We start from the raw sequence: 144,179 nt of genomic DNA on the forward strand, positions 1-144,179 counted from the left end.
GGCTCCAGCACAATAGAGGGCAGCCGGTCCCTGTGGTACAGTATCTCGTCACTGAAGGGGCTACCAGAGTCCTTCTCCGTTGGGGTTTCGGGGAAGAGCTGGATTGAAGAGGTGAGGGGGAAGGAGAGAGAGGTGATTAATGGATGATGATGTGACAGTGAGCGCAGAAGTAGCATTGTTGCACTGACAGGGAGATGCATCCACAGACCAAACGTCAGAAGGAGTTAAGCCACAATGTGCGTGCGAGCCCATCACGCATGCATCTCAGTGGGACAGAGTGTTGTGATGTGCAATGTTTGTGCAAAATGGACGTGTTCGTTAATAATGCACCTGGTAGACTCTGCTCCCTCTTCTTGGATTCTCTTCCATGGCTGAGTCGGCTGGGTTCAGAGCTGGGATCACACTGCAAGGACAAATAAAATGAGTCACGTGTCACATGTTCCTCGATGACAATGCTGTAACCGATCACAAGCACATGCTGTAATGTGCTTACAGATGGTACAACCTTGCCAGCTTCACAGATGTAAGAAAAAGGCTCATAAACAACGTGCCCAGAGATCAGAGAGAGACCTCTCAGAGGGATTACGAACTCAAACCAAGCCTATAAAGCAATGCACCAAAAGTGTGCCTAGACTATGGAAAGTAACAGTCTCTGTGTATGCATGTATGTGTGTGAAAATTAACACCTACAGTAGAGTAGGCTCGGAACTGGATATGAGTACTGAACAGTGAATAAAAAAACAGGCTTTCCGCAGATACTGCGGAAGGCCATCTCCGGAAGGCCGTGAGATTATGCCAAGACGTGGTCAAGTGCTTGTTGTCGCAAAAGGTGTTCAACTTAGGGAAGGGAGCAGGGCAACAGGTTCAGCAATGCACTAATCTGCAAGTAAGAACTTAATGAGATAACAGACTCGAAGAACTAGTGACTCTTCAACTTGTAGCAATGGAGGAGGGAGGGAAGAGAATGATGAGGCAGAATATCGTGCATAAAAATAAACCATTTTCCGCCATTGGCTTAATTTTTTTATTTCACATTTGCTTACATTTTCACTAAAAACATTTGAATTTTGTTTGGAAATAAAAAAATTCTCCACAGACTTTTTAGCTGTACTTCTCAAATCAATCCCTGCTTTAAAATGCACACACATACTATGATAACATAACTTGGTCAAAGAATAACTGCACAATGATATTTTGCGAGTTGGATTACCTATCTCGATTAAGTTTCATGGTAACATAACTTGGTCAAAGAATAACTGCACATTGACATTTTGTGAGTTGGATTACCTTTCTCGATTAAGTTTCAAGTCTCAAGGCTAGCTGAGTTTCATACCATACTGAAATGAATAGAATCCAATGGCTTCGTTCAAAATCGAACAAACCATGGAAAATTGGCAAATGTTGGGCAGTAATATCAAGTATACCATGAGTCATGGTCAATGGGCCATGCCACTGGTATGCAGAGAACATGGATGGACCTGTTATGGGTCTTCAGCAAGGCTTTAAGGCCACTGGGTTTTGCATTCATAACCCAGTCACTGTGTAAATTAAACTTGGAGTATATAACAAAGCGCTCATATTGGGGCTAGTACTGACAACAATATATATCCCTTCAATGTACAGTACATGTAGGAGAAGGTCTCAATGTGTAAAGCTATTTCCATTTTGAGGCTTAAATTATGTTCACTTTCATGTATGGAAACATCTTGAAACCTTAAGACATTGTGGATCTTCGTTATAATACAGAAGAATTCATAATCCTCAGTAGGCTATCCTCATAATAGCATTCACCGTTATCATCCATCATTATGCATTATAGTAGAACAGAGTAACATCCATCCGTCTTCATCCACAGGGGTAACATTCCCAGCAAAGAAGCCCAGACTTCCCTTTCCCGGGCCACATTAGCTACCTCATACAGTCAGTGTAACATATGGTATACAGTTTTAACATATGGTATACATTTCACTTTATGTGTAGAGGCCTTACCTGTGTGATGCAGTACAACTCATCTTCACTGGGCCTAATAACAAGGACCCACTTGACTGAAATCGGGAGACAGCGGTCCACTCCTGTATGTAAGAAATTACTTTCCTTCAAAAACCAATGCAAGGTGCTCTATCAGGTCTCATTCTTCCTTTCTTCCTCTCCTTCTGTGGTCCTTTCCCCTCCCTCTGTTCCAGCAATGTCTCATTTGGTGACGCACATGAGTGCACACACTGTACTGATGGACACGCAAGCCAGCTTTACCAACCAACAGGCTTAGTGTCAGATCCAATTATTAACCAAGTGGTGGATGCACTGAGTGTACAACAACGCGGGCACACAGATTATGTTAAACTCTCAGAGGGATGGACTGATGTTATATTTTACAGATTATTTTACATAACCAAGCCACAGGCTCTAGGTAAGTTTCCTCACTAAAATTCCACCAATTTCCAGTTTAACAATGAGAAAGACAGAGGTTATTTGGTCCACCTGACTCCTTGGAGGCTTAGCCACCAACCTGGGACCTTCCTTTATCATCAGATCTGCACACTCTGCATATTTTATTTGGACCTACATTTTGACAAACAAATCAACCCCTTTGTGGGTGGTAGCCACTTAGAGCCATTGCAGAATTAAAATATTTCCTTTCATCTAAGGATTTGGAGACAATTCCTCCTATATTGATTAATGTCCTTCACATGGAAGTCAGTCAATAATATCTGGCCTGCAGTTATAGGCCAGAATGCAGCTGTTAGGCTCCTGACTGGCACTAGGAAGAGGGACCACATCTCTCCTATACTGGCCTCTCTTCACTGGCTGCCTGTCAAAATACAGAATCCAGTTTAAGGTTTATTATTTGTTTTTGGCACAAAAATAGACACATCCAGCCAGGCCTGTTAGATCCTCCACTCCTGTCTGTTCCTCTGTCCCGTTTTCTCGTGCCTTATGCTGCCCGAAGCTTTGAAATAGTTTACCAGTTTTTTTGTTTGTGTGCGTGCGTGTGTGTATTGTCATACCTTATTTTTTGTTGGTTAGTTACTTATTTATTACTTACTTAGTAATTATCATTGCGATAAGTGATTCATGATTTTACAGCACTTTAGTCAACTTGTGTTGTTTTTAAATGAGCTTTACTTGATTTGAACACCTGAAGGTAAACACAGGTGATGTGAGTTGTGGTGAGTGATGCCAAGGTACTTTGACCCATCACAATCTATCTACTCTAGATGCAGTTATAACCTTTTCATTGCCTTCCTACACTGAAAGTGAATAGAATTGTTCAGCTAATGCTGGGAGTGCTTGTTAGGGAGCAAGTAAGGTGTGACAAGTAATTTTCTGTCCCAACCACAAGGAGGCACTAACACATTTGGGGCACTATTGGATTTTAGAACTATGATATTCTGCAATGGATAGGACACATTAATTATTAACACGATGACTGATGTATGTATAACTCACAAATCACAACCGTGACATTGTTTGGAAACTTAAATCCTCTTTGATTAACACAAAGCTAATTATAATAGATAGTTAGATACTGTAGTGTGTGTGTGTGTGTGTGTGTGTGTGTGTGTGTGTGTGTGTGTGTGTGTGTGTGTGTGTGTGTGTGTGTGTGTGTGTGTGTGTGTGTGTGTGTGTGTGTGTGTGTGTGTGTTTTTCATCCCTATCGATTGATCAATCAATCATGTTTCCTTGAAAGCAATGTCCATTTCCATTTAACCAAACCTGCAGTTATTTGTTTGAAAAGAATAAATTTTACAGTAAGTAAGTAAGCCTTGCCAAGCCATGAGGCCCATAGGGCATGCAGGGGCCTATCTCCTGTTTCTGTAGCGTGAGGCAGCTTGATGTACTGTAGAAGTACACCCCCTGGACATGATGTAGAAGTACACCCCCTGGACATGATGTAGAAGTACACCCCCTGGACATGATGTAGAAGTACACCCCCTGGACATGATGTAGAAGTACACCCCCTGGACATGATGTAGAAGTACACCCCCTGGACATGATGTAGAAGTAGACCCCCTGGACATGACGCTAGTACTGTATGTCGCAGGGATTTACCCCCAATCCAACCCTTGATGCTGAGTGCCAAGCAGGGAGGCACTGGGTCTTGGGATCGAACCCGGACCTCCCAGGTTCAGGCCAGGTTCTAACCACAAGGCCACTGAGCTGGGATCAAAACAAGTACACAAGAACTGCAGTAGAACTAAGTCAAGTATCTTCCAAGACTGAGATTCAAATGGTGTACATGCAAAGCATTCACACTTCCATTTGAATAGGATCCGGTACGTTTTTATAGAGTAGTCATCGTAGAATCATCTAAAACTATAAAAAGTTGAGAAAAGCAATGCTTTAAGCTATAATTTCACATATAAAATGTCCTTTTCATTACACAGGTTATTAAGTCGTCTAACATTTTAATAACATGTAACTGCCCTTACAACTGGTTGTGAATAGATTACAATAATATTGTTCTGGTAATATGATACTGCTCCCCATGGCAAAATAAAACAAACAACATAATTCAAGCGCAAATGCAGACACAAAACACACGTGATGCTTATGTTTCCATGCGAGTGTACCCTCCCCTCTGCCACAGGCTTGGCAAAACACAATAATACAACTACATATACATAAGTGCCTTGTAACACAAGTTCAGCCAAAGGGAAAAGGCACAATGCATTCAACAGCAAAGTAAAAAACCTAATTAACCATTTAAACCCTAGCATCCGTATTGTGGGGAAAGCTTTTCGCTGAAAATAGCCAATCGACAAGCTCACTTGTCGAGTAGTTATCGGCTATTTTTTGCGAAAAGCTTTCCCAAAATAACAGAAAACAGAAAAGACACTATAGAGCCCTGAAGGACTCAACCATGTGGGGTTTAAGTGGTTAATTAATTAATTTACAGCGATGAAAACGGAGTGGCTGACAAAAGCAATATTGGAGCTGAGTCTGCACTGTGACCGTTGTGGTATATCTGAACAGAGAGGAAGAGAGGAAGGAGGCAGTTCAAAAAAGTCAAAACAGAAAAGTTGGGAGGAGGGAGAGAGGGAGGGAGGGAGGGAGGGAGAGGGACAGAGTGAGCAAGAGAGACAGTTTAGAACTTTAGACAGACACACACTGAACCACCACAGGGGAAGAGGAGAGGGACAGCCACAATGAACGGATGAAGGGACACTGAAGTGGAGGATTTTCAAAACCAGTGAACTGGGGGGAGAGAGAGATCACTGCTGCATCAAAAGAGTGAGTGTGTGAGGGAGAGAGAGAGAGAGAGGGGGGGAAGAAAGACAGAGAGAGATGTACGCTACAGTGGAGGAAGGCCGAGGTTGACACACACACACACACACACACACACACACACACACACACACACACACACACACACACACACAAGTGAGAGAAAAGAAGAGAAAGGGGTGAGATGCCGCTAGGGCCACACACAAATTGAGACACCAACAAAGAGTTTGGATAGTTGACAAAATAAGAGCTTTGCACTCCTCCAAACACACAGAGGGTAAAAGAGCTCCCAGTGATCCAGGTCAGTGGTTCCTGTTTTCTCTGCAAAAGGGGAAGCTAGTCAATGAAGAACAAGACAAGGTAATGATGGCAAATCATCAACGAGTGAGCGACTGTGAGGAACTTCATAGATCACTTTAACGCGGTTGCACACGTTTGTTTGTTTGTTTGTCTGTCGGTTTGTTGAGGTGCAAAGTTTTGGAGCACTTTGAATCGAGGGAGTGGGGGAACAGAGAGAGAGAGAGAGAGAGAGAGAGAGAGAGAGAGAGAGAGAGAGAGAGAGAGAGAGAGAGAGAGAGAGAGAGAGAGTACACACCAAAAAAGGTCTGGAGTCAGGGCTGGAAAAAATTTGCAGGCTTGACAGATGCTGCACAGCCATGGGGAGAGAAAAATAAGGAGGAGAGAGAGAAAGACAAAGGAGAGAGAGACATATAAAGACAAATAGGACAAGAGAACTAAAAAAGAAGAGAACAAAAGCAGCAAAGGGAACAAAGTGGTAGAAACAAGGGGAACACAAAATGTTGAAAGAGGATGTGTGTGTATAGGACAGGACACACACTCCCATAGAGAACACAGAACGGCATAGATAGAAAGAACAGAGAGGTCAGGGGGATTGCCCAGAGAGAGAGAGCGAGAGAGAGAGAGAGAGAGAGAAAGAGAAGTCCAAAAAGATAGTAACAGGGGGAGCTATTACTGTAAGTGTGAAGGGGCGAGAGAGAGAGAAGGACAGTGTGTGACTGATATCAAGCGCTGCAACTAGTGAGTCAAAGGTGCAGCTTAGCGCCAGTAGGCGTTGCAGAGACGTTCCACCCAGCTCCACATACACACACACCCAGGACTAATGGATGCCAGGGATTCCCAGCAGCACTAGAACCCACAGGCGGAGGCCCTCACCCTAGCCGGGCGTCATGTCGACAGGCCCCGGGCGCGGGGCGCCAGGCCTCGTAGCGGAGGGCATGCAGCTGTCCACTGGACCGGTGGGGCTGCAGACCCTGCTGGACCTGCTGGTCGGGGTGTACCAGGAGTTCTGCTCCTCGCCCCTCTCCAGGGAGAAGTATGTGTCAGGCTTCCTGCAGTGGGGTGAGTGCTCCTGACTTTTAAAAGCCACGATGTGTATGCTTTGACGTACGACGGTGTCGCGCGCCGGAAATAGCAGATGTACGAGAGGCGATGCATCGCTGAGCTTGTACATTTTTGGTATTTTTGGCACGTGACAACGGCGTACAGCAGAGTATGATAAAAAAAAGCATAACTTGATGCGAGTTTCTGTGTGTTTGTGAGTGTGTGTGTGTGTTAGAGGGAGAGAGATACTGTTTTAAACTATTGACCGAAGTGTATATGAAAAAATCACACCCTGTGTGAAGGTAGCGGCGCCTTTGATACATTTTGTCATCGATATGTGTTTATAATGTGTTTATAGCCACGTGTCATGTGAAGCTTGACCAATCACTTTGTTGACGCACCTGACCAATCAGAACGTTGACGTACGCACACGGACAAAGTCAGGTATAGAGCAGGATCCGCTCTAGAGCGGCTAGCGCCGCTAAAAAAACTAAACAAGAAATGAAGGTCAATTAACACCACAGAGACTTGTTATGCTTCAACTCTTTCAGTTCAAACACACCTTTAAAAAAGGTTAACACATGAAATGTTGATATATATATACCCTGCTTTTAGACGTCTTCATTTGTTTACCTCCTGACTATTTGCAGTCTCTGGTGGGTCTGTAAGTGTTCAGTGTAGCCTAGGCGACATTTGTTGACATCTCCAACAGTGTGGCACATGTGGGTCATCAGCGAGTACTACTGTTCTGATGATCTGCCATATTCCATGCACTTAATTAGAATCTGTAACATTATTACCCTTTTTTATATATTATATAATTAATGTAATATAATAATAATAACAATATATTGTTATATTATTACTGTAAACAGCTCATATTAATCTAAATTGTTTTAGGAATCCCAGGTGAACTTAACATATGAGGTCAACATTGTACATGTACAGACTTAGCTGTAAACAAATTGTTTACTAATGGGTACATAATGTTGACCAGGACGTTGGACAAGCCATAGATTATATAATATATATTATAGATCTACTCATGAGACCTATAGGCAAGAATACAGTTTCCTGATCAGAGTACATTAGATAACACTGGGAAAAAAAACTACACGGTCATGTAGTGCAAAACCAGTGGTGGGGGAAAAAAAAAAGTATCTATAAGTAGAAGTCCGGAAATGTACTTGAGTACAAGTACGAGAGTATTGGTATCAAAATGTACCTAAAGTACCAAAAGTAGAAAGTACTCATTATGCAGAATGTCCCATTTCACAACTTTTAAAATGCATAGAAATCATTTGAAAATAGCAGATCTACAAGCTCACAACGCAAAGAGACTTGTTGTGTAGATCGGCAATTTTCCAATAGCCAAAGTATAGGGCTGAAGTGGTTAATGTATGTGTACTCTGGACTAAAACCACTTACATACTGTATATGTGGAGTCACATACAGCACAGTATACAAATAACATAACCAAACACAGTGTCCAAGAGGACATCCTGACAAACACATCATTTCTTTGCAAACATGCACATACAGCAGTGGGCACAAGCACACTTGCACGCACACGCACACGCACACACACACACACACAAAGACACAAGATGGCTCAGAAATGTTGATGTCCATGGCAGGCTTATATACTGGCTGGCTGCCATCACTCTGTTCCTCCGCTGTCACCTGTCACATCTCAACTGCCCCGATCCACCCCTGTGCTCTTAATCTCTCTCTATCCCTCTCTGTTTGTATCCTCTCTGTCCTTCTCTCTTTGCTTGTCTCTCCCGCCCTCTCTCTCTCCCGCTCTCTCTCTCCCGCTCTCTCTCTCCCTCTCTCCCTCTCTCTCTCTAGATCTTCGTACATGGTACATGTGACTGTGAATCTGCGTCCTCATGAATTGTCCAGTGACCATGGGGGGGGGGGGGGGGGGGGGGGTGTATCATATGTCCGTTGTGATGGGACTTTCCATTTTTAACTGCAGCATGTGTCTGGAGATGAGGCTCTGGTGTCACAGTTGGCTGGCTGACCCATGATGAGGCAGGTTGCTGAGGCTTCAGCCAGACACGAGGCCCGCAATCCCGAGTGAATTTGCTGTAAGAGCTATCTTTCAGTCTGTCGGTATCTCCCCTCGTCTATGAGTCTGAGTTTATAGGGTCTGGTCACTGTCTGTTGGTATCTCCCAGTCCCTCCCATTATGAGTTTGTGACTATGAGTCGGTGCAGTGCTCATGCTACCTTTCAGTCTTTCGGTGTCTCCCTCCATCTATGAGTCTGGGTGTATATTGTACGGTACCTTTGAGTTAGTTGGTACCTCCTTCCATCTATGAGTCTGGGGTGTACATGGTACCTTTCCATCTGTCGGTATCTCCCTGCCTCCATGAGTCTGTGTGTGCATGGTCTGGTCACTCCCTACATGGCTTTCCAAACAGGACAAGCAGTCGATGGGGACAAGGCCAGAGTCAACATTCACAGGAACAAGCCGTGACTCTGGCTGTTTTTCCACTCTGCTGTGTTTTGACCACAAAGAAATGGTTAGTAAAAGCAAAGTGCTAATAGTGTTGACAGTTTATACGGGTGGTGTGTTCAGCGCGGTGGTAACATAATCTAATTTTGGCCTATAACTCAGAAGCGTATTTGGGGTGTGTGCATTAGACAGGCTTATTTGGAGTAGACCTATGGTCTCAGGTATATTGCATTAGCACTTTTATTACGTTGCCACAAAGATAAATGCAATTGATTTAGTCATTAAGGAAAAATGAATGGTCCCGGTAGCCAACTTTGGACTAATAGAATAGAGTATTATATGATGTGTGAACTCGCCTGTTTGATTTAACCTGATAGTGAGGTGTATTATCACTGGCTAAATGGGAATCGTCGATATTTATTGGTTGAACAGAGTGATGTGACCAGAACTGGTTTTAACCCATTGAAAGCGGGAAAGCAACAGTGTCATTTTAGATTTGAGCTGTATACCTTGCATGAAAAAGTTTGAGCACTATACTGATTTAGAAGACATTTGTAGAATCGGCCTCAGGTCTTTATGCGTTAAACATGACGAAGGCACAATTAGATTGCTGTTGCGTCCTGCTCACATGAAGTCATCTCCCCGTTTGGGGAGCTGAGTGAGTGACAGCAGTTATCAAGAATGCAAGATTATTGCATATGTCATCAAAATCCTGCCAAAGTAAATGGATGTGACATGGGTTTCCAAAATATCCCCATCCTTTAAATAGTTCTTTACTGCAGCGTAAAGCAACAGTGACAGGGCGTATGGTACAGTAGTACAGCATATCCCATCCAATGCAGCAGTATAAATTAACTGAAAAAACTGCCAGAAAGTGTAAAATGGATATATGCAGACTTCCAAAAATCAACTATTGTGCTTTCGTGTCAGAATTGAGATGTTATGTGATACTGCCATCCATTCGACATCATGTGAGCATCACGTTGGGCAGTATTCCCACAAACAACAGGTAACCGTCTTCCATGCCGACATCTCGCCACTCCGACTAGTGGCTTCCGCGTGCGGTTAGGGTGAGGGTTAGGTATAGGGTTCGTTAACGTCGGAAAGGCGACATGTCGGAAAGCCGCCATGTAACCCAAACAACAACATGCGCGATCAAAGCCAGCACTCTGAAGATGCAGCAGAGACCGGCCTGAAAATCTATGTGAAGACTAAACAATAGGAACTCCCAGTCCACCTACAGGGAGACAACATCAAAGAGTCGTAAAAGATGGCGGATCAGATGATGACGTCAAGATTAAGAACTGGATCAACAAGAATCCATAGGTCAAGTCAATTAAGTCAAGCACCACTTTACAAATACAGGGACACTTACGCATACCATCATTATAGTTTAAATGTTACATTTAACAGTGTAAAGGCTTCCAGAGAGAGCACTACAAATACAGTTGTTTTTGCTAGACATTTGCATACGTTTAAAATACAGTCAATAGCAACTTAATGCACTCGTGATGTCATTACTATGCAGTTTGAACTGTACAGTTACATTTTCCGATCATCATTTCCATATCATTGTCAAAAAAGCAAGATATTCTTGTATATATTCTGAAGTTGTCCCTTAACTGTTCCCCTGCCTTTAAAGCTATACAGTATGTGGTGGTGTATAGAGGCATTCTAGAATGCATGACCTGAGTGGTATTTTCGGCACACAACTTCAGAGACATGTTTTGGGGACCTCAGAGACCTAGATTAACTTGTTGAAAGGAACATAAGTGACCTTGTAGCTGAAGGTACACGGCCTGCTCAGCATGGTCACTTCATATGCACTTATAACAAAGCCCCTGAAGACCTAGAAAGTGAAAGTATTGTTGCACTTTGGTTCCCAGATCTAGGTCATCCATTTCCATTTCCATTTGCCTTTCAGACAGTAGGAGCCAGTGAACATGAGCACACACGCACTTCTATCAGTACTTGTGGATGGATAAATGATGCAAGACTTATAACAGGGTTTCTCTATAACAATGAGAATGCCTGGCTTACAAGGTATTCTGTAGGTCTAAGAATAGCATGCCATCATTCATGAATTAAGGCAAGGCATGTTTATTTTCCTTCCTCCACCTCCTCTTGCCCAGTGGAATGCGAGTGAGACAGAGGCGTATTGTAAACTTTTAGAGTAGGAGACGGAGCAACTCCCAGCCTCATTTTGTCACCCAGACCTTAAAAGCTTCCCAAAGTGTAATACTGTGACTATAATCCTTTATAGCCTCTTATTATGGAGTCCCGTGGTGGGGCACCAGACCGTGACGGGTGCCGTCGTGTGGTCTTGTGTTTGTCTTAGATGTCTTGGACCATTAATGTTTCACAAAGCAAAACAGACATGATGGAGCTCCTTTTTGAGGCATTTTGAGGACAACCAAACCACAAGCATGTCATACATTGCAGCAATATCGGACTTTGTTCCAGTTATGTCCGCTGGATAAAACCTACCCATCTAAAACCTACCCATCTAAAACCTACCCATCTAAAACCCATTATCTTTGTTATATAAGAAGAAAGAAAACAAACTCTGCCTGACACTAAAGATGTCCCTGTCAGCACAAGTCTGAAGATTATTGATCCAGTTGTAACTGTGCGATCAATGCCTAATCGATCCTTTTTAGTGCCAAGGATCCGTTTGCATTGACTTGTTACTGCAGGTTTCAACTTGTTGAGGTATACCACGTTGACATTTACCCTCTTGTAGGTTGACCCCTTGATGGGCCACATGCAGGACAAACGCTGAGTGACGAGTGAAAAGTAGAGATAGTGGGTAGGGAGGAGGACAGGAAGAGATCCTGTCCCATGTCCTTCCTGCAGCTGTATCCTCCCAGCAAGCAAGGCCTTGGCCTGTGTGCATGTATACAGTATGTCCTGTGTTAGGTATATAGAGGCTATCCTGCTCCTTGGCCTGTGTGCATGTACTGTATGTACTGTGTTAGGTAGAGGGCGGCTATCCTGCTCTAATGCCTGTGTTTACTCAAGACCTTCACCACTGGCAAACTGCCAACCTGCCCGCCAGCCTGCTAGCTTTAGGAATGGAAATGCCCCCCCCCCCCCCACCACCAAGCAAAGAGATGACAGATACAGTGTGGTGTTTTAACCCGGTGATTATTAAGTGATTTGCTAGTTTGTGTAGAAGAAGGAGGCCGACATTGTCCGCAAATTTGAGGTATTCATGTTGTTTAACGAAGGTCCACAACATGAAAATGAGCTGATGCTCCCCATGCTCACTCCGGAACTCGTTGCCTCTACACAGCTGCCATCTGCCCCATGTCATAATGTTGTTTTTTCGTAAACTACCGCCCTACTTGATCATACCACAGCGTCACACAAAAGCATAAAAAGTAGCAGAACCACAAGCTTGTAATAAGCGACGCGACGCGTTTGGAGCTTGTAGATCTGCTACTTTTGCTATTTTTGAATTTGAACCCTGAACAGTTTTGGACCTGAGGTTTCCAACCGACAAAGACGATATAAAATAACCCAACATTGCCTCTATACGGTTCTTAGAGATAAAGGGGCCAGGATTATTTTAATTATTTCCCACTTGATGTAGCAGGGGTAGAGGCAGTCTGAATCTGAACGGCTTGTTGACCTGTTTTCTTACCTAGGCTAGGCAGTCCACTAGAAACTGACTAGTTTATCTTATTTCCAAGCAAATCAGAGACGCAAACGTATGTGCCTAAGTACTGAAAAAAGTGAGTTTTTTTAATAATATGGGGCCTTTGGAGTTATTATTATGCCCAATTATCTGCCTAATAAAGGATAGACTGAGGTATTTGTGGAAATAAATCATCTTTTCTGTAAGTCACAGTCTCTCATCTCCCCTCTGATCACAGCGGAGCCCCTGGTGAGGCAGGTGAAGAAGACTCGCATCAAACGGGATGACTTTCATATCTTGAAGGTGATTGGCCGAGGAACTTTCAGTGAGGTGAGAAAAGTTTGGGAATAGATGAATGAAACTATTCACTCTGTTTTAAGAAAAGTTAAATACAATTCCATCCCCTGAAATAGTTGCCATTTTCAATTACTGTATTAATGTGTGTGCCTATGCCAAACATGTTACATTTATCTCTAGTTATTCATGGCGAGCGAGCGACAAAGTATATATTAGGCTATATTATTCTGGTCAAATCATTACAGGGATATTTCACTTTCGAACATGTTTGGTGTAATTTTAACGTCTACTCTGGCTTTTGTGAACACCCCAGACAGTTTTTGATTTGCTTGATTCAGTATTTACATATTTGATCATTAATTTTTATCAAACACGCCCCCTTATTCCTATACAAACCCATTGTCACTTCACACTCCATTTTAACCATGTTAGATTCATTGAAAACACCTGTCCTTGGTTCTGGTGATTGATATCGTCCTTCTAAGCGTGAGGAGACCGTGTTTTTTTTTCAATTACGGTACATAAAAAAAAAAAAAAAAAGTTATTTCCCCACAAAATTACAAAAACAATAAATGAAAAAAGTAGAAGAAATACGGTCTCCTCGCGGTTTAGAAGGCTAATACCAGTCACCAGAACCAAGGACAGGTGTTTTCAATGAATCTAACATGGAGTTTGAAGTTACAATGGGTTTGTATAGGAAGGGGCGTGTCTGTTCAAATGAATATCAATATCTAAATACTGAATCAAGCAACTGTCTGGGGTGTTCACAAAAGCCAGATTAGACATTAAAATGACCCCAAACATGTTTCAAAGTGAAATATCCCTTTTATTACTAGACATATTTGTAGATTTTATGTTGTCACCATGGGTCGGATCATTCTGTTGCCTCTCTTGCAGGTTGTTGTGGCAAGGATGCGCAGTACCCAACAAGTATATGCCCTCAAGATTATGAATAAGTGGGATATGCTGAGAAGAGGAGAGGTAAAGACCCACAGTGGAGTGACACACATTCACAGCAATTCCTTTATGTCCTTTAATTCAAAAGGCTTCATGGGGTGTGTAATTGATAGAAAATAAGTACTTTTTGGGGTGAACTACTCCTTTAAGTAGTGACATGGGTATGTTTATCTGTGCAACCGCTGTCTGTTTTGTCTTGTGGTTGTTTTGGTTCGATGTGTTGGTGTCATGTGCAGACCGCCTGCTATCAGGAGGAGAGGGAGGTTTTGCTGAGGGGCGATCGCCGTTGGATCACAGAGTTGCACTACGCCTTCCAGGACGACAACTACCTGGTAATACATCAACAACATGCAGTGTCACTAGGCCTAATTATTACATAATCATCTAATCGCAATTATATAGCATAATCGGCATTATTGTTTGCATAATTGTATTTAACATTTTTCTATATTTCCCCAAATAGTAGAAATAGCAGATCTACAAGCTTGCGACTTGCAGATCGGCTATTAACACACATTTTTTTAAAAGTATAAAATTTGACTATTAAATATGGCCTATTTTGGCCATAGTAGGATTTTTGGTCATGGTCATTTCTTTGTATATTGAAGTTATTTTTCTTATCTGAAATAGAGTCCAGAGGGAAGCACGCACATCCCAACAAAAACATTTTCAGGTGCTGAACAACAATGCGTACTTAGGAGAAAAGGGAGGGAAGTTCGCACACTGTAGCTCCCAGTAGAACAGTTTAATTAGTGTAAACAACGTTTCGACCACTGTGGGTCAGGGTCTTCATCAGGTCTGATACATTACACGAAGAGGGCGTGTTATATGCACAACAAGAGAGGAACGTCACAGTCAAGGCAGCTGTAGTAGTGATTAACCGCCTTCACCCACCAGATCTACAAGTTCAGGCCGAGTAGTGTAGTGCCATGCTGAGAGCTTATAGATCTGGGAAAGAAAAAGGGGCGGTAAAGCCAACTGTCAAAAAAAAGAGAACAATTCTCAAATTAAAGGGGAAATGGTGGGTGGTTTTAAGGCCAACAATGACAAAATGATAATGTATGACAATTAATCGTCAAGTAAAATTTCATGATCGTGACAGCCCTAAGTGTCACATACTGCCGATTGTTCATCCGTTCATTCACAGATCTGCTGTCGGCATAATCAAAAACATGTCTTGTCCATCTACGGCCCCTGCAGCCATCTTCCGTAAACCTCACGGCAAATGCCTTCTTTTTCCAGTACTTGGTGATGGACTACTATGTGGGCGGTGACCTGCTGACGTTGCTCAGTAAGTTCGGAGACCGGATCCCTGAGGACATGGCTCAGTTCTACTTGGCGGAGATGGTCATGGCCATTGACTCTGTCCACAAGCTTGGTTACGTGCACAGGTAACAACAATCCAATCCACTTTATTTATAGAGCACATTTAAAACAACAGCGTTGAAACAAAGTGCTGTGCACTCAGTAAACAACTATAAAATACAGCAGCAGAAAATGCTACATCAGAAAATGATCTTTCTCCCCTGGTCTTCAGCCTCATTTTTTGGACCAGAAGAAATGATTGGTCAGTACTAGACCTCAAGACCCTTGCAGGGTTATTGGGAGCTAGAAGCACAGGTGATGCGTCGCATCATACTTTTTCAGTTGAAAATCGATTGTCTTCAACGTGCGTCATACAACGAAGTATGAAGCAGCCAGTAGAGTAGACCATCAGACCAACATCAGAAAACAAGCCAAAGAATCCCCTAGCGGCTGTGTTGCACCTTACACCCACACCGGATCATTGGTTTCAAACACTGACATTGGCATCCTTAGGACAAGGGTTCCCAAACTTTTCAGGCTGTGAACTGGGGACCCCCCCACCCTGACGAGCACTTGGAATTGTAGGCATTACTTTTAGTTTGACTCGGTTTCTCAGATAAATATTGTGAAAATAGCCGATCTACAAGCTCACAACGCTGTTGTGAGCTTGTAGATCAGCTATTTTCACAATGTTTGCCTCTTTCTTACGTAATATTTGGCCAACTTGGCCAATCTTGTATTTAAAAAGGTCTTAAAGGTCATTAAATTGTAACTTCAGAAATGTGCAGATAACCTAGTATATACTAGTGATGTGCGGGTCGGGTTTTTTCATGACCCGCCCCGCCACGGAACCCAACCCGCCTCAACCCGCCCCACAAACCCATATATGAATCTATGGCTCAACCCGCCCCGCGGGTCGTACCTACTCAGAAAGGCCATGGGGTCACCAAAATCAGCAGGGTTCATCCTGCAATCTGCCAATTAAACTGAGATATGCAAAGTTGACATTTTGGCCTGAAGGTGGCTACAGCATGTCATGGGGTCCCTCAGGTTAGTGCTGCTCATCCAGCATGCTTGGCAAATGCACTCAGCAGGTTTCACGCCAGTCTTTCAATTCTGAGATACCTGGTGTGCATTGTGAGCTAGCGAAAAGGCCAAGGCCATGCATGGGGCCATGCAGCTAAATCAATAGGGGTTACTCATCAGGGAGCATGGAAATGCATGGCAAATTCCATGGCAATCCAGCCAGTCGTTTTTCACATTACTGTATGTTGTTTGGGGCCAAAATAATGGACCGACCCAACAGACCCGAAATAACTATCCTTAGAGCCCCTCCGTTAGCTTGGCTAAAAATAGTGTCGACTACGCATTCTTGCGATTATGAGGCTTGTATCGTGATAGCAAAAGTGTATGAACCCGTGCTGCTATGAAGTGAGCTTGGTAAAAATCGGCCTCCATCAATTCTTATCAACCAAGTGAAATCTATATACTATATGCTCCTAATTCAAATTGACCTGAGATTAATGTCCCCCACAGAGACATTAAACCTGACAACATCCTGCTGACAGCAGATGGACACATCAGACTGGGGGACTTTGGCTCCTGTCTCAGGCTTCTTGAGGATGGAATGGTAAGCGGACACTTAGGAATCTCACTACATGTGGCTACTGACAACAAATATATATCCAGCAACCAGGGGCACCATAAGGGGGGGTAAAGCACTGAATGATTCAGGGCCAAGACCCAGACATGGACCCTGGAACACCCAGACATACTAGGCTAAAAATGCATGGCTGATAACCCCTTGGTTTTTCCCCCCCTCTTCTTGTTCCTTTTAGAGTATTTGATGGTACTGTTTGATGCCATTTTGTTGCTCGTTGCCAGTAAATTCAAAGAGCTGTGTTTACAAGTGACAATAGTCCCATAACCCGAAGGGACAGCTGCATGTTTCTAAGCAACATTGATCCAATAACTATTTAGGAGGGATGGGGCAGCTGTTTACATACCATAACCTAGAGTTACGGGTGATTGACTTTTGGTCATTAAACACCCGCTAGGCCATACGTAATTATAGCCTGGCATGGCCGGACTAATATCACTGCGTAGATATTAGTCTGGAATCTCTGTGTGGAACCAGCATTTCCGAGGGGCAAATTCAAAAAATGCCTCTGGTGATAAACCTGCTCCATATTTGCATACTGGGCAAAATCCCCCCCAAAATACTGAGAAATCCAATCTCTATTGAGAGGGGCCAGATTTTGCACAGGGCAGATGTGCCAAATATATTACTATTATATACAAAGAAATTACTGACAGTTATGCTTTCCAAAAATCAATCTAGCCTACAAGCTGATCTTACAACGCGTTGTGACGCATTGTATCGGGTTGTAAAGATTACGTGTCCCGTTCTTTAAATTTGGAAAAAAAAAGAATTGCGATTATCTCAAATGATTGCAAGTAGGCGATTATGTGAGAATTGTGACAGGCTTAAATAAAGACACCAAATGCATGATCTGTGTGTGTGTGTGTGTGTGTGTGTGTGTGTGTGTGTGTGTGTGTGTGTGTGTGTGTGTGTGTGTGTGTGTGTGTGTGTGTGTGTGTGTGTGTGTGTGTGTGTGTGTGCAGGTGCACTCGAGCCTGGCAGTGGGAACTCCTGACTATCTGTCTCCAGAGATTCTGAGGGCGGTAGAGGGAGCGGGAGGGTATGGCTCTGAATGTGACTGGTGGGCCCTGGGTATCTGTGCCTATGAGATGCTGCTGGGGACCACGCCCTTCTACGCAGAGTCCATCTCTCAAACATATGCCAAGATTATACACTTTCAGGTTCGTTGGCCACTTTGCTACAGATGTATGGGTTCAGTTCCACTGTTATATGTGAAGACACTTTCAAATATGTTTGGGGTTATTTTAACGTCTACTCAGGCTTTTGGGAGCACCCCAGACAGTTTTTAAGTTGCTTGATTCAGTATTTAGATATTTGATATTCATTTTATCAGACACTATACAAACCCATTGTAACTTCAAACTCCATTTTAACCATGATAGATTCATTGAAAACACCCGTCCTTGATTCTGGTGACTCATACTGCCCCCCAATACGCGAGGGGCCATGTTTTTTCAATTACTTTTTTCATTATTGTTTCTTTTTTGTATAATTGTAAAACATTTTTTCATTTCAATTTGTTTTTAATAAAAAATAAACAAAAAATGTAATTGAAAAAACACAAACCCCTCATGCATTAGAAGGACATAATCAGTCACCAGAACCAAGGACGGGTGTTTCTGATGAATCTATCATGATTAAAATGGAGTTTGAAGTTACAATGGGTTTGTATAGGAAGGGACCATGTCTGATACAATGAATATCAAATATCTAAATACTGAATCAAGCAACAAAAGAAACTGTCTGGGATGCTCACAAAAGCCTGAGTAGATGTTAAAATGACCCCAAACATGTTTGAAAGTGAAATATCCCTTTAAGTATTCATGCATGATTTGAATTGCAATTAATAGGGTTAATTGCATATGGCGAGGGAAGAATTACCATTATTTCCTACACTAGGAACAGTCCATGCAAGTACAATTTGAACCACATTATCCACATTACGCTCATTTGTTTATCCTGTAACACCCAACATTCCATTCAGATGTATCCAAGGGGCCTAATAAAAATCAGCTTGGATGACAAACCCTTTAAAATTAGTTTAGACCTATTTTAAGTGAGAAGTATTATTCTAAGAAACACACTATTTTTAACATGAAGACTGAGTAACATAACAAATGTTGAATGGATATTTGCCAGTGACACTCACAGGCAAGTTAATGTTAGCTAGCTAGCTAGCCAACAAAAAAATAGGGGGAAAAGTATTTACTTAAGGGCGAAGTCATGTCATCATTTGTAGGAAGAGACTCGAGAGGGAGACCATTAAAGCACTCATTCATTCCGCTCTCACTTACTGTAACTAACCCAGCTGACCTCTGATGCAAGTTGCTAAAAGAGACTTTGGTGAAGTTGGTTCTCCACTATTTGCATGTTTACAATGTCCTTTTTGTTTGTTTTACTGTTTGGAAAGAGGATGTGTGTTTCACCTATTCCAGTAACAGTCAGGGATGAGGGATGACACCACCACGTGAATCACTGCTGTACAACATGATAATAATGAAAATTTGGATGAACATTACCCATGATGTTCATCCAAATTTTCATCTTCGCCACCATGACGTTCAATGGGCTACTTTTGGATTTGAATGCGATTTATTCATGTATACTATGGCCTTGATGTCCTCTCTCTCTCTCAGGATTAGAATTGTGACATGTTATTCCCTCTTTGGGTTAGCAGGGCTATCCCTGCTTTGCTAGGAATGCACATCATACATGATGTTTTACAGCAGTGATTCACGTGGTGGTGTCATCCCTCATCCCTGACTGTTACTGGAATAGGTGAAACGCACATCCTCTTTCCAACTACCAGAAACTGACCTTCTCTCCTAGGCTGAGAGCGGAACAATATGTGGAAAAATTGGAAGAAATGGACCTCATACTGTATATTGGAAAACGTGATTCATTGCTTGAATGTTTGAAAAAAACAAACAAAAAAACAGTAAAATGTTAATCTTTGTAATTTAACGCCCACCCCAACACAATTTTTATTTTATTTTTGTTTGTTTGTCTTTACTTTTTCTTTTTCCTTTCTGTGTATGTGTCAATCTTGTATTTGTTCTTTTGTTTAATGAATTTTCTACCTGAAAATTTATTTAAGAAATTTAAAAGAAATCCCAGATATTTCCCTGAAATAAACTTTCCTTCTCATTGCACAGGAGTGCTTTGAGATTCCCCCATCTGGCCCAGAGATTTCAGAAGAAGCTCGATCGTTCATCACAGGGCTGATCTGTGAGAGGGATGTGCGCCTGGGAAGCACGGGTTTCAGCGACTTCAGGAGCCACGCCTTCTTCCAAGGTCTAGACTGGGGCTCCCTGCATAAACTACCTGCACCTTTCCGGCCTGAAGTGTCCAATTCAACCGACACCTCCAACTTTGACGTCCTGGACGACTGTCTGAGTGACATGGTATCGTTTCCACAGGATATAATCCTACATGCCATACCGTCAGAGCCTGTGCTCGCAATAGTGGAAACAAAGTAACAGACATTTTCAATGGAAGCCATATGATGTGACCAGAGAAAAGTACTCTCATTTCTTACTTAAATAAAAGTATCAATACTGCAATGTAGAAATACTACAGGAACCCATGTCCTTCCTGCAGCTGTATCCTCCCAGCGAGCAAGGCCTTGGCCTGTGTACAGCAGTGGTGGAAAATGTATATATATATATTTATTTACTTGAGTAAAAGTACAAAAGTATTGGCATCACAATGTACTTCAAGTACCAAAAGTAGAATGTAGTCATTATGCAGATTGTTAATTGGCTAATGTAAAGCTTTTGTTGCCACTAGTGTGAACACATTAAACCTATTTTTTGTATTGAATAATTTATTAACACATTTGAAAACAGTATGGCGGTACAGTAACAAAAGCATGACACCAAAAGCCCCGGGGGGCTTTTTTTCCATTGTGGCGTCCCTATTTTGGTGTGTCATCATTATAGGTGAAGAACGTCTTCATGATTTCACATTTTGAATTCTTAAATTTGAAATGCAGTTTGTCGCCTACAGGAGACGCTGTCGGATGTTATGGACAGGGCTCCGATTGGGGTACACTTGGCTTTTGTGGGCTACTCCTACACGGCCACCAGGTGCTCTTAAATTTATAAACATTCACATGTATCACACACCAATGAGGTAGACATGTTTCGCCTATATGCTGCATGGCGCTCCTGTGGGTTTGGGGGTCACAGCTGAACTGGGCTTTCCTTCTTTTAGCTTGACAGGTGCTGTCGACCGCAGTCGAGACATCATGATGCAGATTGACCACAGGAGGCTCAGGGAGTGTGAGAGCACGTACTCCCCAGAGAAGCAGGTGAGAAGGCCGCTGTCAGAATGACTTGAGTGTACGCTACACTATTTCCTTTTGTTGAAAAAAAAAGGTCACACCAGCTGACCTCAGCCGAAATGTGGCGATCAGCTGTTTCGAAGCAGCAAGCTACTTCCTGAACAGATGCTGTCTTGAATTTGACAGGTGTAGCCTACAGTATGTCTGGCAGACTGGTATGCTGGTATGATTACGGCTCAATTTCCCTTGTCTTGTTGTGCCTTTGATTGAATACTTTAATAACAGTTTGCAAATTGTACAAAATAGGTAGGTACGGTTTACAAAAAAATATAACATAAAAAGCCCTAGGGGCTTGTTTCCATTGTGGTCCTGACATTTGTGTGTGTGTGTGTGTGTGTGTGTGTGTGTGTGTGTGTGTGTGTGTGTGTGTGTGTGTGTGTGTGTGTGTGTGTGTGTGTGTGTGTGTGTGTGTGTGTGTGTGTGTGTGTGTGTTTACTTGTTTTGTGGGCTTCAGAATCAAATCTGGCAGCTTAGAGAAAATGTGCGGTTAAATCTGCCTGCCCTGCTGGAGCTCCCCCTAACACTGGAGCAGGGTACTGCACCCTCTGCTCACTCTCCCCTAGCAGAGGACGAGGAAGAGGAGGAAGAGGAGACTGAACAAATATCAGGACTTGATGAAGACTTGCACAGGTAATACTACATTATGCAAACAGATACCATGATATTACTAATGAAGGCAATTCTCAAAGCAATTTGCATACATGATACATTAGGAAGCAAGACCGTAACACAACAGTGGTGGTAAAAGTACTCAATTTTTTTACTTAAATAAAAGTATCAATACTGCAATGTAGAATTATCTGTTACAAGTAAAAGTCCAGAATGCATGCATTAGGCCACTGACCCCCAATAACTCAGATAGTGTACAAAACAACAAATGGAAACAAAAAAACGTTATACTCTTGAGTTACATACAGCTATGGGTCCATTTGGTTCCCCCACTATCAATCATTGGGGACCCACTTTGAGAACCACCGCTCTAGGTTACCTTGACACAAAAAAGCACCCTTTTGAGGGTTTGGCCCCTTCCAATCTGAAAGCCCCCCATACCCCCCACACACTGCATACCCCTAATACACACCACCACCCCCCACCACCTCCATATTCCCATCCCCTTCCTATTTGAAAGCATTACCCATCTGTCCTTAATTCCCCAGACGGTTACAAGAGGCAGAGAGGAGATACTGTGAGCTGGAGAAGGAGATGGAGAGCCTGAAGGGAGCCATGCAGGACAGGAGGACCCCCAAGGAGACAGGCAAGGAACTAACATCCATCCACGCTTCCTCATGGCATCATCCTCACACCTGTAGTCTGTATCCATAACCATCCTTTTCTATCACCCTATCACGACACTGACAGAATCATTGACAATTTAGTGCTGTGATCAAATCAGCCATTATTACAACATAGCAGAGAAGGAACAGAAATTCACACCACAGACAATGATTAGAAACTATTAAACCACTTAAACCCTATACTTAATTGAGGTCCTCCAGGGGTCTATACTTGGCCCCCCGCATTCTCTCCCTCTACACCAAATCTCCTCACCGAAAATAGGAGATTTACAAGCTCACAATGTGTGTAGATCTGCTGTTCTTGGCAAATGTTCGACTATTTTCACTGAATGTTCGCCTATTATGACATGCCTAGAATAGGGACGCTTGGGTCCATGTGGTTAATCCACAATGTTAACAACACTGATCACTTTTCCACATGTATTCGTGGAAAATCTGTGAAACTGCAAACATTTTAAGCCGAGGCCATTTATAGGTAATGTTTGTATCTGTACAACTCATTCAAACACTTCTGAGAGACTCTTGGTCTATTTTCAGAATCCCAGGTATTTGTGTGATATTACCTAATCCCACAGATATCCATACAACTTGAGGACTACTTTACAGCCCCCACAGTACCTAAGAACAACATAACTGTGAGATGGAAGGAGTTCCAGACAATATGAGCCACTCCGAGTAAACAGAGAGCACGCAGTGCCCCGGCAGCATCTGCTTATGTTGGAGACCTCTGCTAGAACAGGGGGGATAAATATCTACTCTAAGAATAGCCTTGGTATGCAGGACCTTGTGTGCCCAATTCCATAAATCAATACAGTGTCATGAGCTTTTTAAAGATGCAATGTTTAAACGTCTCGTCTGAGGCCCAGGCCCATTAACCGACGGATGGCATTTATTATGCGTTCTTGCCACAACTCCGATCGATAACAGCATGCGGAGAAAGCATAATAAGCCCCTATAGCTCCACGTTTTATTCAAGAACATGTGTGAGGCGATGGCCTCCCTCCACCCTTTCCCCCTCCATCACTCTTTCCCTGTGTCTGACAGTCTGTCCTCCCCACCTTTCACACACCCGCTCACTCGCTGCAAATCGATTGCAAACCTTTCATCACCGCAAACCGCGTTTGTTGTGGTTCTGTCTCTCTCTTTGTTGTGTGTGTTTACGAATTTTTTGGCTGGCCAGATGCGCGCCCAAGGCAGAATGCCTGCGACAGCGCCGCCACACGTCACTGGCTCTGATGCACCTCTCTCTCCTCCACCTCACACAGAGCTGAGTATCTGCCCAGCATCTCTTGCTCTGCCTGCCCACTGTGTGGACTCCTCAGGGGATGTAAGCCTCTTTCACTACCACTTTTCATCATCTTCTTCTGTGAAATGTTTTTTTTTTAAAGAAGGCATGTAAACCTGTTTGGCTGTCTCTAATTCAATGTCAAGACACGTCTGTTTTTGTTGTGCTTATAAGAGCTGCTGCCGGGTTCGCTAAGTGGCGAACACGGAGGTCATATTTATCATGGAAAATGAAAATAGAGGTGCAGAAATGAAGGGCAAGATCCTTTGTCTTGAGTGATGTGCCTCTATTTATATTCTCGCAGAAAGGCTGTTATCCGTTCACCTGCCTGACTTAACTGTGTTGCAGAAGCAGAGAGTGCCCCCTGCCTGCCATTACCCACTGGTGACTGCTCTCCACCGCCACCTGCTCCTGTTCAACAGGGTACGGACATGATGTGTAATAGCGATGTTGGGGCCAAGAGGGATAATCCTCCTGACTGCCTCGTTCCTTCACTAAGCAATTTTCTGTTATATAGAGAATATAGCCCTGCGAGAATCCATTTCTACACGTTTCAACTCAAGTTAACCCATCAAGGCCTTAGGCTCATTCTACAAAGGCCTTCTAAATCAGTAGTTATCAAACAGTTTCGTGCCAAGGACCCCCAAAATGATGTGTATTTGACCGTGGACCCCCCCCCCCCCAAATACATGTCAAATACACATGATGTGTATCCCCCCCGCCCCATTTGAAAATGTTTTGTTTTGCCACAGACCCCTGCCGCCCGAGGAGAAGATTTGTGTTAAGAAAATTCAAAATGAATCAAACACTTTTTTTCTAAAATGTTCAAACATAGCAGATGTACAAGCTCGCAGCACGGCACAAAGTGACGCGCTGTGAGCTTGTATATCTGTTATTTTTGAATAGCCAATGTATAAAATATGGACTTTGAGAACCACTCTTCTAAGTCCTAATCCAGTTTTCTGAAAAACGTATGTTGCTATATAGCTAAAATCACTCTGTACTTTTACCATGTACCTCTCACCTATCTCACTGCCCTTGCAGGTGCACCTGCCACAGGTGAGGAGTGAGTCGTACCTGCTGGTGTGTGCAGTGGGTGGAGAGCTCCAAGCCTGGGAGAGACAACGTTACACTGAGCTCTCCTGAGAGCCCCCCCCCCCTCCAGGGCCTCTCCATCATCACCCTCTCCCATTAGAACAATACTATTGCACTCACTGTCCCTGGAACCCAAAGGCCTCCAAAGCTCTCAAGACTAGAAGGCCGCAAAGTGGGGAGAAGGATGGGGAGACCATGAGAAGAAAAGAAGGCTTCAGGGACACCGAAAGCGACTGTGTATATCAAATATTACAGTTGTGAATGTTACGGATATGAAAGTTCAAATGAGAACTGACCGTCATATTATTCACTATTCAGCCCTTGAATGTGGTGATGTGTCGTGAACGCTATAATAGGGAAATGGGATTGAACAGCCAGGAGCTGTGGAATGGTAAGGCCGACATGGATAAACAGGGAAGAAGAAATCACAAGGGAAAGCTCTCATAGTGACACCTGCTGGTCGCATGGGAGAGCAACGCCTCAAAGTTTCAGTTGATACCTGGCAACAATAAACATGCAGGGTATGATGAGACGTACAGTTGAGATGGGCCTGTGAGGTCATCAGCTGTGCATCTATCACCGGCCAAGTTTTGATTTTACTGGTGCATTTAGTTGTTACAGAGAATATGATTTCTCTTTTGTATCCTCCTGTATCTGCACCTGGGGGTTGGTTTGTATGTTCTTGGTGTGTTGCACTACTATAGGCATGTTTTTGTTGTGCCTGTTTTGAGTATTCAAGGGATTAATGTAGCTCTTTGTATTTTAACGGTATCTGCATATCAATTAAAGCCGTATGTTCATGGCTTTCAGGGTTAAAGGTGTGCACCGTGATTAAAAGAACACTGGTTTCAAAATCTCAAATAGAGCATGGCTAGATAATTCATTTTCATTAAAAAAAAAGTTGATGTCATGATCATTTCTGCATGCACTATTCACAGGGCTCCTTGTTACCACCTAAGATCAGGCAAAAAACTATAGGATGAAACAAATATTTAGAATATTTATTTACAGTATCAATGGAGGTAATAGATATACCCCTACACATGCTGGAAAGATTTTGTATATAGTGCACTGCACTAAAGGAAACCTATCACTCACAATGGAGGATAAATTAATTATACTTATGTATTAAGTAAATATTATTATAAACATTTTGAGTATTTGGCAGGATTCTTGGTCATAAGTGGTAACAAAAGCTGTTTTAACTAATAGCCTCCATAATTTTTTGAGACACATGATTTGTAATAGAGAATACATTGTGCCTTTTACATTGTGTGTTATGATATATTGCATAACATTTTAGGCTATTAATTAGGAGCCCTAAAATCTAATTTAACATTGTCTATGTTCCTATTAAACGGGGAGAGCAAATTGTACTGTAAGAATCGATCAAGTTTTGGCAAAGGGTTAAAGCAATTTGTTTATAATTATTAAATTGTAGAACCACCCGTATTCAATGCCTTTGTTTTTCAGAGAAATATCTTGAAGCAGTGATTGAAATTATTTTGAAGTAGAGTGACTGGGAAATATCATCCCGATTTGGCTAAAACTTGCTACCTAGACTTTTGAACTGTTATGTATGGCAAGCATCTTTTTATACTGTAGTACAATATGTCATATTGTGTGGCACACCCACAAACACGTAAGGGCCAAGCAAGATTTCTGTAGTATGGTATGTGTTTTCAACAAATCCTTTTCCTATTCCCCATGCATCAGCTGTGTCCCCTTTCTCGTGTCTGTCCTGTTTCATAACTGCTGTATTGCAACTGAACTTCCGCCGTAGGATCAATAAAGGTCTATCTATCCAAGGTCCAGGGAAAGGGATCAGCTATGTTCACTCAGCTTGGGTTGGGATTAGGCAGTGGTGGAAAAAGTACTCAGGTTTTTTACTTAAGTAGAAGTATCAATACTGCAACGTAGAAACACTCTGTTAAAAGTTTGGTAATCAAAATTTACTTGAGTAAAAGTACAAAAGTATTGTGAGTATTGAGTAGTTGTGAGCTTGTAGATCGCCTTTTTTGAAATAGCCAAGTATATATATAGGTTTGAAATGGTTAATGTATGTTTTGTAATACTACAATATTTGTCTCTGAGATGTAGTAGGAGTAGAAGTAAAAGGACATTGGGTATACTCCAGTAAATTAAAAATACCTCAACATTGTACTTAAGTACAGTACTTGAGTAAATGTACTTAGTTACTTTCCACCACTGGGTTGGGGTTAGGGTTGAACATACTACACTGTACTGTAGTGCTGAGGGACCATAGGTAGTATGCAAGGGGATTATCTACCAAAGCCAATGAAGTCACAATATTTGGTAAGCGGTCCTTTGCACATACTTGAATGTATATCAAAATATTTGGCTGTACTGTATATCATAAACAGATCTTTTCCCCATTAATGGTCACTGATAGCTAAACATCATTGCGTGGTTAATAAGCCATGTTTGAATTTAGCTCATAAATCAACCACCATACCAAGTTATTATTTGACAGTTATATTTGACAGCTACACCTTTTTCTGTGGCAGAAATGGTGCAAATAGCTTCAATACTTTTAATATCTGTATATGTCTGAAATGCCCTTTTGTCCATCACATTATATTTTACACAAGACATTATTTGCTATTGAAATGCATTGTTTATTGTTCTGCACTGATCTCATTGAGCTCACTTTTTTTTATCTCCACCAGGCCAAAAGGCAACGGGGGGGATTTTGTGTCACCCGTCTTGTCTGTTGTCTGTCCTGTTTGACTGTCTGACTTAATCTCGCAAAACGCTGGACCAATCAGCACCAATTTCTTGTCGGCCAAGGAAGTACATCTATGCATTTTTCCCACATATCGTATGTTATACTGTTTTTGTAACTTAAAATGTATAATGGAAGTGAATGGTCATGCATAGACACATCGTAGATGACTGACGTCATGGATTGGACACCCGGCCTGGTGGAGATAAAATGCGCTCCGCCTCTCTAGTTTGTGAATAAATTCCGGTGATAGATTTATAGCTGGGAGGTTATCCATCATACCATAACGACCCAAACAACTGATTGATTCTGATGTACACAGAAAATTAAGATGACAGAAATAATTGGGTCCTTATGGAAAGAATGTGAATATACTGTACACATCACCAATATGTAAGGATGAAAATAAATAAATGTCACTGATTACATGTTCTTTACTTTGAGGTGTGTCCTATTTACAACTTAGCAGCAACATCTAAAATAAAGACAGCAATCTAACATAATATATTGCTGTCCGGCAGAAACCAGCAAACTCCATTTTGACGCTTTTGCATTTCTATTCCATAAATCAGGGCCATAGAACACCCTTTACATCTGTGTGTTGGTAAAATATTGAATATTGAATATAATATTGAACCAATGAAAAGCATTAAAAAGCGCTTCTGACAAAACCAGCTAACTCCATTGGATCCTCAAACTTTCTGCTAACTCCACCAGAGTTAGCTGGTTTTGCTGACTCCAGGCTCCACCCCCTTTTGACCTCCAACCTCATTGTGAGCTTGGAGGTCCATTCAGCTGTTCTTATCAATGATAAAACCTCAGCAAAACCTCCTAACTCCACTTTTTTCATTTCCTGAAAACTGAACATGTTGTTCTGGTTCCTGCCGGACAGCAAAGATATCCTATTACAACATAATTAATTAATAAAATACTAATACAGGCTAAAAAGAAAAATGCCAAAAGCAAATGTAAAAGGGACATTACAAAGTGCAGTAAACATGAGAGAACTCACATTCATCTAATATCAATCTCCTTAAACAACATTAAATTCAGTCTCACATGAAGTATCCGGGTGTTGAGTAGAGCAGATAAGGGTTGAGTTTATGTTCTGCTGAAACAAAAGTGGCATTCTCGTGGGCCTGGCGTCTGTAATAACGCCTCAAGGCAGGGCTTCCTGGGTGACACTGGCGCATGTGGAGGAAATACTCGTCGGGGCGATTAGAGGTAAAGCCACAGTCCTCGCAGACAAAGATCTTGGAGCGTCGCTGGCGATAGGCGTACTGTTGCTGGACGCCGTGAATCTTCCTCATATGCGACTCCAAAGAGCAGCGCTGTGTGAAGGCCTTATCGCACAGCTCACACCTGTATGGACGGATACCTGCAGAAGCAGAAAATTGGTTTAGTCCAGTGCTTCTCAAACTTTTCGTCTGTCAAGGACCCCCAAATTGATATATGTTTGGCCGCGGACCCCCCATCTAAAAATGTTTTGTGCCTGGGATCTCCAGAAGCAAAGATTTGAGTTAAAAAAATATATATACAGTATATGGTTAAAAGTATTGTGATGCTATATTAACTAATTTTGCTGGGGTCCCCAGACCCTACTTTGAGAACCAATGGTTGAGTCAGTGTGTATGTGTGTCAGAATCAGAATCAGGTTTATTGTCACATCACAGGTTTACAAGGTAAAAAAGTGTCTAATGTCCATGCATTCTGCTTCTAGGAATAAGAGAGATACTTTGCATATCTGAAATCCAGGAGCAGGAACAAGCTTATGATATGTAAACCACCTGGAAAGCATTATTCACTAATACAGTACAGGCTGTTGAGTATAATATTATACGATTCAACACTGACATTACATAATACATGAAAAAAGAATAAAGGCACTGCCACTGGAGCAACTCTGACAGTTGGAGACTTGTTTTTCCCAGAGTGCAAGAAAAAGATGACACCGTTTCAACGTCAATACATCTTCGTCAGGTCAAGGCGTGACGAAGATGTATTGACATTGAAACTAAAATAAAGAAAGAAGAGGCTCCAACTGTCCGAGTTGCTTCAGTGCCTTTTATTCTTTTTGCTATACTGTATGCACCGAACCAGCCTGAACTTAGCCCTGGACCTCCTTTGTTCATTACATAATACATGTGTGGTAGTAAATCCGGGTGTGTCCCTCACCTGTATGTGTACGCATATGCCTCTTAAGGTCAAACGTGTCGTTAAACCCCTTGCCACAGAACCTGCAAGGGTGTCTCTTGACGATGCTGTGGCACTTGAGGTGTCGTGTCAACATGCGCTGCAGGGGGAACACTTTATGGCACACCGAACACAGGAAGTCCCCCGAGCCAGAGGACGAGCGTGGGCGGGACTAGATGGGAAAGAGACAGTAGTGGGTGTTTTAAAAGTGCTCACTTAAAAGCAATGAAACACACTGTTATTATACGTAGTAAAAAAAAGAGAAAAAAAAGAAACAAAATCAGAACTATTTATAAGTAAAAAATGAAAAGCTTCATTTAATGTCTTTTTTAATTTGGAGCAACAGACATAGGTGGAGCATTTTATGTATCCATGTTTTAAAGATGCATTTTTATTTGTAAACTGAAACATAAATGTTAGTCAGATTAGCTTAACACATTTTTTGATCAGGTATACGTTTAGCAAGCAACTGATTTTTTTTTTCTCCAGAAAAGCGAGAGCAGAAGTCAGCCCACACAAACAACATTTCACAAACATACCTTAGCTCGTGTTGCAAGTGCTAGTGCATTAGGGTGGTAAAAGTGGCCCTGAGGCAGCATGGTGGGCCAGTCCAGGCTTGTTTCTGCCGCTGATCCTCCTGGTCCTGACGGTGGCTCTGGACCTTCAAGCCCCGGTGTCGCCACAGACTCTAAGGCAATCAATGGCTGAGTGAGAGAGGCAGGCTTCGGAGCACCAGTGTTGATGAGGATCTGCTCATTGGCTTTCCATGAAAAGAATAAAAGGAAACAATTTAAATGGTTTAATATATTGGAAGATTTTTGGTTGATAATCTAAATGAATTTACTTTATTCAGAATCGCAAGGCAAATGGTAAAAACTGGACATTGCTTCACTCTGATCATCTCACCTATTGTATTATCTTCTTTCCATTCAGTGTGCTCTGGCTCTTTCCACCGCCACGCTCCACAAGTTGCCTGCTTCTTTTTAACAAGGAAAGACCGTGGCATCCTTCCTCCCAGTTACACTTCTTCCTTCCGATTATATTTCCTCTGATCTGATCGGAGTCACTGATGTGCTCGATTGCTCCACCACTTTTACTTTGTGATCAGCTTAAAAAGGACCGGCTCTAGATATTACCTTCCCTCGAGCTCAACCACATCCAAAGTTCAACTTCCAACCGACCTACAGGTAACCCAACAAAATCACTGTGCTCATTTACATAACACTCTCTGCGATGAGTGGCGAAGACATGGATTTCGGGGGAGGATGGTTGGTGTTTTGACTGGTGCACACCTGTGCTGACTGTGTGTGCATGTGCCTCTTTAACTGGTCCCCCACTGGTTTTGCATGTCAGGCATTGAGAATCCGGGGTCCTGCGCATTCAAGTGGCCCTCGGGCATGCAAATTCGGGCTCCGGGCCAAGCCCTGGTCTCAGACAAAGGGCACGGTCTGAGTAACAGGAGCATACACAGAGGAGCCACAATCTTAACTGCTAGGTAAATCAGCCATTTCGTTTTTTTTCACCCCCTGTTGTTTTAATTGTTTTGTGGGTTTAAGGAGCTTCAGAAAATGCAGACAAAAGCCATTCAAACGCATTGAAAAGATGTCAAGCGTATGCTTTTTACTCAGTTGACTGTGTTGTCTGAGTAATGGCATTCACCCTCCTCGTGGATTGTTACCACACACCCCATTCTGCTTTTAAGAGTAGACAATCTAAATATTTCAGGTGCAATGACGTACATATAACTGTCAAATGTCCAGGAGTTGTTAATGGGTTTAACGTTTATCAGACTGTATCTCTTTTAAATATGAAATAAACTGATAAAGCCCTAATCCTTGTATTTGATCAAAGTATGCTCAATACATTGTCTGAAAACAAAAGAGGAAAAAGTGCTGTTGAAGAATCAAACGTTAAAGCTGTCCACCTTGTCAGTTTGTCTAATGATCTGCGTGGCAAGCGAGAGAGCGTGCATGTGAGTGAGGGAAAGACGTGCTGCATGTGTCTTATTTCACTGGATTCTGCATGGCAAATGCAGCTGCTCCCGGCAACTAAACCCCATCATGCAAATACCAACAGAGGTCACTCCAAGAACGCCAACGCATCAGACAAATTATACACTACCATGCCCTGCCTTAATGCACCTATTGCACTTAGTGATTTATGTAATGTACGCAGCATTTACTGAATGCCATTGATTTGTGTAATGTGTCCGCTGCCTTGTTTTTGAGATTATTGTACAGATTGTTTTCTGTTGCTGTTCTGTGTGTGTGTGTGTGTGTGTGTGTGTGTGTGTGTGTGTGTGTGTGTGTGTGTGTGTGTGTGTGTGTGTGTGTGTGTGTGTGTGTGTGTGTGTGTGTGTGTGTGCATTATATAATAATGTTAGATATTTGATGTTGAAATTGTATTGTATTGGTATTCGAGCTGTGCTAAAAAATATATGTTATTGATACCCAATATATCGTATTGTCATGCTTGCCGATAGGCATAATAGTACAGCTACAGAGGCTACTGTATCGTGACGCAGTTTTGAAAATAATTAATATCACCACTGGTGCCACATAGTACAAATGTGTCTCATCTCTGAGACTCGACATGACCTTGGTGCAGCATTATTGTTCGCAACAAAAGACAAAATAATACAAGAGAACAGGCTTTAAGTTAAAAAGAGACTAGTTAAATTGCATTTTTTAATAGGAACTCTGTGATTAGAAGCATACTATTTTATTTTACTTTAAAGATTGAGGGCCTGAATTTTAAGTGTTTTCATTTGGGCAATACTCAAGGCTTTGCCTTTGCCGTTATACAGAATAATAAAGAGCTCTTGTAGTGAATTCTGTACGATCGTTCGGCAATATCCAGCCCAGTATTCCCCAAAATCTCTCAATAATAGATAGATTAACATTGGCAATGTAAGCATTACTACTGACAGGAGACTGTTGACTGTACTGTGTCATGCTGCTGTCCGGAGCTGCGCTCTAACTGTATGCAAAGTTCCATCCCTCTGCTGCAGCAGCATGGAAATCAAATGGTAAAAAGGCAGATCCTTGGCAATTTGCACACAGATACAGAGAAGGGCCAAATCAGCTCTTAGTACTCTCATCAAAAACAGCCAACAGAATGGCCCACTTATCCCACTGAGGAGTAGGCTGTGCTTGCTGATACAGGCATCGATACAGACTACAGAGGTATCGATACGATGCAGAGGCTACTGTATCGATACAATTACTGGAAATTCTGTGTATGATGCAGTTAAAAAATTAAAAAAAAACATCACCTATGGCACCACATAACATTTTAATTCTCAAACATTTTAATTTGAAGGCCCCCCAGTTTGGCATACGTTAGGCCACGGACCCCCATTTGATACAAACATTATTTTTTATCCTCAGTGCATTTAACTCAGAGAGTGTACAAATGGAACCATTTGTCCACTCTAAGAGTTACAGAGCCATAAGGGTACATTTGGTTCCGAATAATCAAAAACTTTGCTGGGGACCCCTTGGGTCCTGGGGGTCCCTGGACCTGACAACTACTGTCTTAAATGAACAAGGCTTCCTCGCAGTGTAACTTTTGGCAGCTAATTTAGTTTTACTCTTTTAGACAAAAGAGTTTTAGTCACACTTTAGTCATTTCTAACTCAAAAGGTTTTAGTCCAGTTCTTGTCATTAGTTTTAGTAAGAATTAAATAAAAGGACTTTAAACCAATTCAATTAGCTCAGTGTGGGTATTGGATTTAAGATATGACGGTATTGTCATAAACTATATCACATTTTGAATTTGAAGATTAAAATCATGGGATAACACAACACTACTAGCCTATTATATATACACATCATCATGTGTTACAACATTTTCACACAAAAAAACACTTGACTGGGTACCCTGCACTTTTAGCCATAATTATAATGTACCTACTATACCATACTGTACTGTTTTGTTTTGGATACAACACAGATTTCCTTGTGACGTCACCGTCAATACGGAAGACAGACGTACTGCGCACCGCACACAATACAGTCCGTACTTGGAGGAACAAACAGTATAGCAACCGTTTTTATATGGAGCAACAGGTCTGAAAAGCTACATTTACCCCATTTGTTTAACTCATGGGTCAATCTGTGACAGAAAAAAAGAAAGAAAGAAAAAAAGAAATAAAGAATGAATGAATGAATAAATAATGGCCATGAGGAATAGGCCTATAGAGGAGGTGTTGCCACCAAGCCAGTCATGAACCAATATCAGCCACCCTGTCACAGATCACAACCTTCAACAACAGCCACAACATAGCAGACATACTGTGTATCCACATCAGTCTTCTATTCCAAATGAACATTTAGAATTGATGGCTGTTACGTCAAAGCCCAAAATCTCAAACTCACACATAGGATAATTGAAGTGACCATGAGCCACATACACACATACTGTTCCCTTTCACAATTCACTACCTTACACGGCAGACACAACGCAACATACAAACTGTAGCTGATGTGTGCTCATGTCAATTCCAGAGCCAGAAACAGTCACTGATCATGTTGGGCCATTGGGTCTCAAGATGACAGCAATGGTACAGCTTGAATCACATTAGTATACACACAGCATACAGCACAAGCAGCAGTGCAGCAGCACACAAAAAAAAGGTTCCTACCTTGAGCCGTCTTCTACTTGATTATACGGTCAGCTGTCTGCTCAAGCTCCCCGCATAGGCCAGGCCTCACTTCTTCATAGATGTTTTGAAGCAGCCAACCCCAGTACGCAGTCGATTCAACAGGGTCCATTGCCGGTATGGCAGGTCTTCTCCTTTGATGCCGTCTCCTGGGTCCCAGAGGTAGCGGTGACAACGTTTGAGCCCAGCTGACTCCCACTCCCCCTTGCAGGATGCCGCCATCAATGCCTTTGTAGACAGGTCCTTAGTGATAGAACTGAGCATCTATTATGCTGCCTTGTTGTATGGGTGGCGGCACTTGAGTCTGTTTGGAGGCAACGCTGTCGTAGAGGTTTCAAGCAGGATATGCCAGTCATGTTTCTTGGCTTTCCTTGCTAGTGCAAGGGTAGTAGCCTCTCGTCGGAGGGCGGCCGGGGCAATTCCTGTTGGAATGGCAGGTAGAACACAAGGGTGGGCAACCAGTTATGATCTGGAGAGCGTTGTTAATGGCAGTATCAACCTTTTTGGCATATGGGCTTCTACACCAGGCTGGGGCACAGCAAAGATCAGGGCTTGCGTGGAGATTCGTAGTAATTGCTCAGCTCTTGTACCTGTGTACATGGTTCCTATGGTCCGGAGTAGGTTGGGAGGAACACCATAAGCCTTGAGTGTCTGAAAGAAAGAAAGAAAGACATTGAAGTGATAAACAGTGAAAGACATTGAAGTAGCGGGCCAAACCTCTACGCCACCGCCACCAACCAATATGCCCATAAATGGGCATTCCAATATATGGGCATATACTGATTACATCAGGGATCTCCATATATGGGCATAAAAGGGACAAGGACGGACAGATACAGAGATCTCCAGATATGGGCACAAAAGGAACACAGACAGAGAGGTACAACAGGTACTCTGACAACCCCCGACTCTATTGACTCAGACACATTGGTCTGATCTGTGGTGCGACGTAGGTAATTAATTCATTTTGAGGAGTGTTTGGGTTCTATTACTCTTCTTCCAGTGAAAAATTACATCAAATGACTATTAACTGAAAAAGTTACATGGTGAAACATCACTTCAACCCAGGTAGCATAGTCAACTTTCTTATTTCATTTTCATGGTTAGATTATTAGAATCCCACACTCCCCCCTTAGTGGAGTAGGCAGGCCTGACACAAGTATAGCAAAGTGTAATGCATTGTTTTAAATAATTCTCAAAAACGCATTCTTCTTTTTAGAACATATTTGTTTCAATTTGTGGACAGTGAAACATATTCATTTACAAACTAAGATAAACAACAGTGTCATTCACTTCTCTAATCAGTACAGGTCAAAGGTGATTTCTTTAGCTTGCATTGTATTTCAAGTTAACATAATAAACATACCATCTTACTCAGGGCCGGCCGGATTAACCCTTTGTGGTGCCCGGGGCTACAACCCTGTTCAGCCGTGCATTAAGCCAGGCCTGATCTTACTTGATAAAATAACTTTAGCTTGTGTGCTTACGTTACAATGAAATTCGGAATGACATGTCTTAGTTCTACTGGATCTCTTCTCCACTAGTCCATCCCTAACTCTCTGTACATATAGTGTTTTATATTTGTGATGATGAAGGGATGTTTAACAACATGAACCATAGCCTTTTCTGTGAACAACATTTGGTGAAAATGGTAGATCTACAAGCTCACGACTTGTAATTCTCTGGTATTGCAAAAAACTCATGTATTTCTCTTTTATTTCCAGTGTTTTAGACTATATTGTTTCAGATTTGTTAAGCTGGTACAAACACAAATGTGGGGGGGGGGAGGGGGAGGGTTGGGTGTGTGAGTGCATGTAGGCTTTTTTTTAAATAAGATTTTCTGTAAAAAGGGGGGATTACATTACATTAGTCATTTAGCAGACGCTTTTATCCAGAGCGACTTACAATAAGTGCATTCAACATAGGTAGGGAACGAAAACTGGTAATCACCAGAAGTCTTAAGTGCATTTACTGCAAAAACAAGCAACCAAGAGTATACCTAGCGCTAAGGTAAAAGTGCAATATATCAGCTACCCATTTCCTTAAACAGAAGAGACAAAATAGCAAAATCAAATGAGCAGGAGCTAAAACAAATAAGTGTATCGACTAAACAAGATCCAATAAACAATACAACAATAGAAAACAAGCATTCGTACAGCTAGTTAACAACAAGTAGGGCAGGCAGAGAGGAAGGGTAGTGTTTCCTGAAGAGAATCACAATGAAGAGGATCACAATGGTCAGTGTAATCCAATACCTGTTCAGAGAGTCTGTGGTTGAATTCTATGTTTTGCCATGAATTTAAATATTAAGTTAAACTTACTTGAAATCACACAATCTGATCTTACTGAAAGGTCTATATATCAGTGTGTCCCAAACTTTTTAGCTTGAGCCCCAACAGAAAAAGTTGATGTCTCCCTGAGACCCAAACCAGTGAAGATAGCCGATATACAATGGTTGTAGATCATCTATTTTTACTTTGTCTTAATTATTCTTTTCTTCTTTACAATTTAGAAAATGTAGGAAACGATAAAAGGGGATATTTACTCACAACCCATAAAAATGGGTCCTGACCCCACACTGCTGTGCGCTGTATACTGTATATTGCCTTATTTAGGCTGCGTCAACGGGTCTCCCTGGGTCCCAAAACAGTGTAGATAGCCGATCTACAATATCACAACGTGTCATATCGCGACACGTTTTGAGGTTGTATTTTTACTTTGTCTTAAGTTTTTTTTTTTTTGGTAGAATTTATTTTATTTTTAATATATATTTATTTGTTTTAGGCTTTTCTGCCTTTCTGCCTTTATTGATAGTTAAGTGTAAATGGACAGGAAAGAGGGAGAGAGAAACGGGGAGATAAACGCAGCAAAGGTCGTCGGGAACGGGACTCGAACACGCTGTCAGGCTATTAGAGCCTAGGTGCCCGGACCGCTAGGCTTTATATTTTTACTTAAGCATTTTCTTCTTTTTTTGGGGGGTCCTGACCCCACAATACTGTATACCGTATAATGCCTTATTTATTCTGCGTCGCACGACAGTGTCACACACCGGAAACAGTAGTGGGATTCAGGAGCTTCCCAAAATATTCTCTGCAGCGGTTCGACAATAAAATGCCAATGAGGGATAGAACCAACAAAGACAGCAGAACCACGGAAACTATAAGACCAACAGTGGGGGGGCTGTAGTCGATACACTGCCATGGTCCTCTTGTAGATTCTGTTGCTGACCTGCTCTATGGAGTCACAGGTGTACAAGCCAGCATGTGTAATAGCTACGCCCATACGAGACCGCCTTGGTGGGCTGTCCAACACTAATTCTGTCAATGTATATATGTGACTGCTTGTCTTTCTGACTGACAGATACAGATATCTCCATATATGGGCATATCAGCCTGCCCATATATGGGCATATATTGATGACATCAGGGATCTGATGTATATGGGCATAAAAGGACAAGGACTGACAGATACAGAGATGTCCATATATGGGCAAAAAAAGGGACTCTCCATATATGAGCATAAAAGGGACAAGGACTGATACAGAGATCTCCATATATGGGCATATCAGCATGACCATATATTGGCATATACTGACGACATCATGCAGGCATATCCATATATGGGTATAAAAGGGACAAGGACTGACTTATACAGAGAGCTCCATACAGTATATGGGCATATCAGTCAGATTGCCAGTGCAACGTAGGTGTGAGGGCCGCGGCCTGAACTCTAGTTAATCTAGTTAGGTGTAAATTGTGTAATAATTACTGCCATAACTTAGAACTGGCACTGCACTTACAAAATAACATGATAATGCCTAGATTGAGCAGAGTAGGCCTATTTATATGACAAGGATTGTAAAATCATGCTTCTTCCAGCTCAGACGAGTCCTCCTTTATGTGCTCACTGAAGGAGGAGGATATTTGACAATAAATACGATACACGTTTTCGTTTTCTGACAGAACTTTCAAATGGATATGAAACCAGAGGACACTAGCTGAGTCAGCTAAGCTAACTCCAAGTCGCAGCAATTCATTATTGGGTGAGTAGCCTACAAACAGAGCACTACAACTTATAATGCTGCTGCAATGAGTCACAGACGCAGGATATAGGAGTGACTACTATGGCTGTGTATGAATACATGAAATGTATGTTTATCACAGCCATTCTATGGCTAATAGGACCCATGCATACAGCACCTTCAAGCACCTTAATGGTCAGTTAATTTCAGTTTCAAATGTCAAACAACACACGCGCGCGCGCACGCACACACACACACATTAACTCACCTGGAGAATAAACACAGTTTGAAAGGGAACACCAATGCAGTTTGTCATAACTGTCACAGAAAGTCACAGATGTGATGTGACTCGGCAGTTCACTCCCTGCAAACTCTACTGAACTTCCATGAGGTGTAACGTTTACATTACAAGTTGTTTATTTCACTATTTTACCTCCAAATATAATGGAGCTTCAGCTTGTAATGGAGAGGACGCTTCTCTGTCTGTTTACAGCAGGTGTGGGGGGAAGGGGGCGGGGTAACCGGAGGATTTTAAAGAGCCGCTTGAAGCCTGCTTAGGGAGTGTCTATCAATAACCTGCATTCACAGAGTGTCTACTTTTAGGGAGGATCTGACAATGAAATATTATTCAGTGTCTCAATTTACTCTTCTTTTTCTATTACTATTTTGCCCTTTTGGATGTTGCCCCAGATGTTAAGCAAGCACACTATAGCTTAACGAATTGCAACTAAGAGAAAGACTTTGTTTGAATTATATAATGTTTGTTCAATTGTACTAAACAAAGAAAATACAGACAAAATAAGCCATCACACTATAGGCAAGTCAATGGACCTTATATAATGTTGTATATGTATATGTATGTGTGTATGTGTATATGTATATGTATATGTATACAGTATGTATATGTATATGTATGTATATATAGGAGGGTGTGGACTGTGGAGTGAAGGGCAGCAATTCGGGACTCCTGAGTTGGTGTTGGCTAGTCCGCACTCTTGCATTGCATCGAGGGGACTATATGTGGTTGAACCTGACACGTGCTAACACTCTGCAGTCTGCACCTTAATCTCATGTACAACGCGCTAATATTTTATTATTCTTGCACCTTAATCCATATATCATGTACAGTATATCTGTTGATATGCTCACGCATCTGTGTACATATGTAGATACTTTTTTTAAAATGGGAATAAGAAATACAAAAACACCCACTGTTTTACACCTGTATGTGAGTGTGACTATAAAGTTGATTCTGTCTCTGAGGGGATGTTTAACAACATGAACCCTAGCGTCCCTATTCTGTGGCCAACATTCGGAGAAAATAGTAGATCTACAGTACAAGCTCACGAGTCACAACATGTATTTCTCTGGTATTGGATTAAACTCATGTATTTTTCTTTTATTTCCAGTTTTTTAGACTATTGTTTCAGATTTGTTAAGCTGGTACAAACACTAATAAGAGAATGTAATGTGAAAGTGGGAGGGCTGGGTGTGTGAGAGCATGTTTTTTTTTGTTTTCATACATGTTTCTGTAAAAAAGGGGATTACAATGGTTAGTATAATCCAATACCTTTTCAGATAGTCTGTGGTTGAATTCTAGGGATCCATACAGAAAGGTCTAACCATATACCAGTGGTTCCCAAACTTTTTAGCTTGAGAGCCTAAAGAGAAATTGTCTCCCTGGGACCCAAACCAGTGAAGATAGCCGATCTACAATATCACGTGTCACATCGCAACGCGTTGTGGGGATGTATGTCTGTAGATTACTGTCTTAAATTATTATTATTTTTGTTTATAGAATTTATTTAACTTCAAAAACTATTATTCATGCAATTCTCTATTTATTATTATGTTTTTTGACGAAACATTTAATTCCTTTTTTTCTTTTTACAATTTAGAAAATGTAGGAAATGAAAAAAGGGCATATTTACTTGTGACCCATGAAAATGGGTCTGCGGCCCAAAAATAGGTCCTGACCCCACACTGCTGTGCTGTATACTGTATAATATTATTTATGCTGCGTCGTACGACTGTCACACACCGGAAACAGTAGTGGGAGTTGTGAGCTTCCCAAAATATTCTCTGCAGAAAATGTGGTACATTACAATGCCAATGAGGAATAGAACCAGCAAATACAGCAGAACAATGGCAACTGTAAGACCAGTGTGGGGCTGTAGTCGATACACTGCCATGGTCCTCTTGTAGATTCTGTTGTTGACCTGCTCTGTGGAGTCACAGGTGTACAAGCCAGCATCTGATTCTGAGGTGTGTAGAATGACGAGGTGCCCATTGTAGATGTTGTATTTGCTGTCGGAGTGAAGTGTTTGGTCTGACAAATGCCAGTGGACCTGCGCCAAGTTGGAGTCTGGCTGGCAAGGTAGAAGAATATTGTTCCCTGGAACCAGGGTGACGTCTTCAGCTGCTACTACTGGCTCTTCAGGATGAGGACATTGTGAAATGTCCCCCTTCTTTAGACTCTGAATGCCAGTGTCAGAAGAAGACAAGCTGGAGACTTGGCGGCAGAGGTCAGAGGTGGAGTCCCAAGCACAGTAAGGGTCTCTGGCCAGGACACAGTCCACACAGGACTCATAGCGACTGCAGTCACTGACTGGCATCTGAACAGCACCAAACTCTGATCCTGCATACAGCTGGCCCTTGCTGGAAGAGAGGCGTAGAGTCTGAACAGGATTAGGGTCTTCATATAGCTGAATCTCTTCAATAATGAACATCTCCCCAGCGTAGTTTACAGCCTTCTGAATGTAGCCGTTTTCAGTGCCGATGAACATAACTGGGTATCTCTCTCCATCTAGTGCCAACACAGTATCCACTACAATTCGAGTCATCAAGGGCCCCTTTTTCACCACCAGCGGACCCCCTGTGAGTGGCCGAACAGTCTCATCCAAGATGGGCTTTTCCCGGATGAACTGCTGGGATTTCACATTTTTAGGGTCCAATGAGCGTTTGGTGCAAGATCCTGGTCTGTTCGTGACATGCTGATTTGGCACAGCAACCGGGTCCCTCACCCACCTTTCCTGTGATGTTTCAAGCGTGACAGGCTTCTTAAAAGGTCCTTCATTGAACACCTTTTCAACGTCAGACACGCTGTATGCACATACTGCAGACATGTTTGATGAGCTCGGCTGAGGTGTAAAGACGGCATAGAAGACACTCTTTTCCCAGTTGTGGTGTTTAAGCAGGAACACATCCTGGACAAGGGAGGGCAGGCTGCTGGCCTCTACAGAGCAGTCGAGGGGAGCTTTCAGGAACGATGTCCATCTGTTCTGCAAGATCATTTCTCCTCCCATATCCCCTTTGCAGACACGAGCCACTCTTGACACCACGATTTTGCTGTCGAAGACATATTCCACAGAATTCTCTGTGAAGAACAAGTAGACCTTATCATCATCACCTTCACCGTCACTACTGGCATCGCCTTCACTTTGGTCCATGTAGATGAATTTGGGATCATTGAGCCAAGAGTGCTTAACCTCAGTTTTCAAAGCAGGCGTGCTGAACCTACTAAAACGGTATTCAGTGCCCAAGAAGTTGGTTGCTGTAGCAGAATACAGGACATTTCCAACCATGAGGGAGGAGGAACTATGGGTAGGATTGTAGGGACACTTCTCTTTACCCTCCTCCAGCTCTTTCTCCAGACTAAACTTTCCATTAGAATAGGTCATGTGACCGCATTTGGGATTGAAAGCATTTGTCCCGCAGACATACATTCTGGTGTCATCCAGTGTGTGCAGGATCCGAATGTAGTTACGGCATTCCACCTCACGATCTCGTCCCTTGGCCGCACACTCATTCCGTTTATCTTCGGTAACTGGCCAATATTCCGCAGCCTTCTTGTCAGTGATGTCGTCGATATTCAGGGCGTAGATTGCATCTCTGGCCCCAAGAAGCAGCAGACCCAAATCCTCTCTCATGAGCATGGTGGTGTAGTTCCAAACGCCATCCTCTCTGAACATCTTCAGCTCGTTGTGGTAGGCCACAGTCTTTCGTGGAATGCTGTCCTGACTGTTGAATCCGCTACAGGGCAGGGGGAGAAGGAATCCACAAAGAATGCACAAGGCATAGAGAATGCTGAAGGAAAACCGGAGAGACATGGCTTAGTGTAAAATGATAAGAAATGTATCTCTTCTTGTCTCTCGCTTTGGCTTTGTCCCTATCTCTGTATCAGTACGTCTCTCTGTATCTCTCTTGGTCATCAATAATCAAATGTATTCAACCTATAAGCCCTTTTATACGTTTGTCTGACATCACACTCTGGTCTGGTCTGGTCTGACATCAGCAGACCTGGTCTGACATCACACACAACACAAACCGTTGCCGTGCATGCTCTTCACGCTCATGTCACCATGACTCAGCTATAACCATATAAGGAGTTCCCAATGCAGCTATGCCCAAATATGGAGTGTGTTGTCTAACCTCAATGTGTCGTCATAGCATCAGGCGCAAACAAATCAGTCAGCTCCATACATTAGGCACTAAAGGGGGCATGCCTATATATGGGCATTTACTGATGACTCCGTATATGGGCATAAAAGGGACAAGGACAGACAGATACAGAGATCTCCATATATGGGTATATCAGTTAGATCGGCTGTGCGACGAAGGTGTGAGGGCCGCGTTGCTGCCCGAACCGCTAATACTTTGAAAGGGAAATAGACAGATTGACAGATAGAATGGATACTTTGACAACGGGTCACAAGAGGTACATAGATTATCACGATAACAGTCCGACTGATCAACTTTAAAGGTGGCAGTCGGAGGGCAGGGGGGTGGGGTCAGAGAGAAAGAGGGAGGGAGAGAGGGAGGAGAGAGAGGGGGGCGGAGGGGGGAGAGAGAAACCCGACCAGGCCGGTGCGCTGTCCTAGTTATCTCTAAATCCACGGATCTGTCTATACATGCACAGAATCCCGAGAACCAATCAACTTCAGACATGGCTTTTATATCGACGAGGACTGAATGGAGTACATTGCCGAGTGGGAAGTCGGTTGACCAGATAAATCCACAAATCTCTGCAACTGTTCTGTCTGTCTGTTTGTCTGTGTCCCTTTTATGCCCATATATGGAGATCCTTGATATCATCGATACAACAACATAGACTGACCACCGCAGTCCGTCACTATGCCTCAGACATATTAGTGATGACATCAGGGATCTCCATATGGGCATATAGGTGGGTGTGAGAGCCTCGTAACGGCCCGAAACTCTCTAGTGTATGCATATGTGGAGATCTGGTTGTCCAGGACCGTCGATGTAACCATATGGGCATATACTGATGACATCATGATCAGGTCTTTCTGTATGGGCATCAAAGGAACAAGGACAGACAGATACAGAGATCTCCATATATGGGCATAAAAGGGACACAAGCACAGACAGACAGACAGACAGACAGATACAGAGATCTCCATATATGGGCATACAAGGGACACAGACAGACAGGTACAGGCGTGGGGCATGCATTTCCAACTTTCATTGTTGCCAACTTGCATTGTTCGAGTAGGCTGACAAATATGATAAGAAACACTGCTTATTCTTCTTCTTTCTTCCACAGCGGATCACCTGTTTCCTTCCGGTTCTGTTTTCTGCGTCTTCCTCTCCTGCCACATGCATGCCCTCTCTCACCTCATCCACAAACCTCCTCTTTGGTCTCTTCTCTTGCCTGGCAGCTCCATCTGCAGCATCCGTCTCCCAATGTACTCCTCATCCCTCCTTTGCATATGGCCACACCATCTCAATCTCGCCTCTCTTGCTTTATTATCAAAACCTTCTAAGGTAGTCAGTGCAATATGTAGTGCAAAACCGTATAACATAATTGCACAATGTGTCATTTCCTTCACAGAATAATGCATGCGTGCCAACCCCAAGACAGACAGCTAGTTTTGCTCATATTATAGGAGGATGAAGACATCTTTGACCTACTTGGATCTTCTTCCTCTGATGCTCAGACAAAAATGAAATTTCCTGTTTATGAATTAGATTTGTTTGCTTCAGACTAGATTGTTATTACAAAATGTAATGAACTGTCATCACAATATAACCTCAATGATATCAAAGCATCATCAGGAAACTAGACCCTTGTGAAATCACGTCAATGTCTTTTAATTCATGTTCAGGCATAATTGCTTATTTTACTGATGTTTGCATATCCTACATCATGCCTATTACAAACAAGTATGTCATCTAACATACGATTACCCCAGAGAGAGGGGCCAATGGCCAATTTATGTTGGCAAGTTACCTTCCAAGAGTCCTGCTTTTTGTGGAAAGTGTTTGGTAGAGAGAAAAAAATATAGAATTACAATGTATTTTACATTGTGTGTTCTAACATATAAAGTGTTTTTATGGTATAAAACCATCTATTGTTGTTTTCTACTTGTATGCATTTGTATGCAACAATGTTATACAAACTTACTGTTAATATGTACAAGCCAGACTTCAGTCAATTGTATCTGTTATTTTATTAGTATTCATTTATTTTGCCTGTGTACAGACAAGAAACTATTTGTTTGGTTTAAGCGGTTTTCTAAGTTGCATGTCGTGCCAATGCTTGCCCAGCAGGTGGTATCACATGAGAATAATGAAAGTGTGACACAAAATGTGACATTGTGGCATTTGGACTCGTTCCTCATCTGAGGTTCTCAGCTTAATACCCATGGACCAACAGTGCCGGTGACACGCGCACGCACGCACGCACGCGCACACACAGGGAGGCCATAGTTAATCTGGAAGAGGCACCAAATGTACTGTAAACAAACAACATAACTTCCAACCTCCCACAAAGGCATGGAGGGAAAGGGTGAGTTGAGAATATAGAGCTGAAAATCACACAATAAAAGGATTTTACAGTGCATGTGGGGGGTTGGGGTGGCTGCTGGCAAAGAACATGTAGTGAACGTGAACGTGCAGCGTGCTACACGACACGTAGAGATGAAACTAATGTACTGTAGGAGGAAGAGAGAGAAAACAAAAGCAGTCTAGGAAGTGAGCAGCAGACAAGGTCAGAGGTTGTGGCTGTGCTGGTTGAGAGGAGAGAGAGGTGTTGCACAGTGTGACAGCGCATTCAGCTCAATAGAAGGGGAAGTGAGGAGGAAAGAGGAAGCAAGTGAACTTAAAAGTCATTGAAAGACGTAGATGCATGGTTGAGTCGAGCTAGATTTGCCTCCAGGCAATCATATCGCGAACATGGGGTGAGTACAGCTGGCGATATATGGTACATATTTTTGTCTCTATACTGATAGCGTGCCAGGTATGCGTAGAAGCCTAGATTCATACTTCATAAATCAGGCAGATGACAGAAAAGAGGAGAAATAAGCACCTGTCATGATGAGCCAGCTATTATTCTAGTCTATTCATAAGTGTAATCAGTGGTGGTGCTGGTAAACCATTATTTCATGCATTTTTCATAAGAATTTGATTGTTTGTGAGGAATTTAATATATCTTCCATAACAGGAAAAAGCCTGTTGAAACATTATGTATCCTACTTATTGGTCTTGCATCCATTTCATGAATTGTTACGTATCTGGAACACTGAGTGGATGTTGAGTTCGTTGCAGTTGTCATTGCAGACAATGAAAATGCATCTGGTATTCATAATCAGTTGGTAGCCTAATACAGATACTGAGATCAGTGAGGCCACATCAGTGTGTGTGCGTGTGTGTGTGTGTGTGTGTGTGTGTGTGTGTGTGTGTGTGTGTGTGTGTGTGTGTGTGTGTGTGTGTGTGTGTGTGTGTGTGTGTGTGTGTGTGTGTGTGTGTGTGTGTGTGTGTGTGGGAAAGATTATTTCGGCTTCAGAACAGTTAGAATGTGTTTATTTTGACATCTGTTCTATGGCAACACTCACATACAGTCATATGAGATTATATCCAAGGTAAAAGTGTTTAGTTAGTCAGTTAGTATCACTACCTGGGACACTGAACCAGTCCATATTAGGCAGTGTGGTGGTAAACACAGGAAGTGGTCAGAGCCTGAGAAACTCTGGGGAGGAAGTAGAGATTTTACAAAGGCTTCATGTCTATAAATGTAACCCTTGTCTTACACTTGTCTGGTTGCCAAGACTACTACACTGTCACACTTATACACACATTTTCACTATGTACATTGTACATGTACACACATCATAATATGTTGCATATGTTGTCTTTATTTATCAATTGATTGAATACTTTATTAGTCAGAAATGTAAACAGCACAAGGTACATTTAGGCTATAAGGAAAACACAAAAAGGGACTTGTTTCAATTCCTATATTCAATTAATTATTACTAATACCTGCTGGGACCTGGGTAAATTCTCCTCCTCTCCTCTCCTCTCCTCTCCTCTCCTCACAGGGAGACCAGTATCTGCCAGGTGCGGGCTACAGTCATGATGTATGATGACACCAACAAGCGCTGGGTACCAGCAGGATCTGATGGCCCAGCCGTAATAAGTCGTATTCAGATATATCACAACCCTGCGACCAATACTTTTCGGGTGGTGGGCCGCAAAATGCAGGCCGATCAGCAGGTAGAGGCACACTGTTTAGTCGCTATCGGGCAGAAACCTTGTTGAAAACTTTTCATGAAATCGGGAAAAAAACTGTGTTCCAGTGTAGTTATCCTTTAGTTAGTCTCGCGTGGCCAGACTGTTGTCTCCCACAATTTTCAAATGTTTCCGGTCATACACTCTGGGACTCGGAAGCTCTGATCATGATTAGAATATAAACCGGATATGAAGCCTCCTCCCCACTTCCGTTTCGTCTTTACAGTCGCGCAAATTTATCCTAATATAAATACAAATCATCTAAGTATATTTAGCTTGCTGCTTAGCAGAAATAGGAATAAAATAATCAAATGTAAACATATTTTAAAATATATTTTCATGAACGGATTTCGGGAGTTGTAGTTCCAGACTCTATATAGCATTCAGAGATTGTGGAATAGTTGTCTGGCTACGTGAGACTATCCCTTAGTCACAATCTCTTGTTAATATGTTTCACTGGTTAAATATCTATAAAAACCCACATACAGATTTAAATACTTTCAGCCTGGCGTACATATTTTGGGCACATCATTACAGGAAAAGTAAAAAAAAAAAAATCATGAACACCAAAAATAGTCTATCTACATTTACAATCTACAAGCTCACAAACTATATGTAGTGTACTGTTCATGTGTGTGTGTGCGTGCGTGCGTGCGTGCATGCGTGCACGTGCGTGTGTGAGTGTGTGTGAAAATGCATACATTGTTTAGTAGTTCCGTGCATATGCACACAGCTTTGGTAGGTGAAACTCATCAACCAAGCAGCCATGATTCTCATTACAGTCACAACTGCACTCACTCTCAATTTTCCACTGTAGTCTGAAGACTCATCTGGTCATCAGAGTCAGACTCTACCTCACCCCCCCACCACTTCACTCTCCCTGGACCCCTTCTTGCCACCTTCTCTCTCGATTGATGCTAGCGACTGACCAAGATATGGCTACTATGCAGACATATCTTGGTCACTCATTCTCATTTTTTGTTTCTTAGGTTTGTTTTTCTTGACCCCAAATGTAAAAAATGTAATATAGCGTTTTAATTAGACAGATACCAGGTTCATTAATTCCCTGGCGTGGTTCATGGTTTAACTGGTATCGAGTTTTCTTGAGGTTCAAAGTGGGTTCTCAGCAAAAATTTGTTCATATAGCATCAAAATCATTTTAACCACTAAATCCATTTACTGGCTATTCACAAATAGCAGATCTACAAGCTCACAGCGCGTCACTTCGTGCTGCGCTGCGAGCTTGTACATCCGCTATTTTTGTGTTAACATCAATCTTCTCTTCTGGGGGTCCCTGGCAAAGCATTTTCAGATGGGGGTCCGCGGCCAAATACATATCAATTTGGGGGTCCTTGACCTGATGCTTCCACTGCTCTACACTGCTCTCTCTGCATGAAATTATTTAGCCTTGCTTATTGTAAATCGCTCTGGATAAGTGCGTCTGCTAAATACCTAAATTGTAAATCGTCTCAGTCTTTAGTAGTCTCAATAGTGCGAGGTAAGTGAACTCAAACCACATACTGTTTCACAAGCTAGTTTTGGTGAAGAAACAGCCTCGCATATTGCTTAACATAGTGTCAACTACTACAGTTATAGAGGCAGGTTCTATTCTAGATTAGTTCTAGATCTATGAGGCAGGTTTAAACATACCTTGTTGAAAGCAAATCCTTTGTGCTGAGCTTAGAGGGATAGTTCACCCCCAAAATTACTGATGATCGATGATCGATTAAAGTGGTTCCCAACCTTTTTTTTCTTATATCTGTGAAAAGCTGAGAACCCCTACAAATGTGTGCATGTACGCAAGCATACACAAGATTTTCAGACACGTTAACCACTTAGGCTTATTGTACGATGAACACAGAAAGTAGCTGAGTTGGCCTGTAGACCTGCTATTTTAGATTTTTTTTATCTTTTTGAAACATTTTCAAAGAATGTTTTTTTCTGTATGATAAGTTGGACTAATATACAGGCAAACAGTGGATGAAAGCAATTCATGATTTTGTACAGCATATTCAAAATCTTCTGCCAAACAGAAGATTGCCTGTGATCTTTGGGGCCCCCCTAAGGGTTCCCAACTCAAGGTTTGGGGTGGCTTTGGGGAAGTTCTTATTTAGATTTTATGTATTAGATATTTTTACAAATAATATAGTGCAGCAGGCCCACAGCATGTTGTTACCAAGCACATGTGGAAGTTAGTGGTTGTGTACTGTAGTCTGATGGCGTCATGACTAGTCTAGAACCATGACTAACTGCCAACTCTCACGTTTTAGTTGTTGAGGTTTTACTGTGTTTTCTTTGCTTCCTGTCTCCACCGACACAGTCCCTGCATCGTGCATTGTTTTTGGAACTCTCCCAGACAAATCTCAAGCTAAATGCTGGTGATGCATAAATAGATTTTCTTAATCTTAATCTGGTTCATATTTCAGTAAAGTGCAGTGTTCTGAGAGAAACGCTAACCAAAAATAAATAGCTGTACTTAAAGTAGGCTAACTGCACACTGGGCTCCTAATTGTCCTAAAATTAGTAGTGATAATTGCATACATAACATAGGTAGCCTACTGTTTCCCCCTTTTATTTTTTTAATCTTTTTAAAACCTCTTGCCCAATCGTTGACATGTTCTAAGGAATGTCACTTTTGGAGTGACGTTGTGAGGTTGTTTTACTTTTCTTCACTAATATTTCCAATACTCATAGCCAAAGACACCATCAATATCAAGAGAGGAGCACAGGGCCATTTTGTTACTTTTGACCAATAAACTCTCAGCCCCATCTAGTGGGCTTTTACTCATATTGCAGTCAGTTCAAACTATATTGTGACATGACACACACACACACGCACGCACGCACGCACGCACACACACACACACACACACACACACACACACACACACACACACACACACACACACACACACACACACACACACACACACACACACACACACACACACACACACACACACACACACACACACACACACACACACACACTGTCAAATGGAAATTCACAGCCTCCCTGCAACCTCTCAATTTTCTTTTTCTTGCTGTTTCTTCTTTTTTGCCAGGTGGTTATCAACTGTGCAATCATTAAAGGGCTGAAGTACAACCAAGCTACTCCAAACTTCCACCAGTGGCGGGACGCCAGACAGGTGTGGGGGCTGAACTTTGGCACCACTGATGATGCCACTTTGTTTGCCAACTCTATGACACATGCATTACAGGTTGTCAGTGGACCAGACTCGGGTAAGTACAGTACAAGTGAGCACTATACTTACCTATAGGTTTGGATTGGGTAGGGGCACTGAACATAAACATAGATGCAGGGGCGGACTTAGGGATCTGGAGGCCTTAGGCGAACCGTAGTATGAGGCCCCTGGCTCAGTGTCACTAACCCCGCCCTCAAGCCGGTTGCCTGGGGGTCCCCCCCCCCAGATTTTTTAAAAGAGAGTATCACTTAGATCAACTGATTATGAACCAGGGACCACCACCCTGACTGAGAATCAACCTGGGGACCACTTGTGTTGTGTTGGGAGTGGGTGTAAGGGCGTGGTGTGGGGGGGGGAAGCTTGAAATTAAATAATGACTGTTAAGGGCTTAATTCAATTAGTTAATTTGAAGCGAATTATTACTATTACTTTTATTATTTACTGAGATATGCTAGTGGTCCAGAGCTAAAAAAAAAGATTGAGAACAACTGATCTATTCCTTTCCCATGGTTGCCCTTATTCTGTTCTCTTAACCTTCCTTATTAAACGCATGTTAACTGATTCATTGCAACTGTATGAGCAAGCAGATTCATGCGATTGATTATCGGCACATTTCCTAATAATGGTGACTCAACCAGACAATTCTGGTACAGTTTCCCTTGAGATTCTAACTCCGATTTCTGTGGAAGTTCTTGACATCCGACTTCCCAGTAACTGATAACATTGATGCGTCAACTGATAACATTGATGCCATCATACTGTACATCATACTGTTTCTCAACTAGTGGACGATAAAATAAAATAAAATACAAATCTTCACTTTCCTACATTACTAAATGCATGGTCAGGGACCACATGCAATAGGCTACCTTCATGGGCCACCAGTGGTCCACAGACCACCAGTTGAAAACCCATGACTTTAGATACATGGAATGTATGTGTACACTGTTTGTGGGACTGGAGTTCAGTTTATCCAGACATAATATAAATAAAGCGACAGTAAAAGTGTAAAACATTCCCACTCTCTCATTGATGAGAGAGCGAGAGCGAGACAGAGTGTTAGAGAGAGAGAGAGAGACCATTCTCACCTTCCAACAAAAAACTATCATATACCCTACTGCCATGGCGAAACCCAAGGAAATATGTAAATTTACATTAAAGGCTGACTTCACCCATTTTCAACCTATCTTCATATAATTGGTCCTCACTAATGCTGATGATATATGGTACCATTTTTGTCTATCGGTCTGTCTCTCAGAGGAGGGCTGACAGTTCAGAAACCTGCCTACCAGTGAGCTAATAGAAACGGCAGGCGTTCTATTCCTGGAAGGTTAGCATGCTATAATAGAATAGAAGCCATTGTTCTCGTGTAAAAATACAAATAAAGATTGAAATCTTGTTTGAAAAAAAAATCCTGCCTAACGATGATGTCACTGGTAGACAGGTTTCTGAAGTGTCCACAGCCCTCCTATGAGACAGACCCAGTAGAATCTTTTTAAACCATTTTATCATGATTATTAGTGAGGACCAATTATATGAAGATAGGTCTAAAATGGGTCCAATAAATATCTCTCTATCTCTCACTTTCTCTGTGTCTTTCTTTCTCCATAACTTTATCTCTCGTCTCCACCCTTCAACTACACACACCCACCAGCAGTGCGCTTACAGTATTTCCTAGAATGTGCCGTGACGTTCTGGGCAGCTCGGCTTGCAATTGGCCGGTGGCCTATAGAATAGACAACTGCAGTCTGAACTGAGAAGGGCCACAAGTGAAGCTTATAAAATAAGCGGTCTTGTTGTGGCATTTTCACACAGGATTTTTGAGGGTTTAATTATATTTAAAAAATAATAATTTGGGAAAATCTCATAAGGCCCCCTGACTGTTTAGGCCCCAGGCGGTCCCCTAACCTTGCCTAGTGCAAAGACCGCCCCTGCATAGATTCATATAGGAGTATTTATTTATTTTAAGACTTGTGAAAAGTGGGTCTTAATCCACCATTTTAATGAAAACACTTTTGAAAGGGGTGCTTTCAAATGTTTCTCTACAAAAAGGGGGGCCTTTAAGAAAAAAGAGTATGTGTTTCATCATGATTGACTAATGACTTGCTCAAAGTCCATAAAATAAATGACTATTATATTGTGGCACAGAAGCCCTGAGATTGGAACCATTGACATTTTTGTCTAATGGGGGTGTTAAAGTAACTTTCATGACATTATATAATCTGGGAATTAGGGGTGCCTGCCTTGGTGGCACAGCCGGTTAGTGCAGGTGTTTGGACATATTATGTAGAGAATATAATAGCTCATAATGGCTTGACAACAGTCCCATTTAGCATCTGCTTTCCTACAGGTCAGTCGTCTCTTCCCCGTCCTAAGAGTGGACCCACTCCAGAGGAGATTGAACAACAGAGGAGGTATTTATACCTTTCATGTTCATTGGCCGCTATTGCCGTTCTAGATTCACTGGCCACAGTTTAACCACTTAAACCCCAGCATCCGTATTGTGGGGAAAGCTTTCCCTGAAAATAGCAGATCGACAAGCCCACAATGCGACGCAATTGTCGATCGGCTGTTTTCAACGAAAGCTTTCATCATTTTCATCTTTTTCAACTAAAGCTTTCCCCACAATAACAGAAAACAGAAAATACACGAGCATTGAGCCCTGAGGGACTCCGGTTACCGATATGGGGTTTTAAGTGGTTAAAATGTAATCGTCTCACACACAGACTAGAGCAACAGAGGCAAGAGGAACAGGAGCGGGAACGCCTGGAGAAGGAAAGACAGGCTGCTGCCGCCAGACAGGCCGCTGCTGCCCCCCCTCCTCCCCCTGCACCCGCTGCGCCTCCCAGCGGTCCCCCGCCACCACCGTGCCCACCTCCGCCCCCTGTCGGAGGACCCCCGCCCCCGGCACCTCCACCGCCTCCCATGGGAGGTGCGGGCCCGCCGGCCCCACCTCCGCCCCCGGCTGGAGGAGGGGGCGGTGGCGGAGGAGGGGGTGGGGGAGGAGGGCTTGGTGGAGCCGGAGGTCTGGCGTCGGCTTTGGCCGGGGCTAAACTGAAAAAAGTGGCCAAGGTAAGGGTCTCCATGAACTGTATTCTACATCAGTGGTTCCCAAACTGGGGGTCGTGACCCCCAGTGGTTGAGCACCACTGTTCTACATGACCAGCTGGAAATCAACTGTTGAAACGTAGTGGCTTTCATGCAATGTCTCTGTGTGTTTAGAGTGAAGGTGGAGCGCCAGCCCCAGCAGCTTCCTCTTCAGGTTCATCTGGAGGAGGAGGAGGAGGAGGAGGAGGAGGAGGCATGATGGGAGAGATGAGTGCCATCCTTGCCAGACGGTAACTTAACTGCTTAAGCCCTATTATATACATCCTAAGAAAAAGTTGGTGATCTTGCCTAGGGTGCCAGGATGGCCAGAAAGGAGCATTGCGAACCTAATTATGTAGGTGTGCAACTTAATCTGAATGATGCACTCTCTCTCTAAATAGTAAGGAAATATCGCTTCTTACCTTTTCTCTCCGTGCCTAAGTTGCCAAACCACGCCTAATTCTAAGACCAATGGGCGTTAAGTACATTAAATACAATGTGGGCGCGGGCCATGAAAATCAGTTGGAAACTAGCAATGACACCTGTGTTCCATTTTTGTGTCGCTTTGCAGCAGGTGCAAAATAGGGTTCAATACTAAACCTGGGGTTTTCAACTGGTAGTCCCTGATCTGCATTTAGAAAGATAAGAAAGTGAAGACTGTCTTTTATTTGTATTAAAACAAATTCCATTAGTTGATAAACAGTGCACTAAATTAACTGTTGACCTATGATGACACGTCAATGTTTTAATTTACTCTGAAGTTGGAGGTGAAGAAAGTCCACAGAAAAAGGGAGTTTGAATCTCAAGTAGAGGAAGTGTACCAGGTTTTCTGGTTGAGTCATCGTTAATTTAGGAAATATGAATGTGTGTGCTCGTGTGTGCTCGGTGCTCACACAATCAGTATATCAGTTAACATGAGTTTAATATGGAAGGTTGGATAAAGTAAGAGAACGGAATTAGGGTAACCTAAGAGAACGGAATTAGGGTAACCGTGAGATAAGAATAGATCAGTGGTTCTCTACCTTTTTTGAGCTCTGGACCACTAGCATATTTCAGTTGAATAATGACCGATAAATGAAACATATTTTAATGCATTTATTTCCATTTTAAAATATTTTCCCATGGACCACCTGCAGACCTAATTATACCATGGACCACTAGTAGTCCGTGTACTATTGGTTGAGAAACAGTATGATGCATAGACATGGGATGCATAACAAGTGTTACAAAAAAAAAAAAAACTAATCTTAGCCATATCCCAACCCAACCCAACACAACAGTGGTCCCCAGGTTGATTCTTAGACAGGGTGGTGGTCCCTGGTTCACAATCAGCTGAAAACCCTAGTGTACCTATGTGCACTGGAGCTGAGGCACAGTGTGTCTGAATGCTTGTGTTTGTCTCTCTTTTAAATAGAAAGAAGGCTTCAGATGCAGGGCCAAAGAAGGCGGAACCTAACAATGTAAGTCTCCTGTCAGTCACTTTCTGTTGATGCTCAAATCCATACAAATTGCCTGATGATGTTATACCGTGTACAGTTTAATAAGATCACAATCTGCATTCAAAAAGGAAATTTACAATGTGTCCTCATCTTCAGAGGGGTTACTTGCCCATACTCGAAGTTATCTCTACAGCAGCATGTCTTTGTGATCACAATATATGGCACATATACTATGTTAATACCAAAAACATCATCACGTCACAATGTAACCAATATGTCTACAGGATGTTTCTGAATCCAACACACCCAAGGAAAAGTGTGCCACCATGCCTAGGTAAGATTCAATTCCTATTATTGTATATACTGTAACTGTACAGTACGTAGTTGCAGCCGTACAATTATCTGTAGATATTTCAGTTAATTACAGAACATTTCAGCCATGCAATAAGATAATGCACAATAAACCATGCCCATGGAAATATGACATGGAATTGGTCAAGAACACTGGCTGTCTCGCAAACATTAGCCAATTTACTAGCATGATGCATTGTGAGCTTGTAGATTTTATTTATTTATTTATGTTCTACTTTTAAAATGTTCCCCTATAATGACATGCCCAAAATAGGGAAGCCAGAGTGAAAGTGGTTAATTTCGTTTCTGCATGTTTTGAAACAGACTCAAGAGCCCATCAATGAACCGAGGAGAAGTCAACCACAGTCCCACCTCCCCAGCTACGTCGAATACCACTTCTTCACCAGTGACCTGGTATACACTCCTTATCTTGTCACAAGCACAGGGCCTTCTGCTCTGTGGCTACACAATAAAATCGCCAGTGTCAATTAAATTCTGCGAGGTTTCAAATGTAACCGTATACATTTGTATACTCACAGAGTTACAAATGGATAAATGAACACTGAGGTTTTATACTGTATAATGCTGCCATGGTGTCAACCAGTGCAGTGAATAGTTCAATAACATAACTGCATTTAATTGAGTGCCTGCCGATGTGTTGCTACATTAGTGAACATTGTTTTGTGTCCTTTTGTAACAAGCCGTCCTTGACGTTCTTGACTTTGCTCCCATGCACAGTACAGCTTGTGCTATGTAGAGTAGGTACAGAATGCTCTTCTCCTGTTCGCTGTTGTTTAGCTGAGTACTCTGCTTAAGTATTAGTCAAATTCAATATTCCACACAGGAATAAAGTTGCACTCTAATCTAAAAGGATGTGAAGACGTCACTTATTTTTTCACACATGACATGTATTACCAATTTATTGTCTGGGCCGTGACTGCCCCAAAAATAAGTTGGTGTAAAGGAGGTTATGTGTGACATATTTTCATCCTTTTAAATTGAAATTGTCTGCTCCTCTGTCCCTCTCTATCGCTCAGGAGGAAACCCATGAGTAAGGCCCCGTCCTCAGATGGTGCAGGAAGTGACCGAGCTGACATGGAAAAATTCAAACAGGTTGGCTATCCACTTCTGCTTATAAGGCATATCACAACCCCAAAAGCATACTGGTATGCTGTGTTTTTCCATTGCATTATCTTATCTGTCTAATGACGTCTGTTTATTTGTGTGTTTTTGAAGGACATCCTTGAAGAAGTGAAAAAGGAGCTTCAAAAAGTGAAAGATGAAATCATCACAGGTGTGTTCCAAGGAGGATTATCACACTCCATATAAAGGCATTATTTTGAATCCCACATAAAGCAGTTATTACTGTTTCTCTCAGGACATTGGGGAATCAGAGTGGTCCATAATGACTGGGTCTGAAACATTTAAATGACTCTTCTCTGTTTCGTCTATTTCTCTTGGGAAAAAATACATCATAATAACCATTCATTGTCATTTACATGACTAAAGTATTATGTATTAAGTTATTAATTTAGTTTCCTCAGCGTTGTGTTAAGGATTTATAAATGTGTTATCATATAAAAATGAAGCAGCTGAACTGATGTGTCCTATGCATGTTATTCCTCACTGTCTTCCAGCATTTATTGAAGAACTGCAAAAGAGAGCTGTTGAGTAATCTACTTGCACAAAGTACATCCAGTCATCCAGCAATAGAAGACAAATAGATGGCAACATTCAAGATTCCAGAAAGACCCAAAAAACGTCTTCTTTTTTTTGGGTTTACCTCCAGTACCCTTGGCTGTTGGTAATTGCATATTGTACCATTTTCACATACTGTAGCCTAAATGTTTATTTTATTTTTATTTATCCTTTATTTAATCAGGTGAGTCCCATATTGAGATTGTAATCTCTTTTACAAGGGAACCCTGGCCAAGAAAGAAAACAAGCATGGTGTACAACATAAAATACAATACAAAGCAAAGCCAAAAACAGAAATTACACATTAATACTTATTTACACTTACTTATTACACATTAGTACAAACTCAAGTAAAACAGCTGCATATTCTGTAGATGGGTGATGGACGGTAGCAGTTGATGGCTTTATAAATACACACACACACACACACACACACACACACACACACACACACACACACACACACACACACACACACACACACACACACACACACACACACACACACACACACGTTTTTCTGACACGTTAACCACTTTTTTACCACATACAACGAATAGTGAAAATAGCTGATCTACAAGTCACATTGTGAGCTTGCAGATGTGCTAGTTTTGCTCCTTTAAAAAAACGTTTAAAAAATATTTTTTAGCTCTGTTATTAATGTGCTTCACATGGGAGCTAGCTATGCTTTTGTGCAACATGTTTAAAATGTTGGACTACCTCCAAACAGGGCATCCTGCCCCCTTGTGATCTTTGGCGCCCCCTCAAGGGGGGCCCGGACGCAGGTGGGAAACATTGCTGTATTATGATAATATCCAAATGTATGCTTCTTTTCATCAGGTTTATGTAACTTCTGCTATTATTGCCTATAGGCCTACAGCCTACGTTCATCAGCATGCTACATGTGCCGTACAACAATTGTACTGCACTTTTGTATTTGTACTGCAAGCACTGAGGAACAAAATGGAAACTACTGTTTTAATGTTAATAAATCAACATTTTGATTTGAAGATAATTGAAAGATGTTTTTATTCTACACTTTTACATAATTTTTTTGTTTTTAGCACTTTACTGGAGTATTTACAATTTTCAGTATACTTTTACTTCTACTCCACTAGGCCTCTCAAAGGCAAATATTGTACTTTTACTCCACAAAAATTATTTGAGAATTTTAGTTACTTTGTTGATTTTATTTTTACAAAACACCACTTCAGCCCTATATATATTGCCATTTGAAAATAGCAGATCTACAAATCTTGTATATCGGCTATTTTCAAAATATTCTTTATACATTTTGAATGGGACATTCTGCACAATAAGTAGCCTACTTTTACTTTTGGTACTTTAAGTATTTTGATGCCGAAACTTTTGTACTTTTACTACAATTACATAATAATCAAAATATACAAAGTAACTAGTAACTAAGTTTTCAAATCATTGTAGTGGAGTAAAAAGTACAATATTTTCCTCTGAGATGTAGTGGAGTCTAGAAGTAAAAGTATTTGAAAATTAAAAAACTGAAGAAAATAAAAAATACATCAAAATTGTACTTAAGTACAGTACTTGAGTACATGTACTTAGTTACTTTACACCACTGGTCAAATGTGCTATAGTGACCACAGAGAAACTATCAATGCAAATCAGTAAGTCTATGTCTAAAAGAGAAGATTGTGATTGCTGTGTCCCAATACTGTGATTGTGTAAAGAAAAGAAACAACTTTTGTAGTTTGTTTAACTTAGTAACCTGTGCAGTTTGCAAGAAGTTAATAATTGTGTAAATCTCAAAACATGGCAAGCAAAGGTTACCCGCAGGGGCATATGTTGTTCCTCAAGAATATTTGTTTGATGGGTGTGCAATGCAGTCAAGGATAGTGACTTCCATCTTCAGGCAATTCCTACTCTAAAAACAGTAATAATATTATTACTGCTAACTTAATAATGATGATAATAATAATAATAGTAATAATAACAATAATTATCATTACCATTTTTGAAAAAGTACAGTTTAATACAAGACCCAAAACGCCTCCAGGGAAATTAACAGCAAGACATCATTATTGTCATATTACAGTATACATTATGTATCTACATCTGCATGTATAACTCCTATGTAATATACATACCCCCCCCCCCCCCACACGCACGCACGCACGCACGCACGCACACACACACACACACACACACACACACACACACACACACACACACACACACACACACACACACACACACACACACACACACATATATATAATTATTTCTTCGTTTTTTTTATCTTGAAAGAACTACTGGTTTTAGAAGGTATTCGTAGAATCGGCCTCTCAGGTCTTGTATTTTTATGTGAACGCCCGCCTGCCCCCACCTACAGGGGGCAGTAGTCTCTTTCTCAAGAGTCCTACCGTGTTGGAGAATCGGGGAAAAGACGAAGAAGACCAAGAAGACCCCTTTAGATCAGTGTTGCCATGTCCGCTTATTATAAGCGACGTTGGGCTTGTTTCTAAAATGTAATAGCTTATTTAGGCTTGCTTCCATTTTTTAAATGATTTTATTTAAACCAGTGGTTCTCAATATTTTCATGAAAATGTTATGTGCATCCAGGGAGCATTTGTGTTGTTAGAATGTTTAAAAATAATAAGAATAATCCAAATATTCGAAATTTATTACAAGAGTTTTTGAAAATAGCCAATCTACAAGCTTGTTGTGAGCTTGTAGATCGGCTATTTTCAAACGGCCAATGCACATAAGTTTAAAAGTGCTCATGTGGCCTAGAGTTGCTTCTTTTGAGCTTGTTTTCAAATACCTGGTTGCTTGTTTCTCTCGCAAAACCTGGCAACGCAGCTCAGAGAGATTCCATGGTGTTTTCCTCCTCGGGGTGGATTGGATGGCCTGCTCTGGATTGATCCTGTCAAAACTGCCCTGAGAGACAGACACCCACCCGCAACGTGGGGTAATCACACACTCACACACACCACCACCTTAAAACACCATCAAATATACGTTACTGTACCGTTATGTTCTGTGGGACAGCGATACGAGAGTCGCCGTGGAGACAGTGTGATAATACATACGTGAAGCTACTATCGGAGGAGCCTCGATCAGCGTTGCCATGTCTGCTCATTATAAGCGACTTGGCTAGTTGCGGGGGTTGCGGCTTGTTTCTAAAGTGCTGCTTTAGTGTTGCTTATATAGTTATAATTGGGCTTGTTTCCTAATGTTGTTTAATCCAGTGGTTCTCAAACATTTTAAGTCTAGGACCCCCACATTGATATGTATTTGTCTGCGGACCCCCATCTATCTGACTATATTTGTATGCCAGCCAGGGAGGGACCCCCATTTCAGATTTGTGTTGTTAAAAATGTTTCAAAGAACATTCCAGATTTTTCTCATTTTCTTAAAGATTGTTTTTGTGTGTGAAAATAGCAGATCTACAAGCTCACAACGCGTTGTATCGTGACGCATTGTGAATGTGAGCTTGTAGATCTGCTATTTTCAAATAGCCGTCGATTCTTTTGGGCTTGTTTTCCTAGACCTATGCTTATTTCTCTCGCGTAAATCTGGCAACACTGGCCTCGATTCTGCTACTACTAGCAACAAGCTAGCAAGTTCAACCAGCAGAATCTCGTTCATGTAAGACAACCGTTTGTTTACTAATAAACACAAAGCCTTTGTTAATGTTGAGTTTAAAGACCACAGAACGTCGCGTTGTTTACTTTGAGTGCGTTAATGATAGTATTAAAGTTTGTATTAATGAAATAAATAGTTTTATTCTGCGGATAAACTTGTCAAAGTCTGTGATAATGTCGTTTAACTGCAGCTATTGTTGTTGATAAAGTGGAGGTTGAATATAAACGTGTCCCACGTTGCTTTACTGCCCAACCAACTGGCTGCTTTGTTGACTTTTCGTCCTGCCTAACGTTCGTTGTGTGTTGTTTTAGGTTTACTTAAACGTTGCTGCTGTTGGAAGTATATACACTTAAATGTTAACTGCTGTTTGTTAGCTCGATGCTAACTGCTGTCAGTTGCTGTATGGCGTCCATGAGAAACAGCTATACGTCATTTCACACTGGACAAAAATGACGTCATTGTTACCTGCTCTGAGTACCTGCTGCTAGGGCTGTCACGATTACACAATTAAGTTGACGATTGATTGTCACACAAATAATTGTGATTAACGATTTAATTGTGTTTTTGGCATTGGACTTTCGAACATAATGAATATAAACTTAAGTTCTGTCTGCTGGCAGGGCAGATATGACAAATAATTAAATATACAAAGAAATTACTGACATATTTAATCATTTTCAAAATTGGAGAAATAGCTGATCTACAAGCTTTCAATGCATCGAGAAGTGACGTGTTGTAAGCTTGTAGATAACTATTTCTGCAGTTTTTGGAAAATGTTTGAAAATGTAACATTTTTCAACATGGATACGATTATGCAAAAAAAATATTGCAATTATCTCAAATGATTGCGTATATGTAATAATTGTGACAGGCCTACCTGCTTCTAGCAATCTGCTACAGAGTAAATCCTGAGTGTTACTTTAAAGGAGTAGTTCACCCCAAAAAAGCATCGAATTCATGGAGATTTTTTAGTTTTTGTCGCATTCCTAAGCCAATAATTTGATTACCGGCGGAAAGATGCTAATGTATCCGGTAGGACACTCAAAGGAGTCTCTGAGTCTCCTACCGGAAATAAACCCGGTCATCAAATTATTGGCTCAGGAATGCGTCAAAAACAAAAACATCTCCATGAATTCAAGGCTTCATGGTGCGTGTAATTGATAGAAAATAACATTTTCTTTGGGTGAACTATTCCTTTAACTCTAATAGAGTACTGAAATCCTGACGTCACTCGCTCATCCCCTGGGTCGCAGAAGTAATTTCTCTATGGAGAATAACATTGGGTCATCTTAGAATCGTCTCATATAAGAATTGTGGTCCAAAAATAAACAAACTGTCACAGCGATATTGTCGGGGAGGTGGCTCTGTATCGTTTATGACAGTCAGTCACTCATAATATTAGCATTTTCTCGCCGTCAGTTGATGCTTCATATCCATATGAGTCAAACCGTCGGGCTCATTTGTTTATTTTTGGAACACAGTTCTTCTTTGACGCGATATTAAACACGTCTATGGGAATTCAGAATGTGGGAAAAAACGCGACCCAGGTAGGATACAATTGGAACGGGTTCATTCGGAACCTCTCCCTCCGCTATATAGCTCCGAGATGAGGTTCCACATAGCTTGGTGCCTAACTGCCTGTTGGGGGGCGATACCGGCGAATATTTTTCACTGTGCATGATTCTTACCCCTTTCCGCACATCGTATCCAAAAAGTTAAGGTATTCTTCCCTGCTCTCAGATGTTTTAACTTTTAGCGGGCCAAGAAAATCTAAGCGACTGGTTGAAACAAGTGTTTAAATCGCTTATTTCACAGCCTGTGGCCAGTCAACCCCCGTCTGCATGCACAGTACTGCTCCCGTAAGATTGCATTGGGAAAGGCTGACTAAAAAAGCCATTGTTTCAACCCGTCGGTTAGATTTTCTTGAGCGCTAAAATTTAAAACATCTGAGAGCAGGGAAGAATACCTTTTATTTGGGATACGATGTGCGGAAAAGGGCAAGAATCATGCATAGTGGAAAATATTCGCTGTGTCGCCCTCCACAGGCACTGAGCTATGTGGAACCTCATCTTGGAGCTATATAGCGGAGGGAGAGGTTCCAAATGGTGCTAGTTCTATTTGTACACTCTGTGAGTTTAAAAAAATGACAAATTAACACTTTGTTGTGACTCATCAACAAAGCTAATCTAATTTTGTTTTAGGTTACTTTTTTGCCTATTACTGGCTCTCAATTAAACGGCCATCATTAAGCAACTGTTATCTTGTTTCTCATTGCACTTCACCACACACTTGATGGTATTTAACACACATAAAAGTATGCTATAATATAATAAAAGTAACTGAAATGTAATTAGATATCATATCCTGAATTTCGTGTTGTAATACTTGCTTGTCGGTGTGATTTTGCCAACCCAGATTGTTCCAACTATAGGGCTGCAACTATTGATCATTTTCTTAACGAATATTCTACTGATTACTTTTTTGATTAATCGAACAATCGAGGAACGTGATTTCTTCATATATATTTTCTTTTTTTTTATATATCAATGAATCGATTAAACTCCAGCATCTGGATTCTGGGAAAACCTTCACAGAAAATAGCAGATGGAAAAAGTCACAAGCTTGTCGATTGGCTATTTTCAGCAGCGATATTTAACATAGAGCGAAAACGGAAAAGACACTTGTATAGCGCCCTGAGCGACTCCACTCAACAACGTGTGGAGTTTAAGTAATTAACATTTGATACTTCGGCACACAACAATGTCATGCAAAAATAGTTAAAATAGCCGATCTACAAGCTCACAACACGTTGCATCACGGCACGTTGAAACCATAGATAGGCTATTTTAACTACTTTACTGTTGCTTATTTTATTTTACTTTTTTATTTGAAGTATTTTGCCTATAATGAAAGATATGCCCAAAATAGGATTGATTATTAATACATTATTTTATTAAATTATCGTTTATTTATTTATAAATAATGCTCAATGTTCAATTAACTTCTTGCACCCCTAGTTCCAATGTTAATACAGTGCTGCATGAAATGAAATCTCATCCGTTGTCTTTTGTCTCTTATTACGATTTGTGCCATTCCACAGGTGCTGTTAGAAGAAGACACTGAATAAAAGCTGAACAGTAACAACAACAACAAAAAGACAAGATCCCCTCCCCCGTCCTCCTGTTCCTGACCCTCTCTGAAACGAACCTATTTCACCATGAATGAAGTCAGTGTAGTCAGAGAGGGCTGGCTCCACAAACGAGGTGAGAGAATCTTTATTGAGGTTTTGCTATGCCAACAATTATTCGTAAAAAGTGGGTATCATCACGGTATCAGTAGAAATTGAGTTTGCGTTTGATTGGAGTTCATGGTTAAAATGTTCACAAAGGATATGATTACACAATGTAGCCTTCTCAAAAATTCCTCTTGTTTTGTCAAGGTGAGTACATCAAGACATGGAGACCGAGGTACTTCATCTTGAAGAGCGATGGGTCCTTCATTGGCTACAAGGAGAAGCCTGATCTAACTGACCAGAGCTTACCTCCACTCAACAACTTTTCAGTGGCAGGTCAGTCCCAAATCGTAAGACAGCTGCAAACCAATTGCAAGAACCTCTCGGTTTCACATTGCTTGTTGCTGTGGATTATTATTGGTATCACTTCGACTTTTCTCATCCATACATTTCTAAAGCCAATGACCTCTACCAACTAACTAAATGTTGAATTGTTCTTTACATACAACTAGAATGCCAGTTAATGAAGACTGAACGACCCCGTCCCAACACATTTGTCATTCGTTGCCTGCAGTGGACCACAGTTATTGAACGCACCTTCCATGTGGACAGCAACGATGAGAGGTGAGAACGGAGTTATGTCACTGCTGTGTTTAACCAAATGAACCCTAGTGTGTCCCTCCCTATTCTGGGCATGTCATAATTGGTGAACATTCAGCAAAGATTCAGTGAAAATAGCAGATCTGCAAGCTCAAAACACGTCGCAATGCAACACGTTGTGAGCTTTGAGCTATGAGCTTGGGAAAGAATTAGGGGATATATTATAGATCCTTGGGGTACCCTAGTCAACTGAAGTGGTTAACAGAACGGTTGATCTATTTTTTTTACCTGGAACATGGGGGCCTTAAAGCTGAATTGTGCCCTTAAAGCTGCATTGTGCCATATGCATCCCCTACCAATAAACAAGGCGAATGACATTGAATTCATATTCTGTATATCAATAATTCATTCAGAATTCTTCTCAAACACTATTAAGACAGGATGCGCTTGGTGCTACAAACATGTAAAGAAATATATTGTTGATCATTTTGTTAACACATTTCATTTGATTGTTAAGATGTACAGACTGACGTTTGATTTCAGTCCATTATCAAACTAACCTGCAGAATGCAAGCTAGCTAATCTCAATATTGTTTGGAGAATAACAGTATGTAGTAAGTCTCAGAGTTGACCCTTGCCGTGATGGCACAGCAAATGTTGACACAAAATTTGCATAACCTCAAGTTATGTCTTCTATCATGGTGGACAGCAGTGTCTGTGGGCTTCAACAGCATTTGTTGCATGACTCTCATTGAAAATACTATAGTTGTGTGCTGCTGTCAAGTCTGTCAATGTGCATTGACAGTAGGGCTGACCCAAATAGTTCGAATATTCAAAGCTTCGTTCGATGGCACGGGATTCGAACATAAGAAAGAAATATATAATTGTAGGGTTTTAAGAAAATATGTATTCATTTTCTTTTCTTTTCTTTTTTTTCATTTTGTATTTTTCTATTTAATTTTGAACGCCAGCTTTCAGGCCGCGTGCCTTCTCTTGCGCCTCAAGTCAGAGCATGTGAGCCGAGCTGGATAATTTTTAACATAGCGAGCAGTGGGTTTATAAAAACTCGGGGCGAGGACCGCCTGCCACTCCAAGCCGCTCGGGTCGGGGGCCGCGCACTGCATGTTTGAGCATGCCCGGCCGGTCTCATGGACACAAATAAAACACTGCAACAGAAGTGCACAGCGCACGTCCCTGATCAAGATTTCATTCAAATTTCTCCGTAATCCACACATGTATGTTTATAAATACTTTGTGTCAGTTTAGTTATATCGCCAGCCAATCAAAGGATACGATTTGAAACGAAAGTGACGGGTTTTGGCTGAACGAACCACACTCGTTTTGCGAGTCCCCCTCTCTCGATTCTGGTGATTAATCATTAACCCACAGGATTTAATAGTGTCTGTCACATTAAAGAATACAATGCCTAAATAAAAAGGAAACTTTTTAGGAACGGCATCTTTTGCAACATAGTAGCTGTCCATCTAGGCTCATGGGGACGCATTTGTGCCAAAAGAGAAAGTGTATCAGACACGCAGCAAAACACTTCTTTTGCTGCTGAGCGGCCGGGTCTGAGCGGAGCGCGGACCGACCGGTGCGCAAATCAAGGTGAGCGACGGAGTGTGGGGGGGATCGGGGGTGGGGGGGGGGGGGTATTGGTGTGGGAGCAACATGAGCGAATAGAAAGCGTGACAACAGCCCCCTGGAGTGTGGAGTGGCATTTCCCCCCGCTCCACTCCGCTCACATGCTCTGGCTCAAGTTCAACGTCATACGTTTCATTACCGTATAAAATGTATTAACAGGCCCCCCCTCCGCCCCTGGGCCCCGTCTTCGAAGCTTCGAATTTGTATCGTTTTAAGGCCCAGAAGCTTCAACGTCAAAAAGAAGATCGAAGGTCAGCCCTAATTGACAGTTCTGTCGACTTCTGTCTAGGGCTAGGCTTTGCACATTGGCACACTCATGGCACTGGGCACACCTAAATCTAACACACTGATTATTCATTTTATTAGCTCCAGCTGTTTACTAGCCTGGAATAAAAAATCTAAAATCCTGAACAGGAAAACAAGCTACACAACTAGCCTAGGGTTTCATGCCCCTTTAAAGACTCATATAGTAGGGGTTACGGGTGATCCGTGATGTAAGAATGTGCGATTTTGTGCCACAGAGAGGAATGGATGCGAGCGATTCAGTCTGTGGCCAATGGCCTCAAGATGCGTGAGCAGGAGGATGAAGAACCCATGGATGTGTTTGGCTCACCGAGTGAATCCAGCCTAGAGGAGATGGAGGTGGCTATGTCCAAGAGCCGGAACAAAGTGGTGAGAGGCCCTCGTATCATGCAGTGGGAAACATAATTATGTTTAGGAATGCAAATGTTTTATGTATGAATAATTGCTTGTAGGAATGTAGCACTATACTAAGCTCGTGATTCTATTTGCGAGCTGAGCGTCCAAAATGCTGCCACACCAAAGACATTAAATATAATGGTGTGTCCTCATGTTACATACTAGTGTGACAACAGTATTGTGTCTAAACAGAGTTCATCCTTAAGTTTAATGAGACAACAAGTAAGAACTTGATTGCCTTGCATCTTTGATGGTTCAAACAATAATAATGAGCAAATTGTATTAGAATTAGGGCTGGGTGATGTGGACAAACTCAAATATCACATATATATTTTTCACCAAATATCTATTTTGTGGCCATAATATTGTATTGCAATAATTATATCACATCACATTGTAATGATATATTTTCTTTTTATATATACTGTATATGTTTAAAAATAGGTAAAATATTTTTACTATTAAAAAAATGATTGAAACAAGGAAAACATAAGACAACATTTGTCATATTATTTTATATTTTTTATATTATTCTATCCAAATCCCTGACGATATCTGGCCTCATGTCACATATCGATATATTGCCCAGTCCTCGTTCAACTACACCATTCACGTTTATGTCACAACATGTAATTGGTAAGGTATTTTATTGCAGCCTTTTTCTGCTTTTCAGACAATGAGTGACTTTGAGTACCTGAAGCTGCTGGGTAAGGGCACGTTTGGGAAGGTCATCCTGGTCAAAGAGAGGTCCACTGGTGTACATTATGCCATGAAGATACTACGCAAAGAGGTCATCATAGCCAAGGTTAGCTGGCACATTTAAGACCACATTTTTGATTGTATCTTTAACTACATTAACCTTATTCTGGGCATGTCATAATGGGCAAACATTCGGCAACAATAGCTGATTTACAAGCTCACAACAGGTTTCATTGTAACACGTTGTGAGCTATTTTTGTTGAGGAGATTTTGTGTGGAGGGGAAAAAGGATGGGACACTGCCTGGTCAACAGGGTATATACTGTATGGTTTAAAAGGTTGATGTCATATTGCACTGGTTTACAACATGGTGTCCAGGGACCCCCCGGTGTCCTTGAGGGGGTTCTAGGGGGTCCTCAGCTAAATTATTGTTAGAAACCAAAAAGACACTTACAGATCTTTAACCATGAGAGTTTACAAATGGAATCAAATGGACAAGTCCATTTGATTCCATTTGTGCTCTTTCAGAGTAGCCTAATGCATATCAAACAGGGTCCTTGAATTAAAAAAGACAGAATCACTGTTTGTTACGGTCAGCTTTTATTATTGCTTGTAATGATTGAACAGGGAGGATGGGAACATTTGGATGCTCAGCAGTAAAGGTAGTGTAAGTGATATTTTTTGGTAAAAAAATAAAGCTTACGCTTTATATTCTGGTAGTAATAAAGACAGGAGTGATATTGATTAAACATTCAATAAGCAGGTTAAAAACATTTTAGTGTATCTCAAGGTTCATCCCAAGGTGTCTCAAAGGACCTTCATCAAATGACAGATAGACTTTGTTACGTAGTAGTTGCTACAGTTTCCACTCTTAACCACTTAAACACCTAAACCCTATACTCCATTGACCTGAGTTTCCCAAGGGTCTATGTTAGACCCCCTCCCTTATCCCCTCTACACCAAAACTCTTTGCTGAAAATAGCAATGTTATGAGCGCTAAGAGCTGGTAGAACTGCTATTCTTTTCTGAATGTTCACCCCAGAATGGGGATGCAAGGGTTCATATGGTTAAGTTTGCTTCTTTGTGTGTGTGTGTGTGTGTGTGTGTGTGTGTGTGTGTGTGTGTGTGTGTGTGTGTGTGTGTGTGTGTGTGTGTGTGTGTGTGTGTGTGTGTGTAGGATGAGGTGGCCCACACAGTTACAGAAAGTAGAGTGTTACAAAACACGAGACACCCTTTCCTCACGGTGAGTACCACATACTTTCTTTATACCCTCCATATAGGGCTAGGCATTATATAAAAAATGTATCATTTAACATCTGTCATTGTGGGATCCATTTAATATTGTGAATCATGATACAGAATTTTGTTAAATTAACATTACCAGTTCTGTGTTCATGCAGTCCAATATGATGAACATCAACATCAATTTCCAAATTGATATCATAATATCAATGTGGAAATCATATTCAAATAATATTTATCGCTAAATAAATCATATCAATATATATTGCTAGATAAATAATATTTAGCACATTTATATTGGAAGAAGGTCTGTTGAATAACCTAACAATTATTTTGATAATCAATTAATATATATTCTTTTTTATTACATTTATAATCAAGACTACAATGCCATTGTATTATTAAGACCATAAAATGACAGTAAAATATGATAATACAGTAGAAAGTGAAGTTCTCAACATAAACAGACATCTAGACATTGTTTAATAACAATAAAAAATATTTGAATTTAGTAACAGCCAAGCATTTGAACTTTGGTTAGGTTGTAAAGAGAACATCATTCATTGCTAAACCAAACTAAGTAGTCATTTAAAAAAAATAACTGCCAATAATTCCTTTTTTCCAGACACTGAAATATGCTTTCCAAACCCACGATCGGCTGTGCTTTGTAATGGAATATGCCAATGGAGGCGAGGTGGGCACACAAACACATGTTCAAACACAGATGTCACACCACACTACAGTTTCAAAAGACATAAGCGGTTTGGCATGCACATTGTAGCACATTCGTGTTGTTATTCTTCCTCTCTGCCTCCCCTCCTGTAGCTCTTCTTCCACCTGTCACGGGAACGGGTGTTCACAGAGGACAGGGCACGATTCTACGGCGCTGAGATTGTGTCGGCGCTGGAGTACCTCCATTCACGTGATGTCGTTTACAGGGATCTAAAGGTGAGAAAGACAAACCTGTCACTGCTCTTTTAGCTGTGATTTACTTAACAGACTTGGTTGATGTTTACAGGGTGGTTTGAGGACGGGTCAAAATGAAAGCATATTAAGAGTCATAAGCTGCGTTTCCAACATGTGTGGTCCGACATTAACGGATGCCAGATGTACAACGCGTCACCTTGCGATGCGTTGTGAGCTTGTAGATCTGCTATTTCCGCTAAGTGGTTAAACCTGCAGACCAAACAATGCAATAATTTTCATTTTTGGGTTTCACATGACACATCCCAAGGTTCTAAAGACATTTAAAATCAACAGTATGTTTGCATACATACGTCAGAAAGCCAGTATCTATTGGCTATTAGCTAGGTCCTGCCCAGTGCCCACCAGTTACCCCATTTGTTTCCAATAGTATTGCTACAAACTGCGAACAATCTTCCAGTGGACTTTTTTCTGTAACCAAAGTGCCGATTCCAATGCGGTTTTCAGCTATTTGACACAAACCGTGGGATGTGCAATATGAAATAAATAATAATATATTCAACTATCCCCCTAGTGGATAAATAACACCCACCCACTTTTTATTTGGGTATAATTGATGTGGTTCATGGAGATGTCTGTTCCTGTGTGTATTCTGTTTACAGCTGGAGAATCTGATGCTGGACAAAGACGGTCACATCAAAATAACAGATTTTGGCCTTTGTAAGGAGGGCATTACTCCTGATGCTACCATGAAGACCTTCTGTGGAACTCCCGAGTACCTAGCACCTGAGGTAAGGCACTGACGCTAAGACAGTGGAAATGGCATGTGACGTGACTATGCTCCTTACTCCCACCGTTACATTATTATTCACACCTCCATGTGTCTTCCCATCACATCCCATAAAACCTCACTGTTTTACAGAAAACCAACTGACTAGTATATTTTAGGGTCCAAATAAAGACACCAGAGTCCCATGGGGCCCACGTCGGCAGTGATCCCATTAATCAATTCCAATTCACAGATGAAGTGCACACAGCTGCGCTGCCAGTCTATTTGTGACATTTGACTCCACATTTGGGCAAGGTTTCAGCCCGATTCAACCGTCTTTGACTTACATTTTAGATTTTAATTGTAAAAAAAAAAATCCCACCCTGTGTGAAGGAAGCGGTGCCTTTGATGAGTGGCCTCCTGGTGGCGCTATAATAGGGCGGGGCAGGGCTTCAGCAATTAATGCTCGTCCCTATTGGTGGTGTAAGTCCACATACCAAATTGGGACTTGCTGGCATGCTGCGAACTGGAGTTATAGCTGTGTAAAGCGCTGTTTAAAGCCAGTGGCCTCCTGGTGGCGCTATAATAGGGCGGGGCGGGGCTTCAGCAATCAATGCTCGTCCCAATTGGTGGTGTAAGTCCACATACCAAATTTGGACTTGCTGGCATGCTGCGAACTGGAGTTATAGCTGTTTAAAGCCCGTGCTCAAACGGACATAACGGACAAACGGACAAACGGACAAACGGACATACGGACGGACATAGTCAAGAGTAGAGCGGCTGGCACCGCTAAAAAAGAAGTAGTCATGTGGATCTTGGAACCACATGGGAACGGTGTGGCTCCAATGTGCATCTCGGGTGATTAGCTTAGACTTGTTTTACAGGGGCCAGTTACAAATTGCAGCCACCTGTATGTAGGTGCACTTTTAGAGAGGTTTTGAAGGGTAAGGAGTCACACTTTTCTATGACTGTTGGTAGGGCATTCCACATTCTGGTGGCATAGCAGTAGAACGAATTTGACCCCATTTTTGTGCCGAAACTGGGTTCAGTGAGATCAGTGGGTCTCCTTCTGGTGTTGTGCCTGTGTGTATCTTTTATTCTATTGAAGTAGTCTGACAGGTACATGGGTATCCCTGTTTTCACGTGTATCTTGTAAACCAGGCCCATTGCAAATTGCTGTACTCTGTCCTCTACCCTGAGCATCCCACCCTAGTATGATGAGCAGGGGTTAGGTGAGTTCTGGGTGTATGTTATGACATAGACATATCCATGACGTGACTCCAAATTGAATCAGGTTTCAGTCCAAACAGTGCCCTATTGACTTCCATTATACAATTTCAGTTCCCACTTGTTCTAAAGTCTACTAGAATTAAAGTTAAATATTTCAAAAACGGTGTGAAAATGAATCGTGGGGGGTCCTAAATTAGACCACTGGCAGTGTGCAGCAGTTTGTAAGATTAGCAATGGACAGTGAACACACCGACACATACCAACCCTCTTAGAAGATGGCTAGCCTCCTGCAGAGTCATGCTATAAGAACAATAATCTGCAAACGTTGTCGAGCGACAGTTGTTGCCGGCGGTGGTGGTAATACCTCAAACCCAAACATGTCTGTGAGTATGAGGAGAGCGTTCAGACGTGTGTAGTCTGTGCACTTTCGTTGTTGTAAAGAAGTATGTTAATTGGTTTTGTTCACGTATTTATTATATTGTTTATCTTGTTGAATGTGTGACTGGTGAGAGTCAAAGTAAGATAAGTCGGTTTTTCAATGGCCATCTTGCAGCCTGTTGATCTTTTGTGAAAACAAAAGGTCTGAGAAGTGCTGCTTTGTACATCTGCTATTTTTGAATAGCCAGCGCAAAAATCAAAAATGACACCGATGCTTTCCCGTTTTTTATGGGTTAATACGTTATATGCAGCACAAGGATGGACAGGCGTTACACACATTACAACATGATAAGAACAATTGGATGTTTGGATGTTTGACTCAGTCTACAGTACGCTATTAACTCTAATGACCAGACCTTTCTAAATCACTTCACAAATGTATGTGGGACTTTTGTTTAATGCCCTTCATTTATTTCCTAGGTCCTAGAGGACAATGACTATGGCCGGGCAGTGGACTGGTGGGGTCTGGGTGTGGTCATGTATGAGATGATGTGTGGCCGGCTGCCCTTCTACAACCAGGACCATGAACGCCTGTTTGAGCTCATCCTCATGGAAGAGATCCGCTTTCCTAGGAATTTAGCTCCTGAGGCCAAGGCTCTGCTGGCTGGCCTACTCAAGAAGGACCCCAAGCAGAGGTGTGTGTGTGTGTGTGTGTGTGTGTGTGTGTCAGGGTTATTATCGTTGACTAAAACAAATGAAAACTAGAATAAAAGAATAAAATAAAACGTTTTAGTTCAAGAAAATTAGGCTTTACAAAAAAGAATATAACTAAATTAAACTGTATTGTGTTTACAAAACTAATAAACAAATAACTAAAATCATAGAAAAAATGTCCTTCGTTTTTATTTAGTCTGTCGGTAAGGTAAATGGCGAAAATAGCCCAGTACAAGCTCAGTTGTGAGCTTGTAGATCTGCTTGTAGATCTTGCCCCTGACTACCCCTTATTACAATAATAAACTCAAACTAAGCTAAAGCAAAGCCTTTTCATAAAACTAAACTAAAGTAGCAAACCCGCTTTAAAAATGAATTAAAACTTAACTGAAATTGAAAACATGAAGTCAAAACAAAATAAAAACTAATTACATTTTCAAAACTGTAATAATCTTGGTGTGTGTTTTGTTCTGGGATTATATATTTTGCCTTGACGTTATTATGCTTCCATTGACAGGTTAGGAGGAAGCGCTAACGATGCCAAAGAAGTTATGAGCCACAAATTCTTCACCACCATCAACTGGCAAGACGTGGTGCAGAGGAAGGTAGGAACTTGTGAGGCCAGAGAATGCAAGATTTGAAGTTTAATTCCAGACATAAAGCGAGTGTGGATCAAATCACATTTTGTTGTCTACATTACAGCTAGCTATTACAATTATCTGCGGAAACATTAGGTTACTATGTTATTATCTCTTTGTATCATGCATGCAAAAGGCTGTTATTCAACCACCCTATGTTCACACAAACATGGAAAGATTTTTGTTTTACTTTTTATTCAACTTTGGCATTGGTTAATTTCTCCTTTTGAAAATGTAATTGAAATGCTACTCACTTAAAGCAGCACCAATATTGCACTGCACCTACTAACAGTCTTAGGCCCCGACTGAGTCCCAGAGGTTAAATCTGCAACTGATTATATGTATCAGTGTACACTCATACTCAGTAACCATACTCGGTCATTGCTCCATCCCACCTAAGCTTACCCCGCCCTTCAAGCCGCAAGTGACATCGGAGACAGACACCCGGTACTTTGATGACGAGTTCACAGCACAGACCATCACACTCACACCTCCAGATAAGTGTAAGTATTATCGTGTGTGTTAGGAGGGGGGGGGGGGGGGGGTTGACATTTTATCTTTGTGGGCTAAACTGTTCTCACCCAGGTTAGGTTGATGGACAACCAGTTTTGACAGTTTGCGCTCACTGACATTTCCTGTTTCTGTTTGTTTTACAGATGACAGTCTGGATTGTGAGGACCCCAGCCAGCAAGCACATTTCCCCCAATTCTCCTATTCGGCTAGCATAAGAGAGTGATACTATCTCTTCTCAACCACACACGCTCACACACACACACACACACACACAAACAACCTAAAACACACACTTAGGACATGGACACAGACAGCTCCTGTGGCCATACCTAAGCAGCTTTTCAGTGACCAGTATTGCCATACAACATACTGGAGTTTTGGTCCTGGCAAGATATAACCCCTGATTTATATTTGGTAGCGCGCAGTGTCGAGCACTGAAAATAGCCGATCTGCAAACTCACAACATGCCACAACGTGACTCGTCGCTAGCTTGTAGTTCGGCTATTTTCGGTGAGCGACACCGACGCGTATAAATCAGGCTTAAGTGCCTAGACGTGGTGGCCATATTGTTCTGTATGAACTCCCTTATCCACACTACGGACAAAGCCTGGCTGCATTGGCTGTACTGTAACAAACTGGACTTCAGAACCTCATATTGTCCTCAGCACAAAACACCATTATCAGGACTTGGCCTAGTACCTTCAGATGGCCTATAGATACCTGCTGCTGCTTCTTTGGACTATACCCCCCACCCCCCATTTATTTCTAAAGCAACTGTCTCTCCCATTTGTTATGGTCTTATAAAAAGCCATACAGTTTCTCTATGACTTTTCCAAGTGCTCTTCTCGGGAACTAACTGTCACCAGTGGTGACAGACTAGTCTTTAAATGAGGGAGGATGAAGTGTGGCAAGTTATCCGCTATGTTTTTCTTCTACATTTTGTGTTTCTCAAGAAAACAAGGGGCATAGAATGCAAACTGAATGTCATCATTTTAGTCACGGCGTGTGTGAGAGGATGAGGATTTGTGTGTGCGTGTACACGTGTTTAGATGATGCTTGCCCACTATGCCTCAGCAACAACACAAATTTATGAATTGGTTAGCATGGCAAAATATACGTGATTCTGTCATGGAATTCTATCACAAAGCAAAACAAGTGCAGTGATGGAGAGATATCCTTTTTAAAATGTATGCAATGAAAAAAGAAATTGTGTAATTAGTTTGCTCTTGTCTCGGAATGTGATCTCTGTTAATAAATCTATGTCAAGTGCTACACGGCAATGAATGGGAACTGGGAATAGCTAAATGCACAAGGTGTATATGTTTTTTTAATGTTTTTAATTCTAACATTTTTTAAAATCTTTTAATCAGTGAACGAAACACCAGCCATGTGATTTTAAAGAGGGTCAAAGAGCACTTAAAAGTTACTTAAAGAAAGCAGACCTCATTCTTCTCAAATGGACCATGTGCATACTGTAGCTGACGGCTTCCTAGTTTAATGTCCTAACCCTTTTTTCATACCTGTACCAGGTGTCCAGTTGCCAGGTGCACTGGAAAATTGGGAATTTTAGAAAAGACTGGACCTATAAATTCACAGTACGTTCAGAATACCAGTTCATATTTTCAGTGTCATTCTTCAGAGTGCGCACTGACTCAGTTGTATCTGATCATATTTATCTTTACATGGTTTACAGTCTTGCCAGAACATTTTAAGAAGTTTCCTGCCACCTAAAATAATAGTATTCAGATGACAACTCACTGACTTCTAATTTGCTAGTCTTAAATAAACAAATAAATTTGACATTTTGTCAAATTGTGACGACATCATACTGTACCTACCCTTTGACTGTGTGTGCAGATCCTTCTAATGTTGTTCCAAAGGAACCAAAGTGCTGTTTTCTTATTTTTCTTTGTGCCCAACTTTGACTTTGAATTGAATCAGAAATGCTCTTGCTGGATTGTGTGTGGGAAGGCGCTGGAGACAAATTAATCATCTTATCCAAGGCTGACATACTTTGTGAACACGGTCCATTGTGAGATTGTGTTTCTGTGCAATTGTTGCGACTTGCAAGGAGTATGTTTTTTTTTTGTGTGTGTTTGTTTTATTTTCAGTTCTCTCATTTGTCTATCAAAACCAGCCACACAAGTGGAACGTCATTAATTAATGACTGGGGTGCACCATTTCAGTTTCAATAATGGGTGTATGATTAAAAATGAGGATGCACCCACCATTGTATCTGGTGCTAGGCTGTTGAGTGGCGAGTGATAAAGGGCAGGTGCAGTACATCCAGTTTAACCTCCTTTTCTCTCATCAAGCCATCTGCCCCATGTGCTGTTATGAAATGATTTCCGTTATTTTTGGTATGTTTTTGTTTTTATTTTCCAACTTGCTGTTTCCCCTGTGTTCCTTTACCCTTAAACTCAATACATAGTCTGAAATTAAGGAAATTTCATAATGGTTGAAAGAAATGTATGTTTTTCAATTGCATTATGCTATTCAAACAATCCATTTCTATTTGTCTATGAATGTAATTCTGAAAGACAATGAATGAATACACATTTTTATCTCTGTATTTGTCTTAATTGCATGTCTGTTAATAATTGTATGCATAAAAATATGCGCACTTTCCCTATAATTTGATATGTTTTAGGGATACAAAGGTTTTTGAACTGGGTTGGAACCATCACCACATAACATTGTATTTGAATAATGCATTGCAGACCGAAATCGTAGCACCATCGACTACCAAGATGCTCACAAGGTCATAAATATCACACTGCTATTGGGTGAAAGCAAAGCAAAGTTTGTTGTTTACCCAGGGTGTCGGACTAAGCACGAAGCTTGTTTCCAGCCGGACCCTGCATGGAAGCCTTGCTCAAGGGCTATTCAGCGGTGATTCATGATTGATGTGATGAATTGGGGAATCGAACTAGGGACCTTCCGGTATCAAGGCCGCCCCTCTAACCACTAGGCCACCGCTGCCATTGATACACTGATATTGAGATAATCACAATGGAGAAATTTGTCAAAAGCAAATAATTAAAACATTATCTTGCATGCAAGTAACATCAAATAACAAATAACATCAGCTTAAACAAAGGGAATGCAATTTGTGATCCAGAGAGAGTCAGACATAATGTAGATTATTACAGCTACAGTGTTACAATTTCATCACTCATCACCCATTTGTTGTTATCAGAAGTTTTGTTTAACTAATTCAATTGACAATATGTGCTTAACATGATATGGGGCTTAGGCTACTATACTGTATCAATACAGGGATGGTTGTGTGAAGTTTTTAAGCCTAGGCAATTTTATAGGTCTACTTTAAATATACGTGTGTGTATATGTATATATGTATTTACACACACAACGCACACACACATAATCATCCATCATGTGTGTTGTATACTGTAGGCCCTACAGTATACATCTCGGCCATTTGAAAACACAATAAGCACTTCTTTAGCCCTACAGTGTAGGGCCGCCACTTTCCGCCACTTGGCTGCATTACGTAATTAGGCAATGAAACGTCTGTACTTTTCACGGCGTGGACATGACGTCCAGGAGACGCACGTCACGAGCCTCACGGTGCCTCGGCCACACTAGCCGGCCGCATGAAACATGTGCTCTGTGACGGGAACGACGGACCCCGCCTCTGTTCACTTCTCACATGTCACTATACCACCATCTATGACTACCACCACGAACAGTGTTGTTGCCATGTCCGCTTATTATAAGCGACGGGTTGCGGTTTTTTGCTGCTTATTTGGGCTTTTGCTTCCAAAATTGTTTCATTATTATTTTAACCAGTGGTTCTCACATATTTTCATGTAAAATATGGTTGTAGATCGTCTATTTTCAAATAGCCGATGTATACAGTATTATAAGTTTAAAGCGTAGTAGTCTTATTTTTAACTCTATGGCAGTAGTCGCTTCTTTTGGGCTTGTTTTCCTAGACCTGGTTGCTTATTTTATTTCTCTCACAAAATCTGGCAACACTGACCACTGCACTGACTTATCAAGACAAGCAGCAGTGGCGCACTTACTTCTGATGTAGGTAGCAGCATCTATCTAACGACGACACTCACATTACCCTATCCACAAGTTTCCTAGGGGCAGTGGTTCTCAAACTTTTTCATGTCAAGGACCCCCAAATTGACACTTATTAATCTGCGGACCCCCATTTGTAAAGATAAGCCAGGGACCCCCATAAGAGAAGATTCTTACGGCTCTAGCCGTACATTTTTTTTTATTTCAAGGACCCCCAGTTTGACATGCATTAGGCTACGGACCCCTATTTAATGGCATTTCTATCCCTGGAACCCCAATTTATATAGTAAAATCAATGTTAATTTAACTCTGAGAGTGTACAAATGGAACCAATTCACATTTGATTCCTTTTGTACACTCTCAGAGTTACAGACCCATAAGGGTCCATTTGGTTCCTATCCATCATTTAGCTGGGGACCCCCTGGAACCCCCTCAAGTACCCCTGGGGGTCCCCGGACCCCACTTTGAGAACCAAGTGATGCCCACAAAAAGGGTGTGTGGGCATCACTTCCTTTCGATTTGATCCAATGAAATCGAATGAAATCGAATGAAATCCAATGATATCCAATGAAATCGACAGGAAGTGATGCCCACACACCCTAGGAAACTTGTGGATACAAGCACTGCTTGTAGATCTGCTATTTTCGGCTCACGACATCGTTGTTCAAGCATACATACAATTAGGCTTTTGCTCTGACTTTCGTCGTATGACCGTGATTGGTTGATTGATTGATGTACTTTATTTAGTAGCCTAAGACATGAGAACATTCACAATGGAAACAAGCCATAGTGCTTTCTTGGGTTTTAATCATTTTAGCATACTTTTGTATTGAACTGTACGTCTGAAAACTTGTGAAATGTTGTACTTTAAGAACATTTTGATACCAGTAGCCTACTTTTGTACTTTTACTCAAGTCAATTTTGAGAACGGGACTTCTACTTGTAACAGAGTATATCTACATTTCAGTGTTGATACTTTTACTTCAGTAAAAAAAAAATGTAACTTTTTCCACCACTGCAAACGACCACTTCTATAGCCCTCCCTGTTGGTTTAGGTTTGGCTTCAACTCTGTATGTCTGTATTTGTTGTTCCTCCACCGTCGCTCTCTCTCTCTCTCTCTCTCTCTCTCTCTCTCTCTCTCTCTCTCTCTCTCTCTCTCTCTCTCTCTCTCTCTCTCTCTCTCTCTCTCTCTCTCTCTCTCTCTCTCTCTCTCTCTCTCTCTCTCTCACACACTCACTCACTCACTCACGTGGACTCCATAGTGGCTCAGCCCACACACGTGTTTTCACACGGGATTGGCCAGGGCACCACTGTCTGTGATGATTACGCAGTGGTGTGAAGTAACTGAGTACATTTACTCAAGTACTGTGCTTAAGTACAATTCTACTATCTCAGAGGCAAATAGTGTACTTTTTCTCCACTACAATTATTTTGATTATCATTACAAAACATACATTACTCACTTTTGGCCATTTGAAAATAGCCGATCTACAAGCTCACAATGCCTTGCACATTTTATACATTTGAAAACTTGTGAAAATTGGATATTCTAGTACTTTCTACTTTTGGTACTTGTACATTTAGACACCAATACTTTTGTACTTTTACTCAAGTACATTTTGAATTCCGAACTTTTACCACTCGTGTAACAGAGTGTTTCTGTATAGCAGGATTGATACTTTTACTTTGAGTACTTTTTCCACCACTGTGACTACGTCAATGCCGACATCACTATTCAAATAAGGGGGCGTGTCCATGCCTTAATAGCCATCATGGATGGATTTTGTGCATCAAATGGGTAAAAGTGCTTTGAAGGGCACACAGGTGCCTCCCCTCCTCAGTACCTCCCTTCTCCTCAGTACCTCCTCCTCCTTCTCAACATCTCCTCCTCCTCATCATGTATCCTCTCAAGAAGTCACCGACCATCTCTGGGTCCAGAGTTCACCCATATTTTGATGTTATAACACTTCTGTTCTGGTGAAGATTCCTGACCAGTTGGAGGGGAATAAGAGTTGAATCGTTTGCCTCATGATGAATATGATGATGTTACCCAAAAACCTGAATACTTTGTGAAGGCAGTTAGCAGTTCGCCTCCTGGATGCGAATATGTTATGGATCATGTGCCCAAAGCAAAAAGAACAAGGATAAAGATAAAGAACATTTGTGGAATATACAAACTGGTGAGTAAAAGCACTTTCACTTCTAGATGCATGTGTCCCATCACTTTTGTGCACTGCCCAGCCTACAGCTGTGTGTGTGTGTGTGTGTGTGTGTGTGTGTGTGTGTGTGTGTGTGTGTGTGTGTGTGTGTGTGTGTGTGTGTGTGTGTGTGTGTGTGTGTGTGTGTGTGTGTGTGTGTGTGTGTGTGATATATACAACCTGTATTATGTACATGCACATAACCTTATTCTGGGTGCAAATTCAATGGTAACTTTGTCCAAACTTGCACTGTTACTCATACGTCACAGTAACTTCAAAATATATTCTTGTTGTTTTATTTGTTTTATGATTTAGTATCAGTATCATCATACTAAGGAACTAGGAGGACCATGTATTGTAAAACAGAGGTTCTCAAAGTGGGGTCCGGGCACCCCAGGGGTTACAGCCCTGTAATTCAGAGAGTGTACAAATGGAACTTTGTACACTATCAGAGTAAATTAAAGGTAGGTTAAGTGATATTTTTTGGTTTTCGTTGAAAGGTTATAAAGCTCTTTAGTGCGATAGTAATCATTGTTATAGAGTGTTTGTTCAGTAACAGGGGTCTCCCCGTCTCTCCAGCTCTTTAATAAACAGAAAATACATTTTCAGGTGGGTTGCCAATTTCAGCCGATCAGGAGAGAGTACCCATTTGTCGGCTTCAATTGTATAGTGTTCATATCTTTGCAGCATCACTTCAAATGTACTTGTTTTTCCTGTATCCTATATGAGTTCTCTCTCCTGATTGGTTAAAATCGGTGTCCTGATCTGAAAATGCATTCTCTGTATACTAAAGAGCTGGAGAGACAGGGAGATCCTTGTTGTTGAACCAACACTCTATAGCAACTCTGTTAGAATATAGAGCTGTTTAACACTTATTTTAACAAAGAACATTTTTACAGTGCAGATGCGGGACCCCCAGAGGTAAACATCATAACAAACATGGGATCCTTGAAATTAAAGTTATAAAGAACCACTGTTCTAAAGACATACGGTATACAGTTCCTTGTGAGTTGCCGGGGCTGTAATTTCCATGGACCGGCAGGAGCAGGCGATTACATCATAGGCAGGGGTGGGAAGCTAATAGTCACAGATAAACACAGATGATTTGATCAAGTTACTGCTGTCTCATCGGCATGCATGTGCACATTCTGCTGTTTACACAGCCTGCACTATTGGACCACGTACGCAGCAAAAGCCAACACTACACAAAACAACCGTGAATCACAGGGTACTACTATCTCAACTGCATTTGGATTTACGTGCAAGACTATGTTTATGCTGCGATGTTTCTTTTGCAGATTATTACTGTATCATTGGTGATATTACAAACGCTGAACTGTTAACAAAACCAGTTACATTGTGATACAGTAAAACTCATAGTTTTATCAAACAATGTTTCAATGTCTCGTGTGTGCATGTATGAATGAATGAATGAATGAATATTTTATTTCTGTGTCCGGATAATTTCTTGACCCATCCCACATGGGATTATCAGACACATCAATTAAAACAAAAACAAAAAACAAAAATATTCCAGTGTATACCTAGCCAGCAACTCATGTAATACAACCTGATTTTGAACATGTACCTTGGTCATACAGTACATACATTCATATAGACTTGCACATAGAATATATAAAACTCACTCAAGTCACTTATGGATAGCTAAGCCTACCTGATGCATTCTCTACAACCCCACTGGGCTACTGGGCTGGTGGAAATGTATAAATATTATAAAGGAAGTTGAGGCCTGTTTATGATGCCAAAATAATTATCAGTTTATGTTAAATGAACTGATCATGTTGTGTATGCTATTTTGACAGATTTAGGTGATTTTTATTTCATTTTATTATCTAATGATATGATGATGTTTATGGTTGTTATTATTTTATATGACTGTTATATGACTGTTAATAATATGATTGTTTAATGTGTTATGTGGTTTGCATGTAAGACGCCCCTTCGGCCATGAGTTTGATAAAGGACCACATCCTTCCCCAGCAGAGCATCCCTGTCTCTCATATAGAGGAACAGTGCGTTCTGTCTGTGACGGTGGACATAATCTGCATGCTTCTCTGCCGTTTGCATTAGGGTCTCCTTGAACTCAGGTGAGGAGGACTGCTCCAAGAAGAAATACCTCTTGAAGCCAAGGGCCCCCTCAGGAGTAAGAGATGCTTCATGTCCAGAAGAACGTCTCACATCATCAGGGAGAGGCGAGGTACGGTATCTGTATCATCATTACCTGTGTATTTGTGCTGCTGTTTACACAGATCATGTACTGTACATTTAAGATACATGTTCCACATACTGTTTTTAATTGTATTTAAAGTTGTGATATCCTGGGAGTTAGATGTCTTATTTGAATGTTTTATTTTGTTTTGTTTTAGAGGGCATACTGTTGGGATGAATGATCTCCTTTCCCACTAGCTCATAGTGATGTAAGGAAGTAATTAATGCCTTAACGTATCAAGGGCAACTGATCCATTAGATGCACAGCTGTTCTTAAACCATACAAATTCAGTTCAAAGATGTTTGAGCCCCAACATTGACTTTCTGAAAGTAACTCCCACAAACATTTCCTCCATCTGGCAGTGTTTGATAAGAAGCAGCATAAACAAGAACACATGCTAATCAGTAAATGTTTTTTTCTTACATGGGCTTCTCTCTTATTTCAAAGGTTTGCAACACCAAAGGAAGAGGGGCACTTTGGGGAGCGTGTTGCCCGCTGCACCTCAAAGAATGCTAAGGATAAGAGTAACAGTGCCACTCTCCGAGCATCTCAGGGTGTCACTCACAGGGACCTGTTTGGAATGGAGAACATGAGTAGGATGTCCCATTGTGACTCAGAGAAGGACTCTGGATACTCAGGTGAACCAAATGGTCCTTTTGATGTATAGAAATATATTTAATTAAAAAATCTGTCATTCATATACAGCTCTTAAATCATGCATTGCTTCTTTCTGTTCCACTTCCGTTATTCTTCCCTTTTATCCCCCTCCACCAAATTCAGAGGCTGGCTCTGACTCACTGCAGAATGATACAGATGAACAGTTCAGTAGTGTGAGCGGCCATCAGAGAGAACGCAACAGCAGCTGTAATAAGAACAGTGGTGATGCTCCTGGCTGCAGCAGCATGCCCCCTTATGAGGAGCTCACCCCCATCTACGTCATCAAGAGCCTGCTGGTGAAGCCGGTGAGATGCTCAGTCACATTTAACAATGTCTTTTTTTTACCCATTAAGACATGAGGCTGATTAAAAAAAATGTCTTCTAAATCCTAACAGTGGTTGCTATATCAGTCAAGTATATGGCCTTTGACTTTTTGTTTTTTTCCACTTTATAGTTTTGATATTTAAACAGCTGTGTCTTTTCATATCTTTCTGGCCTTGAATATTGTTTTATGCACTCTAGTCATAATATTTTAGTAACTTTACCACTCAACTTTGTCTCTCATCCTCACCTGCTGCTCACAAAACACCCCTTCCTCATGGTACAGTCCAGACCGGAGCAGCTTCTGCACAGCCCCCTGGCATGGGGTAGAGGATGGCACAGTCTTACTGGTACCAAGGCACCCGCCCAGCTCTTACTGATCCAGCAGCCGGTGATACCCGCCCCCACCTCTTCTTCTCCGACTGTCTCCACCAGTGTAGCTATCCCACAGGGCCAACCGAAGAAAGGGGTCAGTCGAAGCAATAAGAAGCACAGCAGTAAGATTTCTTACCTCCCCATCCTCAACTCGTACCCTCGCATCGCACCCCACCCCAGGAAAGATGGCCATGACAAGGGCAAGGGTCTCCCTGCGGTAGGGGCATGTAAGGAGAGTGGCAGCGAAGGCCATAGCCTGAGTAAGAGGGTGTGTACCGAAGGAGAGAAGATAGAGGCTGTGTCGACCACCAGCCACCTTCTGACGTACCGGCAGGTGCAAAACCAGAGAGAGGGCAGTCAGCCCCAGTTCAAAAACAGAAGTAACCACAGTTCCTCCCACAACCCACCTCACCACCCTCCGACTACAGATTCCCGTTCTTCTTCTACCATCCAAAACAAAACCCACCGTCGCCACCACAAATCCCACTCGGCCAGTGTGGGCTCACCCTCTGTGACCAGCTCCCACACATCTTCACCACCTGCTTTTTCGGACTCCCCGCCATCGTCCTCTCCCTCCTCTGCCTCGTCAGTCTCGCACAGACCCTACCGACCGGCCCCTGACGCAGCAGCAGGCAGCCTTTCGGACTCCCAGTCAGAATGTTCATCCATACGGCAGAGGCGTTTCCTCAACACGGCAGAGATCCTTAACCAGTCGGGCTTGCTGGCCATCACGCTACGCACCAAGGAGCTGCTGGAGCAGAATGCTGCCACCGAAAGGGAGATCGCCCAGCTCCATCAGCATGCGCGTCTTCTCTGCCAGGTAGCACAGGCAGGCCAGCAGGGTTCCAGCGATAGCTCCAACACCCTGGACAAACTCCTCCAAGCCATGTCCCAGTCAGGCTCCTACCCAAACCTGGACCCAAACATATTCAAAGTCCTCTGCGACCGTCACCCACAGACCGAGAAGGGAGACGAGGGCGATGAGAAGGGGGAAAGAGGCAGAAGAAAGAATGAGGCAGACAACGGTGCACCTCAACCCCTGGTGTCTCTAAATAACCTTTATGAAGGAATATCACCACCTTCACCTCTGTTTGCCCCTTCTCCTGAAGCAGAGAGGATTGAACCTGCTGATAGCATGTGTTCCCGTTCTGCCTATCCACCAGCCAGGCCTCTGCCAGATCAAGGATGTAGACAGTCAGGCTTGGATAAGGTCCTAACAGATCTTATTACGATACCAGAGAGCTCTTCCCACACTAACTATCTACTCTAGCCCCCAACGGAAAAGGGTATTGATGACAAACGATTGCCACAGTGGACCTAGCTGAAATGGATGGTATTATTATTATATTATTATTATTAATATTATTATTAATAATAATAATAATATAATTTGAAAGAGTGCAACAAATATGTTTGTTTCAGCACATCATCCATGTTATGATTTACAGCAATATGATTGATTTGTTTTCTTTAAATGTAACATCTGGAATTACAGCATTCCAAAGAGGTGGATTTCTCCTTCGTTGCCTTCTGCAACAGGCCATCAGAGATGCAGTCAAATGTGTAACAAGGCATATATGTATTTGTTTGTATGTTGTTGTTCTTTAAAGGTAGGGTAAGAGATATTTTTTATTAAAAGGTTAAAGCACTATATTCTGATAGTAATGATTGCTATAGAGTGTATGTTCAGCAGGGGTCTCCCCATCTCTCCTCTCCACCCCTTTATCAAACCGAAAACTATATTTCAGGGTGGTTGCAATTTTTCAGACAATCAGGAGAAAGTACCCATGTATCAGCTTCAATTTTATACTGTTCCAGTTCCAATTATGTCTGCTCATGTCTTTGTGTCACTACTTCCAATTTCACTTGTTAATCTGTATCCTGTGCGAGTTCTCTCTCCTGATTGGATAAAATTGGTATCCTGATCTGCAAATGCAATTCCTGTTTACTAAAGAGCTGGAGAGACAGGGTTACTGAACAAACACTCTATATATCAACGAGGACTATCAGAATATAGAGCTATTTAATACTTATTTTAACAAAAAAATATGACTTACGCTACCTTTAAGTGTGTCTAATGCATTTCATTTTTGTTGAATATTCAATTCTGGTCAATCAAGACATTCTGCGGTCTGTCACTTCCTGTTATTCAGATTACTGATCTGAATAACATACAGTGTTTTGCCTCTATTGACGTTGCTATGGAAGAAGAAGCTTGTAAGCTAATACAAATATTTTTAAATCGCTATTTTGTGACAAATTATTGATTGATTGATTTTATTTTTCATAAGTAGCTGTGTTATAATCATGTAGAGTTAGGTGGTCATTATTGGAAAATAAACCCCTTCAGGGTGAAGCAGGACCTCCACTTTGGGTCAATCCTGCTTCTGTCTGTTTTTTGTTTTTTTTGGTTTGTTTGTTTGTTTGTTTGTTTGTTTATTTCATGTCTGCCTTACTGCATTATTCCTGATATTCCTTACATGTAGGAGATAGGAACAGATAAGAATAAAAACATGCCAAAAGAGATTATTTTGATAACTTGACAGTTATCACTAATCAGCTTAATTTTCTGTTCAGATTTCAACAATTTGTAGGTAGCTATGCTTCAGTCAAACTATACTGCTTCTTGTAGTTTGCTTGAAACCTTTGACTGAAGGGATTCACTTCATCACTTGACTATTATTGTCAGTACACAAGGTTAGCTGATGAAGAACAGGACTGGTACTGTTACTGTAAAATACTGGTCATAATCCTCTACTGCTGAATGATGTAAATTTCTGAATTTGATCATCTGTAAATGATTAGGCAGAATCCATTCTTTATTTGCAGACTTCCTGTGTGACACAAAGATATCGTCGCTGTCGGGCAGAAACCTTGTATCTCCATATTGTTTTAATATAAATGAATGCCCTACTTCATCATACTTCAGTATCACACAAAAATAACTGATCTAGAAGCTTGTAGATAGGCTTTTTCTTCTTTTTTGAGTGTTTGTCTGTGGGTTTTATAATTATTGAACCAATGAAAAGCATTAGCAAGAGCTTGCGACTACACATTAACTATATTGGATCTATCAGAACACAGCTTATTTTTTTCCATTTCCTGAAAAGTAACGGACATACAAGGTTTCAACCTGACAAAGACAATACATTAAATTGCAGGAGGACATACAGTACAGTACAGTACAGTACAGTACAGTACAGTACAGTACAGTACAGTATGACTCAATGAATCACTAAAATCAATTTGTTTCACATTATGCATTTCTTTGGATGGACATTTTCCATAGTCATGCTATTTGCTTAGTTTTGTAATATAGTGGGGCTATTTGGGTTCATTTTGGAATGACTGACTTCTTTACTCATGTTCTACAAATGTCTTCTAAATCCTAACAGTTTTCTGAAAAACTAATGTTGCTATGTCAGTGGTTCTCAAACTTTTTCATGTCAAGGACCCTCAAAATTATTTGTATTTGACTGCCGACCCCCATCTCAAAATATTTTGTTCCAGGGACCACCAGAAGCAAAGATTGGAGTTAAAGATGTTCGCTTTAAAATAACATATATATTCAAAGATTTGAACAAATTGTAGCGATTTTTCAAAAATAGCAGATCTACAAGCTCGTAGTGCGGCACAGAGTGACGCGCTATGAGCATGTATATCTGCTATTTTTGAATAGCCAAAGCATAAAATAATGCTTTTAAGCTCAATCTAAAATGACACGGATGCTTTTCCGTGTCATTAATTGGGCCCTAATTTGGCTCTCCCATTTTCTACAACAGTGGTTCTCAAATGTTTAATGTCAAGGACCCACAGTTTGATATGTATTAATAGACCACCATTTGATGCAATTTGTTTATCTATGGCAGTGGTTCTCAACCTGTGGGTCGGGATTGGGGGGTCCCCAGATGACAGAGAAGCATCAAAAGTAATCAACAAACTATACTATGAAAACTGGTCAAACATTGGCCAAATTGTCAAATAATATAAGAAAGAGGCAACATTTTTGAAGCGAGCCGTTGTGAGCTTGTAGATCTGCTATTTTCAAAATATTTAACTGTGGAGCGTGTCAAACTAAATTGACTCCTACATTCCAAGTGCTTATCAGGCTGGGGGGTCCCCAGTTCAAATATGATTCCCCCCAGTTCAAATATGATTACTTTGGGGGCTCACAGCCTGAAAACGTTGAGAACCTCTGATCCCAATCTACACTGTAAAATCCTAAATCCGAGACAGCACTAACTCAGGGTGACCCTGGGGGTCCCCGGACCCCACTTTGAGAACCACTGAATCTACATGTATGTTGACATTACAAAATCATATAAAACAATCATCACAAAAATGATCACCTGTCCATCAATTTGCTGTTCTATGTGATAGAACTGTGATCGCACGCTCTTGAAATATATAATCCTTGGTTTCTGTTGTGTGTAAACAATAACAACAATTCAAAGCAGTTGTCCCACAAACCCCTATCCAGTGGTTGTCTTCTCTTCGCAGATGAGCGAGGCTAGGCTGGCATAAGAAGGGAACGCTGAGCTCTATCTATGAACATGGCACCAGAACCTGCTCTTGCTCGGGCAGCTGCAGCCATAGAGTTAAAAATAAGGCTGCAGCTCGTCAAGGCTAATTTATGCTCCGTCCCGCGAAGGTGTCGCGCGCAGAGAACGGCGGAGAATTGCAGACCTCCAATATCACAGCGGTCGCATCCGCGACGCGGTTGTGATCTTGTATGTCAGCTGTTCTCGGCGCGCAATACTGTTGCGCGATGAAGTTTATATGTCTCGCTGGGGCGCACCTCACAAGCCAACACACAAGAGGAGGTTGAATGAACTGAAATCAGCGTGCCCCAAAACAGCAGGTTTGGGGATCTGTTGGGAATTGATTACATGAAACAGTAACCTGTGCAGGGTTAGGTCTCAATGTTTGTAAACAATGAATAGGTCTATACCTTTTCCATGTGTGAGTGTGTTCACCGGCTGGGGGAATCAGAAATGACATGACTGCAGCTAAAGCTACATTTCGTTTAGCATTGCAGAATTTGTCAGTCAAGAAGAACCACTGAGGCCCTATACTTAGTCGTACAACGAATAGTGAAAATAGCCGATCTACAAGCTCACGAGGTGTTGCATCAAGATGCACTGTGAGCTTGTAGATTTGCTATTTTTGAACGATTTTTTAAAATCTTTTTTTTTAATCTTTGAAAAATGTCACCCATAATGACAAAATCGAGACACCAGATTGAAAGTGGTTATACATGAAACTGGAGCATTGACCTGCTGTCCAGCATAACTATAGGCTACTTGGGCCTTAATTGCTTGCATGGGGCAAAATCATCCAGTGCATATCTGCTTAGTGCACTGCACTTGAATGTTATAACCATGTAGATAACTACAGAACCAATATTTTTCTATAGTCCAATTATTTAGACTTTAAAAAAGCAAGTTTAATTATTTAGGCTTTATTATAGATTAAGTCATTTGTAATATGCCAAATGTGCTGGTGTTATAAAATACAGCACAGTCTGAAGGGAACACATTGTCCAGTCATAAGATAATAATTAAGGACTAGTTATGACCTGAGGCCTATACTGTATAATAGAACACGGTGTCTTAAATGGCTCACAGTCTAAGACAGGTGCCTTTTTTGTTCTTGACTAAAATCAATCCTTCACACGTGTTGATTATGCAGGATTTGAGTAAGGGTCAATAATATAGGTTTCTGTCTTAATGTTCTAAGAACAACTCACACAATGAATCCTCATGAAGTGTGATTATTGAGTCCAACATAGTCACACAGCTCCATCTAGTGATAGTCGCCTAATCCAGTTGATTAGGCTATTCCCAAATTTCATAGAATGTGAATGGAATGTCTCAGTAGCAAGGTAGCAAAAAGAATCAAACCATAGTGAAGTTAAAATGAAAGGCATGCATGTGTCATAGTTTACAAAAATACTTTGTGACAGCTAGTTCCACTACGTTGCTCCTCAGTGAGAAGTGGGGCCTACATTTGAAAACCAGCTACCTGGGCATTGATAGCTCAAACCAGGACATTGATAGGAATAGATCTATGAGATATATCTATTGCGAAATTATCTATGAGAGATTAGAGCCTGCTAGTTGACACAACTTCTACTCACAATTGCCTTTTACTTCAGAATTCATACTCTATACTCATACTCTTTACTTATATACTCTACATAATCATTATTGAGAGTGGAAAGTTGGAAAGTTTATTTCTCACACAATACTTCAAATCAAACACAAACAGCAATAGCATTTTAATAATCTAAAACGATCAAATCTAATTCAGGCCAGTCATATTATAATTTAGCAAACATTGTATACAAATGCATACCATCAATGAATATTATATTTGCTCAGTCACTTCTGACAGTAATGCATTATTGGTTACTTTTCCTTCAGAACACAACCAAAAATTATCATAATTTAAGAATTTAAGTAGCATAATTGATAATAAATGTCAGAATATATATATATATATATTTGTAATTAAAGCACAATTCATCTATTATAAAGTAAGATTATTGTATATCATTGACATGCTTACAAGCCACATAATGCACATTTTCTCTGAAACTTAATCTGTCTCTTGTCTACAGCAGTCACAGTAGCGGCAGCAGCAGTTAAAACAGTAATGTCGTAGCAGACCCAGCAGTCCGCTGGATGCTTCTTGAGCTGACATGTCTTCTTGCACACTCATCACTGCTTCCTCTTGGACATTTTCCCCCTTTGTGTGTGTCCACGTCTTCTTTTGTGTCAATCCAAGTGTCTTGGTGGGTGTAGTCTCAATCTGTTCTCCCATTACCTGTAACATTGAATTTTCTGTGAATATGCCCACTAGGAAAGTTTGTATGGCTTTGTCCACAGTTTTGAGTGTAGATTCTTTTTCTTGGGAATTGAGCTTTTCTGTCTCTTTGAGCATCTGATCTTTTAAGGATTCAAGCTCTTGGCATTTGTCATGTAGTATGCACAGGTCTCTTTCCAATTTGTGTTGAAGTGTTAGTTTTCCTTGTTCCAGTTTTGCCTCCAATTCCTCTGATGGATCTTTCTTTCTCTGTATTCTAACTCTTTGAAGAAATTTGTGGACAGACTTTAGTCTGTTTTCCAGACTTGCTCTCATCTCATAACCTTTGTGGCTCATCTTGGTGATCTCCCTCCGTTTCAATTCAGTCTCTTTCCAGATTTCCCGCAAATAATCTGCCTTTGAGTGGTCCTCGGTTTGCACTGGTGTTTCAAAATATTCTGGGTCCACACTTTTGGCATATTGTGTGGTTCTGTCTGCTTCCTCTTCAGCTTGCCTTTGTTTATCAATCTCATCGACCTCCAGCTCAACAGGCCTCCACATTTCAGAATGTTTCGTAGGGTCTTTCTGCTCGAGCTTCTCTTTGGTCGTTTGACCTTTCCACTCCTTTGTCTCCTGTAGGAACTGAACAATGTCTCCAGGTTGTGTTTGTAAATCTGCCTTAATCTTCTCCAGATCTTTCTTTGCCGTTTGCACCTCGTTAATTCTGTCTCGCAGTTCTTGCTGTTGTTTTCTCATCTCCACATTATGCCTGTCAATATCCATCAGTGAGACTTCCAACTCTTTGTTTTTGACCTTCCAGAGTTCCAGATCACCTGCCTTTTTTTGAATATATTTCAAAAGGTATTCGATTGTCTCATTTAGGTGTTGGATAGCCATGTCATCAACCTTTCCCTTCTCCATGAAGCAGGCAATATTCTCAGATTGTGTTTGCAAATCGGTTTGAATCTGTTTCGCATTAGTCTTCTCAGTTTGTATCTTCACATTTTCAAGTTCAATTTCCTCACTTTGGTTTTGCATTTCCTTCAGTTGTGTGTTAATATCCACCGTTAACTTTGCTATCTTCTTTTTGTCTTGTTCCACTTCCTCCTTATGGTAGTGTATTTCTTCCAATTGCCTCTGATTCTGCATGTCAGTATACATTCCAACCTCGTCTTTGACTTTGTCAGTGGTCTCATTTGCGCTCCTTTCTGAGTCTTCTGTTCCAGGAACTGCCCTTTCCACTTCATATTTTCCTCTTTCAATATCAGATTTTGTCTTCTTCAGACGTGCCATATCTCTGGCAATCTGGTTCCTGATATTGTCAATTTGTTGCTGCTTCCTTTCCATTTCACACATAATTTGGTTTAGGTTGTGTTTCACATCGGCCACAGTGAATGTCATCTCATCCGTCTCTTGTTTCTTCACCTTGATCTGAACTTCGAGGCCACTTGCCATTTTCATAAAATGCTCAGCATGTTGCTCCTGCTTGAAAGACTGCATGAACTCTGAGTCAATATTTTTTTGTGACATCATGGGTTTAACAAAGACCTCATACTGCCTGTCGGTCTCTTTCCTTCGTCGGTCAGGTTCAAGATCTTCAACTACAAACTGCTCCATTGGTTCAATCTCCATTTCATCTGTTTGGGTAGCTGTCTCAGAGATCAGGTGCGTCAGAGCGATTCTTGTCTTGTTCTCATTGTATTGATAATTGTTCATGTCTTTCTCTTTTCTCATTACTTCATTTTCTCGTCTTTTCATGTCAGTCTTTAATAGTTCCAGTTCCTCTCTCTCTGCACTGAGGACCATGAGACTATTTTGCAAGTGCTGTATTTGTCTTTTGATATCATCATCTTTCATTTGCTGTTCTGTTTGTTTCAAAGAGATAGCATTCTTCAATGTCTCAAGTTCATCCTTTTCCTTTACAACTTGGGCCATCTGATCCTTTATCAACTCCTTCTCTCTGTGGATCTCTTCCAGGACACAATCAACATCCAATTGCTTCTGAGAGTCAGCCTTCATGATCTCTTGCCTTTCTTTATCATCCTTAACAACTTTCTTGACTTGATCGAACTCATCACTTTGTTTCGGAGTGTCTGCTTCTCTCATTTTCAAAGCTGACAAATTATTTTCAAGCTCTTTCTTTTGCTGAGCAAGATCAATCCTCATTTGTTTGAGATGGTCTTTTTCTTGAGTGAGTGACTCCATGAGGATTTCATTCTCTGCTTTCTTCTGCATTACATCATTCTTTATTTTGTCCAGTTCTGCTCTCTCAGCTTGCATCAAGACATTACTGTTTTGCAGGACTTGCATTTGTCTTTTGATGTCAGCGTCTGTAATGTCTTGTTCTGTTTGTTTCAAGGAAATATCATTTCTCACTTTCTCAACATTTTTCTTTTCTTTTTCAAGTTGGGATATCTGATCCTTTATCATCTCCTCTTTGTCCTCAAATAAGCTGTCACTCTTTTCTGATTTGTTCTTTAAGTCAACCTTTATGATTTCCAGTCTTTCCTTTTCTTCTAGCACATCTTTCCTGATTTTATCCAGCTCATCAGATTGCGTTTGGATATCAACTGTCAAGTCAAATATCTCTATGTTCATTTCGTTTTTCTTCAAACCATCTTCTGCCATCTCTCTCCCCAGCTCTTCCTTCAGTTGGTCAAGAGCTTTTATTTCCACCAAAAGTTCTTGCTTCCATTCCTTTCTCATATCCTCTTTGAGTGCTGTCATGTCTGACTTCATTCTTATCAGAGCATCCATCTCTCTCGTTATGAGGTCAATGTGGGCACCCAAGTTTTTCTTCTGTTCATTTAGCTCATTGAACTGATACTCGAATGTTGTACTTAGTCTTTGTATATAATCATTTTTGTGGCCAATGGTGTACATTTTCCTTTTGATTACTTCATTTGTATTTGTGTTAAGCTCTTTGAGTTTAGTTCTTTGGGTTGCAATGACATTCAATGCTATCATAACACCATCCTGTTTTATTTTCAATTCTGACAAATCCTTTTCCACGTTTATCTTCTGCTGATCCACATCAATCTTCATTTGTTTGATATGTTCTTTTTCTTGAGTGATGGTCTCCATGAAGATTTCGTTGTCTATTTTCTTCTGCATGGCATTGTTCCTTAGTTTTTCCAGTTCTGCTCTCTCCACTTGGACCAAGGCATTACTGCTTTGCAACTCATCTGATTGTGTTTGAATGTCAGCCTTCATCATCTCAATGTAAATTTTGTCCTTGTCCATCTTGTTCTTCAACCTATTAAATTCTTCCCTCTCTCTCCCCAACTCTTCCTTGACCCAGTCAAGTTCTTGTCTTTCCACCAAAAGGTCCTGCTTCCATTCATTTCTCATGTCCTCTTTGACTATTGTCATGTCTGACTTCATTCTCATCAGAACATCCATCTCTCTTGTTATAATAGAAAGGTGTGCATCCAAGTTTGTCTTCTGTACATTGAGCTCATTGAATTGATACTCCAGAGTCATCTTTAATCTTAATACATCATCATTTTTGTGGCCAATGGTGTCCATTTTCCTTTTGATTTCTTCATTGGTTTTCTCGCTAAGCTCTTTGAGTTTTGTTCTTTGGTTTTCAATTGTATTCAATGTTATCAACATAGCATTCTCTTTCGTTTTCAATTCTGATAAATCCTTTTCCAGATTTATCTTCTGCTGATCCACATCAGTCTTCATTTGTTTGAGATGTTCTATTTCTTGAGTGATGGATTCTGTGAAGATTTCATTGTCTGATTTATTCTCTACATCTTTCTTTAGGGTTTCCAGTTCTGCTCTCTCCACTTGGATCAAGGCCTTACTGTTTTTAAGGTCTGTTATTTGCGTTTTGATGTCACTGTCTTTCATTTCCTGTTCAGTTTGTTTTGTAGAAATATAGTCTTTCACTTTCTCAAGATCTTTCTTTTCTTTTTCAACTTGGGCCATCTGATCCTTTATCATCTCATTATCTCTGTTTACCACCTCAAATAAGCTGTCACACTTTGCTGATGTGTTCATTAGGTCAACCTTCATGGCTTCCAAATGTTCCTTTTCTTCTTGCACGTCTTTCTTAATTTGATCCAACTTATCTGATTGCTTTTGAAGGTCAGCCTTCATCATCTCAATGTCAACTTTCTCTTTGTCCATCTGATTCTTCATCCTATCAAATTCTTCCCTCTCTCTCACCAACTCTTCCATGACCTGGTCTATTTCTTGTCTTTTCACCAAAAGGTCCTGCTTCCATTCATTTCTCATGTCCTCTTTGACTATTGTCATGTCTGACTTCATTTTCACCAGATCGTCCATCTGTTTTGTTATCATGGTAAGGTGTGCATCCAAGTTTTTCTTCTGTTCATTAAGCTCATTGAATTGATGCTCCAGTGCCGTCTTTAGTCTTTGTACATCATCATTTTTGTGGCCAATGCTTTCCATTCTCCTTTTGATTTCTTCATTTGTTTTCTCACTAAGCCCTTTGAGTTTGGTTCTTTGGTTTTCAATTTCATTCAATGTTATCATCACACCATCCTCTTTCATTTTCAATTCTGACAAATCCTTTTCCAGATTTATCTTCTGCTGATCCACATCAGTCTTCATTTGTTTGAGATGTTCTTTTTCTTGAGTGATGGTTTCCGTGAAGAATTCATTGTCTGCTTTCTTCTGCATGAAATCAATCTTTACTTTTTCTAGTTCCGCTCTCTCCACTTGGAGCAAGGCATTATTGTTTTGCAGATCTGTTATTTGTCTTTTCGTATCACTGTCTTTCATTTCCTGTTCCATTTGTTTGGTAGACATATCATCCTTCTCTTTCTCAAGATCTTTCTTTTCTTTTTCAACTTGGAAAATCTGATCCTTTATCATCTTTTTATCTCTGTTTACCTCCTCAAATAAGCTGTCATACCTTTCATATTTGTTCATTAGGTCAATGTTCATGGATTCCAAATGTTCCTTTTCCTCTTGCACGTCTTTCTTAATTTGATCCAGCTCATCTGATTGATTTTGAAGGTCACACTTTGAGATCTCAATGTCAACTTTCTCTTTGTCCATCTGGTTCTTCAACATATCAATTTCTTGCCTTTCTCTGTCCAGTTCTTCCTTGAGCTGGTCAATTTCTTGTCTTTTCACCAAAAAGTCCTGCTTCCATTCATTTCTCATGTCCTCTTTGACAATTGTCATGTCTGTCTTCATTCTCATCAGAGCATCCATCTCTTTCGTTATCTTAGTAAGGTGTGCATCCAAGTTTTTCTTCTGTTCATTGAGCTCATTGAATTGATGCTCCAAAGTCATCTTTAATCTTAGTACATCATCATTTTTGCGGCCAATTCTGTCCATTTTCCTTTTGATTTCTTCATTGGTTTTCTCGCTAAGCTCTTTGAGTTTGGTTCTTTGGTTTTCAATTGTATTCAATGTTATCATCACACCATCCTCTTTCGTTTTCAATTCTGACAAATCCGTTTCCAGAATAATCATCTGCTGATCCACATCAGTCTTCATTTGTTTGAGATGTTCTTTTTCTTGAGTGATGGACTCAGTGAAGATGTCATTGTCTGCTTTCTTCTGCATGACATTGTTCTTTTGTTTTTCCAGTTCTGCTCTCTCCACTTGGATCAAGGCCTTACAGTTTTGCAGGTCTGTTATTTGCGTTTTGATGTCATTGTCTTTCATTTCCTGTTCTGTTTGTTTGATAGAAATATCACCCTTCACTTTCTCAAGGTCTTTCTTTTCTTTTTCAACTTGGGCCATCTGATCCATTATCATCTCCTTATCTTTGTTTAACTCCTCAGATAAGCTGTCACACTTTGCTGATTTGTTCATTAGGTCAACCTTCATGGCTTCCAAATGTTCCTCTCCTTCTTGCACGTTTTTCTTAATATGATCCAACTCATCTGATTGCTTTTGGAGTTCAGCCTTCATCATCTCAATGTCAACTTTCTCTTTGTCCATCTGATTTTTCATCCTATCAAATTCTTCCCTCTCTCTCCCAAGCTCTTCCATGACCTGGTCAATTTCTTGTCTTTTCACCGAAAGGTCCTGCTTCCATTCATTTCTCATGTCCTGTTTGACTATTGTCATGTCTGATTTCATTCTCACCAGATCGTCCATCTGTTTTGTTATCATGGTAAGGTGTGCATCCAAGTTTTTCTTCTGTTCATTAAGCTCATTGAATTGATGCTCCAGTGTCATCTTTAATCTTAGCACATCATCATTTTTGTGGCCAATGCTGTCCATTTTCCTTTTGATTTCTTCATTGGTTTTCTCGCTAAGCGCTTTGAGTTTGTTTCTTTGGTCTTCAATTGTATTCAATGTTGTCATCACACCATCCTCTTTCATTTTCAACTCTGACAAATGATTTTCCAGATTTATCTTCTGCTGATTCACATCAGTCTTCATTTGTTTGAGATCTTCTTTTTCTTGAGTGATGCTTTCCGTGAAGAATTCATTGTCTGCTTTCTTCTGCATGACATCGTTCTTTACTTTTTCCAGTTCCGCTCTCTCCACTTGGAGCAAGGCATTATTGTTTTGCAGGTCTGTTATTTGTCTTTTCATGTCATTGTCTTTCATTTCCTGTTCCATTTGTTTAGTAGACATATAATCCTTCACTTTCTCAAGATCTTTCTTTTCAACTTTGAAAATCTGATCCTTTATCGTCTCCTTATCTCTGTTTACCTCCTCAAATAAGCTGTCATACCTTTCAGATTTGTTCATTAGGTCAACGTTCATGGCTTTCAAATGTTCCTTTCCCTCTTGCACGTCTTTCTTAATTTGATCCAGCTCATCTGATTGATTTTGAAGGTCAGACTTTGTCATCTCAATGTCAACTTTCTCTTTGTCCATGTTGTTCTTCAACATATCAATGTCTTGCCTTTCTCTGTCCAGTTCTTCCTTGAGCTGGTCAATTTCTTGTCTTTTCACCAAAAAGTCCTGCTTCCATTCATTTCTCATGTCTTCTTTGACTATTGTCATGTCTGACTTCATTCTCATCAGAGCATCCATATCTTTTGTTATCATAGCAAGGTGTGCATCCAAGTTTGCCTTCTGTTCATTAAGCTCATTGAATTGATGCTCCAATGTCATCTTTAATCTTAGTACATCATCATGTTTGTGGCCAATGCTGTCCATTTTCCTTTTGATTTCTTCATTGGTTTTCTTGCTAAGCTCTTTGAGTTTGGTTCTTTGGTTTTCAATTGTATTCAATGTTGTCATCACACCATCCTCTTTCATTTTCAACTCTGACAAATGCTTTTCCAGATTTATCTTCTGCTGAGCCACATCACTCTTCATTTGTTTGAGATGTTCTTTTTCTTGAGTGATGGTTTCCGTGAAGAATTCATTGTCTGCTTTCTTCTGCATGACATCGTTCTTCACTTTTTCCAGTTCCGCTCTCTCCACTTGGAGCAAGGCATTATTGTTTTGCAGGTCTGTTATTTGTCTTTTCATGTCATTGTCTTTCATTTCCTGTTCCATTTGTTTGGTAGACATATCATCCTTCACTTTCTCAAGATCTTTCTTTTCTTTTTCAACTTTGAAAATCTGATCCTTTATCGTCTCCTTATCTCTGTTTACCTCCTCAAATAAGCTGTCATACCTTTCAGATTTGTTCATTAGGTCAACGTTCATGGCTTCCAAATGTTCCTTTCCCTCTTGCACGTCTTTCTTAATTTGATCCATCTCATCTGATTGATTTTGAAGGTCAGACTTTGTCATCTCAATGTCAACTTTCTCTTTGTCCATGTTGTTCTTCAACATATCAATGTCTTGCCTTTCTCTGTCCAGTTCTTCCTTGAGCTGGTCAATTTCTTGTCTTTTCACCAAAAAGTCCTGCTTCCATTCATTTCTCATGTCTTCTTTGACTATTGTCATGTCTGACTTCATTCTCATCAGAGCATCCATCTCTTTTGTTATCATAGCAAGGTGTGCATCCAAGTTTGCCTTCTGTTTATTAAGCTCATTGAATTGATGCTCCAGTGTCATCTTTAATCTTAGTACATCATCATGTTTGTGGCCAATGCTGTCCATTTTCCTTTTGATTTCTTCATTGGTTTTCTTGCTAAGCTCTTTGAGTTTGGTTCTTTGGTTTTCAATTGTATTCAATGTTATCATCACACCATCCTCTTTCATTTTCAACTCTGACAAATCTTTTTCCAGATTTGTCTTCTGCTGATCCACATCAGCCTTCATTTGTTTGAGATGTTCTTTTTCTTGAGTGATGGTTTCCGTGAAGAATTCATTGTTTGCTTTCTTCTGCAAGACATCGTTCTTTACTTTTTCCAGTTCTGCTCTCTCTACTTGGAGCAAGGCATTATTGTTTTGCAGGTCTATTATTTGTCTTTTCATGTCATTGTCTTTCATTTCCTGTTCCATTTGTTCGGTAGACATATCATCCTTTACTTTCTGAAGATCTTTCTTTTCTTTTTCAACTTGGAGAATCTGATCCTTTATCATCTCCTTATCTCTGTTTACCTCCTCAAATAAGCTGTCATACCTTTCATATTTGTTCATTAGGTCAACATTCATGGCTTCCAAATGTTCCTTTTCCTCTTGCACGTCTTTCTTAATTTGATTCAGCTCATCTGATTGATTTTGAAGGTCAGACTTCGTCATCTCAATGTCAACTTTCTCTTTGTCCATCTGGTTCTTCATCCTATCAAATTCTTCCCTCTCTCTCACCAGCTCTTCCATGACCTGGTCAAGTTCTTGTCTTTTCACCAAAAGGTCCTGCTTCCATTCATTTATCATGTCCTCTTTGACAATTGTCATGTCTGTCTTCATTCTCATCAGAGCATACATCTCTTTCGTTATCTTAGTAAGGTGTGCATCCAAGTTTTTCTTCTGTTCATTGAGCTCATTGAATTGATGCTCCAGAGTCATCTTTAATCTTAGTACATCATCATTTTTGTGGCCAATGCTGTCCATTTTCCTTTTGATTTCTTCATTGGTTTTCTCGCTAAGCTCTTTGAGTTTGGTTCTTTGGTTTTCAATGGTATTCAATGTTATCATCACACCATCCTCTTTCATTTTCAATTCTGACAAATCCTTTTCCAGATTTATCTTCTGCTGATTCACATCAGTCTTAATTTGTTTGAGATGTTCTTTTTCTTGAGTGATGGACTCCGTGAAGATTTCATTGTCTGCTTTTTTCTGCATGACATCGTTCTTTTGTTTTTCCAGTTCTGCTCTCTCCACTTGGATCAAGGCCTTACTGTTTTGCAGGTCTGTTATTTGCGTTTTGATGTCATTGTCTTTCATTTCCTGGTCTGTTTGTTTGATAGAAATATCACCCTTCACTTTCTCAAGATCTTTCTTTTCTCTTTCAACTTGGGCCATCTGAATCTTTATCATCTCCTTATCTCTGTTTAACTCCTCAGATAAGCTGTCACACTTTTCGGATTTGTTTATTAGGTCGACTTTCATGGCTTCCAAATGTTCCTTTTCCTCTTGCGCGTCAGCCTTAGTATGATCCAACTCATCTGATTGCTTTTGGAGGTCAGCCTTCATCATCTCAAAGTTAACTTTCTCTTTGTCCATCTGGTTCTTCCTCCTTTCAAATTCTTCCCTCTCTCTCACCAACTCTTCCATGACCTGGTCAAGTTCTTGTCTTTTCACCAAAAGGTCCTGCTTCCATTCATTTCTCATGTCCTCTTTGACAATTGTCATGTCTGTCTTCATTCTCATCAGAGCATCCATCTCTTTCGTTATCTTAGTAAGGTGTGCATCCAAGTTTTTCTTCTGTTCATTGAGCTCATTGAATTGATGCTCCAAAGTCATCTTTAATCTTAGTACATCATCATTTTTGTGGCCAATTCTGTCCATTTTCCTTTTGATTTCTTCATTGGTTTTCTCGCTAAGCTCTTTGAGTTTGGTTCTTTGGTTTTCAATGGTATTCAATGTTATCATCACACCATCCTCTTTCAATTTCAATTCTGACAACTCCTTTTCCAGATTTATCTTCTGCTGATCCACATCAGTCTTAATTTGTTTGAGATGTTCTTTTTCTTGAGTGATGGACTCCATGAAGATTTCATTGTCTGCTTTCTTCTGCATGACATCGTTTTTTTGTTTTTCCAGTTCTTCTCTCTCCACTTGGATCAAGGCCTTACTGTTTTGCAGGTCTGTTATTTGCGTTTTGATGTCAATCTCTTTCATTTCCTGTTCTGTTTGTTTGATAGAAATATCACCCTTCACTTTCTCAAGATCTTTCTTTTCTCTTTCAACTTGGGCCATCCGATCCTTTATCATCTCCTTATCTCTGTTTAACTCCTCAGATAAGCTGTCACACTTTTCGGATTTGTTTATTAGGTCGACTTTCATGGCTTCCAAATGTTCCTTTTCCTCTTGCGCGTCAGCCTTAGTATGATCCAACTCATCTGATTGCTTTTGGAGGTCAGCCTTCATCATCTCAAAGTTAACTTTCTCTTTGTCCATCTGGTTCTTCCTCCTTTCAAATTCTTCCCTCTCTCTCACCAACTCTTCCATGACCTGGTCAAGTTCTTGTCTTTTAACCAAAAGGTCCTGCTTCCATTCATTTCTCATGTCCTCTTTGACAATTGTCATGTCTGTCTTCATTCTCATCAGAGCATCCATCTCTTTTGTTATCTTAGTAAGGTGTGCATCCAAGTTTTTCTTCTGTTCATTGAGCTCATTGAATTGATGCTCCAAAGTCATCTTTAATCTTAGTACATCATCATTTTTGTGGCTAATTCTGTCCATTTTCCTTTTGATTTCTTCATTGGTTTTCTCGCTAAGCTCTTTGAGTTTGGTTCTTTGGTTTACAATGGTATTCAATGTTATCATCACACCATCCTCTTTCATTTTCAATTCTGACAAATCCTTTTCCAGATTTATCTTCTGCTGATCCACATCAGTCTTCATTTGTTTAAGATGTTCTTTTTCTTGAGTGATGGACTCCGTGAAGATTTCATTGTCTGCTTTCTTCTGCATGACATCGGTCTTTTGTTTTTCCAGTTCTGCTCTCTCCACTTGGATCAAGGCCTTACTGTTTTGCAGGTCTGTTATTTGCGTTTTGATGTCATTGTCTTTCATTTCCTGTTCTGTTTGTTTCATAGAAATATCACCCTTCACTTTCTCAAGATCTTTCTTTTCTTTTTCAACTTGGGCCATCATATCCTTTATCATCTCCTTATTTCTGTTCACCTCCTCAAATAAGCTGTCAAACTTTTCGGATTTGTTCATTAGGTCGACTTTCATGGCTTCCAAATTGTCCTTTTCTTCTTGCGCGTCCGCCTTAGTATGATCCAACTTATCTGATTGCTTTTGGAGGTCAGCCTTCATCATCTCAAAGTTAACTTTCTCTTTGTCCATCTGGTTCTTCATCCTATCAAATTCTTCCCTCTCTCTCACCAGCTCTTCCATGACCTGGTCAAGTTCTTGTCTTTTCACCAAAAGGTCCTGCTTCCATTCATTTCTCATGTCCTCTTTGACAATTGTCATGTCTGTCTTCATTCTCATCAGAGCATCCATCTCTTTCGTTATCTTAGTAAGGTGTGCATCCAAGTTTTTCTTCTGTTCATTGAGCTCATTGAATTGATGCTCCAGAGTCAAATTTAATCTTTGTACATCATCATTTTTGTGGCCAATTCTGTCCATTTTCCTTTTGATTTCTTCATTGGTTTTCTCGCTAAGCTCTTTGAGTTTGGTTCTTTGGTTTTCAATGGTATTCAATGTTATCATCACACCATCCTCTTTCAATTTCAATTCTGACAACTCCTTTTCCAGATTTATCTTCTGCTGATTCACATCAGTCTTAATTTGTTTGAGATGTTCTTTTTCTTGAGTGATGGACTCCGTGAAGATTTCATTGTCTGCTTTCTTCTGCATGACATCTTTCTTTTGTTTTTCCAGTTCTGCTCTCTCCACTTGGATCAAGGCCTTACTGTTTTGCAGGTCTGTTATTTGCGTTTTGATGTCATGGTCTTTCATTTCCTGTTCTGTTTGTTTGATAGAAATATCACCCTTCACTTTCTCAAGATCTTTCTTTTCTCTTTCAACTTGGGCCATCTGATCCTTTATCATCTCCTTATCTCTGTTTAACTCCTCAGATAAGCTGTCACACTTTTCGGATTTGTTTATTAGGTCGACTTTCATGGCTTCCAAATGTTCCTTTTCCTCTTGCGCGTCAGCCTTAGTATGATCCAACTCATCTGATTGCTTTTGGAGGTCAGCCTTCATCATCTCAAAGTTAACTTTCTCTTTGTCCATCTGGTTCTTCCTCCTTTCAAATTCTTCCCTCTCTCTCACCAACTCTTCCATGACCTGGTCAAGTTCTTGTCTTTTCACCAAAAGGTCCTGCTTCCATTCATTTCTCATGTCCTCTTTGACAATTGTCATGTCTGTCTTCATTCTCATCAGAGCATCCATCTCTTTCGTTATCTTAGTAAGGTGTGCATCCAAGTTTTTCTTCTGTTCATTGAGCTCATTGAATTGATGCTCCAGAGTCAAATTTAATCTTTGTACATCATCATTTTTGTGGCCAATTCTGTCCATTTTCCTTTTGATTTCTTCATTGGTTTTCTCGCTAAGCTCTTTGAGTTTGGTTCTTTGGTTTTCAATGGTATTCAATGTTATCATCACACCATCCTCTTTCAATTTCAATTCTGACAACTCCTTTTCCAGATTTATCTTCTGCTGATTCACATCAGTCTTAATTTGTTTGAGATGTTCTTTTTCTTGAGTGATGGACTCCGTGAAGATTTCATTGTCTGCTTTCTTCTGCATGACATCGTTCTTTTGTTTTTCCAGTTCTGCTCTCTCCACTTGGATCAAGGCCTTACTGTTTTGCAGGTCTGTTATTTGCGTTTTGATGTCATGGTCTTTCATTTCCTGTTCTGTTTGTTTGATAGAAATATCACCCTTCACTTTCTCAAGATCTTTCTTTTCTCTTTCAACTTGGGCCATCTGATCCTTTATCATCTCCTTATCTCTGTTTAACTCCTCAGATAAGCTGTCACACTTTTCGGATTTGTTTATTAGGTCGACTTTCATGGCTTCCAAATGTTCCTTTTCCTCTTGCGCGTCAGCCTTAGTATGATCCAACTCATCTGATTGCTTTTGGAGGTCAGCCTTCATCATCTCAAAGTTAACTTTCTCTTTGTCCATCTGGTTCTTCCTCCTTTCAAATTCTTCCTTCTCTCTCACCAACTCTTCCATGACCTGGTCAAGTTCTTGTCTTTTAACCAAAAGGTCCTGCTTCCATTCATTTCTCATGTCCTCTTTGACAATTGTCATGTCTGTCTTCATTCTCATCAGAGCATCCATCTCTTTCGTTATCTTAGTAAGGTGTGCATCCAAGTTTTTCTTCTGTTCATTGAGCTCATTGAATTGATGCTCCAAAGTCATCTTTAATCTTAGTACATCATCATTTTTGTGGCCAATTCTGTCCATTTTCCTTTTGATTTCTTCATTGGTTTTCTCGCTAAGCTCTTTGAGTTTGGTTCTTTGGTTTTCAATGGTATTCAATGTTATCATCACACCATCCTCTTTCATTTTCAATTCTGACAAATCCTTTTCCAGATTTATCTTCTGCTGATCCACATCAGTCTTCATTTGTTTGAGATGTTCTTTTTCTTGAGTGATGGACTCCGTGAAGATTTCATTGTCTGCTTTCTTCTGCATGACATCGGTCTTTTGTTTTTCCAGTTCTGCTCTCTCCACTTGGATCAAGGCCTTACTGTTTTGCAGGTCTGTTATTTGCGTTTTGATATCATTGTCTTTCATTTCCTGTTCTGTTTGTTTCATAGAAATATCACCCTTCACTTTCTCAAGATCTTTCATTTCTTTTTCAACTTGGGCCATCTGATCCTTTATCATCTCCTTATCTCTGTTCACCTCCTCAAATAAGCTGTCAAACTTTTCGGATTTGTTCATTAGGTTGACTTTCATGGCTTCCAAATTGTCCTTTTCTTCTTGCGCGTCCGCCTTAGTATGATCCAACTTATCTGATTGCTTTTGGAGGTCAGCCTTCATCATCTCAATGTCAACTTTTTCTTTGTCCATCTGGTTCTTCATCCTATCAAATTCTTCCCTCTCTCTCACCAACTCTTCCATGACCTGGTCAAGGTCTTTTCTTTTCACCAAAAGGTCCTGCTTCCATTCATTTCTCATGTCCTGTTTGACAATTGTCATATCTGTCTTCATTCTCGTTAGAGCATCCATCTCTTTTGTTATCTTAGTAAGGTGTGCATCCAAGTTTTTCTTCTGTTCATTGAGCTCATTGAATTGATGCTCCAGAGTCATCTTTAATCTTAGTACATCATCATTTTTGTGGCCAATGCTGTCCATTTTCCTTTTGATTTCTTCATTGGTTTTCTCGCTAAGCTCTTTGAGTTTGGTTCTTTGGTTTTCAATGGTATTCAATGTTATCATCACACCATCCTCTTTCAATTTCAATTCTGACAACTCCTTTTCCCGATTTATCTTCTGCTGATCCACATCAGTCTTCATTTGTTTGAGATGTTCTTTTTCTTGAGTGATGGACTCCATGAAGATTTCATTGTGTGCTTTCTTCTGCATGACATCGTTCTTTTGTTTTTCCAGTTCTTCTCTCTCCACTTGGATCAAGGCCTTACTGTTTTGCAGGTCTGTTATTTGCGTTTTGATGTCACTGTCTTTCATTTCCTGTTCTGTTTGTTTGATAGAAATATCACCCTTCACTTTCTCAAGATCTTTCTTTTCTCTTTCAACTTGGGCCATCTGATCCTTTACCATCTCCTTATCTCTGTTTAACTCCTCAGAAAAGCTGTCACACTTTTTGCTTTTGTTCATTAGGTCGACTTTCATGGCTTCCAAATGTTCCTTTTCCTCTTGCGCGTCAGCCTTAGTATGATCCAACTCATCTGATTGCTTTTGGAGGTCAGCCTTCATCATCTCAAAGTTAACTTTCTCTTTGTCCATCTGGTTCTTCATCCTATCAAATTCTTCCCTCTCTCTCACCAGCTCTTCCATGACCTGGTCAAGTTCTTGTCTTTTCACCAAAAGGTCCTGCTTCCATTCATTTCTCATGTCCTCTTTGACAATTGTCATGTCTGTCTTCATTCTCATCAGAGCATCCATCTCTTTCGTTATCTTAGTAAGGTGTGCATCCAAGTTTTTCTTCTGTTCATTGAGCTCATTGAATTGATGCTCCAGAGTCAAATTTAATCTTTGTACATCATCATTTTTGTGGCCAATTCTGTCCATTTTCCTTTTGATTTCTTCATTGGTTTTCTCGCTAAGCTCTTTGAGTTTGGTTCTTTGGTTTTCAATGGTATTCAATGTTATCATCACACCATCCTCTTTCAATTTCAATTCTGACAACTCCTTTTCCCGATTTATCTTCTGCTGATCCACATCAGTCTTCATTTGTTTGAGATGTTCTTTTTCTTGAGTGATGGACTCCATGAAGATTTCATTGTGTGCTTTCTTCTGCATGACATCGTTCTTTTGTTTTTCCAGTTCTTCTCTCTCCACTTGGATCAAGGCCTTACTGTTTTGCAGGTCTGTTATTTGCGTTTTGATGTCACTGTCTTTCATTTCCTGTTCTGTTTGTTTGATAGAAATATCACCCTTCACTTTCTCAAGATCTTTCTTTTCTCTTTCAACTTGGGCCATCTGATCCTTTACCATCTCCTTATCTCTGTTTAACTCCTCAGATAAGCTGTCACACTTTTTGCTTTTGTTCATTAGGTCGACTTTCATGGCTTCCAAATGTTCCTTTTCCTCTTGCGCGTCAGCCTTAGTATGATCCAACTCATCTGATTGCTTTTGGAGGTCAGCCTTCATCATCTCAAAGTTAACTTTCTCTTTGTCCATCTGGTTCTTCATCCTATCAAATTCTTCCCTCTCTCTCACCAGCTCTTCCATGACCTGGTCAAGTTCTTGTCTTTTCACCAAAAGGTCCTGCTTCCATTCATTTCTCATGTCCTCTTTGACAATTGTCATGTCTGTCTTCATTCTCATCAGAGCATCCATCTCTTTCGTTATCTTAGTAAGGTGTGCATCCAAGTTTTTCTTCTGTTCATTGAGCTCATTGAATTGATGCTCCAGAGTCAAATTTAATCTTTGTACATCATCATTTTTGTGGCCAATTCTGTCCATTTTCCTTTTGATTTCTTCATTGGTTTTCTCGCTAAGCTCTTTGAGTTTGGTTCTTTGGTTTTCAATGGTATTCAATGTTATCATCACACCATCCTCTTTCAATTTCAATTCTGACAAATCCTTTTCCAGATTTATCTTCTGCTGATTCACATCAGTCTTAATTTGTTTGAGATGTTCTTTTTCTTGAGTGATGGACTCCGTGAAGATTTCATTGTCTGCTTTCTTCTGCATGACATCGTTCTTTTGTTTTTCCAGTTCTGCTCTCTCCACTTGGATCAAGGCCTTACTGTTTTGCAGGTCTGTTATTTGCGTTTTGATGTCATGGTCTTTCATTTCCTGTTCTGTTTGTTTGATAGAAATATCACCCTTCACTTTCTCAAGATCTTTCTTTTCTCTTTCAACTTGGGCCATCTGATCCTTTATCATCTCCTTATCTCTGTTTAACTCGTCAGATAAGCTGTCACACTTTTCGGATTTGTTTATTAGGTCGACTTTCATGGCTTCCAAGTGTTCCTTTTCCTCTTGCGCGTCAGCCTTAGTATGATCCAACTCATCTGATTGCTTTTGGAGGTCAGCCTTCATCATCTCAAAGTTAACTTTCTCTTTGTCCATCTGGTTCTTCCTCCTTTCAAATTCTTCCTTCTCTCTCACCAACTCTTCCATGACCTGGTCAAGTTCTTGTCTTTTAACCAAAAGGTCCTGCTTCCATTCATTTCTCATGTCCTCTTTGACAATTGTCATGTCTGTCTTCATTCTCATCAGAGCATCCATCTCTTTCGTTATCTTAGTAAGGTGTGCATCCAAGTTTTTCTTCTGTTCATTGAGCTCATTGAATTGATGCTCCAAAGTCATCTTTAATCTTAGTACATCATCATTTTTGTGGCCAATTCTGTCCATTTTCCTTTTGATTTCTTCATTGGTTTTCTCGCTAAGCTCTTTGAGTGTGGTTCTTTGGTTTTCAATGGTATTCAATGTTATCATCACACCATCCTCTTTCAATTTCAATTCTGACAACTCCTTTTCCAGATTTATCTTCTGCTGATCCACATCAGTCTTAATTTGTTTGAGATGTTCTTTTTCTTGAGTGATGGACTCCGTGAAGATTTCATTGTCTGCTTTCTTCTGCATGACATCGGTCTTTTGTTTTTCCAGTTCTGCTCTTTCCACTTGGATCAAGGCCTTACTGTTTTGCAGGTCTGTTATTTGCGTTTTGATGTCATGGTCTTTCATTTCCTGTTCTGTTTGTTTCATAGAAATATCACCCTTTACTTTCTCAAGATCTTTCTTTTCTTTTTCAACTTGGGCCATCTGATCCTTTATCATCTCCTTATCTCTGTTCACCTCCTCAAATAAGCTGTCAAACTTTTCGGATTTGTTTATTAGGTCGACTTTCATGGCTTCCAAATTGTCCTTTTCTTCTTGCGCGTCCGCCTTAGTATGATCCAACTTATCTGATTGCTTTTGGAGGTCAGCCTTCATCATCTCAATGTCAACTTTTTCTTTGTCCATCTGGTTCTTCATCCTATCAAATTCTTCCCTCTCTCTCACCAACTCTTCCAAGACCTGGTCATGTTCTTTTCTTTTCACCAAAAGGTCCTGCTTCCATTCATTTCTCATGTCCTGTTTGACAATTGTCATATCTGTCTTCATTCTCGTTAGAGCATCCATCTCTTCTGTTATCTTAGTAAGGTGTGCATCCAAGTTTTTCTTCTGTTCATTGAGCTCATTGAATTGATGCTCCAGAGTCATCTTTAATCTTAGTACATCATCATTTTTGTGGCCAATGCTGTCCATTTTCCTTTTGATTTCTTCATTGGTTTTCTCGCTAAGCTCTTTGAGTTTGGTTCTTTGGTTTTCAATGGTATTCAATGTTATCATCACACCATCCTCTTTCAATTTCAATTCTGACAACTCCTTTTCCAGATTTATCTTCTGCTGATCCACATCAGTCTTAATTCGTTTGAGATGTTCTTTTTCTTGAGTGATGGACTCCATGAAGATTTCATTGTCTGCTTTCTTCTGCATGACATCGTTCTTTTGTTTTTCCAGTTCTTCTCTCTCCACTTGGATCAAGGCCTTACTGTTTTGCAGGTCTGTTATTTGCGTTTTGATGTCACTGTCTTTCATTTCCTGTTCTGTTTGTTTGATAGAAATATCACCCTTCACTTTCTCAAGATCTTTCTTTTCTCTTTCAACTTGGGCCATCTGATCCTTTATCATCTCCTTATCTCTGTTTAACTCCTCAGATAAGCTGTCACACTTTTCGGATTTGTTTATTAGGTCGACTTTCATGGCTTCCAAATGTTCCTTTTCCTCTTGCGCGTCAGCCTTAGTATGATCCAACTCATCTGATTGCTTTTGGAGGTCAGCCTTCATCATCTCAAAGTTAACTTTCTCTTTGTCCATCTGGTTCTTCCTCCTTTCAAATTCTTCCCTCTCTCTCACCAACTCTTCCATGACCTGGTCAAGTTCTTGTCTTTTAACCAAAAGGTCCTGCTTCCATTCATTTATCATGTCCTCTTTGACAATTGTCATGTCTGTCTTCATTCTCATCAGAGCATCCATCTCTTTCGTTATCTTAGTAAGGTGTGCATCCAAGTTTTTCTTCTGTTCATTGAGCTCATTGAATTGATGCTCCAAAGTCATCTTTAATCTTAGTACATCATCATTTTTGTGGCCAATTCTGTCCATTTTCCTTTTGATTTCTTCATTGGTTTTCTCGCTAAGCTCTTTGAGTTTGGTTCTTTGGTTTTCAATGGTATTCAATGTTATCATCACACCATCCTCTTTCAATTTCAATTCTGACAACTCCTTTTCCAGATTTATCTTCTGCTGATCCACATCAGTCTTAATTTGTTTGAGATGTTCTTTTTCTTGAGTGATGGACTCCATGAAGATTTCATTGTCTGCTTTCTTCTGCATGACATCGTTCTTTTGTTTTTCCAGTTCTTCTCTCTCCACTTGGATCAAGGCCTTACTGTTTTGCAGGTCTGTTATTTGCGTCTTGATGTCACTGTCTTTCATTTCCTGTTCTGTTTGTTTGATAGAAATATCACCCTTCACTTTCTCAAGATCTTTCTTTTCTCTTTCAACTTGGGCCATCTGATCCTTTATCATCTCCTTATCTCTGTTTAACTCGTCAGATAAGCTGTCACACTTTTCGGATTTGTTTATTAGGTCGACTTTCATGGCTTCCAAATGTTCCTTTTCCTCTTGAGCGTCAGCCTTAGTATGATCCAACTCATCTGATTGCTTTTGGAGGTCAGCCTTCATCATCTCAAAGTTAACTTTCTCTTTGTCCATCTGGTTCTTCCTCCTTTCAAATTCTTCCCTCTCTCTCACCAACTCTTCCATGACCTGGTCAAGTTCTTGTCTTTTAACCAAAAGGTCCTGCTTCCATTCATTTATCATGTCCTCTTTGACAATTGTCATGTCTGTCTTCATTCTCATCAGAGCATCCATCTCTTTCGTTATCTTAGTAAGGTGTGCATCCAAGTTTTTCTTCTGTTCATTGAGCTCATTGAATTGATGCTCCAAAGTCATCTTTAATCTTAGTACATCATCATTTTTGTGGCCAATTCTGTCCATTTTCCTTTTGATTTCTTCATTGGTTTTCTCGCTAAGCTCTTTGAGTTTGGTTCTTTGGTTTTCAATGGTATTCAATGTTATCATCACACCATCCTCTTTCAATTTCAATTCTGACAACTCCTTTTCCAGATTTATCTTCTGCTGATCCACATCAGTCTTAATTTGTTTGAGATGTTCTTTTTCTTGAGTGATGGACTCCATGAAGATTTCATTGTGTGCTTTCTTCTGCATGACATCGTTCTTTTGTTTTTCCAGTTCTTCTCTCTCCACTTGGATCAAGGCCTTACTGTTTTGCAGGTCTGTTATTTGCGTTTTGATGTCACTGTCTTTCATTTCCTGTTCTGTTTGTTTGATAGAAATATCACCCTTCACTTTCTCAAGATCTTTCTTTTCTCTTTCAACTTGGGCCATCTGATCCTTTACCATCTCCTTATCTCTGTTTAACTCCTCAGATAAGCTGTCACACTTTTTGCTTTTGTTCATTAGGTCGACTTTCATGGCTTCCAAATGTTCCTTTTCCTCTTGCGCGTCAGCCTTAGTATGATCCAACTCATCTGATTGCTTTTGGAGGTCAGCCTTCATCATCTCAAAGTTAACTTTCTCTTTGTCCATCTGGTTCTTCATCCTATCAAATTCTTCCCTCTCTCTCACCAGCTCTTCCATGACCTGGTCAAGTTCTTGTCTTTTCACCAAAAGGTCCTGCTTCCATTCATTTCTCATGTCCTCTTTGACAATTGTCATGTCTGTCTTCATTCTCATCAGAGCATCCATCTCTTTCGTTATCTTAGTAAGGTGTGCATCCAAGTTTTTCTTCTGTTCATTGAGCTCATTGAATTGATGCTCCAGAGTCAAATTTAATCTTTGTACATCATCATTTTTGTGGCCAATTCTGTCCATTTTCCTTTTGATTTCTTCATTGGTTTTCTCGCTAAGCTCTTTGAGTTTGGTTCTTTGGTTTTCAATGGTATTCAATGTTATCATCACACCATCCTCTTTCAATTTCAATTCTGACAACTCCTTTTCCAGATTTATCTTCTGCTGATTCACATCAGTCTTAATTTGTTTGAGATGTTCTTTTTCTTGAGTGATGGACTCCGTGAAGATTTCATTGTCTGCTTTCTTCTGCATGACATCGTTCTTTTGTTTTTCCAGTTCTGCTCTCTCCACTTGGATCAAGGCCTTACTGTTTTGCAGGTCTGTTATTTGCGTTTTGATGTCATGGTCTTTCATTTCCTGTTCTGTTTGTTTGATAGAAATATCACCCTTCACTTTCTCAAGATCTTTCTTTTCTCTTTCAACTTGGGCCATCTGATCCTTTATCATCTCCTTATCTCTGTTTAACTCCTCAGATAAGCTGTCACACTTTTCGGATTTGTTTATTAGGTCGACTTTCATGGCTTCCAAATGTTCCTTTTCCTCTTGCGCGTCAGCCTTAGTATGATCCAACTCATCTGATTGCTTTTGGAGGTCAGCCTTCATCATCTCAAAGTTAACTTTCTCTTTGTCCATCTGGTTCTTCCTCCTTTCAAATTCTTCCCTCTCTCTCACCAACTCTTCCATGACCTGGTCAAGTTCTTGTCTTTTAACCAAAAGGTCCTGCTTCCATTCATTTATCATGTCCTCTTTGACAATTGTCATGTCTGTCTTCATTCTCATCAGAGCATCCATCTCTTTCGTTATCTTAGTAAGGTGTGCATCCAAGTTTTTCTTCTGTTCATTGAGCTCATTGAATTGATGCTCCAGAGTCAAATTTAATCTTTGTACATCATCATTTTTGTGGCCAATTCTGTCCATTTTCCTTTTGATTTCTTCATTGGTTTTCTCGCTAAGCTCTTTGAGTTTGGTTCTTTGGTTTTCAATGGTATTCAATGTTATCATCACACCATCCTCTTTCAATTTCAATTCTGACAACTCCTTTTCCAGATTTATCTTCTGCTGATTCACATCAGTCTTAATTTGTTTGAGATGTTCTTTTTCTTGAGTGATGGACTCCGTGAAGATTTCATTGTCTGCTTTCTTCTGCATGACATCGTTCTTTTGTTTTTCCAGTTCTGCTCTCTCCACTTGGATCAAGGCCTTACTGTTTTGCAGGTCTGTTATTTGCGTTTTGATGTCATGGTCTTTCATTTCCTGTTCTGTTTGTTTGATAGAAATATCACCCTTCACTTTCTCAAGATCTTTCTTTTCTCTTTCAACTTGGGCCATCTGATCCTTTATCATCTCCTTATCTCTGTTTAACTCCTCAGATAAGCTGTCACACTTTTCGGATTTGTTTATTAGGTCGACTTTCATGACTTCCAAATGTTCCTTTTCCTCTTGCGCGTCAGCCTTAGTATGATCCAACTCATCTGATTGCTTTTGGAGGTCAGCCTTCATCATCTCAAAGTTAACTTTCTCTTTGTCCATCTGGTTCTTCCTCCTTTCAAATTCTTCCTTCTCTCTCACCAACTCTTCCATGACCTGGTCAAGTTCTTGTCTTTTAACCAAAAGGTCCTGCTTCCATTCATTTCTCATGTCCTCTTTGACAATTGTCATGTCTGTCTTCATTCTCATCAGAGCATCCATCTCTTTCGTTATCTTAGTAAGGTGTGCATCCAAGTTTTTCTTCTGTTCATTGAGCTCATTGAATTGATGCTCCAAAGTCATCTTTAATCTTAGTACATCATCATTTTTGTGGCCAATTCTGTCCATTTTCCTTTTGATTTCTTCATTGGTTTTCTCGCTAAGCTCTTTGAGTTTGGTTCTTTGGTTTTCAATGGTATTCAATGTTATCATCACACCATCCTCTTTCAATTTCAATTCTGACAACTCCTTTTCCCGATTTATCTTCTGCTGATCCACATCAGTCTTCATTTGTTTGAGATGTTCTTTTTCTTGAGTGATGGACTCCATGAAGATTTCATTGTGTGCTTTCTTCTGCATGACATCGTTCTTTTGTTTTTCCAGTTCTTCTCTCTCCACTTGGATCAAGGCCTTACTGTTTTGCAGGTCTGTTATTTGCGTTTTGATGTCACTGTCTTTCATTTCCTGTTCTGTTTGTTTGATAGAAATATCACCCTTCACTTTCTCAAGATCTTTCTTTTCTCTTTCAACTTGGGCCATCTGATCCTTTATCATCTCCTTATCTCTGTTTAACTCCTCAGATAAGCTGTCACACTTTTCGGATTTGTTTATTAGGTCGACTTTCATGGCTTCCAAATGTTCCTTTTCCCCTTGCGCGTCAGCCTTAGTATGATCCAACTCATCTGATTGCTTTTGGAGGTCAGCCTTCATCATCTCAAAGTTAACTTTCTCTTTGTCCATCTGGTTCTTCCTCCTTTCAAATTCTTCCCTCTCTCTCACCAACTCTTCCATGACCTGGTCAAGTTCTTGTCTTTTAACCAAAAGGTCCTGCTTCCATTCATTTCTCATGTCCTCTTTGACAATTGTCATGTCTGTCTTCATTCTCATCAGAGCATCCATCTCTTTCGTTATCTTAGTAAGGTGTGCATCCAAGTTTTTCTTCTGTTCATTGAGCTCATTGAATTGATGCTCCAAAGTCATCTTTAATCTTAGTACATCATCATTTTTGTGGCCAATTCTGTCCATTTTCCTTTTGATTTCTTCATTGGTTTTCTCGCTAAGCTCTTTGAGTTTGGTTCTTTGGTTTTCAATGGTATTCAATGTTATCATCACACCATCCTCTTTCAATTTCAATTCTGACAACTCCTTTTCCCGATTTATCTTCTGCTGATCCACATCAGTCTTCATTTGTTTGAGATGTTCTTTTTCTTGAGTGATGGACTCCATGAAGATTTCATTGTGTGCTTTCTTCTGCATGACATCGTTCTTTTGTTTTTCCAGTTCTTCTCTCTCCACTTGGATCAAGGCCTTACTGTTTTGCAGGTCTGTTATTTGCGTTTTGATGTCACTGTCTTTCATTTCCTGTTCTGTTTGTTTGATAGAAATATCACCCTTCACTTTCTCAAGATCTTTCTTTTCTCTTTCAACTTGGGCCATCTGATCCTTTATCATCTCCTTATCTCTGTTTAACTCCTCAGATAAGCTGTCACACTTTTCGGATTTGTTTATTAGGTCGACTTTCATGGCTTCCAAATGTTCCTTTTCCCCTTGCGCGTCAGCCTTAGTATGATCCAACTCATCTGATTGCTTTTGGAGGTCAGCCTTCATCATCTCAAAGTTAACTTTCTCTTTGTCCATCTGGTTCTTCCTCCTTTCAAATTCTTCCCTCTCTCTCACCAACTCTTCCATGACCTGGTCAAGTTCTTGTCTTTTAACCAAAAGGTCCTGCTTCCATTCATTTCTCATGTCCTCTTTGACAATTGTCATGTCTGTCTTCATTCTCATCAGAGCATCCATCTCTTTCGTTATCTTAGTAAGGTGTGCATCCAAGTTTTTCTTCTGTTCATTGAGCTCATTGAATTGATGCTCCAAAGTCATCTTTAATCTTAGTACATCATCATTTTTGTGGCCAATTCTGTCCATTTTCCTTTTGATTTCTTCATTGGTTTTCTCGCTAAGCTCTTTGAGTTTGGTTCTTTGGTTTTCAATGGTATTCAATGTTATCATCACACCATCCTCTTTCATTTTCAATTCTGACAAATCCTTTTCCAGATTTATCTTCTGCTGATCCACATCAGTCTTAATTTGTTTGAGATGTTCTTTTTCTTGAGTGATGGACTCCATGAAGATTTCATTGTCTGCTTTCTTCTGCATGACATTGTTCTTTTGTTTTTCCAGTTCTTCTCTCTCCACTTGGATCAAGGCCTTACTGTTTTGCAGGTCTGTTATTTGCGTTTTGATGTCACTGTCTTTCATTTCCTGTTCTGTTTGTTTGATAGAAATATCACCCTTCACTTTCTCAAGATCTTTCTTTTCTCTTTCAACTTGGGCCATCTGATCCTTTATCATCTCCTTATCTTTGTTTAACTCCTCAGATAAGCTGTCACACTTTTCGGATTTGTTTATTAGGTCGACTTTCATGGCTTCCAAATGTTCCTTTTCCTCTTGCGCGTCAGCCTTAGTATGATCCAACTCATCTGATTGCTTTTGGAGGTCAGCCTTCATAATCTCAAAGTTAACTTTCTCTTTGTCCATCTGGTTCTTCCTCCTTTCAAATTCTTCCCTCTCTCTCACCAACTCTTCCATGACCTGGTCAAGTTCTTGTCTTTTAACCAAAAGGTCCTGCTTCCATTCATTTCTCATGTCCTCTTTGACAATTGTCATGTCTGTCTTCATTCTCATCAGAGCATCCATCTCTTTCGTTATCTTAGTAAGGTGTGCATCCAAGTTTTTCTTCTGTTCATTGAGCTCATTGAATTGATGCTCCAAAGTCATCTTTAATCTTAGTACATCATCATTTTTGTGGCCAATTCTGTCCATTTTCCTGTTGATTTCTTCATTGGTTTTCTCGCTAAGCTCTTTGAGTTTGGTTCTTTGGTTTTCAATGGTATTCAATGTTATCATCACACCATCCTCTTTCATTTTCAATTCTGACAAATCCTTTTCCAGATTTATCTTCTGCTGATCCACATCAGTCTTCATTAGTTTGAGATGTTCTTTTTCTTGAGTGATGGACTCCGTGAAGATTTCATTGTCTGCTTTCTTCTGCATGACATCGGTCTTTTGTTTTTCCAGTTCTGCTCTTTCCACTTGGATCAAGGCCTTACTGTTTTGCAGGTCTGTTATTTGCGTTTTGATGTCATTGTCTTTCATTTCCTGTTCTGTTTGTTTCATAGAAATATCACCCTTCACTCTCTCAAGATCTTTCTTTTCTTTTTCAACTTGGGCCATCTGATCCTTTATCATCTCCTTATCTCTGTTCACCTCCTCAAATAAGCTGTCAAACTTTTCGGATTTGTTCATTAGGTCGACTTTCATGGCTTCCAAATTGTCCTTTTCTTCTTGCGCGTCCGCCTTAGTATGATCCAACTCATCTGATTGCTTTTGGAGGTCAGTCTTCATCATCTCAAAGTTAACATTCTCTTTGTCCATCTGGTTCTTCATCCTTTCAAATTCTTCCCTCTCTCTCACCAACTCTTCCATGACCTGGTCAAGTTCTTGTCTTTTCACCAAAAGGTCCTGCTTCCATTCATTTCTCATGTCCTCTTTGACAATTGTCATGTCTGTCTTCATTCTCATCAGAGCATCCATCTCTTTCGTTATCTTAGTAAGGTGTGCATCCAAGTTTTTCTTCTGTTCATTGAGCTCATTGAATTGATGCTCCAGAGTCATCTTTAATCTTAGTACATCATCATTTTTGTGGCCAATGCTGTCCATTTTCCTTTTGATTTCTTCATTGGTTTTCTCGCTAAGCTCTTTGAGTTTGGTTCTTTGGTTTTCAATGGTATTCAATGTTATCATCACACCATCCTCTTTCAATTTCAATTCTGACAAATCCTTTTCCAGATTTATCTTCTGCTGATCCACATCAGTCTTCATTTGTTTGAGATGTTCTTTTTCTTGAGTGATGGACTCCGTGAAGATTTCAATGTCTGCTTTCTTCTGCATGACATCGTTCTTTTGTTTTTCCAGTTCTGTTCTCTCCACTTGGATCAAGGCCTTACTGTTTTGCAGGTCTTTTATTTGCGTTTTGATGTCACTGTCTTTCATTTCCTGTTCTGTTTGTTTGATAGAAATATCACCCTTCACTTTCTCAAGATCTTTCTTTTCTCTTTCAACTTGGGCCATCTGATCCTTTATCATCTCCTTATCTCTGTTTAACTCCTCAGATAAGCTGTCACACTTTTCGGATTTGTTTATTAGGTCGACTTTCATGGCTTCCAAATGTTCCTTTTCCTCTTGCGCGTCAGCCTTAGTATGATCCAACTCATCTGATTGCTTTTGGAGGCCGGTCTTCATCATCTCAAAGTTAACTTTCTCTTTGTCCATCTGGTTCCTCATCCTTTCAAATTCTTCCCTCTCTCTCACCAACTCTTCCATGACCTGGTCAAGTTCTTGTCTTTTCACCAAAAGGTCCTGCTTCCATTCATTTCTCATGTCCTCTTTGACAATTGTCATGTCTGTCTTCATTCTCATCAGAGCATCCATCTCTTTCGTTATCTTAGTAAGGTGTGCATCCAAGTTTTTCTTCTGTTCATTGAGCTCATTGAATTGATGCTCTAAAGTCATTTTTAATTTTAGTACATCATCATTTTTGTGGCCAGTGCTGTCAATTTTCCTTTTGATTTCTTCATTGGTTTTCTTGCTAAGCTCTTTAAGTTTGGTTCTTTGGTTTTCAATGGTATTCAATGTTATCATCACACCATCCTCTTTCATTTTCAATTCTGACAAATCCTTTTCCAGATTTATCTTCTGCTGATCCACATCAGTCTTCATTTGTTTGAGATGTTCTTTTTCTTGAGTGATGGACTCCGTGAAGATTTCATTGTCTGCTTTTTTCTGCATGACATCGGCCTTTTGTTTTTCCAGTTCTGCTCTCTCCACTTGGATCAAGGCCATACTGTTTTGCAGGTCTATTATTTGCGTTTTGATGTCATTGTCTTTCATTTCCTGTTCTGTTTGTTTGATTGAAATATCACCCTTCACTTTCTCAAGATCTTTCTTTTCTTTTTCAACTTGGGCCATCTGATCCTTTATCATCTCCTTATCTCTGTTCACCTCCTCAAATAAGCTGTCAAACTTTTCGGATTTGTTCATTAGGTCGACTTTCATGCCTTCCAAATTGTCCTTTTCTTCTTGCGCGTCCGCCTTAGTATGATCCAACTTATCTGATTGCTTTTGGAGGTCAGCCTTCATCATCTCAATGTCAACTTTCTCTTCGTCCATCTGGTTCTTCATCCTATCAAATTCTTCCCTCTCTCTTATCAACTCTTCCATGGCCTGGTCAAGTTCTTGTCTTTTCACCAAAAGGTCCTGCTTCCATTCATTTATCATGTCCTCTTTGACAATTGTCATGTCTGTCTTCATTCTCATCAGAGCATCCATCTCTTTTGTTATCTTAGTAAGGTGTGCATCCAAGTTTTTCTTCTGTTCATTAAGCTCATTGAATTGATGCTCCAGTGCCATTTTTAGTCTTTGTACAACATCATTGTTGTGGCCAATGCTGTCCATTTTCCTTTTGATTTCTTCATTGGTTTTCTCGCTAAGCTCTTTGAGTTTGGTTCTTTGGTTTTCAATGGTATTCAATGTTATCATCACACCATCCTCTTTCATTTTCAATTCTGACAAATCCTTTTCCAGATTTATCTTCTGCTGATCCACATCAGTCTTCATTCGTTTGAGATGTTCTTTTTCTTGAGTGATGGACTCCGTGAAGATTTCATTGTCTACTTTCTTCTGCATGACATCGTTCTTTTGTTTTTCCAGTTCTGTTCTCTCCACTTGGATCAAGGCCTTACTGTTTTGCAGGTCTTTTATTTGCGTTTTGATGTCACTGTCTTTCATTTCCTGTTCTGTTTGTTTGATAGAAATATCACCCTTCACTTTCTCAAGATCTTTCTTTTCTCTTTCAACTTGGGCCATCTGATCCTTTATCATCTCCTTATCTCTGTTTAACTCCTCAGATAAGCTGTCACACTTTTCGGATTTGTTTATTAGGTCGACTTTCATGGCTTCCAAATGTTCCTTTTCCTCTTGCGCGTCAGCCTTAGTATGATCCAACTCATCTGATTGCTTTTGGAGGCCGGTCTTCATCATCTCAAAGTTAACTTTCTCTTTGTCCATCTGGTTCCTCATCCTTTCAAATTCTTCCCTCTCTCTCACCAACTCTTCCATGACCTGGTCAAGTTCTTGTCTTTTCACCAAAAGGTCCTGCTTCCATTCATTTCTCATGTCCTCTTTGACAATTGTCATGTCTGTCTTCATTCTCATCAGAGCATCCATCTCTTTCGTTATCTTAGTAAGGTGTGCATCCAAGTTTTTCTTCTGTTCATTGAGCTCATTGAATTGATGCTCTAAAGTCATTTTTAATTTTAGTACATCATCATTTTTGTGGCCAGTGCTGTCAATTTTCCTTTTGATTTCTTCATTGGTTTTCTTGCTAAGCTCTTTAAGTTTGGTTCTTTGGTTTTCAATGGTATTCAATGTTATCATCACACCATCCTCTTTCATTTTCAATTCTGACAAATCCTTTTCCAGATTTATCTTCTGCTGATCCACATCAGTCTTCATTTGTTTGAGATGTTCTTTTTCTTGAGTGATGGACTCCGTGAAGATTTCATTGTCTGCTTTTTTCTGCATGACATCGGCCTTTTGTTTTTCCAGTTCTGCTCTCTCCACTTGGATCAAGGCCATACTGTTTTGCAGGTCTATTATTTGCGTTTTGATGTCATTGTCTTTCATTTCCTGTTCTGTTTGTTTGATTGAAATATCACCCTTCACTTTCTCAAGATCTTTCTTTTCTTTTTCAACTTGGGCCATCTGATCCTTTATCATCTCCTTATCTCTGTTCACCTCCTCAAATAAGCTGTCAAACTTTTCGGATTTGTTCATTAGGTCGACTTTCATGCCTTCCAAATTGTCCTTTTCTTCTTGCGCGTCCGCCTTAGTATGATCCAACTTATCTGATTGCTTTTGGAGGTCAGCCTTCATCATCTCAATGTCAACTTTCTCTTCGTCCATCTGGTTCTTCATCCTATCAAATTCTTCCCTCTCTCTTATCAACTCTTCCATGGCCTGGTCAAGTTCTTGTCTTTTCACCAAAAGGTCCTGCTTCCATTCATTTATCATGTCCTCTTTGACAATTGTCATGTCTGTCTTCATTCTCATCAGAGCATCCATCTCTTTTGTTATCTTAGTAAGGTGTGCATCCAAGTTTTTCTTCTGTTCATTAAGCTCATTGAATTGATGCTCCAGTGCCATTTTTAGTCTTTGTACAACATCATTGTTGTGGCCAATGCTGTCCATTTTCCTTTTGATTTCTTCATTGGTTTTCTCGCTAAGCTCTTTGAGTTTGGTTCTTTGGTTTTCAATGGTATTCAATGTTATCATCACACCATCCTCTTTCATTTTCAATTCTGACAAATCCTTTTCCAGATTTATCTTCTGCTGATCCACATCAGTCTTCATTCGTTTGAGATGTTCTTTTTCTTGAGTGATGGACTCCGTGAAGATTTCATTGTCTACTTTCTTCTGCATGACATCGTTCTTTTGTTTTTCCAGTTCTTCTCTCTCCACTTGGATCAAGGCCTTACTGTTTTGCAGGTCTGTTATTTGCGTTTTGATGTCACTGTCTTTCATTTCCTGTTCTGTTTGTTTGATAGAAATATCACCCTTCACTTTCTCAAGATCTTTCTTTTCTATTTCAACTTGGGCCATCTGATCCTTTATCATCTCCTTATCTCTGTTTAACTCCTCAGATAAGCTGTCACACTTTTCGGATTTGTTTATTAGGTCGACTTTCATGGCTTCCAAATGTTCCTTTTCCTCTTGCGCGTCAGCCTTAGTATGATCCAACTCATCTGATTGCTTTTGGAGGCCAGTCTTCATCATTTCAAAGTTAACTTTGTCTTTGTCCATCTGGTTCTTCATCCTTTCAAATTCTTCCCTCTCTCTCACCAACTCTTCCATGACCTGGTCAAGTTCTTGTCTTTTCACCAAAAGGTCCTGCTTCCATTCATTTCTCATGTCCTCTTTGACAATTGTCATGTCTGTCTTCATTCTCATCAGAGCATCCATCTCTTTCGTTATCTTAGTAAGGTGTGCATCCAAGTTTTTCTTCTGTTCATTGAGCTCATTGAATTGATGCTCCAAAGTCATTTTTAATTTTAGTACATCATCATTTTTGTGGCCAATGCTGTCCATTTTCCTTTTGATTTCTTCATTGGTTTTCTTGCTAAGCTCTTTAAGTTTGGTTCTTTGGTTTTCAATGGTATTCAATGTTATCATCACACCATCCTCTTTCTTTTTCAATTCTGACAAATCCTTTTCCAGATTTATCTTCTGCTGATCCACATCAGTCTTCATTTGTTTGAGATGTTCTTTTTCTTGAGTGATGGACTCCGTGAAGATTTCATTGTCTGCTTTCTTCTGCATGACATCGGCCTTTTGTTTTTCCAGTTCTGCTCTCTCCACTTGGATCAAGGCCATACTGTTTTGCAGGTCTATTATTTGCGTTTTGATGTCATTGTCTTTCATTTCCTGTTCTGTTTGTTTGATTGAAATATCACCCTTCACTTTCTCAAGATCTTTCTTTTCTTTTTCAACTTGGGCCATCTGATCCTTTATCATCTCCTTATCTCTGTTCACCTCCTCAAATAAGCTGTCAAACTTTTCGGATTTGTTCATTAGGTCGACTTTCATGGCTTCCAAATTGTCCTTTTCTTCTTGCTTAGTATGATCCAACTTATCTGATTGCTTTTGGAGGTCAGCCTTCATCATCTCAATGTCAACTTTCTCTTCGTCCATCTGGTTCTTCCTCCTATCAAATTCTTCCCTCTGTCTTATCAACTCTTCCATGGCCTGGTCAAGTTCTTGTCTTTTCACCAAAAGGTCCTGCTTCCAATCATTTCTCATGTCCTCTTTGACAATTGTCATGTCTGTCTTCATTCTCATCAGAGCATCCATCTCTTTTGTTATCTTAGTAAGGTGTGCATCCAAGTTTTTCTTCTGTTCATTGAGCTCATTGAATTGATGCTCCAGTGCCATCTTTAGTCTTTGTACATCATCATTTTTGTGGCCAATGCTGTCCATTTTCCTTTTGATTTCTTCATTGGTTTTCTCGCTAAGCTCTTTGAGTTTAGTTATTTGGTTTTCAATGGTATTCAATGTTAACATCACACCATCCTCTTTCATTTTCAATTCTGACAAATCCTTTTCCAGATTTATCTTCTGCTGATCCACATCAGTCTTCATTTGTTTGAGATGTTCTTTTTCTTGAGTGATGGACTCCGTGAAGATTTCATTGTCTACTTTCTTCTGCATGACATCATTCTTTTGTTTTTCCAGTTCTGCTGTCTGCACTTGGATCAAGGCCTTACTGTTTTGCAGGTCTGTTATTTGCGTTTTGATGTCATTGTCTTTCATTGCCTGTTCCGTTTGTTTGGTAGAAATATCACCCTTCACTTTCTCAAGATCTATATTTTCTTTTTCAACTTGGGCCATCTGATCCTTTATCATCTCCTTATCTCTGTTCACCCCCTCAAATAAGCTGTCAAACCTTTTGGTTTTGTTTATTAGGTCGACTTTCATGGCTTCCAAATGTTCCTTTTCCTCTTGCACGTCAGCCTTAGTATGATCCAACTCATCTGATTGCTTTTTGAGGTCAGCCTTCATCATCTCAATGTCTACTTTCTTCTGTATGACATCATTCTTTTGTTTTTCCAGTTCTGCTCTCTCCACTTGGATCAAGGCCTTACTGTTTTGTAGGTCTTGTATTTGTCTTTTGATGTCATCCTCTTTCATTTCTTGTTCTGTTTGTTTCAAAGAGATACAACTTTTCACTATCTCAAGATCTTTCTTTTCTTTTTCAAGTTGGGCAATTTGATCCTTCATCAACTCTTCTTTTTTTGTCTCCTGCTTTTCTAACTGGTTTTCTAGATCAACCTTCTCAATCCCCAAGTCACCTCTCTCCGTTTTCACATCTTGCATGTCCTGTTCCAACAAATCAATTTGTTTCCTGGTTTCATCCTTGTCAACTATCTGTTTTTCCATTTGGTCCCTGTCCTTTATTTCTTTTCTTTCTTTGTTTGGCTCTTTAATTTGTTCAAGATCTTGCTTTTCCACCAAACGTTCCTGTTCAACTTCACTCTCAGTTTCCACTTCTTCTCTGAGTATTTTCAGATCTGACTTCAGTTTGACCAGAGCCTCCATTTCCCTTGTTATGAGTTTAAGATGTGTATCAAAGTTTCCCTTAATTTTGTTAAGTTCATCGAAGTGATTGTTTAATGTTGAGCTCAATCTTTTGATATCTTCATGTTTGTCATTGATCGTGTCTATTTTTTCTCTGATTCGTTCATTTATTTCCTCATTATTCTGTTTGAGTTTTTCTCTCAGATTTCCAATGGCATTTAAGGTTTCTACAACGTTGTCCTTTCTCGTTCTCATTTCAGACAAATAATTTTCCATTCTGGTCTTTTGCTGGTTTATGTCATTCTCTATTTGTTTGAGATGTTCTTTTTCTTGGATGATAGTCTTCATGAAGGTTTCAATTTGTTCTTTCTTCAGGATTAATTCATTTTTTAATTTTTCCAGTTCTGCAATTTGCAATTCTTTTATTTGTATTTTGATATCATCACCTTTTCGTTTTTGTTCTCTTTGAAGTTTTTCCTTATCCTTTTCAACTTCAGCAAACTGATCCTTTATCATCTTCTCTCTGTTTACCTCTTGAAGTACACTAACAATGTGTTCTGACTTGTTTTGTATTTCTGCAAACGTAATCTCCAATCTCTCTCTTTCCTCTCTCATATCTTGCCCTACTTGCTTCTTTTGTGACTGAATGTCTGTTTTCATCAGCTCCAATGGGATCTTCTTCGCTTCATCAGCATCTTTCTTCGGTCTGTCCAGTTTAATAACTGGTTTTTCATCTGTCACCATGTTTGACATGATGCCAATCAGAGTCTTCATCTCTTTCTTAATGAGGTCAAGGTGAGCATCCAACTTTTCTTTCTGCTTATTTAGTTCATCATGCTGGAATTTAAATGTCACTGTCAGTCTTTGTATATCTTCATTTTTCTTACACACGGTGGCCATTATCTTGCTTATCTTATCACTTGTCACACTATGAAGTTCTTTGTGTTTTGCAATTTTATCTTCAATGGTCTTCACAATTCTTTCTGTCTCTGCCAGACATCTCCTCATTCTTTCCTGTTCCATGTCGATGTTGCTCTTCATTTGGAGATGGAGATGTTCTTTTTCTTCATTGACACTCTCCAAAGGAACTTTAGTCTCTTCTTTCTTCTGGATCACATTACTCTTGAATTGTTCTAGTTCTTCCCTCTTGACTAGTATCATATCACAACTCTTTTGCAGGTCTTCTGTTTCTCTTTTGATGTCATCGTCTTTGAGATCTTGTTGCTTCTTTTTGAAGGCAATGTTGTCCATGATATCCGCAAGGGAATTCTTTACCTGTTGAACTTGAGAAGCTGTATTATCTATTTTACTCTTCTGTCTCTTTATCTCCTCTAGGATTCTTTCATTATTCTCTGTTTTGTGCTGTAGCCCATTCTTAGTCATTTCCAGCCTAACTTTACCCTCTTTCAAACTTTGTATGTTCCTTTTCAGTATGTCATATTTTTGTTTCAGGATGTCAGACTCGATCGTTGTTTCCTCCTCATGCATGTGCTCCTCGTGTGGTTCAAAAGCTTCCCTCCTTTCTATCCCCATGTCTTTGTCCTTTGTTGGTAGTTCACTCCTAAAAGTAATCTGATGCATTGGTTTGATCTGTACCAACACTTCAGGGCTACTTATCTCTTCTTGCTGTTCATCTTGCTTTCTCTGCCATTGGTGCTCCTTCAACTTTTTGATCATGAAATACTTCTCACTGTCAGGCTTTTCCCTGAGTCTTTTTCGCCTTTTGTGTTTCTTTTCTACATGTGCCTTGGTTCTCATTTCCTTACTCATTCGTTCTTGTTCCTCTTTGAACTTAGAAGCCTGGTTCTGGAGAATGTTCCTCTCTCTGTCAAGCTCTGCTTCTTTAAGTATCAACTCAGATGACTGTTTTTCAATTATCTCCTTTTCCTTGTCCATTGCATTTTGGTTGTTGGTTATATTCCTCTTCTGTTGTTCCAGATATGCTTTCTCTTTCTTTATGTCCTCCAAAGCAGAAGTCATATCTGCTCTCTGCCTTTCAATATCAATTTTCATGTGTTCCAGTTTAGCTCTTTCCTGGACTATGGTACTTTGCGATTTCAACATATCTTGTCTCTCACTCTCAACTTGCTCCTTAAACTTCTCTAGTTGTTGTGAGTGAAATGTATTTTCCTCCATAATAGTTTTGATTTCTTCCTGTTGGTTGTGAATTATATTCATCAAGTCTGTTGTGGGCTTAGCCTCCTTCAGTTTTTCTTCAAATGTGTCTTTGTCTCTTTGTATCTTTAGTTTCATAACCTCTAATTCATCTCTCTCCCTTGTAGTCTTCTCCAGCCTCTGGTCCAGGTCTCTATTTCTTTTTCTTGTCTCTCTCTTGAGGGCAGCTCTTTCTCTACTTACTTCATCCAGTAGACTTTTAACCTCTTGCTCTTTTCTAATTCCCTTCATCAAAGCCTGCTCATTATCTTTCCTCTTTATTTCCATTTCAGACTTCAACAATACCAGTTCTGTAATTTCTCTTCCCATCTTCCCCAAATTGTCATCAAGCTCATGTTTTTGTCTTTGAATATCATCACTCGTAAGGTTGGTCTCATCTCGTTCTATTTTCATTTGATTCACTATATTTTTTAACTCCTCTCTTTTAACTTCCATTTCAGATTTCACTCTCACCATGTTATCTTTCCAGATCGTCTTTTCAGCTCTAAGCTTTTCTATCTCCTCTCTTTGCTTCTGCAGATCAGCCTTTAGGATAACCAGATTTCCTATTTCCCCTTTAGTCATTTCCAAGCAAACCTGGATCATCTTTTGAAGGTAAGTGATGTAAATACTGTAGCTTTCAATCACATGTTTTTCCGGCTCTTTTCCCCGTTCCATTGCACCTCTCTGTTTCAGTTCAAGTTTCAGCTCATCCAGACTCTCATCCACTGTAACATCCTTAATTGCTTTGTTTTTGTCCATCTCTGTTTTCAGTTGCTGCAAATCTTCTCTCTTGCTTCCTACACCCTCCATGTCAGGTACCATGTCCTGTCTCAGATGTTCTATCTCAGTCCTCCGTTCCAGCTCAGCTCTTCCTTTGTTTTGTGCATCTTTGTCAGTACTATCCTTCAGTATTTCTGTTTGACTCTTCTGTTGTTCTTTTCTCAAAGTCAGTTCAAATTCCTCCCTTTGTTGCTGAATAAGAGCAGCCTGATCCTCAATGTTTTTCTTCTCTCTGTTGATTTCCTTCATGGACTCATTCTGTTCCTCCTTTTGCCTTTGGATTTTTGTCTTCATGATGTCCAACTCGTCCCTCTCTCTCAAGGTCTTCTCCAGCCTTTGGTCCAGCTCCCTTCTTCTCTTTCTTGTTTCTGTGTTGAGTAAATCTCTTTCTCTTGCTATTTCAGCTTGTTTAATTTCCATCTTCTCCCACTTTCTCAAGCTCTTCCGAACAGATTGCTCATTTTCTCTCCTCCTTATGTCCAACTCAGACTTTAACAATTCCATCTCTTTTATTTCTCTCTTCATTGTTTGCATCTTGTCATCAAGCTCTTGTTTTTGTCTTTGAATTTCATCTCTCGTACGATTGGTCTCATCTCGTTCCATTTTAGTTTGATTCAGTATATTTTTGAACTCCTCTCTTTTGGCTTCCATTTCAGATTTCACCCTCGCCATGTTATCTTTCCAGATAGTCTTCTTGCTTCTCAGCTTTTCAATCTCCTCTCTTTGCATCTGCAAATCAGCCTTTAGGATACCCAGATTTCCTATTTCCCCTTTGGTAATTTCCAAGCAAACCTGGATCTCTTGCTTCATCTTTTGAAGGGAAGTGATGTCAACACTGAAGCCTTCAGTCACATGTTTTTTCCGTTCTTTTTCCTGTTCCATTTCATCTCTCTGTCTAAGTTTCAGCTCACCCAGACCCCCAATCACTGTATCATCAATTTTGTCTTTGTTTTTCTCTATCTCTGTTTTCAGTTGTTGCAAATCTTCTCTCTTGCTTCCTACATCCTCCATAGCAGGTACCATGTCCTGTGTCAGATGTTCTATCTCAGTCCTTTGTTCCAGCTCAGCTCTGCCTTCATTTTGTGCATCTTTGTCAGTACTAACTTTCATGATTTCTATTTGGATCCTTTTTTGTTCTTTTCTCACAATCATTTCAGATTCCTCCCTTTGTTGCTGAATAAGAGCAGCCTGATCCTCAATGTTTTTCTTCTCTCTGTTGATTTCTGTCATGCAGTCATTCAGTTCCTCCTTCTGCCTTTGCAACTTTATCTTCATGATGTCCAACTCGTCCCTCTCTCTCAAGGTCTTCTCCAGCCTTTGGTCCAGCTCCCTTCTTCTCTTTCTTGTTTCTGTGTTGAGTAACTCTCTTTCTCTTTTTATTTCAGTCCGCATCATGTCCATCTCCTCCCTCTTTCTCACGCTCTTCCGAACGGCTTGCTCATTTTCTTTCTTCCTTATCTCCAACTCAGACTTCAACAATTCCATCTCTCTTATTTCTCTCTTCATTGTCTGCATCTTGTCATAAAGTTCTTGTTTTTGTCTTTGAATGTCATCTTTCGCACGTTCTGTCTCATCTCGTTCTGATTTAGTTTGATTCACTATATTTTTGAACTCCTCTCTTTTGACTTCCATTTCAGATTTCATTCTCGCCATGTTATCTTTCCAGATAGTCTTCTTGGCTCTCAGCTTTTCAATCTCTTCTCTTTGCTTCTGCAAATCAGCCTTTAGGATACCCAGATTTTCTAATTCCCCTTTGGTCATTTCCAAGCAAACCTGGATCTCTTGCTTCATCTTTTGAAGGGAAGTGATATCAACACTGAAGCCTTCAGTCACATGTGTTTTCTGTTCTTTTTCCTGTTCCATGTCATCTCTCTGTCTAAGTTTCAGCTCACCCAGACCTCCAATCACAGTATCATCCTTTATGGCTTTGTTCTTGTCCATCTCTGTTATCATTTGTTGCAAATCTGCTCTCTTGCTCACTACAGCCTCCATACCAGGTACCATGTCCTGTCTCAGATGTTCTATCTCAGTCCTCCGTTCCAGCTCAGCTCTTCCTTTGTTTTGTGCGTCTTTGTCAGTACTATCCTTCATGATTTCTGTTTGACTCTTCGGTTGTTCTATTCGCACTGTAATTTCAAATTCCTCCCTTTGTTGCTGAATAAGAGCAGCCTGGTCCTCAATGTTTTTCTTCTCTCTGTTGATTTCTGTCATGGACTCGTTCAGTTCCTCCTTTAGCCTCTGCATCTTTATCTTCATGATGTCCAACTCGTCCCTCTCTCTCAAGGTCTTCTCCAGCCTTTGGTCCAGCTCCCTTCTTCTCTTTCTTGTTTCTGTGTTGAGTAAATCTCTTTCTCTTTTTATTTCAGCCCGCATCATGTCCATTTCCTCCCTCTTTCTCACGGTCTTCTTTATTTCTCTCTTCATTGTCTGCATCTTGTCATCAAGCTCTTGTTTTTGTCTTTGAATATCATCTCTCGTACGATTAGTCTCATCTCGTTCCATTTTAGTTTGATTCACTATATTTTTGAAGTCCTCCTTTTTAACTTCCAGTTCAGATTTCACTCTCGCCATGTTATCTTTCCAGATAGTCTTCTCGGGTCTCAGCTTTTCAATCTCCTTTCTTTGCTTCTGCAAATCAGCCTTTAGGATACCCAGATTTCCTATTTCCCCTTTAGTAATTTCCAAGCAAACCTGGATCTCTTGCCTCATCTTTTGAAGGGAAGTGATGTCAACACTGAAGCCTTCAGTCACATGCTTTTTCTGTTGTTTTTCTTGTTCCATTTCATCTCTCTGTCTAAGTTTCAGCTCACCCAGACCCACAATCACTGTATCATCCATTAAGTCTTTGTTTTTCTCCGTCTCTGTTTTCAGTTGTTGCATATTTTCTCCCTTACTTCCTACACCCTCGATACCAGGTACCTGGTCCTCCATGTTTTTCTTCTCTCTCTTAATTTCTTTCATGGACTCATTCAATTCCTCCTTTTGCCGTTGCATTTTTATCTTCATGATGTCCAACTCGTCCCTTTCTCTCAAGGTCTTCTCCAGCCTTTGGTCCAGCTCCCTTCTTCTCTTTCTTGTTTCTGTGTTGAGTAACTCTCTTTCTCTTTTTATTTCAACCTGCATCATTTCCATCTCCTCCTTCTTTCTCACGCTCTTCCGAACGGATTGATGATGTTCTCTCCTCCCTATGTCCAACTCAGACTTCAACAATTCCATCTCCTTTATTTCTCTCTTCATTGTTTGCATCTTGTCATCAAGTTCTTGTTTTTGTCTTTGAATATCATCTCTCATGCGATTGGTCTCATCTCGTTCCATTTTAGTTTGATTAACTATATTTTTGAACTCCTCTCTTTTTGCTTCCATTTCAGATTTCACTCTCACCATGTTATCTTTCCACATAGTTTTATTGGCTCTCAGCTTTCCAATCTCCTCTCTTTGCTTCTGCAGATCAGCCTTTAGGATAGCCAGATTTCCTATTTCCCCTTTAGTAATTTCCAAGCAAACATGGATCTCTTGCCTCATCTTTTGAAGGGAAGTGATGTCAACACTGAAGCCTTCAGTCACATGTTTTTTCCATTCTTTTTCCTGTTCCATTTCATCTCTCTGTCTGGGTTTCAACTCTCCCAGACCCTCATCCACTGTATCATCCTTTAAGTCTTTGTTTTTCTTTATCTCTTTTTTCAGTTGTAGCAAATCTTCTCTCTTGCTTGTTGCATCCTCTATGACAGGTATCATGTCCTGTTTCATCTGTTTTATCTCAGTCCTGTGTTCCAACTCAGCTCTTCCTTTGTTTTGTGCATCTTTGTCAGTACCATCCTTTTGACTCTTGTTTTGTTCTTTTCTCACAATCATTTCAAATTCCTCCCTTTGTTGCTGAATAAGAGCAGCCTGATCCTCAATGTTTTTCTTCTCTCTGTTGATTTCTGTCATGCAGTCATTCAGTTCCTCCTTTTGCCTTTGCATTTTTATCTTCATGATGTCCAACTCGTCCCTCTCTCTCAAGGTCTTCTCCAGCCTTTGGTCCAGCTCCCTTCTTCTCTTCCTTCTTTCTGTGTTGAGTAACTCTCTTTCTCTTTTTATTTCAGCCTGCATCACTTCCATCTCCTCCCTCTTTTTCACGCTCTTCCGAACGGATTGATAATTTTCTCTCCTCCTTATCTCCAACTCAGACTTCAACAATTCCATCTCTTTTATTTCTCTCTTCATTGTCTGCATCTTGTCATCAAGCTCTTGTTTTTGTCTCTCAATATAGTCCTTCATGAGGTGCATCTCAGTTATTTTTGCATCTGCTTGCTTAACTTCATCTTGGTGGGGACTATCCTTTTCATCTTTCGCTGTTTCTTTTTGAGTATGCAGCTCCATTTTTCTTTGTTCCAAATTTGTCATTTTTAACCCAGTTTCTACCTCTTGTTTCTGGCTTTGAAGGTCATTAATTTCTTTTATTAGTCTTTCAATTTCATAATTTTCTTGATGCAAGATGTCCATTTCTCTCCCCATTTGGTCTTTTATTCTCTCCTCTTCCTCCTTGAGTTTGGAGATCTGATTCTCTGTGTGTTTCTCTTGTTCATTCTCAGTTTCCTCACCTTGTTGCTGAACTTGGAATTGAATTGATGTTTTTGTTGCTTGACTTAAAGAACTTGTATCTTTTATATGTTCATCGTTTGTTTCCTCTTTGCTGGCCAGTGTTTCAAAAGTTATATCTTGTAGCTCTATCTTTTGACACGTTTCCTCTGTTTTCCATCTTCTGAGATGATCTTTCATGTAATTCAGCGTATCCTTTATGAATGAAAATAATTAAATTGTTATTTCATGTCCACTTAACTCTAACATTGCAACCATTTTATATATATATATATATATATATATATATATATATATATATATATATATATATATATATATATATATATATATATTCTTACAGCACTAGGACACTGGTAGATGTTTGGTTTTCGTTGTTACGTTGTCATGATGTATTAAGTCCAATTGGAGAACTATCTTGCTTCATGGCACGATAGATTAGAAATTGATAATGCAAAAAACCCAGTACAGCATGTCTGTCTGTCTGTCTGTCTGTCTGTCTGTCAACGGAGCAAGATATCTCAAGTTTCCAGTTACATCATGACAAGATAACTACACACCCAAAACCTCTAACAAAGTGTCCTTGAGTTTTAAGAGGAGACAGAAATATAAGTGGGTGGCCGGTTGAGGCACTTGCTCCCTGTGTATGTCCCTTTTTGTCAATAAGGCAAAGGCAAAATTAAAAAAAATAAAGTTTTGCAAAGGCAAGTAATCTAACGATCTTTATAATTTTTATGAATTACTTCTTCTTGAATTACTACTTTGCTCTTCTAGGAATTAGTGACCAATATGGAAAATGCTGAACAACTGGAAAGTGTAGAAGAAGCACTTACCTTATCCCTTCTTATTTTCTTTTTGTCCTCCTCGATCAGCCTTTGCATCCTGTGGACCTCCTCAATAGCATTGTGTACCTCTGTAGTTGCTTTTTGTATGCTTGCTTTAATGTCACTCACATTCTGAATCTTACTCAATGTTTCCTTCATCATCTGTCCGAGCTCTTCCTTTTGACGTTGTATCTTCATCCTCATAATTTCTAACTCATCCCTCTCCCGCACACTCTTCTCAGTCTTGAGTTCCACCTCCCGTCTCTTCTTCTGTGCTCTATAATTCATCCATTTGATTTGGCACTTTTCTTCTTCCAAATCCTTCCTACTCTGCTCGACATCATCTTTCACTGCCCTCAATACATTTCTAATTTCTTCCACCTCCGTAACCAGTTTCTGAATTTCAGCATTCACCTGGTTACTCTCATCCCGCTCCATGTCACCATCCTCTGTTTCTTTCTGGTTTTCCATGCCTGCGTCTGTTTGCCATAACATTTCCCTAGTTTTGTCAACCTCTTGAAATAGTGTCTGAATGTCAGTTGTTGTACTTTTCGTCTCGTCACTGTCCTCAACGTAGTCCTCAATGTTGGCCTCCGACATCTGTTTATCAACCTCTGTCTTCTCAATCTGTTGTGGTGCATCTCTTTCTCCCATCTCCTGTTTGGCTTGTTCTACCTCGGCCTTCATCTTCTCTATATCTTCCTTTTTTCTCCTGACAATCTTCATTCTTTTTTCCAGGTCTTTTTTCTTTAGTTCAATCTCAGAGTTCAACACTTCCAGCTCTCTTATCTCCCTTTTTGCCTTATGGAACTTGTCATTGAGCTCCTGTTTTTCCCTTTGGATAAGTTCCCTGGTGCGATTCAGTTCTTCCATCTCTGTTTTTGCAAGTGTCTTGTCTCTTTCTAGTTCCTCTCTCTGTTTGAGGATTTCAGTTTTCATTCGGTTTATCTCGTCTTTCTCAGATTGTGCCTTTGACATCTTTTCTTCAGTGTCGTTTTTTTGTCTCTGCACATCCAGCTTCAGTCTCATTTGCTGATCCTGCTCTCCCTTGTCCAGCTCATCCCAAAGGCTTTCTATCTCTCTTCTAACTTTGTTGAGCTCATCAATTACCCTTTCATAAGGGTCCTTATCAAGGGTATGTTTTTCTTCTGGTTCCATTGCTTCAGTGTTGTCCTTCTGGTCCTTATCTCGTTGAATGCTAAGGCCAGCCATCTCTTTAGCTCCCTCGATCTCATCTTGCACTCTGACAACTTGTTGGATTGTGGCTGTCTGCTCACCAACCTCTTTCTCTGTTTCAGCCAACCTTTGTTTTGTTATATACGCCTTCATATTGTGCTTCATCTGCTCAATTTGCTCTTTATGTTGTGCATTTTCCTCTCTTCTTTTCTCCAATTCTTGGCTTAGGTTTGCCTTCATATTTTCCAGTAGGTCTTTTGCTTGGTTTGTTTCAACAATAATGTTCTTATTGTGTTGGATATCAGTATTTATCCTCTCTATTTGGACCTGCCCATGTGAAACTTTCTTTTTGTATTCTAAATGATGTGGCGTCAGATAGCTGTACCTCATCAATTCTAAATTGTGTCGGTAACGGATGATCTCATTGCATCCCCTGTTCAGAATGTCTCTCTCTGTTTGTAGATCAGCACACATTTGTTCAATTTGAAGTTTTTCTTTCTTATGTTGTTCTTTAGTTTTTTTAAGTTTTTCATTGACACGTTCCATCTTTTCTTGAAGTCCCTCCATTAAAAGGCTCTGCTTGCTCTTTTCTGCAGTCAGTCGCTTAATGTCTTCCTGTTGTTGTTCTATCTTTGCCTTCATGAAGTCCATCTCTTCTCGTTCTCTTTTTGTCCCTTTCCAAAGTCTTTCTATCTCCTCTATTGCTTGAATTGTTTCTTTTCTTCGTCTTTTAAGACCATCTCTCTTTATTATGTAGTCTGTTGGTTCTTTGTCCTCTGTTTGTTCAGTATCTTCTAATGTCTGATTCTCCGTTTGTGTCATTTTGCTGTTTTGTTGTTTTTGCTCTGGTGGTACAAATCAACAAGTTTGTCAATTCAGATCTTTGTCTGAGAGTTATTTTAGATGGATAGTCATTACTTCTGTGCAATTCAACCTTAATTCAGATTATATTCTAATAACTGTTTGTTTTGCTAGGTGGGAAAAATATGGGCAACTGAAGTATCCCTAATGAATGTCTACTATCCCCCAGATGAAGGTCCTGAATTCATGACTCAACTGTTTTTTATGTCACAAGGCAAAGGAATAGTATCATTGGTGGGGTCTTTACTGTAACCTGGCCTTTAACCCTATATAGGCTCAACAGTTGAAAGACATCAGGCAGCAAAAACAGCTGTAATATGAGCTTGTCTGTCGGCTATTTTTGAATAGCCAAAGTATAAAATAATGGTTAAAGTGTTTAAAATGATTGTGATGCTATATTAACTACTTTTGCTGGGGACCCAAGGACCCCACTTTGAGAATCAATGTGCTATATACAGCTCAAATCTAAAATGACACAGATTCTTTCCCGGATTGAATGGGTCAATCCATATTGCATCCTGTTGGAGCACAGCTGTGGCTCTTTCAATATCACACTTGGATTGTATTTTTATTAGATGTATGGAGAAAGTGAGAAAGTTTCGTCCGACAATAATGATTATACGTATTACTCTGGTAGAAATTCCATTTACGTAGATTTGATACTTCTTTATGTTTAAAAATATAAATATTTCACTCAGAGGCATCCTCTCAGTAAAAAAGGCAGCCCGATTTCGAAAATAGCAGATCTACAAGCTCACAACGCATGTCTTCAAGTGTCTATCTAAAATCGGATTAATCAGAGGCGTAGGAAATATTTGTAAAAGACCTAAATGTTCAGCTTAAATGTGAATGCTAGGGGGTGGCAATTGCCACCCCCTGGAGCCCCAAATGACGCCTCTAATTTCACTTACAGTATTAGTCAATGTGTCATTGGAACAAGGACTTTATATACCATGCAACCGTTACCTATGGCAGTAGTTCTCAACCTGTGGGTCCCCATATGTTTTTTTCTTTTTTACTTTTGGGGGGGGGGGGGGGTCCAGTTGACACTTAAGTGACAATTTAAGGACTGTTAAGACCTTTTCAATTCCTAAAAAAGAAAACAAAAAAACAATGAAATGATATAAGACAATTACTGCATCAAAAGTAATGAACAAACTGTACTATAATAACTGGCCAAACATTGGCCAAATTGTCAAATAATCTAAGAAAGAGGCAACACTTGTGCAAATAGCTGATCTACAAGCTCAGGCGTTGTGAGCTTGTAGATCAGCTATTTGCACAATATTTATCTGTGGAAACTGAGTCAAACTAAATACTAATGCTTCAATTTATACAATTCCAAGTGCTTGTCAGGGTGGGGGGTCCCCAGCTCAAATATGATAATTTTCAGGCGCCCCCCAGTTCAAACATGATTATTTCTGGGGGTCGCGGCCTGAAAAGGTTGAGAACCACTGACCTACAGTATGGAGAATGAGCAATTGCCATTGGTTGAATGTTTTACCTAAATCAGCCATGAGGTCAGGCTCGTTCAGCATCAGAATCTGGTAGAGCATTGCTTTGGTTTGTGGTGGCCCTTCCTCCACAGATTGAAACAATGCTCTCAGCTGGTCCTGTGTGGTCTGAGCTTCAGTGATAGCAGTGGTTTCCTCCTGCGGGATCAGCTGCAGCGAGAGCCACGCCCCTACGATGGCTTCAGCCGAGCTCACCCTGGCAATGATCTGCTCCCCCACTTCCTCCAGGAAGGATCCCACTGAAATGTATTATTATGAATGAACTTAGTACACATCAGTGGTGGAAGAAGTACTGATTTTTTTAACTTAAGTAAAAGTATCAATACCACAATGTAGAAATACTCCAAAGTCCGATATTCAAAATGTACTTAGTACATTTAGTAAAAGTACAAAAGTATTTTCATTAAAATATGCTAAAGTACTGAAATTAAAATGCTCATTTTACAGAATGTCCCATTTCACAAGTTTCCAAATGTATAAAAATGCTTTGAAAAATAGCCAAAGTATATATTGGGTTGACGAGGTTAATGAATGTTTTGTAATAATATTCAAAATCTTCAAAGTAACTAGTAACTATAAGGTTTTCACATAGTTGTAGTGGGGTAAAAAGTACAATATTTGTCTCTGAAATGTAGTGGAGTATAAGCAGTGGTGGAAGAAGTACTCAGACATTTTACTTAAGTACATTTTGCAATACCACAAGATAAAAAATACTCTGTTACAAGTAAAAGGCCTGTGTTCAAAATGTTACTTGAGTAAAAGTACAAAAGTATTAATTGGCATCAAAATATACTTAAAGTATATTCTCTCAATTTTATGATAATAGTAGTGTCCATTTTAACAATAAACTTTCAAATGAGTCTGTTTGATGCTAAAATGATGAAGGACAAAATGGTGTTATGAATAATATTTACCATGGTCTCTGGATTCTGCCATCTTTCCTTATTGCACATTTCCAAATGGCCCCACAAGAAATTGCAGATCTGAGTATGAATGATGAAAACAGTTGATCAATATACTGTACTTATCAGATATACATTAAATAAACATGATACATTATTTGAAATTGTTGATGATCAAAACCATTTAAAAAATGTACTTATGGTTATTGCTTTTGTATGTCATATTTATAATAATAATAATATTAATAATAACTATAGCACCTTTCAAAAACAAGTTACAAAGTGCTTTACAATAACAACAGTTAATATACAATAAAGATCAGAAATTGCATAAATAGTTAAACAGTTCATTCATATTTCATATTTAATATAATTGTTTTCTAATCTGTAGACATGTCAGTAATCTTACCTCTGAACTGGAAATAATAGCACATAATCCAACTTTAGAGTCCAATATAGTAACTAATTCACCAGAGTACCTGACTATCTGCTTTGCTGGCCTGCTTAGGTCTGACTTTAAGAAAAGCTTTGAAGTGGGTAGAGAGTAAATTGGCAATATCATTAAAACATGATATCTCATCTCAACACACAGCTGGTGCCTACCTCATGTGGGTGGTAGATGGGTATGGCACCAAATGAGCATCATTATGATTGGATAGCAGTTTACGTATGGGTGGTAAAATACCCTATCAATTTGTTTGCTATGAGCCTGTCCCTCTCTGATAAGGGTGGGGGTCCAGGTTTGCCTTAACTCCCTGGACCTCCCACAGCTCTCTTGACGTAGGGCTACACAGTGAAATCCTCAGTGTTAAGTGTACAAATGGAACATTTGGTTCAATTTATCATTATTATTATTATTATTAGTATTATTATTATTATTATTATTATTATTATTATTATTATTATTATTATTATTACCCTTATTATTATTTGCACACTCTCTGAGTTACTGTGTGCTATCATGACATGTAGACAAACACATACTCATGACACATGCAGGACAAGACATTCAGGTCTTCAAAAAATAATAATATTGGCAGCTTTTTATGCACACTGTACTGTCAGACACATGCATGCATGCATGCACACATGCACCCAAAAATGTCTGTTGATACCATCTGGTGCTGCAAGTCCTAATAGCAGTATGCCGTAATCATTATACGTGCACATTTTGTTGCAGTATAGGCTAATTTATAATAGTAGAGTAATAATAATTATACTTTTTAATTATATGTGAACTACCACTTCTTCAATGTAACATAATTAGAGTTGCACATGTGATCAGTGGTGGAAAGTAAAGTATATTTACTTGAGTACTGTACTTAAGTAGCCTACCTTTTTTTGGATATGTACTTAATTTATTAGTATCTGCTCACTGCCATTTTTCTCTGTTTTATTAGTAATTTTGAACTATTTTGACTCCACTATAGTTCCTCAGCACTTTATAAATAATATGTTTCCTGATTTTAAGTTATTGAACGTTATTTCAAGGATAATTTTAACACTATGCCTGACTGTTTATCTTTATTTTACTATTGTTATTATTTTTTTACTATTGTGTGTTGATTATTCTAATTCTATGCCCGTCCTCTTATGCCGTATGATTCTAAGCATATTCTGGGGTTTTGCCTGGTGTTTGCTATGTTCATTTCTATACCTGACTTATCTCTCTTAGTTATGAAATATTTGAATTATGTCCTACCTGTGAAGCACTTTAAACTGCAACCCTGTATGAAAGGTGCTTTACAAATAAAGTTCATTTTAGTATCATTATTATTACTACAGTTCTAGGTAGGGAAACTCACAATGATGTGACCCTTATGTGATGCGTTGTGAGCTTGTAGATCTGCTATTTTCACTATTATTTATATATATATATATATATATATATATATTTTTTTAAACATTTCTGAAAAGTCGTTTTTTTTATGACGACATTTAAATGCAGCAATGCATTGGTATTAAAAAGAAATTGTACTTTGTAATTTCTACTTTTGAATACCAGACCAGGAATATGACCAGGAATATCTATCTATACTTTGACTCAAGCAGGCTACTGGGGTTAAACGTTGTCCACCACTGCATGAGATGAACATGACTTAACACTGTGATGTTTATGATGAATAGGATGTGGATTTTGGGTCACAGGGAGACTATTTGGTGCCACCACCACCACTGGCATGATGCATCAGCTATGATCATTTTGACAGACAGACAGACAGACAGACAGACAGACAGACAGACAGACAGATAGTGGTTAACCTGTCCTCTTGAATGTATTCATTCATATTTGTTCTGCAAATGTCAGCTGGTGCCTGTCTCCAACTCTGTAGTAGGATTTAGTTTTGGTTTGGAGTGAATCAATAGCTGTTTTCTCTGCACTTGTAAGCACTATGCATGTAAGCTCTGCCTTTTCCCGTTCTTTTGTCCAGTAAGTGGTCGCCCTCTAGCGGGCAGAACCGACTGATAATAGTGGCAAAGTTGAGCCTATTTGCAGTAAAAGTTCAATTTCGTTCGTGAACACTGAACAGTCACCTCCGGTAGCTATTTAGCAGACACACGCAAGGTGCTAATTTTGGTGGTATAATTTCAAGGTATTTTTGCTTTAGTGGAGTAGGCTATTTCCAATTTTCAATACTTTTACTTCGACTCCACTACATCTCAGGAAAATATAATATACTTGTTACTCCACTACAATTATTCGAAAACTTTAGTTAATAGTTACTTTTTAGATTTAGATTTGTATTACTAAACATACATTAACCACTTAAACTCTATATATATTTCGGCTATTTTCAAAAGATTTTTTATACATTTTGAAAACTTTTGCTACTTAAGTATATTTTGATGCCAAACTAAAGTAAATTCTGAATACCAGACTTTTACTTGTAACGGAGTATTTCTAATTGTGGTATTGATACTTTTACTTAAGTAAAACATTTGAGTAGCCTACTTTTTCCACCACTGGTGAAAATTATACAATTTGGCATGAAATGATTCTTCATTGATACGTTTTGCCAGTAGCTAATAGGAGGCCTATTACTAGCTTGCAAGCTATTTAGAATTAATACTAATAATAATGAAATAAAAAATAAAAAAAAGTATTATTATTATGCATCGTCATCATCCTCGTGGTTATTTATTGTATTAAATAACAATATCTACATTTATTAACAAACATTCTCTAGGATAACATCACAACGGTAATTGACTGAGTCATGACTCATTTCTAACTGAATGAATAACAGCATATTTCTGACACCCACCACTCATTTCCGGCAGCAGAATATATATTGCTCTCGTTTGTTTCCATCACACAAAGTGTTCGATTTATTTGGGAGCGGCCCTCTCACACACGCACGCACGCACGCACACACTCACGCACGCACATGCACATGCACAGACGCATGCTCGTGCACACAGTCACACACGCATGCAGGCACACATGCACACACACTGTGACGACAGGTAGCCAGGCCAGGCAAAAGAACTGCTGATCTACAAGCTCACAAGCCGCTAGATCGGCTGCTCAAACCATAGTATAGAATGGCTCAAACGGCAACACATTCACCACGGGGAGGAGGGGGGGAACACAAAACACACGCCCACACAGTGTTGCCAGGTTGCGTGAGAGAAATAAGCAACCAGGTCTAGGAAAACAAGCCCACAAGGCCACATGAGCACTTTAAACCTACCTGTAGACTGACAGTGTATTGCCTACATGATCGGCTATTTGAAAATAGCAGATCTACAAGCTCACAACACTTTGTGATGCGACACGTTGTGTGAGTTTGTAGATCTGCTATTTTCAAACAATCTTGAAATAAAATGTGGAATATGGCACAAATTAATTTGGGGGTCAATGACATGAAAATATTTGCGAACCACTGGTTAAAATAATAATTAAACACTTTTGGAAGCAAGCCCAAATAAGCAACTACACTTTAGAAACAAGCCCCCCCCCCCCAAAAAAAAACCCTGCAACCCGCAACTACCAATATATTTACAAGAAAATTAATTGAATACGCAGGACTCCAGATTTGTGTCCTGTGTATTCAATTCATCCCCAATGGAAACCATAGTGCTTTCTTGGGTTCAATCCCTTTAGCATTGTATTTCTATGAAACTGTACTTTTCTGTGCTTTTTTTTTTAAGTTTTAATTAAGCATTCAATCAATCAATCAATCAACCAATCAACTTTACAGAAAAATAAGCCCCAAAGTCGCTTATAATAAGCGGACATGGCAACACTGGGGACTCTATCAATGCGTTGATAGGTTCCTGGAAAATATTGCTTCACAGTCCATTGTGTCCCTCCCCTCCCTCCTCCTTGCAGTGTTGCCATGTCTGCTTATTATAAGCGACTTTGGGCTTATTTTTCTGTGAAGTTGCTTGTAAATATTGGTAGCTGCGATTTTTTGGGGGCTTGTTTCTAAAGTGTCGTTGCTTATTTGGGCTTGTTTCCTACTGTTGTCCAGTTACCAGTGGTTCTAAAACATTTTCAAGTCAAGGACCCCAAGTTAATATGTATTTGTCTGCGCGGACCCCCATCTGAAAAAAGGTTAGTGCCAGGGAGCCCTGTACCATATTTGTGTTTCAAATCTTCCAAACATTCCACATTTTATTTCAAGATTTTTTTTTAGAAAATAGCAGATCTTTGCGACGCGTTGTGAGCTTGTAGATCGACTATTATAGGTTTAAAGTGCTCATAATGGCCTAAGTGCTCTAGTTCAGGAGTCTTCAACAGGGGGTCCTCAGAGTTACTACAGGGGGTCCACCAAATCTTTTTTCTTTTAACATTAACCACTTGAACCCTAGCATCCCTTTTCTGAGGAGAACTTTAGCCAAACATAGCAGATCTACAAGCTCACAACGCCTCGCGCTGCGAGGCGTTGTGAGCTTGTAGATCGGCTATTTTTGGCAAAGAGTTATAGGTGTAGGGGGAAAAAAGAGCAGAAAAGGTTTACCTGAAACACAATTTTATAGAGGGGGTCCCTGCTTCATCTCTTCCTCAGCTAGGGCCGGGGGTCCTTGGCCTGAAAACGTTGAAGACCCCTGCCCTAGTTGCTTCTTTTGGGCTTGTTTTCATAGACCCGGGTGCTTGTTTCTCTCGCAAAACCTGGCAACGCTGCCCTCTACTCCTCCTAGTGGCCGGGCTACAGTGTCAGAGAGACAGACTCAACAAAACTGTCCTCTTCGCCTCTTTAAACTCCACCATTAGTAGCTCTATTTACCCGGACAAGAGGATCTATACAAGAAAAAAGAAAGATGGATGTTTTACATTATAACTGATCGATCAGCTGAATCCCAGTTGTGGATCATAGTATACTGTCGTTGGGGTTGATTATTGACTGTTCAATCCTTTCTGACGGTCTGTGTCCGATCACACTGGATGTTGTGGACCGAGTTCGATCCAGACCAGATCCCATCGACATTCCTACGTTGGTGGCGTTGATCGCAGTAAGTTTAAAAGGACTTTTAGTTTTTTATGAATCGTGCCGATCGTACGATCACACAACATGCAACAGTGGTGTGTGTGTGTTTGTACGAACCTGGTTAATGTTTACTATGAATTGCTTTGTTTTGTCAGCTCTACCAGTTTCGCTTTGACAAAATAACTTTTAACTTAAATGTTTATCAGTGGTGTAAAGTAAGTACATTTACTCAAGTACTGTGCTTAAGTACAATTTTGAGGTATTTTTTACTTTACTGGAGTATTTCCAATTTTTGGTACTTTTACTCCTACTCTCTCAGAAGCAAATATTGTACTTTACTACAATTATTTGCAAACTTTAGTTTCAAAAATTGTAAATAGCCAAAGCTCACAATTCGCATTGATCTATGTAAGCTTGTAGCTGCTATTTTCAAATGTTTTTATATATTCTTTTTACATTTGAAAACTTGTGAAATGGGACCTTCTGCATAATGTGTACTTTCTACATTTGGTACTTTAAGTACATTTTGGTACAATACTTTTGTACTTTTACTCAAGTATTGAGTAACAGTTTTGAATTTTGAATTCCGGACTTTTACTTGTAACAGATTATTTCTACTTTGCAGTATTGATACTTTTACTCAAGTAAGAAATGTGATTACTTTTTTCCAGTGGTGTTAGATCTCACAAGCCCGTCCAGTCCACCCTATAACTTGCTTTGTAGTAACGGTAGAATAGTTGTTTTGGTTGTACCAGCCCAGTACTTTTTGCGCACTTACCTAGTTATAAACATGTACACAGCTCTGCATTCTGATGTGTGTTTGGAAGTAACTAAACTACTACTCAGATTCCATAAACAAACTAAATGTCAAGTTACTGTAGGCCTAATTAGTCTAGAACCACCTTCTGATTAGAGGACATTAGCATATAGTTGCTGCATACACTATTATTGTATTTTTGGGGTAGTTTAAGGCAGTGGTTTTCAACCCTTTGCATGTCAAGGACCCCCAAATGTACACTTATTAGCCCACGGACCCCCCATTTGAAAAGATATGCCAAGATATACCCTCATAAGACGAGAGTTTTACGGCTATAGCAGTGATTTTCAACCACTTTAATATCAAGGACCCCAGTTTGACATGCATTAGGCTACGGACCCCCATTTAATGGCATTTCTATCTCTGGGACCCCAATTTATATTGTAAACATCAATGTTAATGTAACTCTGAGAGTGTACAAATGGAACCAAATATTTGGTTCCATTTGTACACTCTCAGAGTTACAGACCCATAAGGGTCCATTTGGTTCCTAACTATCATTTAACTATCATTTAGCTGGGGACCACCTGGAATCCCTTCAAGGACCACTGGTGGTCCCCGGACCACTGGTTGAGAACCACTGGTTTAAGGCTATGATGTGTGGATTCCACATGGGTTCAACAACCCTACACTGAAGAAATGCTTGACACATTAAGCCTATAGGCTATAGCTATAAATAATGAAACATGCTATTGACTTATTTGTATGCCTTTCACAAACAGGAATATTAGGCATCTATCAACTACAGACAGGCCTTACTGGAAGCTATTGAGCTGCTTATGGGGGAAAGAAGGGCAATAACGTTGTCAACTCTTATGATGATATTGCAATTTATTGGAGCTATCTCCAGTGACCATAAACAATGTGAAGGGTGCTTCTCTCACTTCCCCACATGCTGCTGTATGTTGAGAGTCGCTCATAAAAAAGTCACCAAACCATTAGAAAGCTGTAAGATGTTTTCTGATGGTTGGTTGACCGATTGACATTATTTATTGACGAGACAAATAGATGAGACACAAATAATATGTGCTCACCAGGAGCTATCATATCTCTGTACAATCATCGTCAAAGGAACACAATACAGCCCAAGAGCTTATTTCCATTGTAGTACTTAACATTTATGGTGGTATTTTACGAGGTAAACGTGTGTTGCTATATCAGTGGTTCTCACACTTTTTCATAATTGTCAAGGACCACGGACCCCCATCTCAAAATATTTTGTTCCAGGGACCCCCAGAAGCAAAGATTAAGCACAAAGCGTGGTGTATATCTGATATTTTTGAATAGTCAAAGTGTAAAATAATGCTTTCTCACCGATAGCAGAGCATAACTTGGTTATGTTTGTGTTCACCTGAGTGTGTAGGAAATGGCAACTGCTCTCAGCGGCCGAAACCCAGGTGGACGTGGTGGACCCAACCACAGGAAAGGTCGGATACTAGGCATCATCGATGCTATCCAGGATGCGGTCGGGCCTCCCAAACAAGCTGCTGCAGACCGGCGGACCGTGGAGAAAACCTGGAAACTCATGGATAAAGTTGTAAGTGGAGATAAACTACAGTAGTGACGTTAACACGATAATACACAGTAAAAGTCCTCAGGTGATGTACTGTAACTCCGAAGAGTGAAGAACACTCTTGTGTACACTCGTTTCAGAGTTTCGTTAACACTAGATTTTACTGTTTTTTTCTTCGGTCTTTGCTTTTTTCATGCAGGGGTTGGGTGAAGTTAGATGCTCACAATGTTCACAATAGGCCTACACATGATGTGACCCCTTATTATAGCTTTATATAACCTGAATCAAAACATTTTGCCATGTTAACCCATTCAATCCGGGACGCGTCTCTGTCATTTTAGATTTCTTTGGCCATTCAAAAATAGCAGATATACAAGCTCATAGCGCAATGAGCTTGTAGATCTACTATTTTTTTTTAAACGAGAAAATGTGTGCAAATCTTTGAATATATATTTTGGAAAACGAACATTTGTAACTCAAATCTTTGCTTCTGGGGATCCCTGGAACAAATATATATATATTCAAAGATTTGCACAAATGTTCACGATTTCTCAAAAATAGCAGATCTACAAGCTCATATTATATATCTGCTATTTTTGAATAGCCAAAGAAATCTAAAATAACAGAGATGCGTTCCTGGATTGAATGGGTTAACTTGAATAGTAGCCTTTCTCCGCTGTCAGCAATACTGCAATAGTACTAGTGAATAGCATAGTAAGACTAGCGGACTATTATCTGAACTATTAAAATTTTATCTGCATAATAACTGCTAACATTCTTGGCCCTTTTAATGTAATATATCCTGTAATCTT

General features: G+C 40.2%; 7 protein-coding genes across 14 annotated transcripts in view; 5 read left to right on the forward strand and 2 right to left on the reverse strand.

Annotated features, from left to right (window-relative positions):
* The first annotated feature begins 5,133 nt into the window (after window positions 1–5,133).
* On the forward strand, window positions 5,134–27,530 carry dmpk (DM1 protein kinase). Of its 5 annotated transcripts, none has more exons than XM_084074734.1 (15): window positions 5,134–6,585; window positions 12,909–13,000; window positions 13,865–13,948; window positions 14,161–14,256; window positions 15,167–15,315; window positions 16,766–16,859; window positions 17,855–18,052; window positions 20,048–20,296; window positions 20,901–20,980; window positions 21,108–21,204; window positions 21,692–21,867; window positions 22,395–22,492; window positions 23,798–23,859; window positions 24,172–24,240; window positions 24,862–27,530. In XM_084074734.1, exons 1-15 carry the CDS (start codon window positions 6,414–6,416, stop codon window positions 24,961–24,963), a joined length of 1,818 nt encoding a protein of 605 aa, XP_083930860.1. In that variant the 5' UTR covers window positions 5,134–6,413; the 3' UTR covers window positions 24,964–27,530. The 5 variants fall into 5 exon arrangements, 2 of the variants coding, with proteins under 2 accessions (XP_083930860.1, XP_083930859.1); XR_014601990.1 differs by having other exon boundaries at window positions 5,135–6,585; window positions 24,122–24,240; window positions 24,862–24,933; XM_084074733.1 differs by having other exon boundaries at window positions 5,135–6,585; window positions 24,166–24,240.
* A 1,123-nt stretch (window positions 27,531–28,653) lies between these two features.
* Window positions 28,654–30,939, reverse strand: LOC311057134 (putative transcription factor Ovo-like 1). Its single transcript, XM_084074074.1, has 4 exons — window positions 30,758–30,939; window positions 30,391–30,611; window positions 29,834–30,023; window positions 28,654–29,036 (listed from the first exon to the last, which is right to left on the reverse strand). The coding sequence occupies exons 1-4, from the start codon at window positions 30,855–30,857 to the stop codon at window positions 28,714–28,716; spliced, it is 834 nt and encodes a 277-aa protein (XP_083930200.1). The 5' UTR covers window positions 30,858–30,939; the 3' UTR covers window positions 28,654–28,713.
* A 3,842-nt stretch (window positions 30,940–34,781) lies between these two features.
* On the reverse strand, window positions 34,782–44,267 carry LOC311057268 (semaphorin-4E-like; the record flags this gene model as incomplete). Its single annotated transcript, XM_084074218.1, has 5 exons — window positions 34,782–34,936; window positions 35,105–35,165; window positions 40,641–42,567; window positions 42,786–42,839; window positions 44,173–44,267. 5 exons carry the CDS (start codon window positions 44,265–44,267, stop codon window positions 34,782–34,784), a joined length of 2,292 nt encoding a protein of 763 aa, XP_083930344.1.
* Window positions 44,268–45,573: 1,306 nt separating this feature from the next.
* LOC311058014 (vasodilator-stimulated phosphoprotein-like) lies at window positions 45,574–57,362 on the forward strand. 2 transcript variants are annotated; one of them, XM_084075274.1, is made up of 12 exons: window positions 45,574–45,737; window positions 46,878–47,052; window positions 50,133–50,310; window positions 52,624–52,687; window positions 53,000–53,345; window positions 53,496–53,611; window positions 54,775–54,820; window positions 55,084–55,133; window positions 55,475–55,564; window positions 56,188–56,263; window positions 56,387–56,444; window positions 56,788–57,362. In XM_084075274.1, exons 1-12 carry the CDS (start codon window positions 45,733–45,735, stop codon window positions 56,823–56,825), a joined length of 1,242 nt encoding a protein of 413 aa, XP_083931400.1. In that variant the 5' UTR covers window positions 45,574–45,732; the 3' UTR covers window positions 56,826–57,362. The 2 variants fall into 2 exon arrangements, with proteins under 2 accessions (XP_083931400.1, XP_083931401.1); XM_084075275.1 differs by having other exon boundaries at window positions 55,484–55,564.
* A 2,317-nt stretch (window positions 57,363–59,679) lies between these two features.
* On the forward strand, window positions 59,680–76,320 carry LOC311057990 (RAC-beta serine/threonine-protein kinase-like). 2 transcript variants are annotated; one of them, XM_084075228.1, is made up of 14 exons: window positions 59,680–59,795; window positions 63,573–63,735; window positions 63,912–64,040; window positions 64,217–64,328; window positions 66,470–66,620; window positions 67,321–67,452; window positions 68,523–68,588; window positions 69,213–69,281; window positions 69,413–69,535; window positions 70,174–70,302; window positions 72,369–72,583; window positions 73,117–73,204; window positions 73,638–73,740; window positions 73,894–76,320. In XM_084075228.1, exons 2-14 carry the CDS (start codon window positions 63,690–63,692, stop codon window positions 73,971–73,973), a joined length of 1,443 nt encoding a protein of 480 aa, XP_083931354.1. In that variant the 5' UTR covers window positions 59,680–59,795; window positions 63,573–63,689; the 3' UTR covers window positions 73,974–76,320. The 2 variants fall into 2 exon arrangements, with proteins under 2 accessions (XP_083931354.1, XP_083931355.1); XM_084075229.1 differs by lacking the exon at window positions 59,680–59,795 and adding an exon at window positions 60,363–60,475.
* Window positions 76,321–82,478: 6,158 nt separating this feature from the next.
* On the forward strand, window positions 82,479–85,718 carry LOC311057269 (CLOCK-interacting pacemaker-like). The gene is made up of 3 exons (XM_084074219.1): window positions 82,479–82,870; window positions 83,013–83,194; window positions 83,497–85,718. Exons 1-3 carry the CDS (start codon window positions 82,627–82,629, stop codon window positions 84,853–84,855), a joined length of 1,785 nt encoding a protein of 594 aa, XP_083930345.1. The 5' UTR covers window positions 82,479–82,626; the 3' UTR covers window positions 84,856–85,718.
* A 55,061-nt stretch (window positions 85,719–140,779) lies between these two features.
* Window positions 140,780–144,179, forward strand: part of cblb (Cbl proto-oncogene B, E3 ubiquitin protein ligase) — a 70,041-nt gene continuing 66,641 nt past the window's right edge. The window contains exons 1-2 of one of the 2 annotated variants that reach the window (XM_084073725.1): window positions 140,780–141,062; window positions 143,211–143,391. In XM_084073725.1, the coding sequence (XP_083929851.1) occupies window positions 143,221–143,391 (171 nt within the window). In that variant the 5' untranslated portion in view covers window positions 140,780–141,062; window positions 143,211–143,220. The remainder of the gene's footprint in view (window positions 141,063–143,210; window positions 143,392–144,179) is intronic. The other variant, XM_084073724.1, reaches the window with a different exon arrangement.

This window comes from Gymnoscopelus microlampas, assembly GCF_963454915.1.
Source record: "Gymnoscopelus microlampas genome assembly, chromosome: 12".
Lineage (NCBI taxonomy): Eukaryota > Metazoa > Chordata > Actinopteri > Myctophiformes > Myctophidae > Gymnoscopelus > Gymnoscopelus microlampas.

Bases quoted from the DNA above. Each gene is read 5' to 3' on its own strand.
- LOC311057134 (XM_084074074.1), bottom strand. From the start codon at position 30,857: ATGCCACGGTCTTTCCTTGTTAAAAAGAAGCAGGCAACTTGTGGAGCG. The intron at 30,612-30,757 runs GTGAGATGATCA...TTTCATGGAAAG, and splicing joins GAAAGAAGATAATACAATAG to CCAATGAGCAGATCCTCATC. The intron at 30,024-30,390 runs GTATGTTTGTGA...TTTCCCATCTAG, and splicing joins CACTTGCAACACGAGCTAAG to TCCCGCCCACGCTCGTCCTC.
- dmpk (XM_084074733.1), top strand. From the start codon at position 6,414: ATGTCGACAGGCCCCGGGCGCGGGGCGCCAGGCCTCGTAGCGGAGGGC. The intron at 14,257-15,166 runs GTAATACATCAA...TTCTTTTTCCAG, and splicing joins TCCAGGACGACAACTACCTG to TACTTGGTGATGGACTACTA. The intron at 22,493-23,797 runs GCAAGGAACTAA...CACCTCACACAG, and splicing joins GAGGACCCCCAAGGAGACAG to AGCTGAGTATCTGCCCAGCA.
- LOC311057990 (XM_084075228.1), top strand. From the start codon at position 63,690: ATGAATGAAGTCAGTGTAGTCAGAGAGGGCTGGCTCCACAAACGAG. The intron at 66,621-67,320 runs GTGAGAGGCCCT...TCTGCTTTTCAG, and splicing joins CCAAGAGCCGGAACAAAGTG to ACAATGAGTGACTTTGAGTA. The intron at 68,589-69,212 runs GTGAGTACCACA...CCTTTTTTCCAG, and splicing joins CGAGACACCCTTTCCTCACG to ACACTGAAATATGCTTTCCA.
- LOC311058014 (XM_084075274.1), top strand. The intron at 50,311-52,623 runs GTAAGTACAGTA...GCTTTCCTACAG, and splicing joins TGTCAGTGGACCAGACTCGG to GTCAGTCGTCTCTTCCCCGT. The intron at 54,821-55,083 runs GTAAGTCTCCTG...ATATGTCTACAG, and splicing joins AGAAGGCGGAACCTAACAAT to GATGTTTCTGAATCCAACAC.
- LOC311057269 (XM_084074219.1), top strand. From the start codon at position 82,627: ATGCTAATCAGTAAATGTTTTTTTCTTACATGGGCTTCTCTCTTATTT. The intron at 82,871-83,012 runs GTGAACCAAATG...CACCAAATTCAG, and splicing joins GAAGGACTCTGGATACTCAG to AGGCTGGCTCTGACTCACTG. The intron at 83,195-83,496 runs GTGAGATGCTCA...CTCATGGTACAG, and splicing joins AGAGCCTGCTGGTGAAGCCG to TCCAGACCGGAGCAGCTTCT.